Source organism: Hyperoodon ampullatus (genome assembly GCF_949752795.1).
Source record: "Hyperoodon ampullatus genome assembly, chromosome: 1".
In the NCBI taxonomy this organism is placed as follows: Eukaryota; Metazoa; Chordata; class Mammalia; order Artiodactyla; family Ziphiidae; genus Hyperoodon; species Hyperoodon ampullatus.
The window spans coordinates 88455806-88599984 of record NC_136914.1 but is presented as its reverse complement, the minus strand read 5'-3'; the positions used below and the strand labels follow the sequence as shown (position 1 = coordinate 88599984).

Genomic DNA, 144179 nt, shown 5'->3' with positions numbered 1-144179 from the left:
TACCCATATTCTTCTGTTTTTTCCTGGAGCATTCCAGGTAAATCTATTTTTCTTAAAGAGTTAAATTTAAGATTTAGTACTTGTTAAAGGAAACATTTTAAATGCCTAACATAGGAGGAGACAGTATAATATATTATTTTTAAATATTATATTTATTGTACAAATATGGGGTTCTTTTTTTAAATTAATTTCATTTTTATTTTATATTGGAGTATAGTTGATCATGGGATTCTTAGAAAAATAATAAAATTTCTTCTTTTAGACTCAAAATAAGCCATTAACCTACAAAATTAGTTTAAGAGGGATCATTAGCTACTTATTTATTGAATTTTAAAATAATACATTTTGCTTAGAATAAAGTGTAAGCAGTGCAAAATATCTGACATCTTTAAACTAGTTATAGCAGCAGTTAAAAAGCAAAGTCTGAGATTCAAACAAATGCATGTGGTTGCACTTGATTTGAGTCCTGTCCCTACAGCACAGCTGATCAGAGCCAGTGTGGAATTCCCCAGCTGCTAGTTACCACCACTGACAGGCAAACTCTTCCCAAAGCTGCTCAGAAACAAAGGAAAATGTACCTGTAGGCCTGACCAATTCTATAAGGCTGTGCAGAATCTGGGCATTGTTTACTGCTACAATCTCACTGTATACCATTCTCAGTCTCATTCACTACACTGCTTATGGTATTTCCTTCTGCTTGCAAGGTTCTTTGTCCCTGATCTGTTCATGCATTTTTCCTTTCTGTCATACAGATATCATCTCCAATGTCATTGCATTAGAGAGGTCTTTCCTGACCATCCTATGTAATATTTTGCTTTTCATCCCTGCCCGAGTCACTCTCTATCAAATTATGGTTTATTAATTTATCTGTTTGGTTTTTTTCCCTTCATGGTACTTAAACGATCTGAAATGATCTTATTTACATATTTGTTTTTTCTCCTCTCTGTATTCTACGCTTGACAAGGAAAGTGAGCTTGTCTGTCTTGCTCATTTATTTATGTGTTTCCAGACACAACAACGATTGGAATATGGTAAGTATACAGTCAATATATGTTGAATGAAAAAGACAGTGGGTAATGATATGTGGGTGAGAGAAGTTGATATTTGTCCTTCTTAGTATGTAGGCTAGTTCTGAAATTGATCAATGAACTCAACATTTCCCCTGAAATACCCTTTGGATGGCAGACTGTGGATCTTCTCATCAAAGCTAAAAACATATGTAAGGCATCTACATGGCTCACCAAGGAAACTGCTCTCTCTCTAATGTCTAATTGATCCTGGTAGAATTATGTTTATATTCCTGGTATCTCTAACGATTTTGATTATGCTGTTTCAGAGAATCACCTAGTCAGCATAATGTGCAAAATTATTCTATATAAATATCATTATGTTACATAAAATAATTAGGCTTTGCACTTATTAAAGATAGCAATAATAATAATTTATAGTTATTGACAATCTAATTAATAATGAATAGCAATCATTATTGGTTCAATGAACTTTGTAAACAAAGTGCTATATTTCCTCTTCTACACATAATTAACACTGAGCTTCAGTACTCTGTAGAAGGTAATAAATTCAAGAACGATGAGGCCAGTTTTTCACTACAAATTTTACTAATGCTAAAGTTTGTGCACCTTAACCATTTTACCTAATTGTCATCAGCAGCAAATGTTTACTGAGTTTTGTTACGTTACACAGAGCTTGAATAGGAGCTCAAAGAGTCTGGTTTCAGAGACCGTGCTTATAACCCATACTCTAAGCCATACTCTCTGGTTTTAAATGTTTACTCTAGTCCTCAATAGAAATATATCACTCTTTTAAAAAGTTATTTCATGTTGCATTATATATTTTTAAGGATAAATTAAACATGGTTGTCTAGTCAGGGTCTCTTAAATGCATTAAAATAAATTTTGTAAGTGTATAACAATTATAATTTAGGGATTATAAATCTCATACATGCTTATTGTAGTAAAATGAAGATGAGAAAAATAAAAAATCATTTATAATCCCTTCTTTTCTGAGATAACTACTGTCAAGAAATCTTTGGATCACAAAACAAAATTGCACTTAATCGTAAGAGAGAAGAAAGTTTAGAGAGTATAAAACGCTTTAAGCTCTCAAAAACAATCAAAAGGTGTTTTGATCATCAGAAAAACCGTTGAAGCTCCTTCGTTTTCACGTGGTGTTATACATAGAAATCATCAAAATATGTGCAGAGAACGACATATAGCAAGGTCACTTAACCTTTTGGCACCTCAGATCCTCCTTTGTAATATAAAAATAATAAGCCCTAGCTTACTTGCCTCAGGAACGTTTAAGGATAAAATTAGATTATAAATGTGAAAGCTCTTTGAAATATCTTCTCTCTCGCTGAGCACTTCCCCATAACTATATTCTGTTACTCTGCCCTCTGACATTTCTTCTCACTTGAGAATCACTGTGTCTCTTTGTCTCCTTCTTCAACACAGCATGTAAATCACAGGACTACATACTCTCTAGGCTACTTTCTGATTCAGTGCTATGATTTCTGGGAAGAAATTTATGACGTTGTTAGGGGGAAAAAGGCATACAGGAAAATGCTGGAAAATAGTTTAAAGATATTGTCTTCTGATGGTTTAGTGTGACATTGGTCTAATCTCTCCAAGTCTTGTGAATTTCCCCTGAGTAGTAAGATTGATTGCCAAATGATGAAGCACTGAATTACAGTTGACCTTTGAACAACACCAGTTTCAACAGCATGGGTCCACTTATATGTGGATTTTGTTTAATAAAAATATTGGAAAATTTTTTGGAGATTTGTAACAATTTGAAAAAACTTACAGATGAACCAAGTAGCCTAGAAATATAGAAAAATTAAGAAAAAGTTGGTTATGCCATGAATGCATAAAACATATGTAGATACTAATCTATCTTATCATTGACTACTATAAAATACACACAAATCTATTATAAAAAAGTTAAATTTATCAAAACTTACACACACAAACACAGACCATACATGTCACAGTTGAGAGAAAGGTAAACAAACATAAAGATGCAGTATTAGATCATAATTGCATAAAATTAACTGTAGTACATACTGTATTACTGTAATAGTTTTGTAGCCACCTCCTGTTGCTATTGTGGTGAACACAAGTGCTGTGTGTATCTGCTTAAAACGTCATGTAATCATCTCTGCCTGAGCAGTTTCTCTCTAGTAAATAGCATATCAAGGTAAAAAGTCATCTCTCCAGGTTTTCCCATGTTTTTCACCATGTTCAGTGCAACTCTGTGAATCCTGAATGGCACCAGGGGACCCCAAAAAAGTGCCACTAGTGATGCTGGAAGTGCTCCCCAGAAGCAGAGAAAAGTCACAACATTACAAGAAGAAGTCAAGTTGCTTGATATGTACTGTAAATTCAGGACTGTAGCTGTGGTTATCCGCTGTTTCAAGATCAATGAATCCAGTGTAAGGACCATTGTAAAAAAAAGAAAAGGAAATTCAAGAAGCCAGAACTGCAGCTATGCCAGCAGGTGCAATAGCCTTGCACATTTTTTTCAAATACATTTTTATCTCACAATGAAAATGAAGCTTTTATATGGGTGCACGATTGCTATAACAAAGGCATACCTATAGACTCTATATTATTTGAAAAAAAGCAAAGTTATTATAAGACAACTTAAAGCAAAAGGAAGGTTAAGGATCTAAAGCTGGAGAATTTAATGTCAGCAAAGGATGGTTTGATAATTTCAGAAAGAAATTTGGCTTAAAAAAATGTCAGCGTTAACAGGAAAAGCAGCTTCTCCAGACCAAGAGACAGCAGGCAAGTTCCCAGATGCCATTAAGAAAATCATTGAAGAGAAAGGATATCTGTCTGAACAGGTTTTTTAATGCAGACAAAAGTTCTCTACTCTAGAAAAAAAATGCCACAAAGGACACTTATTAGAAAGGAAGAGAAGCAACCATCAGGATTTGAGGCAGGAAGGGATAGGCTAACTCTACTGTATTGTGCAAGTGCAGTCAGGTTTATGATCAGGACTGCCCTTATCTATAAAGCTGCTAAGCCCCGAGCTTTGAAGCGAAAAGATAAACACCAGTTGCTAGATTTTGGTTGTACAACGAGAAGCCTTGGACAACCAGAACCCTTTTTCTGCATTGGTTCCACTGATGCTTTGCCCCTGAAGTCAGGAAGCACTTTGTAAGGGACTGCCTTTTGAAGTTCTTTTGGTATTGGACAACACCCCTGGCCACCCACAACCCCATGCGTTCAACCCTGTAGACACTGAACTGATCTACTTGCCCCCAATCACAATGTCTCTAATTCTGCTTCTAGATGAGGGGCTGATAACATATAGGAACATTTTTAGAGAAATAAAAAAGTGAAAAAATCCAGACAGAAATTATGATGTATTTCAGTAACGTTACACTGAGTGTGCCTGCCTCTCTTGCCTCCCCTTCAATCTCTTCCGCTCCCTCCACCTCTTGCACCCCTGACACAGCAAGACCAACCCCTCCTCTTTCCCCTCCTCCTTAGCCTACTCAATGTGAAGATGACGACGAGGATGAAGACTTTTATGATGATCCACTTTCAGTTAATGAAGAGTAAATTGTCATCATGCTCTACAGTTAATAAACTTATCTGTTGTGTCATGTGTGTTTTTGTGTGAAAATCTAATAACTGTACAGCAAGAACTGTATGAGACGTTTTGGTGTCATCATCATCGCATTTACCATGTAGACCATCATGTGCAAGACTTGTGTTGAAGTGGACAGCCTATCCTTGCATAGGCATAAGGTGAGTGGTATTTAATATAAAATTAATAAAGTGTAAGTTTTCTTACTGTTTTATAACTCTGCTTTCAAAGAATTACATTACTGTACAGTATGTGTCTCTGTCTTGTAATTAGAGAAAATGCATATCAGTCTATCATCAAAATAAGTATTTTTTTAAAAATGTAATGTTTCTAATACTCTATTATGAATATGACTGTGATACTGTATGCCATAAAAATTTTATAATGACCTATTTATTAGTGTATAGGCTAGGCTACAGTGAAGCAATCACATCAATTATACTAGGCAGCCATGAAGTAATCATATTGCTGCCTCATTATATTGTAAATGCATGAATTGTTATACTTGTAAATAAATATTAATTTATTTTTCACACTGTCTTTTAATTTTTAATGTCTAGTGTTAGTAATATGCATAACATCTACAGTGTTTTGTATCATATAAGACAATATTGATGTAGGTATTGACAGGTGATTCATCTTGTAAACAGATGACATAAACTTACTGTATTGATAAAGGCAGTACAGTACTGTAAATGTATTTTCTCTTATTATTTTCTTAATATTTTTTCTCTAGCTTATTTTACTGTAAGAATAGTTAATTATATGTAAATATAACATACAAAATATGGGTTAATCACTGTTTATGTTATTGGTAAGGCTTCTGGTCAATGGTAGGCTATTAGTAGTTAAGTTTTAGGGGAATCAAAAGTTACAAGTGGATTTTTTTTTTAAACCAGATGAGGTTTTTAAAAATTTTTTATTTATTTACTTGGCTGTGTCGTATCTTAGTCGCAGCATGTGGGATCTTTCATTGTGGCACGTGAGCTCTTCGTCACGGTGCAAGGGCTTCCTCTAGCTGTGGCACGCGGGCTCTAGAAGGCACAGGCTTTGTTGCCCCACGGCATGTGTGATCTTAGTTCCCCAACAAGGGACCGAACCAATATCCCCTGCATTAGAAGGTGGCTTCTTAACCACTGGACCACCAGGGAAGTCCCACAAGGGGATTTTTGACTGTGCAAAGGGTTAATATCCTTAAACCCCAAATGTTCAAGGGTCAACTGTATTTTCATACCCACTACCTTCTTCATTCTTGGAGTTCTCATTATATCATTTCCTACTTTCTTTTATGTTCAAACTCTTCTTTTTAAATTTCTGTATCTTTTCTAACAGCATTAAATATCTCATAAAGAAAACCCTCAATTTCTCATTTCTATCTTATTATTGCCTTATTGCCCTAACTAATATCTTCTTTCCACAGTCTCCTCACACTGTTGTCCATAGGCACTGACTCTAATTACTTTCCTCTTCAAGTATGTTTTCTTAAAATCCATTATGAAAGTAATATATGCAATGATAAACATTTCAAACAGGTTAAAATAATTTTTAAGTATAGCTCAGAGTCTCAGTCCCATTTCCCAAAGTAAAATTTTCAGTCTCAGGTCCTGGAGGTTGCCCATTGTCCCTGCCACATGGCTCTCTCCCAGGTCCTCTCAAAACCTGAGAGCTTAATTCTTCAAGATGAGAAGGAGAATTTTTGCTGCTTTGTGTCTCTTTTTTTCAGGGAAAGTGTGTGTCTTTTTTAAAAGAGTTCACCTTTAAAATCAGGACAGGCTCATTTCCCTTTTGATTAATGAAAGTCAGTCATCTAAGACCTTAATTACACCTGTAACATTAATTCACCTTGGCTACATTCTACTGGTTAAAAGCAAGTCACAAATTCCACTCACACTTAAGGGGTGGGAATTATACAACTGGGTGGTTATCAGGAGCAAGGAATCATGGGAGCCATCTTAGAATTCTGTTTACCCAGGATTCCTCAGTGTAATGTTTGCATTTGAGGCTGTTCACAAAGGTTTTTCTAAAAATATACTAATATTTTAGGTAAACTCAATTTTATCAATCTTTTGGATGTGTGCCTTTTTTAATAAAGCTTTCCCAATTCTAATAATATGAGAACAATATATATGGTTAGTGTATTTTTTTTCAAGTGCTTTTACAGCTTTATTTCCTATATTTTTTTTTCTTTTTGCCTTTTGTGCATTAATTCTTTGACACATCTAAATATTTGTTTGTTTGTTTGTTTTGCAGTACGCGGGCCTCTCACTGTTGCAGCCTCTCCCGTTGCAGAGCACAGGCTCCAGACACGCAGGCTCAGCGGCCATGGCTCACGTGCTCAGCCTCTCCACGGCATGTGGGATCTTCCCGGACCGGGGCACGAACCCGTGTCCCTTGCATCGGTAGGCGGACTCTCAACCATTGTGCCGCCAGGGAAGCCCAATTTGTTGGGTTTTTTTTATGTTTTGTTCTGTTAGAGATTTTGCTAGTTCTCCTAGTGCTATTTATGGAGTAATCCATTTTTGACCCACTGATTGTAAATGCGACCTCTATCACATAACAAAAGCTATGAACAGTTCATTCTCTTGCTAAAATCTTAATTCTATTTAATTGGGTCAATTTTCTTTTTCTGCACCAAAACAAAATACTTTTTAATTCTGCATTCTTATCTACTCCGTGGAGGAATACTGTCCATTTGTTTCTTTTACATTATTCAGAATTTTCTTGGATATTTCCAACTGTTTATTTTTCATATATATTTCAGAAACAGTTTTCCTAAATCAAAATAATATTGGTAATTTTAATAGGATTATGACATATTAATTTAGGAATAATTAACACCATAACAGCATTTCATATACTGATGAATAATGGATTTCCTTTAGTTAACTCTTTTTTTAATGTCCTTTAGTAGTTTTGATTTTAGAGATCTTTATATATTTGGTTCAGCAGGTGTCTGAAACTTTACTTTCATCTTTGATTTTATAAATTAAATATTTTCTTTTCTAATACTTATTAGCTATTTATTTCCAGTGACTTCTGCAAAATGACTTTGTGTCAAGAATCATTATTTAAGGGACTTCCCTGGTGGCACAGCAGTTAAGAATCCGCCTGCCAGTGAAGCGGACACAGGTTCGAGCCCTGTGCCAGAAGATCCCACATGCTGTGGAGCAACTAAGCCCGTGCACCACAGCTGAGCCTGAGCTCTAGAGATGGCAAGCCACAACTACTGAGCCCACATGCCACAACTTCTGAAGACTGAGTGCCCTAGAGCCTGTGCTCTGCAACAAGAGACCACAATGAGAAGCCTGTGTATCTCAACAAAGAGTAGCCCCCACTTGCCACAACTAGAGAAACCCCGCACACAGCAACGAAGACCCAATGCAGCCAAAAATAAATAAATCAATATTAAAAGTCTAAGAGAAAGAATCATTATTTAAATATCTTATTTTATTTTTAATAGTTTTGATTAACTATTTTGATTTTTCCAAGTATATAATCAAACCAATTGAGATATTGATATTTTTGCCTCCTTCTTCAGTTTTATTCCTTCTTTATTTGTTCTTGACTAATGACATTGAAAAGTGCCCCCAGAAACAGTAAATAATGATAATAATAGTCAGTATTCTTGACGTATTATTTTACCAGGGGTGCTATTTGTCAAAAATAAAGCACTGGGGGCTTCCCTGGTGGTGCAGTGGTTGAGAGACTGCCTGCCGATGCAGGGGACGGGGGTTCGAGCCCTGGTCAGGGAAGATCCTACATGCCGTGGAGCAACTAAGGCCGTGCACAACAACTACTGAGCCTGCACTCTAGAGTCTGCCAGCCACAACTACTGAGCCCACGTGCCACAACTACTGAAGCCTGCGTGCCTAGAGCCCATGCTCCACAAGAAAAGCCACCGTAATGAGAAACACGCACACCACAACAAAGAGTAGCCTTCGCTCACCACAGCTCGAGAAAGCCTGAGTGCAGCAATGAAGACCCAACACAGCCAAAAATAAATAAATAAATAAATAAAATTTAAAAAATAAAGCATTGAGTTAGAAAGTAGATAGAATTTATATATTATGAAACTAAATAAATACCATCTGACCTATTTTAACAAGCACTTTCTTAAAGCAGAATTTGATATTGTGCTTTACCGGTTATATTTTAAAATTCTATAGAGTTGATTTTATGTTTATTTTAGCATATTATTATAGCAAATATTTTCTAATATTATTAAACTTCCTTTGTTCATAGTGTATTATTTTTAAAGTGCTGCTGTGGCCTAATAATTACATATTGAATTTTTGTATCAGTATATAAAGGCAAGATTAGGATATTTTTTGCCACATTTTTTCCATATTTTCATCTAAAAGTTATGCTGCTTTTTAAAATAACTTTCCATAGAATTCCATAGTCTGGAAGCCTTTCTCATCTCCTTATACTTTAAAACACTTTAATGACACTAGAATGATCTGTTCCTGGAACATTTAATAAAATTCACTTCTGAATTTTTCTCAACTCTACAACAATGTGTATTGAACCTCATAGTGAATATGAATCACTGATTTTTTTTTTTTTTGACTGCACTGCATTTGGAATCTTAGTTCCTGGACCAGGGATTGAACCCCTGACCCTGCAAGTGGAAGCATGGAGTTCTAACCACTGGACCACCAGAGAATTCCCCCAGAATCACTGACGATTTTGTTAGAATGCAGACAGATTTCATAAGTGTAGGATTGGGCCTATGATTCTACATCTCTAACAAGCTCCCACATAATGCTGATGCAGCTGGTCCTGGAAACACAAGTTGGCAAGTTCTAGAGATTTTTCAAGGTTAAATTTTCTCTGTTACTTTGATGACAATTGGTCTGTGAAAATTTTTTGCTTTTCTTTTTTAGAGTTAAATTTAGAAATTGTATTTTTCTAATTTTTTTCTTTCATACCAGGTTTTAAAATCTATGAGGAAGGGCTTCCCTGGTGGCGCAGTGGTTGAGAGTCCGCCTGCCGATGCAGGGGACACGGGTTCATGCCCCAGTCCGGGAAGATCCCACATACCATGGAGCAGCTGGGCCCGTGAGTCATGGCCGCTGAGCCTGCGCATCCGGAGCCTGTGCTACGCAACGGGAGAGGACACAACAGTGAGAGGCCCACATACCGCAAAAAAAAAAAAAAAAAAAATCTATAAGGAAAAAGTTGAGCAGACTCATTATTCTAATAAAGTATGTTCCATCTCTAGGGATTTGTTTACTTTTCTTCTTTAATATTATGAATTAAAGCTCAGTTTTATGTTCATCTGTTTTAGTTTTTTAAAAGAAATATCCCTTGAGATTAACTTCTGCCTACTGATTTTATATATCTAATTGTTTAATTTATGCTCATATTTAATATTTTTCTGCTTTTGTGGGTTTTTTATTTTCCAATTTATTGAGTTAGATGTTTAGCTCATATAATATTAATTCATAATAATTACATTATTACTTCATCATAGTATTACTGTTTTATAATTTTATTAAGATATACTTTACATATAAAATTCACAATTTCAAGTGTAAAAATTCAACAATTATTGATTTTACCACATTGTGCATTCATCATCATAAATCAGTTTTAGAATATTTCAAAATTCCAATATAATATTACTTTTTGATAAAAAATAGGTTTTGTTTTTTTTTTACAGATTTTCCACTGTACTCTTTAGCCTTATCATACAATTTTGCTTCTTAATGTTTTAATTGTTAGTAGTTTCTAGTTATTCTGCAGTTTTAGGGACTTTATTTTGACCATAGTTTTTCTTTTTTTAAATTCAGAAAGAAGATATATCTAACATCTTCATATTATGTACTTTTGTTTTAGATTTTATTTAATATTTACTAAATTAACTCCTATTTTTACTGTATTGTTTTGTATTTGTATTGTACTGTATTGTTTTGTATTTCTTAGGCTTCCAGAACATCACAGTCTTCTAGTTTATCATTTTCCTTTCTCTGCATTATTCTTAGGCTCCTCTGATCTTCTTTTACATAATTGTTTCCTGATGAATTTATTATTTTTCTTATTTTCATTCTTTTTCGCTCTCTCTGCCTCTCTCTTAGTATATTTTTCCTAGGTATTACTCAACCACATGGCTTAATTTCTATCCTTTTGTTAATAGCCGCATATCTACAAATCCACCATACAACCCCTTGCCAAGCTACACACTTATCCAACTGTGTAGGAACACATCCCTTGGAATAATGCACAATGTTCAGAATAGAGTTAATTCTTCCACACTCTATCTCCTAACACTCCTTTGCCCTTTTGCCTATTGATTGTCAAATTATTACATTGCCAAATAAATTACAAGATACTAGCTCTGTTACCTGCCTTATAAAGAAAACCTTTTGTGCCGTACCTGGGGCATATTGATATGGACAGTGCTCTGCCTTACTTTCTCTCCTCATTCATTTTCCTGTTCCTGCTTCTCCATTGTCAACTCCTTTCATTTACATAACTTACAGAAAACATTTCAGTGTATGGTTAAAGGCATGGAGGACTCTGGCAAAAGACTGCCTTCTTTCAAATCTGATTCAGTCATTTGGCAATGTGACCTTGAGTCTCTCTGTGAACTTAACCTCTCTGCCTCATAAAGTAGTACAGGTACATCCATTATAAGACTGCAACAATGATTCAATCATAAACATATAAAGCAATGGTGCCTGGCAAAAAGTAAGAACCTGGTAAATGTTTGCTCTTATTTTTGGTCCAAAATTATCTATTTCCTATTACAAAATACAAAAAGCTCTGGAAACAAAGAGTTTTGGAATTTATTTGGTAAGAAAGTCAACCCTAACCCTGTGCTTATCTGGATTCAAGATATGACTTGAACTAAAGTGATACTATTATGTTATTTACAAAATTAAAGTGTATATTTTCATTTCTTTGCTGAAATATAAATGTTTTGAATACTGGTGTGCTACCCCAAATCTCACTAGAGATGTTACATAATATATTAAGTATGCACCATCTTATCTTTCTAAAATGTGAAAAATTCTGAAGTCAGAAATGCATCTGGCTACAGGATTTCAGAAAAGGGATCATGAACTGTACTACAGTTTAGACCTTAGCTTCAATATTTCCCTCTTGTCAAAGCCTTTCCTGTATTCCAAAACTGATTAGAAATATCTTTTGTGTGCTGCAGTTGTGCCTTACATTTACCCCATCATAATACTTTTGAACTATTTTATTTGTCTATAAAACGTGTGTTCTTTTATTCAACATAGTACCTGGCACCTGGTAGGTATTCAGCAGGTATTTATTACAGATTCTCTGAATCTGGATATTGGATAGAACATCCCTACACCAAAATAAACAGCCACATTAACATTTATTTAATGCCTTGCTGAGCATTAAATTTGTTGCATAAATTCATTGATGCAACAATGAATGAGACACAGAATCTGACTTTGAATCAGTTGTAACATAGTGGTTAAAACAAGAATATTGACATGGATTCACTTTAAAGAGATTTATGCTCTGATAGTGCATAAACACAGGGTGTTAATACTACTTTGAGGAACCTTTGGGATTCTGGCAACACTTCCTAGAAAAAAAAAGACGTTTGAGCTGAGGGTTGAAGGAGGAGAAGCTGTTAGCTCTACAAAGAGAGAGCACTGAGAAGACAGAGCTAATGAGCAAAGGCATGAAAGCCGGAAACTGCTAGATGAGTGTGAGGAATCAGAAGCGGTATGATCACCTGGTGACAATCATGGGTAGGAGAGGAGATTAATAAGAGTCAGAGTCAATTGATGTACCTCCTGGAGATTAATTAATAATCATTGTTTTTCATTTGTAAATGAGAACTCCAAAGAGCAAGGGAAACTGTGCTTGAGAGGAATAAACTCTCCATTCATATTAATTGACTGACTCTTCCAACGGATTGCCCCATAACCTGAGATTTTCTTTAAATTTAACATTTAACTAACCATAGTTATTTGATGATTGGGTTCTATAAACTCTGGTTTCCTCATCTGAAAATTCTACTGCTCAATTTCTGCCTCTTACAAGGATAAGGGAGGAAGTACAAAATTATTTTTGTCTCAATAGGCGACTATAAAAATTCCAGGGTACAATAAATGTCTAAGTCATTATCAAGATGACTGAAGATCAGAACATCATGCTTTGCAATAATTTCGTTAGCAATATTTTGAAAGAGTATTAAAAGAATTCAAAATACTGCCCTGAGAAAGGTTAAGATTAGGATTTACTAGACAATCTTCAGTATGAACAGCTGGATTAGTAACCTTTATTGCAATATGAAAGAGGAAAGCATGATCACATCTAGATCTCTGGAGAAATTCTCTATGTTCTTGGCTTTTACAAACTCTGTATATACTGTTTAACCTTATTCTATTTAAAATATAGCTATGTTATGCACCAGTAATTAGCATAATATTATAGGAAAATTATATTTCAAAAACGAACTCATAGAAAGAGATTTGTAGTTGTCATGGGCAGGGAGTAGTGGGAGGGGGTATTGGATAAAGGTAGTCAAAATGTAAAAATTTCCAGTTATAAGATAAATCAGTACTAAATCGTGATAAATATAATATAAATATAATGATCATGATAAATATAATGAACACTGCTGGATGTTATATTTGAAAGTTGTTAAAAGAGTAAATCCTGATAGTTATCACAAGTATTTTGTGATAGTATTTTTCTTTATATATATATATATATATATATATATATATATATATATATATATGTATATATATATGGTGATGAATGTTCACTAAACTTACTCTGGTAATCATTTCTTGATGTATGTAAGTCAAATCATTATCCTACAGACCGTAAACTTTTACAGTGTCAACTATTTCTCCATAAAACAGGAAAAAAGAAACCAAAAATTAAAAATTATATATAGCTATTTTCACAATATTGATAACATGAGCTATTGAGTTAAAGTAGAGGAAAGAAGTGACAAATACAGGGTCTGCAAATTGGACTCTACTGTATCTTCTGGCCTCAGACTTCTATTCTAAAATTATAGACCTGTGGTTCATTACTTCAAATTGTGCACTGAAAATATGAATTATTGGGTTGGCCAAAAAGTTCGTTCGGGTTCACCACACCATCATACAGAAAAACCAATATTTTTTTTCTTGAATATGAAAGCATGAATTATTTTTTCTTGAATGTTTGGAAACTTATTCTTCTTGTAAAGGCCACAGTGAATTGTGTTTTGCTATTTGACTTCTAGGCACAATGCTGGCTTTTAGGATTTAAAGAATCACAGCAAGTCAGAGGCCATGTCCCAGTGATAGCAATAATAACCAACAGAAAACTGGTTGTGTTGAGCCATAAGAAGAAAAAACTATAGACAAAAACAGAAACTTTTCTTGTCTGTATTTTTTTAACCATAACTCCATTGGATGCTTGATTATTCAAGATTAAAATGAAGTTATATCTATAAAATTCTGAAAGGCTGAAGACAATGTGGTACTTATTTCATTGAACAACAGAGGAAGGGTTATTTATTTGGACATTACCTTCAAAAATTAGTATCAAAAGCGTGGGGTGAAAACCATAAAATCAAAAGTTTCCCAAGCAAGTTTTCTTTCTTTTTAAGTGTTATGGAGTCAGTTGAATACAAGTTCCACAAGAGCAGTTATCTTGTATGTGTGTTATTGCACAAGCAAATCCCAGGGCCTGCACAGTACCTGCAAACTGGCATTTGCTTAAAAAAAATGCAATGTTGAATGAATGAATTAATAATGGCCATAAAATGGGACCTTTATTGAAGGAAGAGAGTACTTATATGCTTTTGGTAATTACCTTATTTAATCCTCTCAATAAGTCAAGAAGGTATTAATATCTTCATTTTATAAATGAGAAAATGAAAGTGTAGCTAGAAAATATCTCACCCAAAGTATGTATGTATTTATATACATATATTATATTAAAATTATATATGTGTATATAATATATATATATATATACATGAAATGTGTGTGCATACACATATATCTATCACCTATCTTATTTCTTACCTACTTGGCCACATGCCTATCATCATGTCTAGAAGAGAGTGGAAGCTCATTAGATGTTAATCTCCTTTTCCTCCTATTAAGGGTCTTATATTTAACAAGCAGATTAAATAAAATCTTGAAATGAACTAATTTTTAGCTTTGTACAATATTATAAATTCATAAGGTGAGTTAAAAAGCAAAACTTTCTCTGTTTTCTCTCTCTCTCTCTCCCTCTCCTTTTCTCTCATTTATATAATTGATTTGTCTAGCATTCTTCCCAATGACTTAGAAAAAGACATTTATGTCTCAAAAATTATAACCATCTCACTTGTTCAGAACTTTATTCATTTCCATGAAAAACCTGACATTGCTCTGTATTTAACACAAATTACAATGTAATATATTTTCCACATTATTTGAATTTGTGTCTAAGGATGTCAAAAGGCCAAGAGCTTAAAAGACAGATACAGTGAATCAGAGAGCTAAGGAGATACAAAATTTAAAGTAATATATTCATTTTGATTGTGCTAACCTTTCCCCACAGACTTTGAATAAAATTACTTTTGGAAAGGAATGGGTATTCAGAGATTTTAGGTTGTTAAGAAAATGAGGTCAGTATGTAAATGGTAGCTAAACAAATCCATAAAAGTGATAACTTGAAATTCAGGGGTACTTGGAGGAAGTATTTATGAAGTCATATAGAAGATGTTCTTCTAAAATTTATGCATCTTAACATTGTCCATTACTTAGTAAGGCATATGGAAATATCTCAATATATCATTTTCAGAACTCATTCTTTATAAATAATTCAAATACTTCATTGTGATTCATGTTTATCTGAAAGAGATTGTAGGTCTTTTTTTTTTTTTTTCTTTTGGCTAAATACTGGGCCAAAAGTGAAAACTAATTCATATTTAGTTTTTCAATAGTGAAAATATTACAGATCTTTCAGAAGAGAGACGAATCCATTAGATAAGAGTGCTTCTCAGCCTGATTACAAACAATTTACTATTACATTGGTAGCTAGAAAACATAGAAATTTAAGTTTTTATGTAAATAAATGTGAATAAATAAATGTAAATCTCCTTCCAGGTTTGCGGTGGCTGTGTGCATTGATTTGGCTAACAGGATGTATTTTTTCGGACAGGAAACTTTAAAATCCATTGTGTTGTTCCACATATTTTATTCCTCCGGTTACAGTAACCTTGAGAATGAGTCTAGGTGGAGACTTTGTCAGCCCAGGTCTCTGACTAAAATGAGCAGAGCTCCTCTGCTGATCTTTATTGCACTTAGAACACACCTGATAAATGTACCTGTTATCCAATTCTGTTTTTGTTTGTTTCTGCAATATAATTTAGCCTCTTATGCCTGATACATTATTATTTGGAATAATATTGTTTATGTATACAAATGGTATGCATGCATATTTGAAACCATAGATAAAGTCATACATTAAAATAATAAAATAGTTTTATCTAAAAAAAGCTAGACACATATGTTGCATTGTGCTATAGTACTTAGGAATAAATAATTACTCGTTGTGAATTATGGCTATGTTACTTAAAATCTAGTTCACAGTCACTGAGAGAATTCAACCTGACAATAATTATACATCTAGTACAGTATAGGGGCATAGTAGGCACTCCATAGATAGTTTTCTTTTTTCTTTGGCTTTTAACTGGTAAGGCTATTAACTAGTTTATTTTAAGCAAGAATTTAGAATTTGACTAAAATCAGTATTAATCATGCAAACTTGAAATTTTGAATTCCCAGATTATTGCATTAATAAAAATTCAGCCCTTGCTCTCAAAGGGTTATAGGTTTTAACCAAAGCATAAAGCCCCAAATAATCAGTGATCTACTTTCTCTACCATAAAATAATCATACTAAAAAGGTTTGTATGTATTGGTCAGTCACAACTTAATATAAATCCTGAAACATATGTGTATATGTGCCATAAAATGTTGGTATGACAGTGTTGACATGTGATATAGGCCATGTTTCCCAATATTTACATGCTTATACATATGATGTTTAACATGTATTAACTGAGTGCCTTATAAAGTACCACATATTGTGATAATATAGAGTTGTTACTCTTCTGGAAATGCCCATTTTTTCCCTCTACATTCTGATTTTCTGAATTTGTAAAAGAGGTTTCATTAAAAATTTTGGGGCTTCCCTGGTGGAGCAGTGGTTGAGAGTCCGCCTGCCGATGCAGGGGACATGGGTTCGTGCCCCAGTCCGGGAGGATCCCACGTGCCACGGAGTGGCTGGGCCCGTGAGCCATGGCCGCTGAGCCTGCGCGTCCAGAGCCTGTGCTCCGCAATGGGAGAGGCCACAACAGTGAGAGGCCCGCATACCGCAAAAAAAAAAAAAAAAAAAATTGTATATTTTAATGTTCAAAATAGGGTCTGACACATAGAAATGGCAGAAAGAAGCAAGTGAACCTGATTGGGTTTAACATTTGCATAGTATAAATTTTCCTGTGGTGAAAGTGGCCATTTATATCCAGCAAATACCTAAAGTCTGACAAATTGTTACCACATTTCCTCCAGCCACCATTTTAATTTTGCCCTTTATCATTTCACAGAAATGATCACAACAACTTTTGACTGGCTTATTGCATCTAGTCCTCCTTCCTTCTATTAATTCTGCATTAAATCACTAGAGTAAGCCTCCTGTCTCTACTCTGTACAAATAAAACAAAACAATCATAATAATACCAGGAGTCAGCACTCTTAAGAGTACCTTCAAATCTCTTTCATATTTCTATATCCAAGTATTATGAGCCAAACATCCCTATTTCACTAGAGCAGTCAGTTGCTGACCGGTATTTCAGCAAGTGCTTGTCTCTCCAAATGCAGATTCAGTTCCATTTTAAGCAATTTTTTCCCACACTAAACCCTTGAATAACTTTTATCCCATAAACCACATTTGGTATTTATTATTCATTTCATAGTATAAATTCCTTTGTATTATGTCCACATGTTATTTCTGTAATTAAATTTTAAATTTGTGGAGAATACTCATGTTTTGTTTTCTCCCAAAATATCTATGACATTTAATGGATATTTATCAGTTTGATTCTAAAAATTTTTCACTTAATTTACTTTTTTTAAAAAGAGCATTGAAAATTGTCACCTTAGTAAGAATTTATATGAGAATTAACCTCAAAAATGAGAAACAAGATTACTAAAAAAAAAAATTCTGAGATTTAAAAAAAAATCCAAAGATTTCATATTTCCTAATATGCAGAAACTTTTAGTAGTCTTCAAGATCTCCTTTTGGAAAAGCTAGTTAAATAAGAGAATTAACTGGTCTTTCCTCTCCAATGCCCAGCCTTCAGTTTTTGACATTTATAAATCATCAGTGGAGCAAGGTGACTTCCATTTTAGTATGACAATATCATCCCAAGATGGAAAAAAAAATTAAAAAGATATCAAAAATATCTTTTAGAAGAGAAATGTGGTAAAAAAAAAAAGAATGTTTGCTTTTCTCAGAGCAAACAGAAGATAAAGTGGTGAAAGATTGCATTTGTCAGTGAGCAAAAGGAACTTTCATGTTAATGAAACATTGAGAGATGTAGTTGTAAACTTAGACAAAAAAATAAATATTGAAAAAGATAAGGGGAATTCATAAAATTCAAGGAACATAAACAGAATTTCAAGCCAAAGTTTTACCAGTGTGTGGGGAGTTAAAAATCACACAATGGGTTATAGAGAGCTGGGAACAGAAAACAGCAGAGTTAAGAATTATAAAGTCCAAAATGTTTTATGAGCAGAAAGTCAGTTTCTTCACTTCTCTAAGAATCTGGGAGACCAGTGGAAAGAAGAAAGATAATTATCTTGCTTCAGTACTAGAGATTAAATGGTGACTCCTACAAATGGCCTCATAGCTCCTTTCTTTCTTCCAGATCACCTTTAAGAAATAATCATTTCAGACTTTTTGATGACTTTTTGTGGAGAAAATGGAACCCTCCTACACTGTTGGTGGGAATGTAAATTGGTACAACCACTGTGGAGAACAGTATGGAAGTTCCTTAAAAAGCTGAACATAGAACTACCATATGATCCAGAAATCCCACTCCTGGACATGTATTTGGAGAAAACTATAATCCAAAAAGATACATGCACTCCAATGTTCATTGCAGCACTATTTATAATAGCCAAGACATGGAAGCAACCTAAATGTCCATCGACAGAGGAATGCATAAAGAAGATGTGGTACATATATATAATGGAATATTAGCCATAAAAAAGAATAAAATAATGCCATTTGCAGCAACTTGGATGGACCTAGAGATTATCATACTAAGTGAAGTAAGTCAGACAGAGAAAGACAAATATCATATGATATCACTCATACATGGAATCTAATTTAAAAAATGATACAAATGAACTTATTTACAAAACAGAAACAGACTTACGGATATGGAAAACAAACTTATGGTTACCAGAGGGGAAATGTTGTGGGGAGAGATAAATCAGGAGCTTGGAATGAACATACACACACTACTACATATAAGGTAGATAACCAGCAATGACCTACTGTATCGCACCGGAAACTCTACTCAATATTCTGTGATAACCTATATGAGAAAAGAATCTGAAAAAGAATGAATGTAAGTATATGTATAACTGAATCACTTTGTTGCACACATGAAACTAATACAACGTTGTAAATCAACTGTACTCCAAAAAAATTTTAAAAAGAAAGGAAGAAAGAATCATTTCAGATTAATATTTGTGAATGTTTGGTACCAGGAAGATAGACCTGATTTTGAGACTTTTGGAGAGACAACACAAACAAATTTAGTTTCTGAAAAAACAAAACAAAACAAAAACAACTTAGAATTAAATCTAACACATAATAAATGCATTCCTAGGGGATTATAAGGCAATTCTATCATCTCCCTTTCTGCTGGCTTTAACCAAGGAGAGGATTCACCTCTGGTGAATCTTTGTGATGATCAGGTAAAGGCCCAACTTAGTTTCAGGTGGACGACATAATGTTTTGACATTTGTATACATTGCAAAGTTATCCCCACAACAAGTCTAGTTACCATCTGTCACCATACAAAATTACAACTTGTTCTTGTGATGAGAACTTTGAAGATCTACCTTCTTAGCAACTTTCATATTTGCAATGACTTATTTTAAAAAACTTCTTTAACTCTTTATACATTCTGCTACTAATGCATTCCATATATTCAATTATTTTCTTATAGTCTGTAATTATTTTGAAGTTTTAACATTAAGTTTACAAGTATTCACAACTTTATATTACAAAGATTTTCCATTCCACAATATGAAATATTCTAAATGTATTCTAGTCGTCTTTTATATCCTTAATTAAAGTGTCAGCATAACTTTATATGGATTCGACACATTTATAAGTTTTATTCCTATACTTTCTATAAGTTTGTTGCCTTTTTTTTTGGTTTAATTTTCTCTATGTTGTATAAGAAGGTTATCTACATTTATACATCATTATTTTGTCTGGCTACTTTAATACTTATGTATTAAGTACCCACTATATGCAACGCAATTTCTAGCCTCTGAGGACAAAATAATCCTTGCTTTTATGAAGTTTACATATCCAGCTTATATGATGCATTTAATGACAGTTATAACTCTTCCTTTTTAAAAGATACAATGTGTGAATGTTTATCAAAATACTTCCAGTTTCCCCTCAATTTAGTGTGAAACTTAAATTACTCTAAAAAAATAAAGTCAATAAAAAAATGACTAGTACAGTACTGGACATCATTCTTGTCCAGTCCTTGACCATAATAGAAAATGTATCTAATCTTTCACCATTAACTTTGAAGTTTTTGATAGATTTCTGATAGATATATATTAACTAAACACTTGTTGTAAAATATAAATTTGTTATTCTTTCTTTGTAATCACAAATGCATGTTAAACTTTCTTGAATGCTTTTTCATTATCAATCAAGATTATGGTGGGATTTTTCACCTTATTCAATAAGGGTAATTGATCCTACAATTCGTTCATGTAATTAATCATATTGTCATAGTATACTATCACTTTAATCAGTTCTAGGCTTTATAATTATCAACTTTTTTTAAAGATTTAGATGAGATAATACATGTGAGGCTTTTATTTATTTTTTGTAATTTTTTTTATTTTTTAACATCTTTATTAGAGTATAATTGCTTTACAATGGTGTGCTAGTCTCTGCTTTATAACAAAGTGAATCAGTTATACACATACATATGTTCTCATATCTCTTCTCTCTTGCATCTCCCTCCCTCCCACCCTCTCTATCCCACCACTCTAGGTGGTCACAAAGCACCAAGCTGATCTCCCTGTGCTATGCGGCTGCTTCCTACTAGCTATCTATTTTACGTTTGGTAGTGTATATATGTCCATGCCACTCTCTCACTTTTTCCCAGCTTACCCTTTCCCCTCCTCGTATCTTCAAGTCCATTCTCTAGTAGGTCTGCATCTTTATTCCCGTCTTGCCCCTAGGTTCTTCTAAACATTTTTTCTTTCTTTTTTTTTTTTTAGATTCCATATATATGTTTTAGAATACGGCATTTGTTTTTTTCTTTATGACTTACTTCACTCTGTATGAAAGTGTCTAGGTCTATCTACCTCATTACAAATAAGTCAGTTTCATTCCTTTTTATGGCTGAGTAATATTCCATTGTATATATGTGCCACATCTTCTTTACCCATTCATTTGTTGATGGACACTTAGGCTGCTTCCATGTCCTGGCTATTGTAAATAGAGCTGCAATGAACATTTTGGTACATGACTCTTTCTGAATTATGGTTTTCTCAGGGCATATGCCCAATGGTGGGATTGCTGGGTCATATGGTAGTTCTATTTTTAGTTTTTAAAGGAACCTCCATACTGTTCTCCATAGTGGCTGTATCAGTTTACATTCCCACCAACAGTGCAAGAGTGTTCCCTTTTCTCCACACCCTCTCCAGCCTTTATTGTTTGTAGTTTTTGGTTTTTTTTTTTTTTTTTTTTTTTTTTGCGATACGTGGCCTCTCACTGTTGTGGCATCTCCCGTTGCGGAGCACAGGCTCAGGACGCGCAGCCTCAGCGGCCATGGTTCACGGGCCTAGCCGCTCTGCTCCACTCTGCTCTGTTCTGCGAAAGGGCTTCCTAGTTTGTGGAAACCTGTCCTCCTTCACAGCTCCCTCCCACTGATGCAGGTCCCGTCCCTATTATTTTGTCTCTCTTTTTTCTTTTTTTTTTTTGCCCTACCCAGGTACGTGGGGAGTTTCTTGCCTTTTAGGAGGTCTGAGGTCTTCTGCCAGCATTCAGTAGGTGTTCTGTAGGTGTTGTTCCACATGTAGATGTATTTCTGATGTATTTGTGGGTAGGAAGGTGATCTCCTTGTCTTACTCTTCCACCATCTTGAAGCTCCTCTCAGCTTTTGAAAAATACAAACTGTGATCCATAGCTTAATGTCTTTCAGTATGTGTAAAAAATAATTTAGATTTTAAATATCACTTTAACCATTGTATTTTGTAGCTAATGTTTATTGTATTCTATATCTATCTCTTTATTTAAACACATTTGTAAAAAAAATTATGCCTTACATTCTTATAAAATTCTTTCAAAACTCTCCAAATGACGAATGACCAAGTACCAATTATTATTTGGTGAGAAATTTTTGACTAAAAATATATCTGTTTCATTTTCCAGATTTTAATCATTATTGGGAATATAACTCTGAGTTGAAAATAAATTTCATTCAGAAATTTAAAGACATTATTGTGTTTCTAGTATCCAATATTGAAAAGGAGAAATTTAATGCAAATTTTATTATTCCTTTAAAGTTACTATTTTCTTTCCCTCTTGAAGCTTTTAAATTTTATTTTATCTTAAGATTTCTATAATTTTACTAGTTTATTAATAGGTCAAAGTTAAGGAAAGAATGAACTGTTTCTCAGCATTTGATAGATGCAATCTAAGGACTAGTTTTAGACAAATTATCCTCTTAAAAATCCTAACAAGGACAACAAGCAAAAGCAACAACAAAAGCAACAAACATTTCTCCTATTCCATTTTCTTTGTTCTCATCTTAAGGAAAACACATTAGACAGAGTTCTAAAAATCTCCTTTAGACTAATCCTCTAGGTACTGGAAAATTTCTCTGATTTTCCCTTTCAGACAATGAATTTTACTTTTAGCCAATTTCAAACTTACTTAGCTTATATTTAAAACTTACAAGTGTGTTTTGCTGTTTAATATTTTCTCCTCTTTCACAACAGGCTTTTTTTCCAGGATTAATTTTTCCCAAAAGCTGCTCTTAGCATTTCTAATACTCAGAATTTTCTTTTTCTTTTTAAAATTAATTTTTATTGGAGTATAGTTGCTTTACAATGTTGTGTTAATTTCTGCTGTACAGCAAAGTGAATCAGTTATACGTATACATATATCCCCTCTTTTTTAGATTTCCTTCCGATTTAGGTCACCACAGAGCACTGAATAGAGTTCCCTGTGCTATACAGTAGGTTCTCATTAGTTATCTGTTTATACATAGTAGTGTATATATGTCAATCCTAATCTCCCAGTTCATCCCATTCTCCCTTCCCCCCTTGGTATCCGTAAATTTGTTCTCTACATCTGTGTCTCTATTTCTGCTTTGCAAATAAGTTCATCTGTACCAATCTTCTAGGTTCCACAAATATTTGTTTTTCTCTTCCTGACTTACTTCACTCTGTATGACAGTCTTGGAATTTTTTTGACTCATTTTGTTTCTTTTGGGTTCAGTTATTTTGGTCACTCACTTTGGTCCTTTTCCTTAGGTCTATTACTTATCCCCCCCAATTATAGAAAATTCATTGTATTACTGAATGAAAATGCAGATTTATTTATATAGGTACCTAGTTTAGCATTCCCCCACACATACTATTATAAACCTATTTAGACAGTTGTGCTATTGTAATAAATTTAACTTCAGGGGAAGGTGCATTATTAATTAAATATTAACTCTTAGAATTGACTAAGGAGTCCCTCTTGATTACTTATTTCTTGATGCTTATTTTGGAATATGATGGAATTACAATAACCTTTCAGTGACTTGCTCTTATATACATTTTACATTGTGATGGGCTTTCTTCAATCTCCTTTCTTCATCATTGCAATTCTAGTCGATGTCCTAGAAGTTTTTCAAAATACATGGCCTATTTATGGTGCAGTTTTGGTTTCCAGGGCTATTGGCTTTCCTTTAACAAAAATAGCATTTATGCCAAATCATGATGGATAGGTTTGGAAGAGAGAAATATGTTTTCTTGATCCTCTGTCATGATCCAATTTTAAAAATAACCAATCTCAATCTGTAAAATAATTCACAATCTTAACACACAAAAGTAGTATTTGTGATTGTTGGATTTAGTAGATTGGCCCACTTGAACCCCTATTCCAATCTCCTTCTAGCATGCTGAAACTGTTTCTCAGATTTCTTAGGAGCTAGGTTCTTGGAGTTAATGAATTAGTATAAGATTTGAATTTGGAAATGAGTTAAGTGGAGTGAGAAGTGTTCAAATTATTATTATTTTCTTCTGCTGAGGGATTAGTGATATGACTCTGAATCCAGAGTCATATAACTGATTATAACTGCAAGCCAATATGCTCTTGTAGCTAAAAATTGCAGAGGCAGCTTTCTGATCCTTCAATTTCCCGATGTGACACGTTCAAGGAGTCATTTCCAAGGGGCTTAGCCATGAGTCTGTTCCTAAATTCTTTTCTGTTTAACTTCTTTAATATTAGAACAGAGACTGGCATAAGTTAAACACTCGAGAATCTTAGGGTATTATTATTAATAGAATGTTTGCTTTTTGCTTACTATATACATAGCCTGCATAAAAGCCAGGGCTTGATCTTCTACACAAACGTTCTCTTGCAGAATACATAAGCACAAAAGGAATATATGAATCCTAGTCAAAATAATTGTTTTTATCTACAAGTGTAAATTATAAAACCTATTTTGGGTTTAAATTGTAGGTCTGAAGCATACAACAGAGATTTTATTCTATTTCCTTGGCAGTGAATAACTTTGGAAGAATTTTTATCTTGCATTTTCATAAAAGTTAGACAATTATTTTAAAATATATTAATCAGGACATACTATTAGTATAAAGGGCACTGATGGAGACAAGCGAAATATGTATGATCACATCAAGGCAAGATTACAAAGTAATTATCAAATTACTTTGATATTAACAAAGTAAAACACAACCTACATACCATTTTAAATTATGATAAACCTGTTATAACAATTTTAAAATAAGTTTTCATTTCTATTTCAAACATGTAATTAATAGAAAATATTTACTATATAATTTTGTACTCATTAAATTCATGAGTATGGCAATAATTTAGATTAAGCAAATTATTTTCACAAGGCAGCTGAGGAGTAAAATATGGAATTCAAAATGAATCACACTTGAGGAAGAATCCTTAATACTGAATCACCTTTCTTGTTTTATATACTTCTTTAGCAATTACAGCTAGATTAGATATTAAAAAGAAGATATATTAAAAGGAGTCATACAGAATTGTAAGAACAAGCACAAATGATCATTTTAATTGTTTATATAGGAAAGCCTTGACTCAATCATAGCAAGGCAGGCATGGCAAGAGCAGGGTATGGTGATAGCATGTTATCTTAACTATACAACACTATTTTATTATTTTTATATATTATATTTTATTTTTATATTTTTATTTTATTTATTTATATTTATATATTTCTATTTTATTTATTTATACTTCTATTTTATTATGTTATATATTTTATTTATATATTATGTATACTTATATATTTTATTACTTACACATTACACACATTATATATATATATAGTGCTTTTTATACCTACTCATTGCTTGAAGATCACATAGTAGAATGCTGGTTTTCAAACTCTACTCTTTCCAACTCTTACTGAGGAGACTAATTAAGGATTGCTGTTGTTGGATGGTATGAGATAAGAGCAAACAGCTGTGGAAGGAGCAAGCAGGGCTCTATAACCTGTGCCCCTGATTTATCCAGTTCAGGTCTTTTTTTAGTTTTTTATATATTGGGATTTATGGTAAGTTGTTAATCTGAGAACAGGACTATAAATAAAATCAAAACCAAACCAAACCAAAACCAAATGTTTAAACACAGGTGATCTAGTTCAAGGTTTGCATTGTTAGATGAAGGAATTCAATCCTTTAAACATCCTTTGATTAATGCCAAAGTCACCATTTAAGACCACTTCCTAATCCACTTGCCAGTCCTCTTTAGGCATTGACACATTGCTTCTCTTATCCTACTCTTCATTCATTCTACTTAATTCAGTTTATTTCAATAAACATATTATGTCCCTCCTGTATTCCATGCATATACTAGGCACTGGAGATGTGTAGATGGATAATTCATGATTTTCTTCCCTCCAAAATCTCAGTTTACTTAGGAGACAAACAGTACATACAGATTTCAGAATACAGGAGTAAATGCTACTATGAGGTGTATCATACCCAAATAAAATTAAGGCTCGTTAATGCAGGATTGTTTGAGAAAGGGCTTTTATTCCTGATTTTGTTAATTCTGGGTACCAAAATCTTAATTCTAATATTCAGAAAATATTCACATGTTTCATATAACAGTAAGAAACAATATTAAAGTGTTTTCATTTAACTCAGAAATTTTTGAAGTTGACAAAAGGATTTATTGAGCATATGTAAATCTACACTCATTTATGAAAACTATGTAGAATTTCCTAAACTATACTTATACACAATGAATTCCAAAGGAGAGTGGCTTTTATTATTAATTTCTAGTTTCTCTTCATTAAGTAACAGGTAATAATATTTAACCATTTTATAAAAGAGAAGCTGTGATCCAGTTTGTGTTTTTTCCTGGCATTCACCATGTTGTTCTTTTCCAAATCTTCTGGTCAATTCTGGGATGTTTATATTTCACTTCAGTGAAATATAAACTGAAGTTTTTTTTCTCCACGTTACTAAAGTTTTTTCTCCACCTCCCCTCCCCACCCCAACTGCAACGACCCACCTCCATCTCCAGCCTGAATAATGGTGTCTCTGGAGTCTCCATTGAATCCATGTGTTCCCAAAGTATCAATGGTCTTCTGCCTGGTAACTAGAGACACGTTGTATTTTAAATTTCTTTGGCTACAAGACTTCCTCTGTTCAACTTAAAACAAAGCCTCCATTTGCACTGATGACACATACAGTGAATCATCATCAACAGTAGCTCAGGACCTAACTCTTTACTTATTTACTTGTCAATATCACATGGTCATGCATGAGATGAAGCTTAATTGTGAAGCTTAAATTATCAGACTTTGCTGCAGACTTCACTGTAAACAATGTCTTAACAGGAAATGATATCATAAGTTGACAGAACTCTTCTCTGCTTTGTGTTATACATAATGCTAACTTTAAATATATTTGGGATACTAACAAACATCTATTTTATTACCAGAAAGTAACTTTAAACTTCAGAGATCATGGGTCCTATTGCTTATATGAATGATTTTTACTTTCTAGTATTTCTCTGTAGTCACCTTTACTGCTTGTACTTCTATATCTGATAAATTATGTTCACTTCTATAATATCATGATTATTTAATCTTGTCTTTGAGTAAGCTTATGATCTCTTTAATGAGAGGCTATAACAAAGACACTTAAGCTGAGGCTTCTGAGACTGATTTCTTCATTAATAGATTCTGATACCCTGAGTTTAATTTATAATCATAAATTACTGTCAATAAACCCATGCATCTACTAAATTAAGATGAAAAGAAAAACTTTGAGAAGATATCTTTAAATTTAGGTGGAAAAAGTCACTTTAGTTATTTTGGATATTCAAGTCCCAAGTTTCTTTTATGATTAAAGAAATCAATGCTTTATTACCATTGGTATCCAATTTGCAATTCCTTTCTTTGATGTTTTGCTAGCATCATGTTAGCTAAATGAAGCAATTATGCTTTTAGCTTTAAGTAGCTACTTAAATTCTTTTGAAGTATAGTGGAAAGCAGCAGGGTTTTGGAGTCAGGAAGATCTGGGATTTAAATACCAGCTCTGCCATTTAGTAGCTGTGTAATCCTGGGCAAGTTATTTAACTTCTCTGAGTTTTCATTACTCTATCTATAAAATAAGTATAATAATATAAAGTGGAAGATTTCTTCCAGGGATTAAATGAAATACTAAATATATGCAAAAACACAACACAGATACTACTAAAAAGTAATTATTCATTTAATGGAAGCTATTAGCAATTTTATATGCTGACGTATTTCTCAATTTTAACAGCTTACTTTGCATATGCAAATATTTTAGAATAATATACTTAATTTGAACTGATTTTTATTTAGAATATTGTAGAAGCTTTCACCCAAGACCAACTGAAGTCATAAAGAAGAGCTTGGCTGCTGTGAGGAGGAAGAGAATAAATGCATAGAAAGTCCTATTCCCAAGTCTGATAACACCAGGTTAGTCTCTGACTGAGGCTGGACCAGGGCACTAGTGAACCACTATCTCCACATCCCACTTAGTTCAAGCAACAAGTGACAAGCAGCAATAGCCTGGCGTTAGGAAGGGTGAGGTCATGTAGAAAGAGCCTATCTGTGGTTGCAGGTGTGCAGAAATGATTAAAGTTGAAAGAGGAGGAGGGCCACTAAAAAATGTCTGTTTCTCTATTCCCTACTTTCTACACAAGGAAACAACAGCCCATTAATAGAAGAATTTGAAGAATATGTATCAGTATGAGTCAGGTTCTTTAGAGAAATAAAGCCAATAGGATATATACATACAGACGTGTAGAAAAAGATTTATTATAAGGGATTGTCTCATGTTATCAGGGAGGCTGAGAAGTCCCATGATCAGCTATCTCTAACTGGAGGTCCAGGAAAGCTGGTGTAGTTCCTGTCGAAACCCAGATGACTGAGAACCAGGAGGCCAGAGATATGAATTCCAGTCTGAGTCCAAAAACCCAGGAACCAGAAGCTCTGATGTCCTAGGGCAGGAGAAGATGGATATCACCATTCAAGAAGAGCAAGTAGATTTGCCTTCCTATGCCTCTTTCTTCTAATCAGGCCCTCAACAGATTGAATGATGCATTGGTGAGGGCAATCCTCATTACTACATCTACCAATTCAAATGCTAATCTCTTCTGGAAATACCCTCACAGACAAACAAGCTATTTTTTACCAGCTATCTTGGTATCCCTTAGTCTAGTCAAGATGACACAGAAAATTAACCATCATAGTATCCTGAAGATAATAATAGCAATAACAAAACCCAAATAGAGTTCAACTACAAACTAAATTAGCTCATCCCCCTACACTAACAGCATAACAAAAGAGGCATGACCATTTACGAGCATAAACACTATTTACTTCAGTCTTTATTATTTTACATACAATTCCTGATACTCAAGAAAATTATGAGACATTGAAAAACGTAAGACAAAAAATTAAAATTATTGTCAAGAGATAAAGCAATCAACAAAATCAGACTCAGAGATGGCTCTAGTCTTGGATTATGAGACAGGGACATTTACATAACTAAAATTAATATGTTAGAGGATCTAGTGGCAAAAGTGGACAACATACAGTTGTGAGGAAAATTTAGTAAAAAGATAGATAACATAAGGAGGTAAAATAAGAATACTAGAATTCTAAAAATGTTACCAGATATAAAGAATTCCTTTAATGTATTTATTAGTAGAGGGACATAAAAGAGAGAAAGAAGAAAAAAGAGAGAATCCAAGAGCAGAGAAAAAACATGGAACAGTCAAGTATATGTATAATTGGGGTCCCAGAAGGAGAAGAGAAAATTTGGGTGCAGAAGAAATATTTGAAGAGATAATGATCAAAATGCCCATAGAATCTTAATCAGTATATATACAAAGAGAAACAAACAGATAAAAAAACCTACCCACTTAGATACATCATAGTTAAAATGTGTGTGTGTGGGGGAAAGATTTTCAAAATTTTGAATGCAATCAGGAAAGAAAAGAAAACATTACACATCAAGAAAAAATAAAAATAATCTTATTGATCAGAAATTATGCAAGCCAGAATACAAGAGTTTTACATCTTCAAAGGACTGGGAAAAAAATAAAAACACTCAAAGTGGAATTGTACATCCAAAGAATATAGCTTACAGAAAACTAAGATGAAATTAAGAACATTTTTCACTGACAGCATGCCATGTTAAGAAATTTTTCAGACCATGTTAAGTAATATGATACCAGATAGAAACTTCAATCTAGGCAAAGAAAAAAGAATGTGGAAAATAATACACACAAAACAGATGCAAATAGAAATTACATACTTTCATATTTTTAATACTTTAAAACATATTTGATTCTCTAAAGCAAAAATGTGAAAATATAATGTGGACCTTACAGAATATATAAAAGTAAAATTATGAGAAAAATAGTAGAATGGATTGGAGTGCATAATTGGAACTATACTGTTATAATTTTCTTAAACTCTTTGTGAATTGGTATAATGTTATTTGAATGTAAAATGTGATAAGTTAAAGAAGAATATTGTAAGTGCTATGGCTATTACTAAGAAAAAGAAATATGAGTAACATACACGCGAATTGGATTAAAGCCTTGAACATAAGACCTAAAATTATAAAACTCCTACAATAAAATATAAGCAGTAAGCATCTTGACATAGGTCTTGGCAATGATTTTTATAATCTGACGCCAAAAGCAAGAGCAACAAAAGCAAAAATAAACAAGTAGAACTACATCAAACTAAAAACTTCTGTATAGCAAAGGGAACCATCAACAAAATGAAAAGGCAACCCAATGAATGGGAGAAAATATTGGCAAATCATATATGTGATAAGAAGCTAATATCCCAAATATATAAAGAACACATACAACTCAATAACAAAGCAAACAATCAAATTAAAAAATGGGCAGAAGATCTGAATAGACATTTTTCCAAAGAAGACATACAGATGTCCAACAGATGTCCAACAGTTACATGAAAAGATGTCCTACATCATTAATCTTCAAGTAAATACAAATCAAAACCTCAATGAGATGCCACCCCACACTTGTTAGAATGGCTGTTACAAAAAAACAACAACAAATAACAAGTGCTGGTAAGGATGTGAGAAAAGGGAACTTAAGTACATTGTTGATGGAAATGTGAATTGGTACAATCACTCTGGAAAACAGTATGGAAGTTCCTAAAAATGTTAAAAATGTAACTAGCATATGCTCCAGCAAATCCACTTATACAAAGAAATGAAAATACTAACTCAAAAAGACATATACAATTACATGTTCATTGCAGCATTGTTTACAATAGCCAAGATATGAAAGCGATTTGAGTGTTCATCAATGGATGAATGGATAAAGAAATTGTGATACGAATTGTAAGTATATTACTCAGGCACAAAAAAGAATAAAATCCTACATGTCATGTTTGTGACAACGTGGCTGGACCTAGACAGTATTATGCTAAGTGAAATAAGCCAGAGAAAGACAAATACTGTATGGTCTCTCTTTTACGTGGAATCTAAAAAAAAAAAGAAAACAAAAAGCAAAACCAAGCTCATAGATACAGTGAACATACTGGTGGTTGCCAGAGGTGAGGAATGGCGTTGTGGGAGAAATGGGTGAAAAAAAAATGACCTGTGCCTCCTGGTATAATGTTTGGAGAAGGACACAAAATTTTTTCATTAGTGTTCTTGCCAAAATCATGTAACATAAACCTAGTCAGAAGGAAATGTTGGAAAACTCCAGACAGAGGAACATTCTACAAAATAACTTGTCTACTCTCTTAAAAAATATCAAGGGTAAAATAGACAAAGATAGATTCACTATAAACAACATTATTGGAACAAATGTCAAAGTATGAATAATGTCTATAATTATATAGTAGTATTGTAAAAATCTTAAATTCCTAATTTGGATCATTGCTCCTAGGAAATACACACAAAAGTATTTAGAGTTGAGAGATAACATGTCTACAACTTACCCTCAAATGGTTCAATAATAATGATAATGATTAGTAACAATATTATGAAGAAGAATATGTATATACAGAAAAAGTAATCAAAGGTGTGGGGAGAATTTTACAGTTGGGACTATCACAGAAGGGTGTCCCTATATTTCTTTTTATTATTATTTTCTGTAAGTCTGAAATTATTTCAAACTAAATATTTACTAAATAAACTTCAAAAAGAGATATAAGTAGTAGTGAAAATGAATGAAATCATGAAAATAATTAATACAAAAAGACATGAAAAAGGATAAAAAAAGAACAAAGAATAGATGGAACAAACAGAAAATAAGGATTAATATAATAGATTAAGACTAATCATATCCCAGATCAAGTTAAACTGAAATGGTCTAAACACCCCAGATAAAATGAAGGGCTTATCAGATTGGATAAAAAACAAGACTGAGCTACATATGACCTATAAAGAAACTACTTTATTTATAAAGGTATATATAGATTAAAACTAAAAAAAGAAGGATAGAAGAAATAAAAAAATAAAGATAAGAACAGAAATCATTTAAATTAAAAACAGAAAGACACTAAAGAACACCAATGAAGCAAAAAAGGTGGTTCTTTGAGCAGATCAATACAATTAATAATTCTCAGCCTGATTGATCACAAAATCGATTAAAAAAAACAACAACACAAATTACCAAAATCAGGAATGAAAGAAGTGACATCTCTAGATCCTACAGACATCATAGCAAGTATTGGTAATTTTTTTTCTTTATATGGACCAATAATAAATACTTCAGAATTTCCATGCCACAATACAGCCTATGTAGCATATTCTTGTTTGTTTGACTCTTTTTGTGACAATTTAAAAATGTAAAAAACATTTTCACTTCGTGGGGTGTATAAAAACAGGGCCAGATTTGACTCTCAAGCTATAGTTTGCCAAACCCCAGTTAAAAGGACATTAAGGCAAAATTATGAACAATTTTAAGTCACTAAGTTAGTAATTTACATAAAATGTACAATTTCCTCAAAATATAGAAACTTCCAATGTTCACTCAGGAAGAAATAGATAACAGGGCTGATTACATGTCTGTTAAAGGAATTGAGTTTCTAGTTAAAAACCTCCCAACAAAGAGAACTCCATGCCCAGATAACTTCACTGGCAAATACTAACAAACATTAAAGGAAGAATGTACCAGTTATACACAAATTCTTCCAAGAAATAGAAGAAAGTTGAGAATTTCCAACTCATTTTATGAGGGGGAAGAAAAATCCTACTAAATATCCCTCAAGAATATTGTATTAGTTTCTTCTAGTTGCCATAACAAATTACTACAAATCTGGTGGATTAAAACAAAAGAAATTTATTCTCTCACATTTCTGGAGGCCAAAAGCCTGAAATCAGTATAAGTGGGTGTAAATCACAAGTTGGCAAAGATGCACTCTCTCCAGAGGCTTTTAGGAACACTTCATTCCTTGCCTTTTCCAAAAAGAATTTGACATTTATGATAAAAACTGTCAGCAAAGGAGGAATAAAAGGGAACATTCTCAACCTGGTTAAAGGCATTTACCAAAAAAAAAAAAAAAGCAGCTAATATCATATATATATATATATATTCATATGTGTACAGTAATATTGACAAATGCATTCCTGCTAAGATGGAGAGTAAGGCAGTGATGTCCTCTCTAACCATTATTACTCATATCATAATAAAAGTCTTAACCAGTAAAATAAGGCCCCAAAAAACCACTAAAAGTATAGAGATGAGAAAGAAATAACTGAAATTTATTTTATTCATACTTTGATATAATTGTCTACATAGAAAAATCCCAAAGAATTTACAAATTTTCTCTAGTACCAATGAATGTATTTAGTAGGGTTGTAAGATACAAGGCCTACTAAAATCATTTTTTATATATACCAGTGATAAAAAATCTTTTAATTTAAATTTCATGAGACTATTTAAAACAGTATGAAAAATGACATCTATAGGAATAATTTTAACAAAATATAGTCGACTTAAAAAATAAAAATTAATAAATGGGAAATAAAAATTATACTTGCAGTAAACAACTGAAAATCAAAATTTTAAAAATTGTATTTATAATAGGATCAAAAAATGTGAAGCACTTAGGGAAAAATCTAACAAAGTCTGTATAAGATGAATATGATGAAAACTAACACATCAATGAGAGAAATCAAAGAAAATTTAACTAAATGAAAAGTTTATTTGGAAAATTCAATATTATTAAAATATCAATTATTCCCAAATTTATTTGTGCATCCAAAGCAATTTCAGACACAATCCCAGCAGGTTTTTTTGCTTTTTGTTTTGTTATAGATTAATAAGTTTATTTGAAAATATTTATGGATATGTAAAGAAACTAAAGTAGTCAAAACAATTTTGAAAACAAAGAATAAAGTATGAGAACTCCCAATTTCTGATTTCAAGACTTACAACAAATCTATACTAATCCATATAGTGTGATATTGGCCTAAGGGTCATTGGACCAGAATAGAGTCCAAAAATAGGCTTACATATATAACAGTAATTAATTTTCAACAAAAGTTGACAAGGTAATACATGGAGAAAGAATAGTCTTCTCAACAAATGGTGATGCACCATTTGGATATCTACATGAACAAAAGGAGACTTTGATGCATACTTTGCACAATACATAAAAATCAACACTAATTGGATCATAGAATTAAACACAAAACATACAACTACAAAACTTTAGAAGAAGTCATAAGAGAAAATCTTTCCAAGCTTGGATTAGGAAAAATGCTTTTAGATCATCCCAAGCACAAACCATGAAAGAAACCAAATTGATACCTGTATTTCATCAAAATTAAAAACCTTTGGTCTTTAAAAGACACTGAAGAAAATAAAAAGAAAAACTACAGACTTGGAGAAAGTATTTGCAACTCATATACCCATTAAAAACAATTCAATAATAATAATAGTAACAAAAATAAACCATTAAAAATGGGAAAAAAAGGTTTTGAACAAATTCTTCACCATGAAAGAGATATGGATGGCAAACAAGCACATCCAAGGGGTTCAACATACTTATTTATTTGGGAAATGCAAATAAAGGCCAAAATGAGATTTCATTACACACATATTAGCATGGCTAAAAATAGGCAATGCCTAGTTTGACATGAATGCAGAGCAACTGTCATACACTGCCTCCAGGAAAGCAAGTGGTGCAGCCTCTTTGGAGAACAGTTTAGCAGTTCATATATAATATATAAGATGTATCTATGAATACAATATAATATATAATATAGTATATTTTAATATAATATGCAACCCAGTAATCCCCACCCCAGGCATCTAACCAAGAGAATGAAGACATATGTCCACAAAAGACTGTATACAAACGTTTATAGCAGCAACTGGAAGCAAGAAAAAGATACGTCAACTGGTGAATGGATAAATAAATCTTGGTACATCCATACAACTAAATATTGTTCACAATAAAAGGAACATAATATTGATAACATCTAATAGAGCAGAATCTTAAATTTATTATGCTAAATGAAAGACACAAGAACACAAAATTGCATACTTTATAATTCTGTTTATATCACGTTCTAGAAAAGGCAAAGAACAGAGATAGATATCAAGACAGTGATTGCCAGGACTGAGTATGAGATGGATTGACTACAAAGAAGTATGTTGAAAATTTTTGGATAGTAGAAATATTCTATATCTTCATAGTGACAAGTGTCAATACCTATGGAATAGTATTCCTAAACAGGGTAAATTTTACCAATTGTAAATTATATCTCACTAATCATGAGATATAAGCAATGTTCTTTACACTCATTTCTGTTAGGTTTTATCTGCATCAAGATTTCCCAAAGCTAAATTCTGTCATCCAGCATATAAGTAAGCTTTCTCTTCTAGCTTCCTATTTTTCAGTCTTGCAAAAAATGCCTTTTAATTTTCTTTCAAGGTGACATTGATCAACTAAATCTATTCTGTCCTTGTTTGGTTGACTAACCAACTTTAAATCCACACAGACTACAGCTACTAAACAGTCTGAAACAACATGGACCCAAAGGACTTCAAAGCTATGACCCTCCACCTTGTCTGTTGGCAGCAAGTTCCTGCAATGTAGTCAACTGAGAGGGTTGATGAAGTTATCTCAAAGCAACAGTATCTGTCTTGAATTCCAAGATGAAAAAATTAAACCTCTGAGGCTATTCCACATGTATATTAATGTGGAAAAATTATATTATTTGGCTTTTTTTTTCTGATCACACGTCTTCCTTTTTATTCTAAGGGTATATAGATTCTTGATAATTACACTTTGCTTAAAGTTTAAATGATGTTAGTTGTGAGCCTGGAGGAAAGAGGGTGAATGAAAATCAACAGCAATATGAGTAATTTAGGGCAATAGTTCTTAACCTTTGGGGGAGAGAAGAAAGAATCCCTTATAGATAGTCAAATATTTGCTGAATCAATGAGAATGAGATGAAGCTTTTTCTCAGAAAAAAACATATATATTATTCATGTAAAATGGAGTTCAAAGACTATGAATCCCATTGATCTTTTCATTAAGAGGTCATCAAACCCTAAGAGAAGGATCACCATTATGTTGTCTTATAAATACTTGTTAAGTTCTTGGAAGTATTTTAACATTCCTTGGAATGTGATACATTTAGCAAAGCTGCAAAGCTGGTCACATATATTCAGTGAGCAAATATGTATTGAATGCATTTTGCCATTGTATATGGTATCAGTGGTTTCAATGGAAGTCTATATATCATTTGTTTAAGCATCTCCTGAGAAGCTTGTTAAAAATACCAATTTCAGGATTTTACCTACTGAAACTCTGAATCAGGTTGTACAGGGTGGTAGAATTTCTATTTTTAAAGGCTCCACTAGGCCTTTCTGTTCAATAGCCTGGTTTGGAAATATGGTTCCAAAATTACTAAGTCCTGGACTACTTTTCAATGTTTACAGAGACATGAAATTATCTAACATGTTCTTTAAGTTATACTTCTTCTCAATGAAAACAAATTACTGATGATAAATTTATTCCTAAAGACCATAACAGTTAATTCCACGCCTTCATAGCCATTTCAAACATTTGTTCTGGGCAGAATAATTTATGGATGTTTTTAGGAATAATGAAGGAACGATTACAAAGTGAACTACTGACTTTGAAGAAATAATACTGTAATTATAAAATAAAATCCAGTTTTCAGAGAATAGCACACTGATGTTCATAATTCTTCTGATGGAAAAGTATGACAGAAATTAATATTTTAAAGACTTTTAAGAATCAGCTCTACTAATCAAATACTTAGTATTGGGGAAATACAATATTACGCATATGTGTTGTGTAAATTTGTAGATGCTTTCTCCTCTCCATCGATTCCACTTGTAAAATAGTTTAATATGAATTTGACATTGTTTTACATTCCTCACTTCTATGCCTCATAATTTGTTTCAGAGATTAATTGTCCATACTCCTGTTCTACCCTGGATATCCGGACAAATATATTCCTCTCTTTTACCCATGAGATATGACATAATTTACCTGATTAACTTTTTAAGTCTTGTTTTGACCAGCAAAAATTAACTTGCACCAGATCCTTGCACCATCCCAATTTCTGCTGAGAAACCTCTCCCCATATTAACCCTGACATCCCATCCTGTGTACCCAAGTTTGTGACAAGTCTTCAATTCTTGATTATGTTTTCATGACTTAAATGCTGGTCTTATTTCTATAGCTAGTTATCTAAATAGATAAACAGATAGACTGACTGACAGATAGTTCACAAATTCACTCTTTTTCATCCAACAATTACAGTGTACCTACTATAGCTAGGTATTATTGGGGACACAAAGACAAAAGAGAGAGTCCCAGCTACAGAGAGTGTGCCATATGGTGTTATGAAAAACACCATAATATAAAATACTTACTGCTATAAATAGAACACATACACAGTGTAGAAATACAGAAAAATAGATGTCAATATCTGATGATAATTGTGTATATGTAGAATCTGTCCATAAAGATTTAATGTAAAAATACATTTTACATTGTGAATCAACACATTAGGCAATATTTATTCCCCCAAACTTAGACACTAATATTCTTGGAGACTTTGTAATTTGGACTTCTCTCAGACCACCCTTTTGTTCAAAGTGAGTCAGACTTCTATAGAATTTCATGGGTGGTGGTTGGTGATAAATGGCTATAGGTCAGCAGGGGTAGCAGTTGTGGAAGAAAGCTGGCTGTGAAGGGATAGAGAGCAAGGAAAAACTAGAAACTGGGGTGTTTCTCACAACCTCCAATCTTGACAACTCAGGTAATTTGCAGAAGAAAATGGCATCCATGGAAGGGTCCAATTCAATCCACCTGCTACCAGGTGGCTAATTAATGGCCTTGTGCAATGGTATCATATTTGGAGCTAAGTGTTAGTATCTGTTATTGACTGGTTGGAAATTTGCCAAGTCAGACCATACTTGGTGAATCTATATTACTGACTCTATATATAACATTCCTCACTTCGTGTAAAAGGACAGTCTATAAGGACATGGGCGGCTGGAGAAAGAGGGTAACTGATAGTCACACAGAACATCATCTTGTTCACTTGAATACAAAGTTCTTGTTCTGGTGAGGCTATCTTTGGTGAGAATCATAGATGGAATGAAAAATATGTCAACATTCTGTGTTTCTTCAGAGAGGTCTATTCAAATATCTCTTCCCCATTCTCTTGCCACCAATTTTCCAAGTGTGTCTCTTCCAAGTCTCTGACCTTTAGACACATACTATAAATCAATGAAGATTCTACTTCTGACAATCTCTCATTTAAAAAAAAAAGAATTCAACAAAACAGTTATACTACTCAAAGTTCTGCTTACTGGGAGTTTTCTTCGCTTTATTCTGGAGGTCCTGGAGCAAGCTGAAGTTGTCTACTTTTGTCTACAGAATCATTTGTAAATAAGGCCTGATGTTTTTTTTTTTCATCTTGTTAACTACTTATAGGAAATTCCTAATGAGACGCTAGGTGAAGATTGAGAGAGATGGGCAAAGGAGCTAGAGTAAAGGCCATAGACATTTTAGCTATTTGCTTGTGTGTCTCAGCCTATGCCTCACTCAAGCCTGATCGCTTATGTGTTGCTATCGTTTGACTATGGACTTCTGCTTATGCCAACAGTACCAGTTCATGAAGGGTAACTCAGGTTGTATGGAAACTTGGTGGCTCACGTGAAGTGTTTAGTCTCTACTAGAGACCTGTAGCAAGCCAGAATCTATTTCTTAAAAGGAAAATAATAATCTGAAGAGGATGGCACAGCTTTGCTCTAAAATTTTAAAAGTTTTCTTTGTGATTCATTAACAGAAGTCCGTTCATAAGTGCCATACAGCATCCTTATATGCTACAATCATTTCAAACATAATTGGATTAGTATTCTCTTTTGGCCCAAGTGGTAGAGGCTCTTATGCAGTAGTCTAAACCTATTGCAGAGTTTTTTTTCTTTTTCTGAGTCCTAATAAAAATAATAAAAGCCCTAATAAAAAACAGACTTTAAGGTTACTCAGTAAATGGGTTGGAGTAATAAACCTAAATAAAGGATATGTTGTTTCTACAATCCAAAGAGACATTATGCTCCTTCTTTAATGATAGGAAGGACCCGATGCATCAAATTTTCCTTCACCTTCACAGGAATATCTCCACACCCAGCTCACTGAACCCCTAGTAATTTCATCAATGTGTAAACAAGACCCTGAATTTTTGTGGAATTCTTTTCCCACATTTTGGTATGCGTGTGTCTTACCAAGGTGTCTAGAGTAGTTTCTTCTTCCTGTCCACCAGATCCAATCAGAATGGTGTCATCAACTTAATGGAAAATCATGATGTCTTATAAAATAAAAAGACAGTCAAGGTCCATTTAGACTAGACTATGTTACTGGCTGGATGTTTGATTTAGCCCTGAGGTAAGTCAGCAACAGTGTATTCTGACCCTCTCTTCTGAAAGTAAACTTCTAATGAGTTTCACCACTGAAATGTTTGCTACACATCAGGTATCAAGAGACTCTGGAAATTCTAGTAATAAAAACAAATCTGGGATAACAGCTGCAATTGGAATCATTACCTAATTAAATTTTTGATAATCTGCTCTTATGCTCTTATACCCATCTGCATTGTGTATAAGCCAAATAGACAAACTAAATGTATCTTTAGTAAGAAGTACCACTCCTTCATCTTTTACGTCCTTGATGTGGCAGAGATGTAACATTACATTTTGTTTATTATATTGGTAGGTAAAGGGAGTCCTGGGGCTTTTCTTGGTTTTTTTTTCCCACAGGTCAAAGAATTAATTTGGTATTCTACAAGTTGCTGAGTATGTCCCTCACAACTATGCATTGTATACCTGGGATAAAATCACATGATGGGTTCAGGTGCATGTAGGCCTACCTTGGAATTACCCCAAACCATAAATCATCTCATCTCTATAGATGTCTACTATGGCTACACTGGACCACAGTGGCATTTTGGATCTCCAGGAATTGCTGTAAGTTAAAACCAGGGCCTTATAATCTCAAAGAATCTGGTTATTCAGCTTCTACAGTCACTCTGATAAATGGTAGCAGGACTTCTGGGAGGAAGAATAGGACATAAATTTACAGAATAAATTTTTGTCTGTGTATCTACAATCTTCCTTAAGCAAAACCCAACTCTCCTTCATTAAGAGGCTCTAGACTCAAGACCAGAAACTGGTTTGAGGGGCTTGAACTCTTTTGTGATAATTCAAATCACATCTTTCTTCACAAAACCTAATGCTTTTCTGACTATACACATCAATAAGGTTCTATAGGCCGATCATCTACTTCAGTTCCAAGGACGCCATTATCATTTAACAAACACCAAAGATCTCTGCAGCTCAGACTATGCTGATTACTGTGTTGCCTCTGGTGTACATTTCTGTACCTATGTCCATCTTTACTCTGGTGATTAAGTGCTGCCACTTGACTCCTGATATTCTAGGATTTTATCATGCCCATTGAATACAGAAAATCCCTGAGATCCCATTATCTCCATTGCATTTGGGAATCCAGTTTGATGGCAGGAGTTCCCACTATCATCTCTGGCCTACAGACAATAGCCACCCAAGAGCTCTTCAAGGCTTCTGGAGCTTCCCTGATGAATACATTAAGGGAGTGTGCTTGGACAAATTTAGGGGCATAGATTGGAGTTGGTTAACAGGACAAATCCATGCTAACATCTATTTATTCTTAAAACTTCAGATACCTACTTTTCAGTATCATGGATGTTTTAACTTCATAACTTACTACTTTTGGGTAAAGGATCAGTCAGCCATTAAAGCAAACTGCTAGAAATACTCTTGATTAAACATATTGAATCCAGAATCTTCACTTAGTGGAATATACCCATTTCAACGCATTTTGACCCATCCAGCATTATAATCCTTCTACCCTGATCCAATATACTTAAAATTTATTTTCATAAAGGCTCCCAAGATTTCTGTCAATAAGAACAATTCTTTTGGTGTTCATGGCACCCCCTTGTGGTCTAAAAGGAGACTTGAGGACTATAAATGCTTTTCTGATACATCCATGTTGTCACTGCATACTTTGTTGGCCCAAGAGCTACTGTAAGACAAATTAGGGAGGAAATATGCAAGTAGAAGGACGTTCTCTCTCTGTGGAGCTTAAATGGCCATGGGAAACTACATTATTCTTTAGCTGCTAGTCAAAACCATAAAAAAAGACATATTGCAGACTATTAACTAGATAAGTAGGGAGTTAGTTACGACATAGGACCCATTCAAAGATGCCCTTGGAGCTGGGGCATTTCAATGCCAGTCCTGCTAGTGAGACTTTTTAAAAATAAAATATATTAGGCCATATACAAGGTGAATGAGTAATTGATATAAAGCTCCATCAAGATCTTTAAGGTTTTCATTAAATGTCAGGCTTTGATATATCTCCAAGTGCTGTACCTTTTCCTGTAAGTGTCTCATATTCTGAACAGGACTGTATTCCTTTGAATCATGGCTGCTAAAGGGTCATTCTTCAAAAACTCTTTCCCACCTTTGACATTTTTATGGGATGGCCCTTTAAAGTAAAATATGGAAGGTTTTCATGACAGTGATGTCCTGGTATGTAGTCACTAAAATAACAGTGTTGGTTAACCTGAGGTTGGAAAAGGTGTCCTGGGCAGAAATATAAATTATCTTCTTTAAAGCAGAGATCATGACTCATCTGTCATCGTAAAGACAATATCACGTAGCAGGTCAAACATGGGCTCTGAACACTGACTCCCTAGATTCAAATCCCAGCTCTGCCACTTACTTGCTGTGTGACCTGGGAAAGTTACTAATTCTACTAGATCAATTTCCTCATCCATAAAATAGATGTGTTGGAAAAGAAATGCTAGAAAAGAAAGCATGAAAGATACAAAAAAGAACAGCGATAACCAGTGGCAAAAGGTCAGATTCAGAAAGTACTATACAGAAACCAAAAAATGGGCTGTACTTAGATGCTTTAAATCCATGGCTGCCTGACACCAATGATCAGTGCTCCCTCTCTTTGCTGTACTCTAGAGGCCAGGTACAGGATTAAGGAGATTGAACAAAGAAAGGGTGTGTGTCTCCAGTTTTGTGAAATCTCTTTGAGCTGGCCCTCTCTTCTGTTTGATTTAAATAATAATCTTATTGCATAAATTAAAATGCTTGGGTTTGTTAATTTTTATCATGGTAAATAGGAAAAATAGTTAATTCCCATGGTGTGATAAGAAGAAATAAGTCAAGGAACAAGGTCTGGATTTTGTCTAATTAGAGATGGGCACTTGGAATCTATGCTGTTGAAAGAGATCTCTTAATGGCTCCAGAAGTATATAAAATGAATAAAGCTATGCTTGTTTTTGTTTATTTATTTAATTATACACTGAATACTTATTCATTCTACAGATATTTATCAAGTATTTAGCTAGTACTAGCTAGACATTGCTTTGGACAAAAGGGGTGAGTGGATGAAAACAAATGAAATCCTTGACTTCACAGAGCTAAATTATAGGGAGAGAAAGGTACTGACCAAATGTACACATAATGTTAAATACAGATAAGCTATAATAACATTAAATATACAGATAACAATACCAGGTTTGATAAGTACTATAAATTTTTAATATATAAAATTTTAAAACACAGAACTGATAATTTGGGTAGAAATACAGATACTTTTAAAAAATGTGTTATATTCTATGATACAAATATGAAATGGTTGCTTTAAGTGGAGAGAGTATTACATGCCCCTATAATGTAGAACCATTAAGAATAATGCCTGGTGACACATAGTCAGAACTCAATAAATATTAACTATTATTATAGGACAAACTGTATCACAGACTAGCATGCAGTGAACAAGCAATAAAGGCTCCTTGGGGGAAAAAAAATGACAACTAAACTTAATCAGAAAGAACGAAGAAAGACGAGGCAGATGAAGAAGAGGGAAGGGCCTTCTAAACTGAAGGAATAGCATATGACAGGACAAAACAAACAAACACACAAAAGTATGATATTGAGTGATAAGTTTAGGAACCTACAATTGTGATTTTGACTGAAGTATAGAGTTTGTGGCCATCAGAAGAAAAGTGTACCAGGAGAACTAGAAAATGACTCCAAATGTCCTCTTGCTCTGGAGAAGCCAGGTTTCAGGACAGTCTTGAGGGTGGGGTGAGAACATCAGTGTCTCCTAATCTTCTTCATTCTCCCTGTTAGACTGTACATTCTAGAAATTACTACTCTGTGCCAGATTCTGTAACCAAGTGCTGGAGTGAATGAATTAGATTTGGAACCTACTCTCAACAAGTAAATAACAATGACAAATAACATTTTTTGAGTAATCTCTATTATCCATGTACTATTTAAAGCAATCCCCATGTCTTCATCCATTTGATCCTTAAAACAACTCAGTAAACTAAAAATTCTTATAACCTTTCTATAGATGAAGAAAGCAAGGCAAAAAGTTGTAAGTCTTGTTCACCACTGCATTCTTAGTGCCTGGTACAGTGTCTGACATCATAATTTATTCATAAATATTTGAATGAATACATTAATAATGGACAAGTGAATCATATGGAAAGCTAGCTTTGCTAGGCCAGGGTTGCACATACATAATCAGGTCACTGTCTCACTGGTCATTTTGTGGGACAATTATAGGACAATGGTTTTCAAATGTTTTGATGCATGAGAACCTCCAGAGGTTCTTGCTAAAGATTCTAATTCATTTGGTCTGGGGAGAAGCCCATATCTTTGCATTTTTAATAGATACTCCAAGCATTTTATTCTAAGGTGATACTTGGATACATTTTGAAAAAAATGCTGTGAAATATGAGTTGATAATCATTACAACTAGGTATGAAATTAATAATGGTTATGGCTCAGACTGTCAAAGGAAGGAGAAGGGGTATGGTGACTTCAATGACAATATGAAGAAATCATCAGCTGCAATGGAATCATTCTACTGATCCTTTTCATCCATATTGCAGGGCTTCTCATTTTGGGCACCATTGAGAGTTCGGACTCGATAATTCTTTGTTGTGGGATGGCTTTCTTTTGCATTTTAGAATGTGTAGCAGCAACTCTGGACTCTACTTACTAGATGCCAGTAGCTCATCCATCCTCCAAGTTGTGACAACTGAAAATATCTCCAGACATTGAAAAATGTCTCATGAGGTCAAATTGCCTAGAATTGGAAACCACTGCCATAGTGGAAGACAGAGAGCTGTCTCCAGACACTTTCCTACAGCAACTTCTGGCCTTCTAATCTAGATTTGTATACAGTATAAGACACCTGATCTGTTTCTCCATAAGTGTTCCTCTGTGAGACACTATGGTTTGTTTGATGAGCACAGTGTACCTTCTTGGCTTTTTTTCAGAGCTCACACTATGTGTCATTCCCCCTCCCACCATACACAAACACATACATACACACACACAACTGATTTAGTAAATCAAATGAGACAGACTGTCAGCGTCAAGACATGGCTGATATACAAAATCATCATTCCTTCTTCAGGTTCCAGAGGGCTCAGATCCCTTTAACATAGTTTACAGGGAATTATAGTTAACTATGACAGCAGAATAGGATCAGTTTCCCAGAGACAAATATTATAAGAAGGGAAAATAAATCAAAGGAAGAGACATAGGAATAAAAATTCAGATAAAATTTCTTGAAAGAAAGAATTTAAATAAGTTTGAAAAATTTCAGCCCCAAATTGGCAAAAACATATATTTCAGAAAATACAGAAACTTTCCCAGTTTGGAAATTATATACACTACCAAACGTAAGGTAGATAGATAGTGGGAAGCAGCCGCAGAGCACAGGGAGATCAGCTCGGTGCTTTGTGACCGCCTGGAGGGGTGGGAAGGGGAGGGTGGGAGGGAGGGAGATGCATGAGGGAAGGGATGTGGGAACAGATGTATATGTATGACTGATTCACTTTGTTATAAAGCAGAAACTAATTTAAAAAAAAAGAATAAACAGACAATGTGTAACTGCCTAAGGATATATCTTTCACCTATTCTCTTCATTAATTTCTCTTAACAGTTCTCAGCATCTTTCAGTTATGTATGAGAACAATAAGAATAAAACCTTGTTAAGAATTTTTGATGGGAAAACTATAAACTACTGTTGTATAAAAATATGCAATATCATATTACCACTGATTATATGCAGAAAACTTACCTAATCTTGGCAAAATGCAAAGAGTACCTAGACGAGTATTTGTTATTCACTACATACGTCTAGTGAATTCATTCCTAGTTCACTGGCTAATCAGAATGGTGATTTAGTGTGTGCACCCAATGAAACAGTTAAATAGCTATGCAAAGCATATTCATAATTGGCCAGAAAAAAAAAACTACCCAGATTCATATTGAAATCAACTTTAAATTTATTCACTTCAAAATCTATTATAATGAAACTTTATTGTTATACAAATTATTTGGTATGAGCTACCTTGACTAACATACTTCGTGGAAGAGAATAATGCTTCCTAATTAACGAGTAGTAGAAGAAAAACAAGGAAGTCAATACCTATTTTCAGAGAAGACTAGAAAGATGGCATGTCAAAGAGAGGGGAGAAAAGCCCAGCACTGCACCATCTGTTATTCTGGGCAAGAGAATACCTGTAACCTTGTTACCTCCATCCAGTTCCTTTAAGTGATTTCAGACGGCAGGGTAGCAACACTACTCATGCACAAACACTGTTACTTCTACCTTGAACTATTTGCTGGGAGACAAATACTCTAAGGTAACTCGGTGGTAAATTGCAGTTCACCCCTGAATCTGGTCAATTCCAGGTGATTGTGAGGTGATTAATGACAGCCAAAGACTCCAACCCCAGGGCTTCGGTGGGAAGCAGCGATTTAGGGGGCATAGAGGAGGAAGATGGCTGGGCAGAGCAAGCCTGTTTCCACCACCACCACTGTCTTAGCCTGTACAGTTTGTTCGAGCTGCCAGAGGCTTTCTAGTTGCCATGGCAACTGTTGGGCTCTGCTGCAAACTCAAAGCAGAGCCTCTGAAGTTAGGTACCAAACACTGGAACTCAACAAACGCAAAGGGGAGAACAAGGATTACACATGTAATCGATCTCCAGCTCCTATGACTAAAATAACCTTTTTTAAAATCGGATTTTTGATTATGTTTTTGTAAACATAATTCTTGTCTGGTATTGTTCATTAGTATCATCTTCTGGTGCCCGGAGAGAGGAGAATGCAAATCCTCTCTTATAAGGCAGCGGAAGGGGGGTGGGTAGGAAACGTGATTATCAGGAATGCACCCAGCCCGCTCATTCATTCATTCAGTTATATATTTCAGCATCTCCCGAGAACATATTTGTACTGGGCATCGTGCCAGATGCTGGGTCTGCAAAGAGAAATGAGACGCTCCCTCGCCCCCCAACAAAATTAACAACAATAATTAACAAAAATTAGCAGAACCTTCGCGAGCCTGGGGAAAACCAATTAGGCACGGCAAACTCCCCACGGATCCCTCTTGGAAGACAGATTCAGAATCCAAACACGGGAGAGGAAACAGATCCCCGAAATAGAGTCAGGCAGGAGGGAAGGCTACAGGGAAGAGGGAAGCCGTCTTTCCCTAGGGAGGGAAATCTGTCAGGGCCACTCAAATGTTTCTCTGAGGCTGCCAAGGAGAAGAGGTTTGTTTGTCTTTCAGAAAGACGGAGCCCTTTTCCCTACTGGGCTCGATTTCTAGTAGGGGAAGCCCCGCCTTTTGGGGCCGTTGATTGGCCCAACTTCTTTTCAGATAATTTATGCCAGCATCCTCTAGGTCTGATTGGCTCCCTTGTTCAATTCTGCTGGGAGACGCATCCTACCTGGTTTGGGAGGTGTACTGCCTTCCCACACTCTCCCTTCTGTACTCACCAGGCTGCAGCTAAGGTGGGAGAAAAAGTCCTGGCTTGGAGAACTGAGCGGAAAAAGCGATCCCAATGGGTTCTTGGAAAACTCTTCTCTTCTCCCCTTTTCTTCTGTGGAGTCAAAGGAAAGGGTTGAGGTTGATGTTCCTGTTACTGACCCTGCATCTGGGAAACTGGTGAGTAAATTCAAGGACTCAAAACTATTCTTTGGTATCTACCCACTCCCCCCTCATTTCTGTTTTTTTAAAAAAATCATTCTAGGTTAAATAATTTGCATTTCCCTGGGCACATGTGCAACATTTTACCATCAGTTTATTTTTTGATTAGATCTACTCTTTTTCTGATAGAAAGAAATTAGCCTATGTGCGAAGCATGGAGATTAGCTCAGTTGTTTTTGACTTGAAGCACAGTAGAAACTAGTAAAGATTCAGAAGTGGGGAGGGGAGTAGAAATGTTTTCGCTACTACATTCAGTCAATGAATGCCACTGATGAACTTTCTGGATGATTCTGCATTTTAAAGACAAAGTTATTTTAGAAACTTGTTACAGAGCATGGCATGTATGATGTTTTTTTATACACGAATATTGCCTTTTCCCTTACCTTTTTGCTATTCTAAAAAAAAAATCAAAGTTTTACATCAAGAAAGATCATAAATATGGCTAAAGATCCATCAGGGTTGAAACTATGTTACATTTAAGTTAGAAATAACCATGTATATTTTACTGAGCCAGCTTTGAATCATTTTCTTTAAACTTGGCTGTGTACAAGTAAATAAATATTGTAAGGTGATGTGAATGTCCTGTGTGTGTGTGTGTGTGTGTGTGTGTGTGTGTGACAGAGAGGGAGAGAGAGAGGGAGTGCTTAGAACTCAAGAGTAAAATGCAATCACTATAGAGATGGAAAAATGCCTTTTTAAGTACTTGCATCACTGCTAAAATTTATTATTATGATGATTATTTTTAGCATATAGCTAGAGTGGATTTTTGCCATTACTAACAGATAGAACAACTGTATTTTCTCTCCAAAAATAGAGAATAAAGTATGCTAAGTAATATTAGACTTGCCAGAATATGTTTGACACTCAATGTTTTTTAAATATTAAAGTTTTAGTTTATTTACCCTTTTCCCTTAGAAAATGTTCTGCATGAGCACAAACATACTACTTGATTAATTATTTCTTATATTTAAGTGCATCGCAATGGTTTATTTCTTTTAATATATTATAAAATTATGGAAGATATTTTGGTAGGCCATGTATTAGTGCTCTCATGCATCTTCATAATATCGCAAATGAATCTGTGTTCTCATAAGTAAAAACAGACTAACCCACTGAGTTTCTGAAATAACAACCTGTAAGCTGATTTATCACTGTAAGTGCAAGTTTCTCTTGCAACCTAATAGACAAGCTGCTTACTAAAAGGCATACTGTCTACTTAAAGAGATGTTTGGTTTTAAATAATACATTTTCTTCTTGAGGATATTTACATTATGAGAATCATGATGGGTTTCAGACTCTCTTCAAACTGCTCAGAATTAACAAGTTGTGTGGTATAGTGGACAGAGATGGGCTCTGGAAGTCTGGAGACATTATTCTATGTGTCAAGGGTCCTTAACTGCTCTGAACACAGTTTCTTCATCTAGGAAATGAAGGGCAGTAGTAGATCATTTATGATTTCTTCAAGTTTTCATATTCAATATTTCTAAGATTTGAACGGAAACATAAAATAACTCAATAGCTGCGGCACTGGCTTTTCATAGCAGTTTTCAAGAGGGAAATTCTCATTGGGAATGCTGTGGACTTTTTTTTTTTTTGGTCATATGTATGAGTGAGAGAGAGAGAGAGACATGCGTTATGCAGCTAAAATAAATAAATCATTTTATCATAGTACTATAGAGAATATGGATTATTCTGGCCAGTGAAAAAATACATCTTAAAAAATAAAGCTGTATGTTGCTGTTGTAATTAACTCTTAGGGCCTCAGTTATGGGAGTGTATGTCTTCACTTTTCAAAGTAGTTACAGTTGTGATGAACTTTTTATCCTTTTAATATTTAGTTGAAGATAATTGATGTCAACATGTATAAACCATTTACATTCATAATTTCTTCTTCCTTTCTTCTTCTTTTGAGGGACCTTTCTAAAACTAATCACAGATGGTTCTATTTGTAAGAATTTTGATGTCTGATGCCAGTTTCTAAATTAAATTTTCAAAGTCACCTATTTTGGGATTTACAGAATTGGAAGCTATTATTTTTTGTATCTAATCAAAGACAGTAGCTTGTTTACTCATTAGTTTTCATCAAAAGCATAAAGGAGAGGCATTTTATTGATTTTTACATTGCTGAACTATGAAAACCAATCCTGTTGTTGTAACTATAAGCTGTAGTCATGGTTCCTATGTTTCATTCTCTGTGAGGCTCTATGGCATCTTGGCAAGTTGGTTAAAATCCCTCAAGCTTGATTTGACTTATTTGTAATGTTGAAAAAAAATATAATTATAATCAGACTTTTGAAAAGAATTGAAAAAGTGCTTTGAGATTTTACATAGTCGAAAATGTAATTTACGGTAAGCTTTGACTAAGAAGTTATATTTTGAGAGAGCTAAAGGAAGATAACTCATTTATATTTATAAAAAGAATGTCATGAGTCAATAATCATACAATTTAGCAGTCAGTTGCCAAATGACAATATTCAAGTATAATTACATTATAAAATATATTATTTTAAAACAATTTCAGTAATATATTTTGTGGAGATGGTAATGCATGATTTTTCTTTAGGCATTCAGAGCTTTGGCTTCACTTTCTAATAAAATATAGATGCAAATCAGTACAAAATGACTAATGATGCTCCATGATAATTAAATATTCAAAGAAGAACTGAGAGACAAAATGATTTTGAAGTTAAAATGCAAATGCTATAATTGATAAATCCCCTGTGTATAGAGTCTTTTTGGTATACTCGTCTTCCTTCTTATCTCATTATATACTATGAGTCATATTTTTGGCTTATCAACAAAGGAAATGTTTGATTTTTTCATCTTAAAAATGAAAGAGACAAATCTAGTATTTTATATTTATATATTTATATAAAGGTGATTAAAATTTGTCTAAGAAAATAATAATGAAGGTGGGGTCCCAAAGAAGAGGAGACAGGCAGGGTGAAAAACTGAAAAAAAAGGGCTCTTGAGATATTGTCAAAATATGATGAAATTACTGCCACAGGCCTCAGGAGAATAATTCACATATATGCATGCTACCAACTGAGAATCCTGGACTCGACCATTAGATGTAATTTCTAGTTTCAGCTCCAGCACTTCCCACTAGGCTGATTTCAGGCAAATCTTTGAGGCAGAGAGTCCTTTTTTGTGAAAAGTAGAACTGACATCTACCTTTCCAGCTTGTTTCAAGACCAAGAGAGAAAATTTTTGCAAAGTACATGGCAGTTAAAGTTTTAACTGAAAAGTCATAACAACAAATATTCTTGGAATCACAGTAATTCTAGAATTTTTTATTCTAGTTAAACTTAAGTGCAGTAAACTCCTTGAATCGTTTGTGCATTATTAATTGTGCATTATTTGGATTATGGGAGAGATCATTCAACGAATATTTATTGAATGCCTTCTATGTGCTCTACACAGTGCAACTTGCTGTGTTTACAGTGGTGAATAAACTAGACATGAGAAATAACCATATGGATAGTACTTGTGTCTAGTGTTCTACATGAGTACTACCATTATACACACTGCTAAAGCTGAGGTTTATGGTATTAAGCAAAGGAAAACATCTTGTAGTCAAAATAAGGAAATATACCTTCACAACTCCAAAGATAAACAGGAGTCTAAATCTTTAAGGTTAGAGGGTACTGATAGAAAAGATCACAATCAGGGAAAGAGAATTAGAACGTCACGAGATTACTCATCTACACTACCAGAAAACCATGGAGGAAATGTCTCCAAAATTCTAAAGATAAATATTCAACCTGGGAGGTTATACTTAGCCGAACTACCAATCAAAAATGAAGGGAAAATAAAGCCCAGATACTGTTATTCTCCCCATTTCACAGATGGAAAAACCAGGGCACAGTAATTTTTACGAACTCACTAAAGTTCATCTTGCTGATAATGCTGAATCCAAGACTCAGATCCCATGTGCTCTATGCCCAGAGCCTGCATTTTTAATCACCTTTCCTCTAAGATTACAAATGCCATATAAATCAAAGCAATTAACATAACTGTGGATGAGGGGGTTGGAAAGTAAGGGAGGGAGGGATATAAGGAAGAAAGGAAAGGAAAGGAAAAAAAGGAAAGGAAAGGAAAGAAAGGTGAAAGGAAGAGAGGAGAGGAGAGAAGAGGAGAGACTGTAAAATTGGCACAAGCTCAGTAAGTTACAGTCCACTGTGTATTTATCACATAATCTAGAATAGTATGTGTAGTGCTGGATTAATTATTTTAGGAAAAACTTAAATGAACTGGAATTCTTGATCTAGGAAAAAAACACCACTGGATAGAGAGTTAGAAGCAAGAATTTTGAATTCAGGTAAATTTTGTTGAGGATTCATATATTCTTAAGGATGCTAGAGAAAATCATTGTTGAATTTATTATGTATAGATATTACAGACAAACCTTAAACAAGTAATGAAAGCTATGTGAAGCCAGATTTTCATCAGTACAAAAGCACTCTAACAAAATAATGGAAGTCTTTTCACTAAACTTCAAGCAGAAGCTTGTTAGAGTTCTTATACTCTATGAGAGCCAGATGAAATTTATGTTTTTTTCTACTTTTAACTATCTCAGAATCTAATTCTATCTGTACTAAAATGGTTTAACCAACTGAAGCCCCATGTTTCAGGAAATAGTCTTAGCTATTAATTCATTCAATAAACAGTTATTAAGCTTTAACATTCATTCAACAAATATTTACTCAGTGCCTACCATGTATTAAGCAGAGGTCTGGGAACTGGAGACACAGTGGAAAGCAAGCCATAATCTTTGCCCTACTAGTGTTTGTATAGTGTATACAAGACATATATGTGATAGTATACGTGCTGAACAAAGAAGGCAGAGCCCCTGACCCCAGTGAACTTACACTCTAGTAGTTAATGTTGAGACGGTCTATCAATATAAACAAGTAAAGACAATAAAATGCTATAACAGCTACTTGCAATTCTAGATGAGCTATAGTGGGGACACTAAGGAGACTGGCATCAATTGTAACTCTGGGAAAAGGCTGAATGTTCTTACCTGTCACAGGCATAAGTTCAGGTCAGTGTTAATGAAAAATATACATAGGAAGATAACACTACTATTCTGTGGCCAGAGGTATGGTCTCACGGCTTGGTGGGCTTTTGGAAAACTATATTCCTAAGATATCCTTTACTTTGGTCATCTAACATATGACATTAAGATAGCAAAGTCCTATTAAAACCTATATAACTTAGTTTAGTAGTAAATTTTTGAACTGTAGGCATTCTTTCCTTATAAATACAATTCATTTAGAGATTTAACATTTCTCCCTATTTTTAGACAAATATATTGAGTGACAAATATTTTGAGTAACACAGTGGTAGAGACTGTGCTAAATATTAGGGATATAGAAAGGAAGTTAACATAGACCCTGCACTCCAACCTGTAGGTAGATGAGCATATCAGAAGATCTATGATTAGAACATAGTAGGTTAAATATGAAAATTTTAATATTGTTTTGATCAGGGGGTGATTTGGTTCTCCACATAGATGTAGGGCTGCTAGAATCAAGGGTTCTGGAAAACAAGTTAATCTTTGGGTAGATTGCTAGGACCATGACTTGTGGTTGCAGAATTTGTGATCCGTTTCAATATAGGCAGGTCATTTACCTCTCAGTCGGCCTAGATGTGTACCACTATTAGAATAATTTTCCAACACATGTAGTAGAGTGTTTTGCGCAGGGATTACTTTTCTACTAAATAGCCACATTGACTAGAACAACGTAGCCCTATTGGTTGGATTAAATTTAAGTTTTAATCAGACATCTGTGTTCTATAATTTGTTACTCTGTGCAGGTGTCTTATGAGTGTATATTTGTTTCTGTCATTTCCTTAGTGACAATTCTTTCTGAAAAACCTGCAAATTATCATAACTGGAGTTGACTAGAAAAGTGTTTTGTTGTTTCTGTTCTACTCATTTGTATTCTCTCCCTTTTGAAGTGAAAGTTCTGAGAGGATACTTATGTCAATGAAACTATTTTACCTCTCATTTTATGGTCCCAAGACTTAGGGAGAAGGTATATCTTTTTGCATTCAAAAGAACAGACTCCCATTTCTTTCCTCCATTTAATTTTAAGATCTTTTCATATCATTTATAATTTAATAAGCCTCAATATTATGCCTTAATTTTGCAAAAATTTTAGCAGCCTGATAGAATTTGTCTGATGCATAAGTGCATCAAAGGCTTAGAGAATGTGAATGTCATGAAGTGTTATATGTTTCTAAGTCTAATTTATGTTCCATTATGTTCTATGAATATAAAGTGGAACAATGGAAAATTTGGTGTTCAGTTTAATATACTTTCAATCCAGCGGTAATTTTTTAATGGACTGTGAAGAAAATTATGTTTTCTTTCCCTTCAAAAAATTTTCACATGGAACCAGTCTCAAAAGAACATTTATAATCTTTGTATTCATCATCCCCCTAAAGACTATTCTTTGGAAGCATGGTTCCCAATTTTCTAAACTCTGTTTTAACAAAATAACGTTGACCTGCCAAACAAAGCAAATTAAAAAAATCCAAAAACTGGCAAAATATATTGTTTTATTATTAGTACTAGTTGTTGTCTTAAGGATCAATCACTAAACTATGAGCAAAGATGTTACAAAAAATAATCTGCTATATTTTATATTTTTCTGTTTTTGTTTTCTTTCTAAAAACATGTCACTATACTAATTTTTAAAAATCGATTCTGATATCAATCTGTCCCTTTTCTCATTAACTAATATAACCCTACACTCCTATATCTTACCTAACTAGATCGAACTATGTTCTACTAGATTTAGGAATTGGCCATACCCCTTTTGAAACTAACAGTGAAGCTCTCTGTCCCCAAAGTAATCTCTATTGCCATTAATTTCCGAACATTAGTGTAATTTTAAAGATGCTATGTATTCTACCTTACCAAGGAAACTACATAAAAATCACAGTGGATGAAGATGTCACATTTTATTTTTTCTCTGAGACTAATATTCCACATCTCAAATTGTAGAATCGTTAATATATAATCCAATTTCTGTTCTATTCTGTGAACATAAAATATTGTAAATTTTAAGTTTTTTACCACAAATAGTTTAGACCTTATTTTTCTTTACTTGTTTTCTTAAACAATTTAAGTAATCTCTAAGTGATATACATATATGTTGTTGAAATATATGGGAAAAACAAAACTTTTTTCCCTAATGTCATAATTGTTTTGATCATATAATGTAAATAATAATGGAATAATACTTAGTCCATTCTACTCCTCAAAATCACTTAACAATTTGGAGCCTATACTTCCAGATTTTTCCATAAGTTTACACAAATATGTGTATACACATTTGTGTGTACGTTTTTTATACAAATGAGATCTAACACTTGTTTTTGTCACACAGCTAATATCAAAGATATTTTTCTAGATTTGTACACATACTTAGTTGTACCTCCTTTTTAATGATGATATGGTATTCTATATTAAGGAACTATCATAATTTATTAAATTATTCCATTACAGATTCTCTGTGGGGTTTTTTTGTTTATTATGAATATTGTTACTGTGTATATATATACATATGTACATGCTTTTAGTTTCAATATTTCATCAATGTTGCCAAATTACTCAATTTATTCTATTAGAGCAATTTATTCTATTAATGGTTATAAAAATGCCATTTATCTATATTATCAATAGTACTGAATGTAATGAATCTTTTAATATTTTGCCAATGTGATGGCTAAAATTTGTCACAATTTAAAGTTATTCTCCCTTGCTACCAGTAAATGTTAGCACAGTTTGTTATCTTTATTAGTCTTTTTATCCCTCTGAAATTTCTGTATACCAGTTATGTTGTTAATATCTTTGTCTCAATCTATCCTTTGTCTCCAGTCTTTGTCTAAACTGTCTTATGTCCTCCATGAGTTATTTTTCCTTTTTTTTTTTTTTTTTTGTCCTTTTTTTTCCTTTCCTGGTTTGGTTACGTGTTGCATAGAAAGACCTCCTCATCTCAAAAGTTAAAAAACGTTTTCAATATTTTCTTTAATAGTTTTATACTTTATTATATTTTGATCTTTAATATATCTGCAATTTATTGTCTAAGTAGTAATCTAATTTATTTTTTCTAAATGGCTTGATAAACCTTTCAATCCAATTTACTGAATAATTCATCCTTTCATTTCTAAACTGACTAGTCACGTTTATTGAATACTGAATTTCTAGACACTTGGGATCTGAATTTGAAGGTTTGATTTTGTTTTCACTGATTTCTTTATGTGTTATCACAATATGGTTTTGATTACAGTAACTTTATTTTGTTTTTGTTTTTATTCTGGCAGGGCAAATTTCATCTAACAATCTATTTTTCAATAAGTTCTTGTAATTCTTATATTGATTCTTCTACTTAATTACAGTATAATGATTTTAATCTGTTACATAGGAACTGTGGATTTTAATTAAAACTTTATTAAATTTATAAACTAATTTGAGAATTATGTATTAATAATATTGTTTATAGCCAAAATATTTATTTGCCTTTATTTTGTTCTATTCTTATATTCTTCAATTGGTGTTTTAGTTTCTTCACATAAGACAGATCTTTCCTGCTATATTTTTTGTAATTGTTTTATAGATTGCATTGTCATTGTGAAAGAAATCAGCTTTTTTTTTTTAAGTTTATGATGGATGAGTACTAGGATCAGAAAGCAACTGCTACTATGTTTTAAAATTTATATTAGGTTAACTACAATCAATTCTCTGATTAAGGCCAATAATTACAGTTTTTAGTTGTTTATTTTCTTTATTCACTGTAATTTTACCTGTAAACAGCAAGATGATTTCTAATATCGGTCCATTTATTCATTTACATAGTGAATTTTTTTTAATTTTATTTTATACCTACTATATGTCAGGCTAAGTGCCAATGGTATCACATTGAAAACCTTAACCCTGGCTTTCAAGGAGCTTACAGAGGGTCATAAATAAATAAAGTAAATAGCTAATTAAGATGCAGTGTGATCAATTTTATGGTAAAGTTAAACACTGGACAAACTGGAACACATTTATTTAATATTCTAGGCATGCTTTCCTTCCCACTCCTCAAATTTTCAAAGCATTCCTCTCTGTGCCTCAAGTGATGGGTCCCAAATTCTTTTGTGTTAAGAGGATAATCACAGAATTGAGTGGACTATCACTTCACCTCTCTAAAACTCTGAAAGTTCAAATCTGTAACTCTATTATCTATCATCTTTTACTTATTTCGCTTCCTTACCAACTTTTATGAACAATAAAAATGATTCAGCATTACTACCCTAAAAAGAGCTTTGTACAAAAGCATTAAGCAGGTAGAATATAAAGGCAAAAAGAAAATAAGAATTAAAGTTTTTTAATTTTAACTTTTATTTTCTTTGACTTTCAGATCTAAATTCAGTTCCTATACATACTCTTTAAAAGTTAGCTCCTGTAGGCTTTGACATTAAAGTATAGTCTACTCAGAACTATTAGAAGAGGTATGTTTCTTCCCTGGAACTTGTCACTTGACTTATAGAAATGTATCTGATGTTCATAAACAAACACTAATTTGTCATGAGCAACAGATCACAGATGAGGCCTTGTTTGGAATTTCATCTGCACTTTTTTTTTTTAATAACCCATTTTATTTATCCATTCCACTACTGATGCATATTTGGATTTTTTTTCTGAATTGATGGTACATCCACTAATGCCTCTCTGAATATTGTGGAACAAGCGTTTTGGTGAACATACTATGCATCTGTGTTGAGTACGTACCTGGGAGTGTAATTATTGGGTCATAGAGTGTGTGCACGTCCATCTTTAGGAGATAACACCAAGGAGTTTTCTAAGTGGTTTTAACAGTTTGCCTTCACAGCCCTGTACAAGAGTTCCAGTGGTTCCACAACCTCATCAACACTTGGTGTTGTCAAGGTTTTTTATTTTAACCACTGTGGTTTATATATAGTGGTATCTCATGTTTTTAATTTACATTTTCCTCATGAGTAATGATGTGGAGTGTCTGTTCATGTACTCATTCCCATCTGGTTATCTTTGTTTGTGAAATGCCTAATCAAATCTCTGTCCATTTTTTTTTCCTGATGGATCATCCATCTTTTTATAAATAATTTATGGGAGTTAGTTACAATTTTAGAGATGAGTCTTTTTTCTTAAAGTTTTGCTATATGATTTAATATTATTTATTGCCTTGTCCTAAACAGCTTGAAATTCAATTTTGTAATCATAGCATCAGCAATATGTATCATATATTTTTAACATCTTTATTGGAGTATAATTGCTTTACAATGTTGTGTTAGTTTCTGCTGTATAACAAAGTGAATCAGCTATACATACACATATATCCCCATATCCCCTCCCTCTTGAGTCTCCCTTCCATGGTCCCTATCCCAACCCTCTATGTGGTCACAAAACACCGAACTGATCTCCCTGTGCTATATAGCTGCTTCCCACTAGCTATCTATTTTACATTTGGTAGTGTATATATGTCCATGCCACTCTCTCATTTTGTCCCAGCTTACCCTTCCCCCTCCCAGTGTTCTCAAGTCATTCTCTACATTTGCATCTTTATTCCCGTCTTGCCCCTAGGTTCTTCAGAACCATTTTTGTTTTTTTTTTTTTATATTCCATATACATGTGTTAGCATACGGTATTTGTTTTTCTCTTTCTGCCTTACTTCACTTTGTATGACAAACTCTCGGTCCATCCACCTCACTACAAATAACTCAATTTCGTTTCTTTTATGGCTAATATTCCATTATATATATATATATATATATATATATATATATATATATATATATATCACATCTTCTTTATCCATTCATCTGTCGATGGACACCTAGGTTGCTTCCATGTCCTGGCTATTGTAAATAGTGCTGTAATGAACACTGTGGTACATGACTCTTTGAATTATGGTTTTCTCAGGGTATATGCCCAGTAGTGGGATTGCTGGGTCATATGGTAGTTCTATTTTTAGTTTTTTAAGGAATCTCCATACTTTTTTCCATAGTAGCTGTATCAATTTACATTCCCACCAACAGTGCAAGAGGGTTCCGTTTTCTCCACACCCTCTCCAGCATTTATTGTTTATAGATTTTTTGATGATGGCCATTCTTATTGATCAGTGTGAGGTGATAACTCATTGTAGTTTTGATTTGCATTTCTCTAATGATTAGGGATGTTGAGCATCCTTTCATGTGTTTGTTGGCAATCTGTATATCTTCTTTGGAGAAATGTCTATTTAGGTCTTCTGCCCATTTTTGGATTGGGTTTTTTGTTTTCTTGATATTGAGCTGCATGGCTGCTTGTATATTTTGGAGATTAGTCCTTTGTCAGTTGCTTCATTTGAAAATATTTTCTCCCATTCTGAGGGTTGTCTTTTCGTCTTGTTTATGGTTTCTTTTGCTGTCATCTGCACTGTCTTAATAGATAATGGAAGAGTCTTCCATAGGTGTCAGACAAGGGCATTTGCATTGCAGTAAACTTTATATGAACTATATCCAGGGTGACTTTACAATTTATCATCCAAATTAGGCTATTTTGTGAGTGAAAGAGGTTACTATTAATATTGTAATTATTCTAGGACAACAGGTGTAAATCATGATTGTCCTGGGAAAATCTTGATGAATATTTACCCTATGTATGAAAAATAGTTTATATTGATTGATTGACTTGTTATATACATATATATATATATTTTCTAGCTGTAAAGATGAATCCTTCTCACGATTATATGGCTTAGCATGCCTTGTCTTCACTTAACCTATCTCTCAGTTATCATTAGGTTAAAACTTTTGCTTGTTATATTCAGAAGAGTGATACAATCAGTAAAGTAGTCTTTTACATACAATAATTTCTATGTAATCAGATAGATTTGTCCAGGTATTAAAATAAGTTAGTAAGACCAAAAAAAAAAAAAAAAACAACACTGATACAGGTGACTAAGAAATTTTCTTTAGTAACAAGTTACTAGTGTCAATTAAAGAATATGAAAAGTGAAAGCCTCAGAGAAACAGATGCCAAGTTGGGACTGGACATGTAAGAGACTTTTGAGAGAAACGCCTGTGCAGGTTAAACGAGAGGAAGTGGAAGTAAGCAGAGAGAGCCTTCAGATAATGGAGGTGCAAGTATAAGGCAAAGAGAAATGTTTGGGTTAAAAGAGTCTCAGACTAGAGAGCCCTACTAAAAAGGCTTTGGCCAGGCCAGAGGGATTCATCCAACACAAGTTGCCCTTTAGAGGAGGCCCTAGTCTTGCAGGAATGGGTCTGTACTACCATTGCCACAATGTGCATTTATTGCCTGAAAACAGCCCGGGGAAGCTTGGATCTGGTACAGATGCAGTGCTGGTCCAGAGGGCTGGCGCCTGGGCTATCAGTCAACCATGTTCCTACCCCAGGAGAATCGAGTGGCAACTTTTTAAGGCTGTCAATTTTATTTTCTTGGCAGAGTGTAAAGCTCTACTTGTCTCTATAGAAACTTCTACTTAATTACTTATTTTTTATGATTAGAAATTTATTTCAGGGCACTATCTGGTGTATAGGAAGAAGCAGTTCATTCTTAGGTAGGCATTAATGTCAAATTAACTCCTTTTCATGTAGTTATATTACAAAATTATGCAGAAAAATTGTAGTATACTATTAATATACAGAAAAAAATTAAATTTTCTATAGTTCTACTAGCATAGAATACTTAGTGTATTCATTATACTGCTTTCCGGTTAAATCTTTAGCCATTTTATACCTAGGTTTTCATCAAGGCAAATTATTATATGTTACTTTGCATATAACATTAAATTATGAAAATAATTTAATATTTTTACAGACTTTTCATAATCACCAATTGAATGGATGCATCAATCACACCATATGGACATATAATACTTTACCTAAACCTGCTTTTTTGTTTAAAATTTGCGCTACTATAGATAACACTGCAATAAGCATCATTGTATATGATGTTTTTTTGTATCATTTGCATAGTTTTCTCCTTCATTAGAAAATAAGATCATATAGATCAGGAATACAATTTTACTTATCTTTTTGTTTTCAGCAATTAGCATATATGTAATACATGATATTTCCTCTATAAATGAATTAAAGCATTGGACTGAAGACTGAGCACACACTTTAGAAAGTGTTTTTCATCAGAGAGAGTGTGTGTGTGATTCCTTGAAATTATTATTCTAACTTCTCAGAACTCAAAGGCAGAGACTAAGCATTCTACCCGTGCACAACCCAAATGCACTTGCTAACTACTTACCATAAATGTTGTTGTGTTCTTATAAATTAGAAAACTCAAAATCTAACTACCCTGGATTGTTTAACAAAGCTAAAGTAAGATACCATGGAAACTTCAAAGTGAAAAGAAGTCTTCAAGCTAAATCAATCTTGTTTCAAATCATGGCTCTATTATTTAATAGTGTGGGTCCTGTGAATTCTATAAATCTATTTTTTTCTAATTTGTAAAACAGGAATAGTAATGTTTATTTCATGGGATTACTCTGGATTAAATGACATACCTTAATATGGAAGAAACCTAGCACTCAGTTCATGAAACATGGTAGGAACTTACCCAACAGCTGGTAAGAACAATAAACACATCAATCATCAACATAAACATTAAGTAAAATTATATACTAAGGAGTATATTTATTTCCAATAATGATAAAAGTATATTCATTCAAGTTATTTAAGAGAAGTGCTTGCAAATGTCTACAAATTCCCATAATATTATCTAAGAAAATAATACTTGTTTCCTCCAAATGAATGTTCACTCAACATAGGTAAATGTTACAAAACTTCCAGTTTATGAATGATAATGAAACATCAGATATGCTATATGAACTATCTTTAAAATTATAAGTGTTTTTTAGTCACCAAAATAATACCAATATGAAATTAAGGTAGTTAATGAATATTCTGAAGGTAATTCAGAAAGTGTGGAGGAAAACTGAAGAAAATTAACTATAATGAAATTTCCTTTCTGTTATTGCCAAAAATGAGGAAAGTTAGTTTGTGATGTCATTGAGGTCAATTTTTATATTACCTCTTAGATAGCTGGGAAAAGGGGGATATAAGTCAGTATAAGCATGTGCTTCCTGGATTACCAAGATGTTACTACCCTAAAACATAGGAAAATCATATTTTTTCTGGGAACTTCCATTTGACTACAGTTATATTTCAAAGAAAAATCAAGTTCTTATATGTGCAGTGGTCTGCATCTATCCATCAGTTGTTTTATTTTATAAAACTGGGATTTAAAGCTAGATGGATGCCCTAAATTTTGGTTGTTGACAATATCTCAGCAGTTCTAATTAGACAAAATTTTCCTGGAAGACACATGAGCAGGATTCTTAATATTTCAGTACTTTTAATGCTTTAGTTTATAAATGAATGTATGTATGTACATATGTATATATTTTATTTAGAGAAAATAAGAAATTATTTAAAGGAAATCATACAACTGTATTTCAGTAGTATATATTTTTGAAGTTAAATACAGCAAAACAATTAATATAAATGAGCACTTCATTAAAAATCTGTTAAATAAATGTACTCCAGGAGTTCACATAGGGATAAAATTTGTATACTGTGGTAATAAACTACCCACAAATCTCAGTGGCTTACAATACTAAATGTTTATTTCTTTCTCAGGCTACATGTCCATTGTAGGTCAACTGTGGCTATGTTCATGCTGCCTTCACCCTGAAAGTGAAGTCATGGAGTAGTAGCCTCTGCCTTAGCATGGCTGGTCTTCTGGCAGAAGGACAGAAAGATATGGTGAACCATGCACTGACAATAAATCTTCTGCTTGGTAGTGATGTATGTTACATGTATTCTATTAACCAAAGCAAATTGCAGGGCCAAACCTGAGTTTAATGGGACAGGGATGCATTGCAGAAAGGAGTATTTCAGGTCACATGACCAAGTTAGAAGTCAGTGGAGTGAAAAGAATAATTCTCTGGCAGGAAGAGGAGGAAAAATATTGAGAAGAATAATGTACTCCCTTATCCATTAACTCTCCACTAATAACTATCAATACAATTATTGTAAAGATAAAATGAGGTACAAATAATTAAAGGTTAAGTTTTAATTTACAATGTTAATTTATACTCTTTAAAAGGATAAAGAGAGTGGATGTTAACTAAACTTATTGTGGCAATCATTTTACTATATATACATAGATCAAATCATTATGTTGTACACCTTAAACATATAAAATGTTATATGTCAATTATATCTCAATAAAACTGAAAAATAATTTAAAAGGATAAAGAGGGTAAAGTCTGCATTAGCTAAGATGTTTAGGTTCACAGCAAAAGAGATTTGAATGAATAGTGTAGAAATATCAACTAAGGCTGTTAAGGTAAACTTGAATATCTACTGTGGGAGGGAAGCTCATCTCTCAAATATATGTAAATAAATAATATATTATAGATTTACCTGATTTTACCAGTATAAAAGTTTATATATACTTTTTCAGTGGAGGACTAATATTTACTAAAGTTGGGTGTAAGTCTAGGTTGATCTCACTCAAATGAAGGTGGGGTTACTTATGGGTAATAAACAAAGTAGTTTGTTACTTTTGGTGAATTATAGATGAATATCTATATTACTATATGTTTCTACCACAATTCATAAGTAAGCTGAAACTTTATGCTTGTTAAACACACAGGCATAGCAGGAAGCATTAGATATGGGACCAGGGTTTGAGTCTCAGTTTTGAAAATAAATGAGTTTGTGCTTTGGTTGATTCCCTACTGACTTGTTTCCTCATTTACAAAATAAAGGCAGTGGGTTATTTGATCCCTAAAGTCTAACTTCTAGTCCTAAAATGTGATAATTATGCTTTCCAAATATATACACATATATATATGGAAAGCATGATTATATATATATGTGTATATATATATAGACATGTGTGTATATATATATAATATGTATATATATGTATATGTGATTACATATATATGTATATATATATGGGGAGTGAGTCAACCACCCATGATTTGGTAAGACAATCTTTGACAGAGTTCTTGGAGTAGATGTCTGGGGTCTCGGTTCTTCTGATTTAAAAGGAAGAAGCACAGGTGTGTTCAATACTTTTTCCTTTTCTCTTTGAACACTTCTTCACTCATCTTTCCTTAAGTCTTCTTTTCTACACGTGCATTTTAAAATACATTTTACCAGACTAATGATTACAACTTTTCCTGCACTTATTTACCTTTTAATTTTTATTTTAGGGTGTGGTGGTATAGAGTCACTTACGTATGGTTGTGCAGATTGTGTACCGCACAAATCTAGGGCCACTCCTCACATTATCAGTGCATAATCTCTATGGCCTTAAATGATAGTTGTGGGAGTGGCAAAACTTTATTACATTAATATTATACGATATTTTCTTGCACTGGGTTCTTCATTTTGGAGTATTATTAAAGCAGGACAGTTCATATGATGTAGGCATTAGTCTTACTGAATGTAAAATATTTCTAATGCTTTTTTTCCCCTCTTATTATTCTCTTACACAATTAGAATAATCTTAAACTGTTTTTAAAAATACACTACTTGGTTGAACTTTCTATTATACAATTTTTGCTTTTGAATTCTTTAGTGTTGATAAAGCAGATGATGAAGATGATGAGGATTTAACAGTGAACAAAACTTGGGTCTTGGCACCAAAGATTCATGAAGGAGATATAACACAAATTCTCAATTCCTTGCTTCAAGGCTATGACAATAAACTTCGCCCAGATATAGGAGGTAAGTCCGAGTAATCATTCTTGGATTTTGGTGACTGTGAAAGCCACATTTGCTAATGTTATTTTATCATATTCCTTGAGTGTCCGATGCGTGTTAGAGACTGTGGGTTTGGCAATTATTATTTGGAATGGTACTGCTTTGGAAGCTTCACAGTTTGACGTGGGAAGAAAGACATCTAAACATTTTCGATGTAATTATTTTACAATTGCTACAACAGAGCAATTTTTGATAAAACTGCCTGAAAAACTAAGATATTTCATAAAAGGGAATATTTGAAAGGTATGTAGGAGTTCCAATTTTTTGCAGTGCTGCACTGTTTTAGTTAATGTAGAATTATAAGCCTTGAGAGTATATTTAGTGTAGACAATCCAACATTGTTCTTCTTTGTCAAAATTGTTATTCTCAGTTCTGAGCATTTATGTATACATTTTATAAAATAAATAACCTCTAAGTTTCCCACTGCAACACTTTAAAACAAACAAACAAACTATGTCAGCCAGATTTTTATTGGGATTACATTAAATCTATAATCAATATAGAGAAATTGAAATGTTTACCATACTGAATTTTTACTGTACCAAATTCATGATCATCATATATTCTTCCACATATGTTCAATTTTTTATTAATGTCTTCTGTAAAGAAGTGCTGAATATATTTTACTAGATTTAATTTTCTATATTTGAAGTTTTAATGTAAGTATAAATAGATTTTTTTAAATTTTACTTTCTAAGTTTTTATTAGCAGTGTATAGAAGTACAATAGATATTTTGCTAATCTACTCTGTCCTCAGCAGCCTTGCTAAATTTATCAACTTTATTTATTGTTATATTAATGTAGATTTTCTATAAACACAGAGAGTAATGACTATTACCAATAATGACTACTTTGCCAATAGTGTTTATTTTGCAAATAATGAACATTCTAATTAATTTTCAAAATTATACTTTTTTCATGACATATTGCACTAAGACTAGAGATCAGTGTTGAATAGTCCTGATTTGTTCCTGATATCAGGGAAAACAGTCTATATTTACTATTAATTATGATGTTTGATGTAAGCTTCTTTTTTTAAAGATGCTCTTTGTAGTTCCTTTATCTTCTTATTTTGCTAGGGTTCTTTTTACCTCCCTACTGGTTCAAATGATTTCTGTGCACCTATTGAAAAAATCATATTGATCATATTTTGCCCTTTATTCTCTTTTTTTTCTGTAACTAACTTTGGCTGATTTTTAAAACTTAAACAAAATTTGCATGTCTGTAATAAATGTAACTTAGTTGTGACATGGTAATATTTTTTAAATATCACTAGATTCAGTTTGATAATATTTAGTTTTGGAATTTTATATCTATGTTCATAAAGGGCATTAGCCAGTTATTTTACTTTCTGTAATGTCTTTTTCAGTTTTGGAGTCAATATTATGCTAACATCTACAAATGAGCTATATTTCCCTCTCTTTTCATCTCTGAGTTATCTAAAATGGATACTATTTCTCCCTTCAATATTTGGAAGAATTACTTGGTGAAGTCATGTTGGCCTAGAGTTTGTATTTTGGGAAAAAAATTTAGCAGTTCAATTACTTTATTAGTTTTGGTTAGTTTTCAAGGAATTTAAATTTTAAAATTTACTTGAGTTAGATTGTTTCATAACATCTTTTACGATATTTTTAATGTTTTTAGGATCTGAGGGTTTTTCTCCTTCACCATTCCTGATATTAGTAATCTATTCTTTCATTTATGAATAAATCTTGAGGGGCTTTAAAATTTTTTTAGCTTGACATAAAAATGAATTTTAGCTTTTTCAAATTTCTTTGTTGAAAATTTCCTTAAATTATATTATTTTACACTATTTTGTTTATTGTTAATCTATTTTCCATGATTTAGTTTTCTGTTTTCCTAGATTATTTTAATTATTTTTTCAAAATAAAATTTAGACTTAATAAAATATTATCTATCCATGAAACTCCCAGAAACCTGTCAGCCATAATGTTAATATTTACGTAATCATAGAAACATTACCTAAATCATTAAATTAATATCGATACAATACTATTAACTAATCGACAGACCTTATTCAAATTATGGCAGATACCTCACTGATGTCGTTTTTTTCTGTTCAGAATCCCAACCAAGATCACACATTGCATTTTCTTCTCATGCCTCCATACTCTCCTCCAACCTCATAGTTTCTCAGTTTTTCTGTTTGTTTCATGAACATGATAATTTTAAAGTATACTGGTCAGTGGAACGCCCCTCAATTTGTCTGATATTTTCATTATTGGGCTGTGTTTATGCATTTTTGCCAAGAACACCACAAAAGTGATGTTTTGTGCTTTCAGTGTATTGTGTTAGGAGGTATGTGATGTTTATATATCTTATTACTGGTGATGTAAACCATACTTTCGTTAAGTGTGGTTTCTTCCACGTTTCTTCACTGTGAAGTTATTATCTTTCTTTTTGACTAATAAATATGTTGTAAGGAGGTACTGCACTGGGGAGAAATATGCAGATATTTCTCAGCACACTTTTGTCCATTCCTCTGGTCTCTATCAATGATTCTTACCTGCAGGAGTATTACTGTGATGTTTGTCAAGTGGTAAGTCAATATTATTATCATTCCTTCTACACAAATTAATTGTAATTCTGCAGGAAGTAGGATCTGTGACTTGTCAAATTGGTTATCTATTCACTTATTTATTTACTCAGTGTAGACCTCTAGATATATATCTTATCTTAGAGTTTATTATCCTTTACCATCGTTGTTTATTTTATTGCTCAAAATGATAATATGACAACTGGTACGCCCTATAATTTTATTTCTCTGTTCTTTTATGTTTCTATCATTTTCTGAGCATATCCTTACTTTCTAGCACATAAAATTTTCCAGGCTCCTCTTGATCCAGCAATGGAATTCATTATTTCTCCAAGAACCCTAGTTCCTCTTTTTGTAGAATGGTATTTGGAAACCAAGATGTGAGCACCAGGTGTATTTCTTAATATTGGGTGTCATTGTTTCTTGACCTTCTCATTGGGCAGAAGGAGAAAATATATGTTCTACACATACATTCACAGGCATCTATATTTCTATGTCTATCCCTGTGTTTATGTATTATAAACCAGAAGTCAATACTGACAGCCCTGTTTCCAATCCAAAGACAATAGGGTTCATTCTAACCTTTCCCTTTTCCTTATCTGTAATTTCTTTTTCCATCAAGGAGACACCTGGCTCTCATTTACCCATAGTATGCTTTATTACTTGTTCAATTCCAGTAAATACATAAAGTAATTCTATAATTTTAACGTCTATAAAAAATTAACTAGAATAAAATATTTATATACATTTTTTTTGCCTTTATCTTTGCAGTATGTAATCAAAATACTGTTCCCAAAAGTAACTTAGGTTAGTTCTTTTCTTCCCTATCCCCATTCAATGTGGTTATGTTAACCATTTTTTAATAGTTTCGTTTCCAAGTTACTGGTTATATCCCACTTTGAATGGAATTCATCTATGTTTATTTTAGCATTTGTATGATTTTATTTCTTTTATTTAATTCCCTGATGCTTTGAATTTTATTCCTGTGTATGGTGTAAAGTATGAATCTAACTTTTATCTTTTTCAAATGGCTTTTCTGTTGACTCAGCATGATTTATTAAAAAGTCAATCTTTGCTTCCATTGTTTGAGATGTTAACTATATCATATATTACACTTTCTTATTCACTTTTGTGATTTCTGTCCTTTCTATTCCATTCTTTCATTTGTTTTTCTATTTATTTGCCACCACACTATATTAACAGTAGAGATTCAATAGTATTTTTTTTTTAATTTTTATTAATTAATTTATTTATTTTTGCTGTGTTGGGTCTTCGTTTCTGTGCGAGGGCTTTCTCTAGCTGTGGCAAGCGGGGGCCACTCTTCATCGCCGTGCGCGGGCCTCTCACTATAGTTGCCTCTCCGCTGCGGAGCACAGGCTCCGGATGCACAGGCTTAGCGGCCATGGCTCACGGGCCTAATTGCTCCGCGGCATATGGGATCCTCCCAGACCAGGGCTCGAACCCGTGTCCCCTGCATTAGCAGGCAGATTCTCAACCACTGCGCCACCAGGGAAGCCCTCAACAGTATTTTGAGACTAAAACATTTAGTATTAATATCTTATAAAGCTGGCCCCACCTCATATTTTCATTTTGTTTTGTTTTTCCTTTTCAGTTTTCCTGGCTATTGCGTGTCATTTAAAAAAAAAAAAGGAGCTTTATTATCAACAAGTTTAGATACACTTAAAAAAGAGATGTTGATATTTTTATTGGGATTGCATTAAATTTGTAAATTAACTTTGGGAAAACTAACATCTTTATAATATTGAATCATCTAATATGGGAATATGGGCTGTCTTTCTAAATCTTCATGTTAATTTTGTATCTCTCTGGAATGTTTTAAGATTTACTCATAGATTTTTCATATTTCTTAAATTGAATCATAAGTAATTAATTTTTTTCTCCTGTAAATATTTCCTCGACTCTAATGTCCTCTACCTGATTTCTGGTTTTGTATATCAATGTCATTGATTTATGAATGTTCATTTTATATCTTACTACCTTCCAGCTGCCTTACTTATTTTTTTTGTTAGTTTAAGCATCATTTGTTTTCAAAATATGCTATCATACCATATACAAAAATGTATTTTATTTACCAACTCATATGCAACTAATCGAATTATCTTGTCTAAAAGCATTATGTTGTTTCATTGTCTAACATGTCTAATATAATAATGAATAGTAGTGGAGATAATGGGTAATTTTGCCTCGTTTTAGTTCTTATGGAAATGACTCTAGTGTTTCTTCATATGAATATTCACATTAAGAACTTATCCTTTGGTGAGCCGGAGGAAGATGGCGGAAGAGTAAGATGTGGAGATCACCTTCCTCCCCACAGATACACCAGAAATTCATCTACACGTGGAACAACTCCAACAGAACACCTACTGAACGCTGACAGAAGACCTCAGACCCCCCAAAAGGCAAGAAACTCCCCACATACCTGGGTAGGTCAAAAGAAAAAAAAAGAATAAACAGAGACAACAGGATATGGACGGGACCTGCACCAGTGGGAGGGAGCTGTGAAGGAGGGAAGGTTTCTACACACTACAAGCCCCTTCGCGGGCGGAGACTGCAGGTGGCGGAGGGGGAAAGCTTCGGAGTAGCGGAGGAGAGCACAGCAACAGGGGTGCGGAGGGCAAAGCGGAGAGATTTTGGCACAGAGGCTCGGTGCACTCAGGCACAAACCAGCCCGAGAGGCTTGTCTGCTCGGCCCACGGGGCGGGCGGGGCTGGGAGCTGAGGCTCGGGTATCGGCTTTCAGTCGGAGCGCAGGGAGAGGACTGGGGCTGGCGGCAGGAAGAGACCCTGAAGGGGTTAGTGCTGGCCCGGAGGGAGTCCGGGGAAAGGGTCTGGAGCTACCGGAGAGGCAAGAGACTTTTTTCCCTTTTGTTGCCTGGTGCGCGAGGAGAGGGCATTCCCCTCCCTCCCCTCTGCCTGAGTGAGCCAGAGCCCCCGAATCAGCAGCTCCTTTAAACCCGTCCTGTCTGAGCGAAGAACGGACACCCTCCGGCGACCTACGTGCAGAGGCGGGGCCAGGTCCAAGGCTGAGACCCGGGAGTTGTGAAAGCAGAGACAGGGAAATCTCTCTGTGCAGCCTCGGAGGCAGCGGATTAAAGCTCCACGGTCCATTTGATGTGCCCTGCGTCTGTGGAGTGCATGAATGGACAGCGAATCATCCCAAATTGAGGAAGTGGACTTTGAGGACAAGATTTAATACTTTCCCCCCTTTTTCCTCTTTTTACAACGAATTATCCCAAATTAAGGAGGTGGACTTAGCAAGATTTCAGACTTCTCGCCCTTTTCCTCTTTTACAATGAATTATCCCAAATCGAGGAGGTGGACTTGGAGAGCAAGATTTTTGATTTTTCCCCCTGCTCTCTTTTTGTGAATGTGTATGTGTAATCTTCTGTGTAAGATTCTGTCTGTATAGCTTTGCTTCCACCATATGTCCCAGGGTTCTATCAGTCTGTGTTTTTTTTCAATAATTACTTTTTAATTTTAATAACGCTACTATATTTCATACTTTATTCTATTTTACTTTACCTGCTCTTTCTTTTTTTCCTACCTTCCCTTCCTCCCTCCCTCCCTCTGCTCCTCCTTTCCTTCTTTCTTTTTCTTTCCTCCCTCCCTCCCACCCTTCTTCTTTCCACTTTCTTTTTCTTTCCTCCCTCCCTCCCTCCCTCCTGTCTCTCTTTCTTTCTTTCCTTCCTCCCTCCCTCCCTCCCTTCTTCCATTCACTCTTCCTTTTGCTTTCATTCCTCCCTCCCTCCCTCCTTTCTTTCCTTCTTTCTTTCCATCCTTCCTCCCTCCCTCCTTTCCTTCTTCCTTCATTCCTTCCTTTCTTCCCTTCTTCCTTTCTTTCCCTCTCTCTTTCTTTCTTCTACTAATTCTTTCTTTCTACTTTTTCTCCCTGTTATTCTGAGCCGGGTGGATGAAAGGCTCTTGGTGCTGCAGCCAGGAGTCAGTGCTGTGCCTCTGAAGTGGGAGAGCCAACTTCAGGACACGGGTCCACAGGAGACTTCCCAGCTCCGCATAATATCGAGCAGTGAAAATCTCCCAGGGATCTCCATCTCAACACCAGCACCCAGCTTCAGTCAACGACCAGCAAGCTACAGTGCTGGTCACCCTATGCCAAGCAACTAGCAAGGCAGGAACACAACCCCACCCATTAACAGAGAGGCTACCTAAAAACATAATAAGGCCACAGGCACCGCAAAACACACCACCAGACGTGGACCTGAACACCAGAAAGACAAGATCGAGCCTCAACCACCAGAACACAGGCATTAGTCCCCCCCACCAGGAAGCCTACACAACCTACTGAAACAAACTTAGTCACGGGGGACAGATACCAAAAACAACGGGAACTACGAATCTGCAACCTGCAAAAAGGAGACCCCAAACACAGTAACATAAGCAAAATGAGAAGACAGAAGAACACACACCAGGAGAAGGAGCAAGATAAAAACCTACCAGACCTAACAAATGAAGAGGTAATAGGCAGTCTACCTGAAAAAGAATTCAGAATAATGATAGTAAAGCTGGTCCAAGATTCTATTTCCAAGATCCAAAATCTTGGAAATAGAATAGACAATATGCAAGAAACAGTTAACAAGGACCTAGAAGAACTAAAGATGAATCAAGCATCGATTAAAAACACAATAAATGAAATGAAAAATACTCTAGATGGGATCAATAGCAGAATAACTGAGGCAGAAGAACGGATAAGTCAGGTGGAAGATAAAATAGTGGAAATAACTGATGCAGAGCAAAATAAAGAAAAAAGAATGAAAAGAATAGAGGACAGCCTCAGAGACCTCTGGGACAACATTAAACACACCAACATTCGAATTATAGGGGTTCCAGAAGAAGAAGAGAAAAAGAAAGGGACTGAGAAAATATTTGAAGAGATTATAGTTGAAAACTTCCCTAATATGGGAAAGGAAATAGTTAATCAAGTCCAGGAGGCACAGAGAGTCCCATACAGAATAAATCCAAGGAGAAATACGCCAAGACACCTATTAATCAAACTGTCAAAAATTAAACACAAAGAAATCATATTAAAAGCAGCAAGGGAAAAACAACAAATAACACACAAGGGAATCCCCATCAGGTTAACAGCTGATCTCTCAGCAGAAACTCTACAAGCCAGAAGGGAGTGGCAGGACATAATTAAAGTGATGAAGGAGAGAAACCTGCAACCAAGATTACTCTACCCAGCAAAGATCTCATTCAGATTTGATGGAGAAATTAAAACGTTTACAGACAAGCAAAAGCTGAGAGAGTTCAGCACCACCAAACCAGCTTTACAACAAATGCTAAAGGAACTTCTCTAGGCAAGGAACACAACAGAAGGAATATACCTACAATAATGAACCCAAAGCAATTAAGGAAATGGGAATAGAAACATACATATCAATAATTACCTTAAATGTACATGGACTAAATGCTCCCACCAAAAGACACAGAGTGGTTGAATGGATACAAAAACAAGACCCATATATATGCTGTCTACAAGAGACCCACTTCAGACCTAGAGACACATACAGATTGAAAGTAAGGGGATGGAAAAAGATATTCCATGCAAATGGAAATCAAAAGAAAGCTGGAGTAGCAATTCTTATATCAGACAAAATAGACTTTAAAATAAAGACTATTAGAAGAGACAAAGAAGGACACTACATAACGATAAAGGGATCGATCTAAGAAGAAGATATAACAATTGTAAATATTTATGCACCCAACATAGGAGCACCTCAATACATAAGGCAAATACTAACAGCCATAAAAGGGGAAATCGACAGTAACACAATCATAGTAGGGGACTTTAACACCCCACTTTCACCAATGGACAGATCATCCAAAATGAAAATAAATAAGGAAACACAAGCTTTAAATGATACATTAAACAAGATGGACTTAGTTGATATTTATAGGACATTCCATCCAAAAACAACAGAATACACATTTTTCTCAAGTGCTCATGGAACATTCTCCAGGATAGATCATATCTTGGGTCACAAATGAAGACTTGGTAAATTTAAGAAAATTGAAATTGTATCAAGTATCTTTTCCGACCACAATGCTGTGAGACTAGACATCAATTACAGGAAAAGATCTGTAAAAAATACAAACACATGGAGGCTAAACAATACACTACTCAATAATGAAGTGATCACTGAAGAAATCAAAGAGGAAATTAAAAAATACCTAGAAACAAATGACAATGGAGACACGACGACCCAAAACCTATGGGACACAGCAAAAGCAGTTCTAAGGGGGAAGTTTATAGCAATACAATCCCACCTTAAGAAAAAGGAAACATTTCGAGTAAACAACCTGACCCTGCACCTAAAGCAATTAGAGAAAGAAGAACAAAAAACCCCCAAAGTTAGCAGAAGGAAAGAAATCATAAAGATCAGATCAGAAATAAATGAAAAAGAAATGAAGGAAACAATAGCAAAGATCAACCAAACTAAAAGCTGGTTCTTTGAGAAGATAAACATAATTGACAAACCATTAGCCAGACTCATCAAGAAAAGAAGGGAGAAGACTCAAATCAATAGAATTAGAAATGAAAAAGGAGAAGTAACAACTGACACTGCAGAAATACAAAAGATCATGAGAGATTAGTGTAAGCAACTCTATGCCAATAAAATGGACAACCTGGAAGAAATGGACAAATTCTTAGAAATGCACAACCTACCAAGACTGACTCAGGAAGAAATCGAAAATATGAATAGACCAATCACAAGCACTGAAATTGAAACTGTGATTAAAAATCTTCCAACAAACAAAAGCCCAGGACCAGATGGCTTCACAGGCGAATTCTATCAAACATTTAGAGAAGAGCTAACACCCATCCTTCTCAAACTCTTCCAAACAATATCAGTGGAAGGAACACTCCCAAACTCATTCTACGAGGCGACCATCACCTTGATACCAAAACCAGGCAAGGATGTCACAAAGAAAGAAAACTACAGGCCAATATCACTGATGAACATAGATGCAAAAATCCTCAACAAAATACTAGCAAACAGAATCCAACAGCACATTAAAAGGATCATACACCATGATCAAGTGGGGTTTATTCCAGGAATGCAAGGATTCTTCAATATACGCAAATCAATCAATGTGATACACCATATTAACAAGTTGAAGGAGAAAAACCATATGATCATCTCAATAGATGCAGAGAAAGCTTTCGACAAAATTCAACACCCATTTATGATAAAAACCCTGCAGAAAGTAGGCATAGAGGGAACTTTCCTCAACATAATAAAGGCCATATATGACAAACCCATAGCCAGCATCGTCCTTAATGGTGAAAAACTGAAACCATTTCCACTAAGATCAGGAACAAGACAAGGCTGCCCACTCTCACCACTCTTATTCAACATAGTTTTGGAAGTTTTAGCCACAGCAATCAGAGAAAAAAAGGAAATAAAAGGAATCCAAATTGGAAAAGAAGAAGTAAAGCTGTCACTGTTTGCAGATGACATGATTCTATACATAGAGAATCCTAAAGATGCTACCAGAAAACTACTAGAGCTAATCAATGAGTTTGGTAAAGTAGCAGGATACAAAATTAATGCACAGAAATCTCTGGCATTCCTGTACACTAATGATGAAAAATCTGAAAATGAAATCAAGAAAACACTCCCATTTACCATTGCAACAAAAAGAATAAAATATCTAGGAATAAACCTACCTAAGGAGACAAAAGACCTGTATGCAGAAAATTATAAGACACTGATGAAAGAAATTAAAGATGATACAAGTAGATGGAAAGATATACCATGCTCCTGGATTGGAAGAATCAATATTGTGAAAATGACTCTACTACCCAAAGCAATCTACAGATTCAATGCAATCCCTATCAAACTACCACTGGCATTTTTCACAGAACTAGAACAAAAAATTTCAAAATTTGTTTGGAAAAACAAAAGACCCCGAATAGCCAAAGCAATCTTCAGAACGAAAAACGGAGCTGGAGGAATCAGGCTCCTTGACTTCAGACTATACAACAAAGTTACAGTAATTAAGACTGTGTGGTACTGGCATAAAAACAGAAAGATAGATCAGTGGATCAGGAAAGAAAGCCCAGAGATAAACCCACGCATATATGGCCAACTTGTCTTTGATAAAGGAGGCAGGAATGTACAGTGGAGAAAGGACAGCCTCTTCAATAAGTGGTGCTGGGAAAACTGGACAGGGACATGTAAAAGTATGAGATTAGATCATTCCCTAACACCACACACAAAAATAAGCTCAAAATGGATTAAAGACCTAAATGTAAGGCCAGAAACTATCAAACTCTTAGAGGAAAACATAGGCAGAACACTCTATGACATAAATCACAGCAAGATCCTTTTGGACCCACCTCCTAGAGAAATGGAAATAAAAACAAAGATAAACAAATGGGACCTAATGAAACTTCAAAGCTTTTGCACAGCAAAGGAAACCATAAACAAGACCAAAAGACAACCCTCAGAATGGGAGAAAATATTTGCAAATGAAGCAACTGACAAAGGATTAATCTCCAAAATTTATAAACAGCTCATGCAGCTCAATAGCAAAAAAACAAACAACCCAATCCAAAAATGGGCAGAAGACTTAAATAGGCATTTCTCCAAAGAAGATATACAGACTGCCAACAAACACATGAAAGAATGCTCAACATCATTAATCATTAGAGAAATGCAAATCAAAAGTACAATGAGATATCATCTCACACCAGTCAGAATGGCCATCATCAAGAAATCTAGAAACAATAAATGCTGGAGAGGGTGTGGAGAAAAGGTAACACTCTTGCACTGCTGGTGGGAATGTGAATTGGTACAGCCACTATGGAGAACAGTATGGAGGTTCCTTAAAAAACTAAAAATAGAACTACCATATGACCCAGCAATCCCACTACTAGGCATATACCCTGAGAAAACCATAATTCAAAAAGAGACATGTAACAAAATGTTCATTGCAGCTCTATTCACAATAGCCCGGAGCTGGAAACAACCTAAGTGTCCATCATCAGATGAATGGATAAAGAAGATGTGGCACATATATACAATGGAATATTACTCAGCTATAAAAAGAAACGAAACTGAGCTATTTGTAATGAGGTGGATAGACCTAGAGTCTGTCATACAGAGTGAAGTAAGTCAGAAAGAGAAAGACAAATACCGTATGCTAACACATATATATGGAATTAAAAAAAAAAATGTCATGAAGAACCTAGGGGTAAAACGGGAATAAAGACACAGACCTACTTGAGAATGGACTTGAGGATATGGGGAGGGGGAAGGGTAAGCTGTGACAAAGCGAAAGAGAGGCATGGACATATATACACTACCAAACGTAAGGTAGATAGATAGTGGGAAGCAGCCACCGAGCACAGGGAGATCAGCTCGGTGCTTTGTGACCGCCTGGAGGGGTGGAATGGGGAGGGTGGGAGGGAGGGAGATGCATGAGGGAAGGGATGTGGGAACAGATGTATATGTATGACTGATTCACTTTGTTATAAAGCAGAAACTAATAAATAAATAAATAAATAAATAAAGAACTTATCGTTTGATTTGCTTGATTTAGTTTTAAAATCAGGAATTGGTACTGAAATTTTTCAAAGCCTTTTTCAACATTTCTGGAAATAATTTTGAGTTTTATCCTCTTTAAATCTATTAGTACAGTGTATAGTGTTAATTGAAACAATTTGCATTGTGGACTAAAGCTCTCTTGGTCATGATATATTATAAACTTAATGAGGTATTGGATTCTGCTTGCTAATATATTATTTAGTGTTTTGTATTGGTATTTATAAGTGATATTCATCTTCTATTTTATTTTTGAGTACTGTCTTCATTTGTTTTAGCCATCCTTTTACATATGTTTCATGAAAAGTTATTTTCCTTCATTCTCAAAGGTCTAGCACTTTATCCGGGTGTTAGCATCATCTGACTTTGGGAAGTTTGATAGAATTCCATTATAAATTCATCCAGGTCTTGTGCTTTTTGAAAATAGTTAATCACTTTGATCCCTTTGTTTTCCTAAGAAAATTGGTCTGTTTGTGCTTCCTACTCATTTTTGGTAATCTATATTTGCGTAGGAAAACTATCTCTTTTATTTAGGTTTTCAAGTTTATTTACAAAGAAGTCTTCAAAGTAATTTCTTAGGATTAAAGAAACTTTTTCTGTTTCAATGTTTAGTTCCCATTTGTTATTTCCTATTTTATATTTTGTATTATTACCCCCTATTTTCTGATCAAGAAATTAAGAGAAGTGGATTTTTTCAGAATTTCCATTATTAACAAATGAGCTCTACTGTTTTTCTATTAACTACCTTGTAATTTCTACTTTGTCTTTATTATAACCTTCACTATATTTTATTTTGTTTTGCTTTTTTTTTTTTTGAGTTGGAAATTTAATGATTTATTTTCCCTCTTCAATTTTTCGTGTGTTACTATCTGTATTTCCCTTTTTCTCCTGTAGATTTTGCTTCATAAAGGTAAATGCATTGTTATTTGGTGTATAAATATTTTGTGTTATATCTTCATAAGGACTCTCATGGCTTTAAACATTAAAAAGTTGTTGTTTTTATTGAGATGGTTAAATTGATGCCAATTACTTATCATAAGAAACAGAAATCTGTACTTCCATTTTGCTTGTCATATTTCACTATTATTATTTGACACTCTCTTTTATTTCAATTAATGTCAGCTCCCTGAAGGTAGAAAGCACCCTATCCCTCATTGCTAAAATAATGTCTGAAACATAAATTATGTTCACTTCATATTTACTGAGTGAACTTCTCTGAGTAGAACCTAGCGTGTATAATCTTTTAATTTCATGTGTAAGTATTTTTTTTGTGTGTGTGTGGTTCACGGGCCTCTCATTGTTGTGGCCTCTCCCATTGCGGAGCCCAGGCTCTGGACGCACAGTCTCAGCAGCCATGGCTCACGGGCCCAGCCACTCCACGGCATGTGGGATCTTCCTGGACCGGGGCACGAACCTGAGTCCCCTGTTTTGGCAGGCAGACTCTCAACCACTGCGCCACCAGGGAAGACCCATGTGTAAGTATTTTGACAGTTGTTCTACTTCATGAATTTAGCATTTTACCTAAATTATTTCAGATCGAGATTTGGACTTTCAAATGCTATATACATCTGTGACATCACATCGTTTAATAGATTAAATGAAACATGTCCTAAGTACCTTGATAATTATACCATGCACAGCAGCATTTGTATCTGTGCATCTCAGATTATACACAATGAATTAGTTAATTGTTCACATGATTTGTAGGCATTCCTTTCTGTCCAAAATTTGTGTTAACATCTTTCTTCTTCATAAATTATGAAAACAAATTTAATCAATTTACTGAGGGCTTCTGAAATTAATAACAAATTAACATTAAAAGGCTTTGTAATTCTAGTAAAGCTGAAATTACTTTATGTTGAATTTTCTTTTTTATTTCTTAACAACTTTTCAGGTAGAGTCTACAGCTTTTCAAACAATTTCAGTGATTTAAATAGTTTGATCTAATCTAAAAAATTACTATCCCAATAGATTTAAAGCTATCCCTCTACCAGGATAGATGATAGACATGTGCCACTAGATAGGGACTTGGGGTGAGAAGGGGAGGATCTGCTTTTTTTAATTCCATCTGTCTAATTGTTCTAAGTTTCTAGTGATGGGAACATGCAGGAGATATGAGGAGTTAACTGGGTGCAGTTTGAAACTTTTGTCTTCTTAGTTTTTATTTCTTTTTGGGTTAACACCAAATGGCCCTTGGTACACTTGGAGAGGCAAACATATAAATAGTGAGGGTAGGAGTGTAGGAATAGAGTAGAAATGCTTTATGTTATTGTTCATAGGCATTTTATAGTGTTCAATTCCTTGACCTGGGGAATCTAGAGGCTTCTCTATACCTTCCACCTGCCTTAGCTACTTTCATCAACAATCTAGTATGGAGATACGTACTGCTGGTGGCCAAAAAACTGGTAAGATGCCTCTGGTCCAGTTATCTTCCTTTGATGTGAATTGTACCCACAAGAAAATAAAATATCCTAGACATTCTAAAGAGTGGGTGTGCAGATACTCCATTGTTTCTCTTTCTTTAAATCTCCTCTCCAACTTTCTTTTCCCTTGATCAGGTGTAGGAGTGGGAGCACATTGCTAAGTCTGCTGTCTAAAGAGACATTAAACTACAGAATAAGAGATCAGTCTTTCATTCTCCTAAGAAGAAATTCCAAATAATTAAATTTACATATATTTAATATATATTATATATATTAATAACAGTCATACATTTGTGAGTATTGAATACTTGAAATTGGTTATTGACTATTGAGTACTAGAAATGTGGCTAGTATAGCTAAATTTCAATTAAATTTAATTAATTTCTATTTAGATATAAGTAGTAATATGTACTGTGCAGAGTAGCATTTTATCTGTTCATCTCAGAGTATACATAATAAATGACTTAAGTCTCTTCAAAAAGTGATGTTGGGAAAGCTGGACAGCTACATGTAAATCAATGAAATTTGAACACTCCCTCATACCATATACAAAAATAAACTCAAAATGGCTTAAAGACCTAAATATAAGACATGACAACATAAAACTCTTAGAAAAGAACATAGGCAAAACATTCTCTGACATAAATTGTAGTAATATTTTCTTAGATCAGTGTCCTGAGGAAAAATAAATAAAATCAAAAATAAACAAATGGAACCTAATTAAACTCAAAAGCTTTTGCACAGTAAAGGAAATCACCAACAAAACAAAAAGACAGCTTATGGGATGGGAGAAAATATTTGCAAACGATGCTACCAACAAGGAGTTAATATCTAAAATATACAAACAGCACATACAACTCAATATTGAAAAAACAAACAACCCAATCAAAAAATGGGCAGAATATCTATATAGACATTTCTCCAAAGAAGACATACAGATGGCCAAGAGGCAGATGAAAAGATGCTCATATCACTAATTATTAGAGAAATGCAAATCAAAACCACAATGAGGTATCACGTCACACTTGTCAGAATGGTTATCATCAAAAAGTCTACAAATAATAAATGCTGGAGAAGGTGTGGAGAAAAGGGATCTCTTGTATACTGTTGTTGGGAATGCAAATTGGTGCCTCCACTATGGAAAACAGTATGGAAGTTCCTTAAAAAAATAAAAATAGAGCTACCATATGATCCAGCAATCCCACTCCCTGGCAAATACTCAGAAAAAACAAAAACCTAATTCAAAAAGATACATGTGCCCCAGTGTTCACAGCAGCACTATTTATAATAGCCAAGACATAGATACAACCCAAGTGCCCATCAACAGATCAGTTAAAGAAGATAAGTTATATATATATATATATCTATATCTATCTATCTATATATATGATATATATACATATATGTAATATATATAAATATATATATATAAAGGAATATTACTCAGCCATAAAAAGGAACAAAATATTGCCATTTGCAGCAACATGGATGGACCTAGAGAATATTATACTTAGTGAAGTATGTAAGACAGAGAAAGACAAATACTATGTGATATCACTTATATGTGGAATCTAAAAAATAATACAAAGACTCTATATACAAAACAGAAAAAGACTCACAGGCATAGAAAACAAACTTATGGTTACCAAAGGGGAGAGAGAGGGGAGGAGGGACAAATTAGGAGTATGGGATTAACAGATACAAAATACTATACATAAAATGCATAAAATAGATAAGCAACAAGGTCTTACTATATAGCACAGGGAATTGTAATCAATATCTTGTAATAATCTGTAATGGAATATAATCAGAAAAAAATAACTGAATCACTATGCTGAACACCTGAAACTAACACAATAGTATAAATAAAATATACTTCAATAAAAAAATTGAAAACAAACAAATATGAATAATTATTAAAGTGATCTTTGAAGGTATTCCTTTCTGTCCAAATTTATGTTAGTATCTTTTCTAGATGTCTGTGTTAGTATCTACTAGCTAAGGTATTAGCACAGTCTCAAGTATCTATTTATCCATATCTACCTTTTCTTCCATGTGTATCCAAGTGTCTGTTTGTCCATATGTAACCTGGGGAAGGAGATGGAAAATGTTAGTTGACATTCCTTGCTAGTAAGGCCTGGGAAGAAGTATCTGGACCCAAATATGACATCTTTGTGTTGAGACCCCTGCTGTCTGTTCTAGGGCAATAAGACATATTAGTCATAGTTCTTTCAAAATCTGTATAACTGCAATATCCAGATCAGTGGGACTATTTCGTTTTTAATACCATTTAGGGGCAGTAAGAAAAGACCATTAATCTTATTTTCCAGGATTAGAGTTTTTGACTGACTTAAATTAATTTTAATATCCAAAGTGACCAAAAAGCTACATATTATGCTAAAGATATCTTAGACTATTGGAATACAGCATGGTTAAAAATAAGTATGAAGAAAATATTTTTAAAATTCATTTTAGTTTATGTCTTCTGACTGATAACCAATTCCCCACCCAGAGTGAGCTCTCTTCAATTTTGCCTTAACTACCTGGAAACTCGATGTTGAGCTCACTGTTTTTTTCTTTCCTTCTCTTTTCTTTCCTCTTTGTATTTTCTAGATTACTAAGTTGCCTGGAATGTCTATTTCTATATACTCATTTCCACTAGGTGTTTATTTATATTCTGGTGAGATACTTAAAGCAAAGTACTTAGAAGTCACAGCACAGAAAGGGGCCTTGCAAAAATAATTCAGTGTCATCTTTACCTGTCTTCCCTCTATCAAAAATGTAATTTGCTGTGGCAGTACATGCTTTTCTCAGTCATTGTTGTACTATCACAAAAAACAGATCTTTGATCTCTGTGTGTATTGATGAATTAAACATAGTGTGTCCACTTTCTAAACATCATTTAATAAGCTTGGAGTAGCAATTTTCTTTTAGTTTCATTTTTCTACTTTTGAATTGTAGTATGGTGTTTTCCTTTTTAAATATCACTAAAATCCTGCAATTGGACAAACCTTCTACTGAGAAAATCATAAAGCCAAGAAAGTACTTACTCAATTACTAAAAATCCTGTATTTTAAGTGATTTCACCCAAAAGTATTGTTCATAGCATGAATCAATGAAAGCAGTAATAAGTCATTATTAAGGAACAATTACAGATTTCTGTTGTTTTCCTTTTTATATTTTGAAGCATATAAGCACTAGCTGTAGTTTCAAAATTAATCTGAAATATTTTAATTCACTTTCAGGTTTATTCTACTTCGTGTTTTGGGGATGAAGTTTAAAGGATTGGATCAAATGATAGCACATCAAAGTTATAAAATGATATACATAATAACTCAAAAAATGCTCATAGTTTGCAAATATATGTTCATTGTGTAATTTATTGAATATGTTCTATGAATAGCAACGTTCTACGCTGGAATTACTGATGTAATATATCTTTTGTCCCATCTCAGAAGAACTTGATGTATGTGCATCATGAAATATCTCAGTGTGGCTCAAGCCCTAATGCCAGAGTTAATATTTTTGTAACATACATATATTTGCCTTATAGTTAGCTAAGGAAACGTTGATATCAAGGAACCAGGACAGATCACTCATATCTACATCTTTCTCTACTGTAAAATGTGAAAAGTATGTCCTGTAAATAAAAATGTCCTCAAGAATATTACTCAGCCATAAAAAGAAACAAAAATGAGTTATTTGTAGTGAGGTGGATGAAACTAGAGTCTGTCATACAGAGTGAAGTAAGTCAGAAAAACAAATACCGTATGCTAACACATATATATGGAATCTAAAAAAACAAACAAACAAAAACAAATGGCTCTGGAGAACCTAGGGGCAGAACAGGAATAAAGACGCAGACGTAGAGAATGGAGTTGAGGACATGGGGAGGGGGAAAGGTGAGCTGGGATGAAGTGAGAGAGTGGCATGGACTTATATATACTACCAAATGTAAAATAGATAGCTAGTGGGAAGCAGCCACATAACACAGGGAGATTAGCTCAGTGCTTTGTGGATAGGGAGGGTGGGAGGGAGATGCAAGATGGAGGAGATATGGGGATATATATATATGTATAGCTGATTCACTTTGTTATAAAGCAGAAACTAACACATCACTGTGAAGCAATTATACTCCAATAAAGATGTTAAAAAAATCATTTAGTTCTTATCATAAGCAGTGTTCAGACCCAAGTATCATGCAATAGAGAGCAGGCACTCAGTTTTTGTTGATTTATCAGATGAACTGAAAAAATCTAATCAGACAAGACTGATACATTGCACTTAATTGCTTATAACTGTTAATACATATACTAAATGAAACTAATAAACCTATTGTTATTAATTGACTTTCATAAAAACCACTCTGTAATTCTAGTTATAATTAGCTTAATTATATGATATTTATTGGTTACAATTCATAGCTAGTCAAACATAAATGGCAAATGATTAAAGCAACTCATCTCAGAAGTCATCAGCTTAGGTTAAGCTATATAACCTTCTATAAGTCATAGAACCTACTTTTAGTTAAGAAATCTAATTGTTGGCTACTAGATCGAATTACATTGTCATGTATCATGTAAATCTAGAAACCTATAGTTTTTCATACTAAAACTGTTTCTAACAAATCCCATTTATTTTTCTAGCTAAGAAAATATGTATGGGCTTCCCTGGTGGCGCAGTGGTTGAGAGTCCGCCTGCTGATGCAGGGGACACGGGTTCGTACCCCGATCCAGGAAGATCCTACATGCCGCGGAGCGGCTGGGCCTGTGAGCCATGGCCGCTGAGCCTGCGCGTCTGGAGCCTGTGCTCCGCAGCGGAAGAGGCCACAACAGTGAGAGGCCCGCATACCGCAAAAAAAAAAAAAAAAGAAAAAAAGGAAAATATGTATGTCATGTAATAAAATATTTGCTTGAGGTAAAACAAACTAAATAAATACTGTATGTTTTTCTAAGTGTAGGTCTTTTTATAATTTCAAAGATTAAAAATAAATATGGTTTTAAAATAATACAGGCACTGTTTTCCAAAATGCCTCAAGTTTTCCATGGAAGCTTACCAGCCTGGAAGCTCTGACAGACTAAAAGTTACTAAGATAGGGAGACTTGAGACAGGATAGGGACTCAGACAGGCAGATTCAGCTATGTACTAGAGGAGGGGGTTCATCCTGCGAGGTCTAATATAGTGCCTGCATTGTAAGAGTGGTAAGTACTGGGCCAGAAAGGGAAATCACATAAACTTATCCAGAAAGGAAAACTGAGTATACAGTACTGGAAACATGCTTACTTTAGCATAGAAACTTTCAGGGTACAAGGTGGTTTTTCTGCTTTATTTTATTTGCATTATCTCTATGTAAATCTCCATGAGATCTATGACAGATTTTCTTCTCACAATGTCTTTTTCCCTTCTAGTCTTCTTTATGAAACCTTTATATGCATTCCTCAACAAGTATTTGCTGAATCAGTAAATGAGCCCTTTATGCCTTATATGGCAGGGGGGTAGGGAGTAAAAAGAAACTATGTGAAAATGTTTTTCATAGTGAACAAAAAAATCTCATGAGTGTAAATTATCATCACTATGGTAAATCTCATTATAGCAAGCCAAAAATACCTGACAAAGGTTCAAAGCCCAAATCACAATCAAATATGCACTATTGCACATATTAGTTAATCATATCATTAGATTAACATTTAAAAGGCTGACCTGTGCTGCACATTTTCATAGAATATAAGAATACAGCATATACCATTTAAACACTAACTTGGAAAACAAAAATGGTTATGTACAAAACACAACAGATGAAGTCCACAGGGATGGCTGTACAATATACTCTGAGAATTAGATGAAAATACACCTTTCACTGGAACCAGCTATAAACAACCCAAAGGAATTTTGTTAACAAGAGAGGAATGAGGTGTGAACAAATTTAATGAAGCTCCTCACAAGAATCAGACCTGGATATAGACTCTTCAGATCTATCACCTCCTTTAATCATCATAACTATGCTTCAAGCTCCAGTGTATGCCAGAACTAGCTTATACTGGCTCACAATAACCACTCATTATATATTTACCCGATTCTGTATTCAGTGACTTCACACTGGTGTCTTTAAATCATTCACTGTGGGAGTATTTACAACATTGAAATCAGCAAAAGGTACAAATCTGGGCTTTTTTTCTCCCAGTCCAAGAGCAAGTTTTTTAACATTTGGTAGCACATCATGATATGCACGAAGTAGGATAATATAACAATGTTTAGGCTCTAAAATCCATCTAATCCTAAAATTCTATGACTATTGCAGAGCAAATTACCTAGCATTTTTAACTGAATAAACTTCCTTAGTTTTAATGGATGATTTAGACAGTTTTAGGCTGTAAACTGGGAGGCTTTTAGTCAAAAATGGTAATTTTTAGTTACATAATTTATTTGTAAAATGAAAAGGTTGTTGTGTTTATATAATGGGCCATGCTTCCTCATTTAATAATGAGAATGTTTTATTACTGAAAGTGTAAAATAGTAATAGTTGTTAAGATTTATTTAAATAAGATTTATTTAAGACAACCTATGATTATATCTTTGACCATTCTTTTTCTTTTTTTAACATCTTTATTGGAGTATAATTGCTTTACAATGGAGTGTTAGTTTCTGCTTTATAACAAAGTGAATCAGCTATACATATACATATATCCTCATATTTCCTCCCTCTCCCACCCCTCTAGGTGGTCAATAAAGCACAGAACTGATCTCCCTGTGCTATGCAACTGCTTCCCACTAGCTATCTATTTTACATTTGGTAGTATATATAAGTCCATGCCACTCTCTCACTTCGTCCCAGCTTACCCTTCCCCCTCCCCATGTCCTCAACTCTATTCTCTATGTCTACATCTTTATTCCTGCCCTGCCCCTAGGTTCTCCAGAACCATTTGTTTTTGTTTTTGTTTTTTTAGATTCCACATATATGTGTTAGCATATGGTATTTGTTTTTCTCTTTCTGACTTACTTCACTCTGTATGACAGACTCTAAGTCCATCCACCTCACTATGAGTACCTCAATTTCATTTCTTTTTATGGCTGAGTAATATTCCATTGTATATATGTGCCACATCTTCTTTATCCATTCATCTGTTGATGGACACTTAGGCTGCTTCCATGTCCTGGCTACTGTAAATAGAGATGCAGTGAACACTGTGGTACCTGACTCTTTCTGAATTATGGTTTTCTCAGGGTATATGCCCAGTAGTGGGATTGCTGGGTCATATGGTAGTTCTGTTTTCAGTTGACCATTCTTTATATTGGTATTTTGCAGTGAGGCCCACAGTAATTGAAACTGATGTTTACGTAAACAGCATTGGACCAGTTGATCCCATAAATATGGTGAGTAATGAATATTAAAAATAGTTACCTGGCATAGAGTTCTGGAGTATATATATATACCACAATAATAGAAAGAATACGTGAATAATTTCTGATAACTAATTCTGAATGAGTTCAGGGCAACAGGTGCAATTAGTGATTTGTTGGTTGTGCATAGGCTGACTCCAAGGTATAGAGATGATTTTGCAGGTGGTAGAGTCATTTTTTGAGATAGAGAATATAGCCATATGTGCCCTCAGATGCTGAAGGCACATTCAGGAGGAACTGTCCAGTAATGATTTGGATTTTAATTTCCAGGAAGAAGTTAGGACTGGAAATAGATGTAAATTGGGGAAGGAAGAGGGACTAGCAGCATAAAATATAGCTTAAAGCCTCAAGAAATGATCCAAGGAAGATGCAGATTAAGAGGAACACAGATCTGAGAATCAGATAGTACTTATAATGAGGTCAATTCATGTAAAATACAGGTGGAAGAAAGAGAAATGCAGAAAAGGGACATACTCAGAAAAGTCAAAGGGTAGGAGAAGAACCAGGGAGAAGATGATATTGTATAATCTCAGGAAGAAAAGAGAATGGAAAAGAAGGAACTAATAATCCGTTGTCAACATACATGAGAATCCAGTGATAAATGCAATAAATCGGGCCCACTGGTGTTGGTTATATGGTACTGGTTATCTCTGTTAGGTGAAATTCAGTGGAAAAGTGAAAGAAAGAAAAGAATAACAGCTGAATCGTACGTCTCTCCTCCATCCTCAAAATTGGTCTCCTATCCAACTTCTTGTCACAGAGCTAGAAATATGGGTTCTGCAGTGATAGACATGCAATCATGTGTGGATTTCAAGGTGATGGTGAGTAAGTGGGAATGCAGGTTAATTTTATTAACTACTATTTTGAGAAACTTGACTTAGAAGAGAATGAGATAAGTGTTTGGCAGCAGAGAAGGAAGAAAGAGTAAAAGAGAAATATGAGCAAGAGAGAATATGACAAAATGTCAAGGAAAGGTCATTTAGGATGGAAAATGGAAAAGTTTGTAACTATGCTTTATCTCTTATACACTGAATAAATAGTTTTCATTACCAATTGAAAGACATAATTAATAATTCCAATATAACCCACAGACATTATTTAAAACAGGTTGAAAATGTGCTGCTCCAAACCCTAATGATCCCATTTCTGTGAGTCAAACTACTTGGTCCCATTCAATGAGCTCAATCATGTGTTATGTTCATCTCCTCTGATTTGGTCACCTGTGTTACTCTCTCAGGCTGCTGTAACAAAGTGCCAGAGACTGCTGGCTCAAACAACAGACATTTCAGATGTTTATGTCTCCAGTTCTTAAGGACAGAAGTCCAAATCAAGGCGTCAGCAACTTTGCTTTCTTCTCAGGCCTTTCTCCTTGGTTTGCAGATGGCCACCTTCTCACTGTGTCATCACATGGGCTTTCTTCAGTGCATGTGTTTCCCTGGTGCTCTTTGTGTTTCCCTGGTGCTCTTTGTGTATCCAAATTTTCCCTTCTATAAAGACAGCAGTCAGATTGGATTTGGGTCCACCCTAAAGACCTCATTTTAACTTAATCATCTATTTAAAGGCCCTATCTTCAAGTACAGTCACATTCTGAGGTACTGGGGGTTAGGGCTTCAACATATGAATTTTGGGAGGACACCATTTAGCCCATAACACCATGCAAAGATAATTCTCTAACACTTTGATGATTTTTCTCCCTAACTTCATTTATTCATTATTACAACAAATTGTCTCTTTATTACTGATTTTAACCACTTTATGCCTGAATAACCATTATTATATACTTGTCTGTGTCTGCTTATTCTTATAGTATTACAGTCATGCTCAGTTTTTCTCTTACTCAATATGATGTTCACATGATTGTAATTAAGTTTCACAGTTGCCTATGTTGATTACTGTACTGACAGCATTTTGGCCACACCATAATGGACATCTTTGTTGCCTTAGTGCAAATGAATATGAACTGGCTTGGGATAAGTTGAATTTGAGAGTCTGAAAATAGGAGCCAACTGTCAGGAGAAAGGGCTGGAGCAAATATTTATCAGGGATTAGCTAAACCTCTGAGGAATTGGAAAAACAGTGTTAAAGTAAAGAGAGAAGGAAAAAGAAGCAAATATCAGACCTTGAGGAACATATATTGGGTTGGCCAAAATGTTCATTTGTTTTTTCCTGTAAGATGGCTCTGGTAGCTCTTAGTTGTCTTTAATTTAATTTGAAACAATTTTGTTAGATTGTATTGCGACAGCTGTCATATCATCATGCATTAAAAAAAAAACTTACCAAATTGATGAATTTTTGTGTAGCCATTTTAATACTGAAGGTGGAAGAAAAAAGCAACATTTTTGGCATATTATGCTTTATTACTTCAAGAAAGGTAAAAATGCAACTGAAATGCAAAAAAAGATTTGTGCAGTGTATGGAGAAGGTGCTGTGACTGATCAAACCTGTCAAAAGTGGTTTGTGAAGTTTCGTGCTGGAGATTTCTCTCTGGACAATGCCCCACGGTAGGGTAGACCAGTTGAAGTTGATAGGGATCAAATCAAGACAGTCATTGAGAACAATCAACATTATAACACATGAGAGATAGCCGACATACTCAAAATATCCAAATTAAGCATTGAAAATCATTTGCATCAGCTTGGTTATGTTAATCACTTTGATGTTTGGGTTCCACATAAGTTAAGTGAAAAAAACCTTCTTGACCATATTTCTGCGTGTGATTCTCTACAGAAACGTAATGAAAACATTCCGTTTTTAAAACAAATTGTTGCAGGTGATGAAAAGTGGATACTGTACAATAATGTGGAATGGAAGAAATGGTGGGGCAAGTGAAATGAACCACCACCAACCACACCAAAGACTGGTCTTCATCCAAAGAAGGTGATGTTGTGTATATGGTGGGATTGGAAGGGAGTCCTCTGTTATGAGCTCCTTCTGGAAAACCAGACAATTAATTCCAACAAGTACTGCTCCCAATTAGATCAACTGAAAGCAGCAGTTGACGAAAAGCATCAGAATTAGTCAACAGAAAATGCATAATCTTCCATCAGGATGACACAAGACCACATGTTTCTTTGATGACCAGGCAAAAACTGTTACAGCTGGGCTGGGAAGTTCTGATTCTTCTTCCGTATTTACCAGAGACTGAACCTTCAGATTTCCATTTATTTCGGTCTTTACAAAATTCTAGAAAAAATTTCAATTCCCTGGAAGACTGTAAAAGGTACCTGGAACAGTTCTTTGCTCAAAAAGATTAAAAGTTTTGGGAAGATGGAATTATGAAGTTGCCTGAAAAATGGCAGAATGTAGTGGAACAAAAGGGTGAATACGTTGTTCAATAAAGTTCTTGGTGAAAATGAAAAATGTGCCTTTTATTTTTATTTAAAAAACCAAAGGCACTTTTCGGCCAACCCAATATATTTAAGGACCTGAAAGATGAAATTGAGGTAGTAAATTAAACAGCATAGCTGGCAAGAAAATGAAGATAAAGCAAGGGAAGAGAAAGTTTCAAAGAGTGTTTTAGCATTACTTCTACCCCAAACAAATTTGTATACAACCTCTTGGTTTTTGTAAAGATAAAACATTCTATATACCTGTGTGTATTGATTTAACATTATGCAAATATAAGATTTCATAAAGTAATGCCTTACTAAAATGTTAATTTTCTCTTTAAAAAAATCATAAAATATTCAGTCTCTAATTAATCAATACTTAGATAAGCCCATTTGGGCATGTGGAAGTCTAAATTTTCCTGCATTGTATATGTTTTATTTGGGGCTTTTGTTTTCAATTTGAATGAATTCATTAAAGAAAAATGAGGTCATTAAAGAAGAAATAGAATTCAAGACTGAATTAGTATTCCAGAAATATTTTGACAAGAATGGCTAACAAGAGACTTCTATGATGACCTTCCTATATAAAAGTTTCATGGTATTAAATATTTAGTTTTCCCAGTAGGGCAAATTGCACACTTGTAACCTCGGACAGTGATAGTTTTTTAAACAAGCTAATTAAATGAAATTACTCTTAAAATTAGTGATACTAAAGCACATATAAGAAAAATAACTGTGGAATATTTGATAGTGTTTATTAAAAGAGAAGCATTGTCATACTAGGGATTAAGGAACAGTTTACATAGAAGACTATTTTAACTAAACCATGCAGGAAAATTAGAATTCAGTTATTATAAAATGAACAAAATTGCTTTGGCTGTGAGTGTAATAAAGCAAGCAGACTTGAGTGTAATTAAGCAAGCAAGTGTTTTTTCCCTCTTTACACATACAACTTAAGTTACTGATAAGGAACAAAATTAATACATAGGTTTAATGTTTTTATTTTTTCAAATGAGGCAAAATTTTGTTTGATGCAAAATGGTTGTTTCATTTTAAGCTTGCTACATAGAATAGTATCTGTAGATTACTGATAAGACCTAAAGCAATATCATTCTACAATAGGATATGTCTTTCTTTTCTTTTCTTTTTAAATCCAGGGTTAATGGCTTCAATCCTGGTGTCACTGTCAAAAAATAGATATTTAATAATTGCATGTTGAAAGAATGAATAAATCAGTCAATAAATAGATCGTTCTTATAATTTCTATTTTGAGAATTTAAGTGCAAAGTGAAAAACAGATGCACTAATGAAGATTGAAAAGTTAACTTGGAAAGAGGCTGTTCAACTATGCATCTCTAATTAAAACTATAATTGTAAACAGAACAGAAATATACAATCAAAACTGAAGGCAAAAAATGTTAATAGAGGTTATTAGACTGGAATTAAAGTATTTTAACCTTTTAATTTTTCAGGTTTTGAGGAGATTATGTATTTTCACTCTTTCAAGTAAATGTCTCAGGATAATTAAACAATTGCACTTATCCTTTGGTAGCAAATACAACGTTCAAGGGTTATAGTGATTCTCTAAATCAAGTCAAAATCAATGAAAGCTCCAGAGAATCCAAGGTGATATTATAGGTATACAACACAAGGGGAGTAAGTAGAAAACAGTTATAATTGAAAATTCCAGGTATAATTTGGACATGGGTTTACTCATAGGAACTGGTACACCATTATATAGTCCAATATTTAAGAGATTATCAATATACGCATTTTGAAAGTGTCAGACCAGAGAGAAAAAAACAGCTATAAAAAACTGTTCAAGAACAAGATCCCATTTCATGTCTGTAGAACTTAAGTTTATATCTTCCTAACTGTCAGGGTCAGAGGTCACATGGTCTTAAAATATGCTTCCAAAGCTGACTAGATTCTTCCAGCATGAAATTGCGATTGGTTTTGGTAATGGAGACAGGGCTGACGAATGAAAACACAAGTTATGAGGAAGGCAACTTAGAAAGGAGCCAGGTCACAAGCTGGGCTAGACTCTAAAGTAACTACCTGCTGGAGATGACAATGCTGGGGAGAGCAGTACACAGATAGGATTAAATTAATTTAGCAAAAGACAAGTTGTTTTCTTTCTGTCCAGTATAGAAATATTTAACAATAAGGCCCCTTTTCAGACTCTTTTTACCAGAAAAGGAAAATTCAACTGCTCCCTATAAAAGAAAAAATATTCTTTAAAAGCGTAGATGGAACTACGAAAGTTATAAACACTAATCATTATTGTATGGAAATACAGTATGGGATATAAGAGATTTTCCCAGAAACCAAATTTTATTCCATCATTCAAATGGAATGGCCAACCATTGAATGTGTGTATAGGGGGTGAGGTATAGTTAAATAATCTATTGGAGAATGGTGAGAAATGAAGTTTAATATTTTTTTATTTTCCCTTATTTTATCAGACTTGTTTTTGACAATAAACTCCCTAGACATATAACTTGGGTTTAAACATTTAGATATATTGAGAAAGATGGTGCTCAGAGAGAATTTTTTTCTCCATGAACTTCTTGCAAGGAGCACATTTCTTCAGCATGGTTCATACAATAGGTGCTAATGTTCATAGGTTCATCTTTCCATCTCTCTTTGTCTCTGTCTCTGCCTTTCTCTCTCTCTCTCTCTTCCCTCTCATTCCTCTTCTTCCTTTTCTCTCTTTTTTGTTCCTGCTGCTTCCAGATTTAAGGAAATAAAGCCTCAAGCATACCTTCTACATATCAAATTAACTGTGTTTTTTCCTCTTACTATATTAACAGGAAACTGTCACTCCTTGCCAGCTATATTATTTTTAGGAATTATGAAACAGCAAACACATTAAGTTTATTTGTTTGGTTTGTACAATATTTTAAGGTTTGTTGCCATAGTTTTAATTTCTTTTCTTTTGCATATTATGCTAAGATTTATTGTTTTCATTAAATACTCTAAAATCTATCTCTTTTCACAGGCTTTATTTTAAAATAATATAGAATTTAGGTAAGTTTTGATTTAACACTAGCAGAGATAAAATTAAAAATTATAAATAAATATTATTTTCAACTCTGTACTTCTTTGATCCAGAATGCTCACTTGCCCCATGAATAGGAAGTTAAAACTCTTAGAATAAAGAAATTAAAATAACCTCTGAACCTCCAAAAATTAGTAAAATAATTTTACTATTTCTTAAGTTGAAAAAAACACATTTAAATTTTTATTTTATGGTGTTATTTGTCTTTTATTTATGTAAGACTTGTATTGTGAAAGTTAGTACATTGGCTACTAAGTTAGAATATATATGGCCTCTTTCCTTTGGAGAAGTATAAAACCTAGTGGGGAAGATGTATAAAAACTAACATATTAGATCGATACAGAAGAGGAAGGGCCAGGAAAGTTCTGTGTATGAACCCATACATATTTTAAGTTGCAAATGGTGACCCTATGCTATTTTATTTCTAAAAATCTTTCATTAATATAGGATTTTTTCCTTATTATAAAAGAAATACATGGAACTTCCCTGGTGGCACAGTGATTAAGAATCTGCCTGCCAATGCTGGGGACACGGGTTCGAGCCCTGGTCCGGGAAGATCCCACATGCCGCAGAGCAACTAAGCCCGTGTGCCACAACTACTGAGCCTGCGCTCTAGAGCCTGCGAGCCACAACTACTGAAGCCCGTGCGCCTAGAGCCCGCGTTCCACAACAAGAGAAGCCACTGCAATGAGAAGCCCGCCCACCACAACAAAGAGTAGCCCCCGCTCACTGAAACTAGAGAAAGCCCGCGCACAGCAACGGAGACCCAATGCAGCCAATAGATAAATTAATTAATTTTAAAAAAAGGAAGTACACGACCAATATTGGAAAATTATAAATTCCATTTAGGCAAAAGAAAAAATTAATATTTTAGATTATGATTATCCAGTGGTCACTACTGTTAACTACCATTTTAATAACTTCATGTAGATAGTTTTCCCAAATGTTATACTATTAATATTATACATATTTTTATAACATTGTGTCTTTTGACTTATTATATCATGACTGATATTCCACTTAACTACTTTTTAAAAATATCATTAAATGTTGCATGATATTAGGGGATGTATTTGTACCATAATCTATCTAGTAATCCATTATCTAACATCTTGGTCAGATTTTGGAGGTGTCTATATTGAATTGTTTTTTAATGATCTGCCTCCCAGGTTAGTTACAATTTTGAGTCCTTCATGAATTAGTAGATAGAGAATGTTGTAGAATGGGCCTGTACTGCTTGGTAGTTCTGGCTTCAGGCTAGGATTAGGGGGAAAGTTCTGCCAGAATAAGGACCTAATCATACATGTGATTAAAAGGTAGGTAGCCTTGCTTCCTGCCTAGCTGATTCAAGGCACTATTTCATTTGTCAAACGTTATAGATGATATAACCATATCTTATGAGTATACATTTTTCACCTCTTTGTTTAAAATCAAATTATATGAGTTATATGGTACCTACCAAGGGCTTTCAATGATAAACTCAAAGTTATTAGGCAACCACTTTGATTGCTTCACTTCTTACTAGAAAATTTATTTACACTAGGAGAATGACAAACATAAATACATTGCTAATAATACTCTTTTAAAAAAAAGAAAAACAATGAACATCTAAGAAAAAGCAGTTTAGCACATATGGTGATAATTAACTTGGCCTAAAATAACTTCAGAGGGATAATATTTCACCATTTTTGAAGATTACATTTAAAATTCTGTTGAGGTACATTTATTAGTTGAATGTTAAAGTTTTCTTAAATACACACACACATAAGCACATGTTGTCATACAGTGTTTATATATAGAAATTTTATTTAAAGAGATGACAGGTTATACTGTACAGTTTGAGGAATTCTGTACAAATCTCATCTATGGATTTCTCTCTCTCTCTCTCTCTAACTCTCTTTATTTCTTTTACTTTTACCTTTTTTTTGGTCAGAAACCTAGTTATTGGATAGAAATGCCTTGCGGAAGTGATAGAATTTTAAGTTGAAATTTTCCAAACTTTTAGAAATCCAAACTGCATTTAAGAAAAAGGCAGTTTTTCAGTATTGCTTTGTGAGGTTCTGATTCAGTAATCTGGGATGGGGACCTAGAATCAGAATTTTGAAAATGCTCTTTGGGGACTTCTGGTCAACCAGTTTTGGCAGCCACTGGCTTGAGCCATTTTCAACTATAAATTGAGCAGGAATTAGGTGGGATTAAATTAAAATAACAAAGATGCCTATAGAGCAGAAGTATTTTTATGAGAATAGGTCACTGGACAACACCATGTCCATTGTAGCCTTTATTTTTGTTTATGTTTAGAACAAGATCACCAAACCTTAGAGATGGGAAAGATCAGAACGATAATTTCACATAGTGCCCTGATTTTTCCAGGGAGAGAGAGTAAAGGACATAGTCAGCACCCTACTCTAAGAAGTCACATAACTGGGACTCTGACGTGATTTCCTGGCTCCACCCAACCAGTAATTCTTCAGATTACATCATAACGCCTCACTACACACACTAACTACAACACAGTTTTGATGTATTAGTATTAATCATTATTTATCTGAAAAGTATTTACAATTATGTATACAATTAAAGACAATGCCCTACCTCCTACTCAGTTGTGTTATTTTTATATATGTTTCAGCCCAAAGGCTTTAAATAATGCACTAAAGTTTTAGGTTTTAGCTTGGCAATGAATTTGAACTCACATCAGTTACCCTGCAGTTTAATTAAAATCTGAAATAGAGAAAGCTTGTTAAATGTCTCCACTTTTAACATCTTGCTATAGTGGAAATCATGACAAATCTCCATAATGGAAATTGTGCAAATCCTGCCACAGGCTTTGGCTTATCTGGGTAAAGCACTCAGCTTTGTGATATGCACAACTTGATCTAAACTACCGAAGTAAACATCAGAAGCCAGCACTTCCAATAATACTATGAAAAATGTCATCCTAGTAGCATACTGATATGTCAGAAAATCCTCTGATTCTATTTTTGTGTTAGGATTTGAACTTTTAACAAAGAGTGGACCACAAAATTAACTTACATTTTAGAGATAAAGATCTCTCTTTAATGTTAGTAGTCAGCTGTGTGTGAAAGTCAGTTCAGGTAAATACAACTTCTGTCATGAAGTCTTTCTTAATTTCCCATAGCTGAAAATGATCTCTATTGTTTCTATTTCTGTTTAACTCTATCCCCCCTAAGCATTATTAATTTCCAATTTTATTATTTATATATTCATAACAGGAAGTCTTCATGTTCATCTTTGTAAACCAAGAACAATACAGAGGTAACTTGGACACTGAAAAATATTTGTTAAAAAGTTAAGTGATGAATGAACATGGTGTTATGTACCTTTGGAAATCTAAATTTAGAGACATAAAAATAGAACCCAAAGGGTTGATAACTGACCTCAGGATTTATGTCTGCTTTTGTAATATCTCTCAATGTACTGCTGACTGATTTCAATGATTTAAGTACATGACATAACCTCCTTCCTTATTTCTTTTTCATTTGAAAAAAATAGAATAACACCAAGTTATTTTACTTATTTTGTGATAGTTCCAAGACGTTGGTGCTTTTACAATAATTGAGCAAAGTGGGGCAGAATTCTGTGAACTTTTATCACTAAAGCTATTTGTGCTGGGGATTAACTACACTTGTACCTTTTCTCTACATGTTTATAGCCTTAGTATCTGGTTTACTGCTAACCATTGGCCCATCATATTTTGGCCATGTGAATAGATACTTTAGGGAGAGATTAATGCCAAGGTGCTAAGATCAGATCAGGGTCAACCCAACTTCATGATGTAATTATGCACCTAAATTAATTATTTAGGTCTGTACTTTGAGTGATGCTAATTCCATTAAAAAAAAAGGTATTGAATTAACCAGTGCATTTAAATGTTAGACACAGCACATAACTGCAAATCTGACAGTGAAGTAGAAGAATGCACTACATGAACTTTCATCAGTTATGATTTGACTGATTGAGTTAGAAATCAAGATGGCTCACTTCTTCACCTTTATTCACTAATGCTATTTTCTGGGCTAACTTGCAAGGGGGCAAAGTTTCATAATGTACGTTGGATCTCAAATGTTAAATGCACTGTTCCTCATCTCAAAATGTTTATCCTAGAAGCTATTCTTCAACAAGCTACTTGTTCTCAGTGAATGGAAGTTCCTTTTCATGTTTGTTTTGCTTATTTATTATGCAGGTAATTATAACCTCTAAATAGAAACATGAAGTACAAGAACACAGTTTGATTATTTTCTTGAAATTACACTAATACAAATGAGCAAACAAAATTGGATTTTTCACTTATGTATAAAATGGCACAGACTTTAATAACTTTTCATCTCAATGAGGCATTTATTAAGGGTTAGTAATTTAAAAGAGCTTGGAAGTATTAGCCTTTGCAAAAAGTTTAGGAAGGGTGGATAATCAAGACATGCTCTGTATCTTTCTTTTCTTGAACATAGATTGAGGGACTTGTGAGCAGAAAAAAACTTCACACTTTCCCAAAAATCTCTGCTTGGAAGAATTTGGCCCTTTGGAAGTTATAACTCTTCCAGCAGTGATTAGCACATTTATAAACAGGTGTGCTAAAGAAGATCCTGCCAGCTGCTAAGCAGGATTCACAGATGCTTGCTATATCCCAGCCCTATATAAGTTACTTCTCAAGTGCAATCTTTAATGCCCTGTTAGTCAGGAACACTGAAGTCAAGTATACCTACTAAGTAGCTTGAGGTTTCCTCTACCAACCAATGTTGGATCTTTGCCAAGCCATAAACCTGGTTGGTATGTTAGCTTCTTCCTTTATCTTAAGCAGTTTCTGCTGTTCAATCCCATACAAAAGCACCGTGTAATTCTGGTATAGAATGTTGTTTAAATGGCAACCAAGACTATGTGAAGAGGGGGTCATGATGCAATGTTTTTGTGTACAGGGACCTCATTTCTTCACATGTATGCAAAACAGTGAATGACACACTGTAGATGTTAAATATATGAATGATCACTAACTACATTATTATATGGGACAAATTATCCATAATAATTTATCTATGCATATTAGTCACTTTATAAAATGTACATTTCATACTCAATTACATAATGTCTATGCCTGTGTTGGATTTTAAATAACTATTAATATGTATGTGGCTTTCCCAAATTGCAATAGTGTTCATACGAAATAGATAAAATAAGGGTATTTAAAGGTATAAATTTATAAGGAGTATTAACTAATCCATAGAAATCTAATGTACAGTATAATGAATATAGACAATAATATCGTACTATAATTAGATACTGTGATAAATATCACTATAATGGTAATCATATAACAATATATAAATGTACTAAAGTAACCTTAAACTTACACAAAGTTACATGTCAAATTTATTCAATTAAAAAAACCCATCAAAATAGATAAAAGGAGGTTTTCCACTCACATTACTCTTTGTATTCTAGTCAAGTAAATTGTAATTATAAATATCCTGCCAGGAAATTAGGATTTGATCCAACTTCTCTATTGACAAGTTGGTTCCTAATCTGTTTACTTATTATTCTCTCTACCATTGAAAATTTTTTTTCATTCATTAGTCAAGCTCCCAATTATAATTCCATTTATTATAAATATTTCTCTCCAGGTAAATTGGACAAGAGCTAGTATTACACCAAGAGTGAGTAACCAATCTCTCCTAACTCAAGTGACTCATCTAAAACTTCATATCTTTCAATTTACTCTCTTCCTCCTCTTTTAATATCAAAGTTACACACACATACATATAATCACTTTCTTTTCTTAGTAGCATCGAATATGCATTCTTATTCATTAATTTTATCAAATAGATTTTAATGCTTATAATATGGTAGATATTCTGTCAGGATATAAAGGTAGATTATACCTAATCACCTACTCCTAAGAATTCTCTCATAACCATGCAATTTCCTACTTACAGTCACTTGCTGATTATGGGCAGAGCCTTTTCTCTAATTATGGCACTCATCAGGCCTCACTGTGACCACCATTATATGTGCTTGTTAAGTATGTGGATTTGGGATTCAACCTACAGTGTCTCAGTTTTCATATCATCTGCTCTTTGATGTGGGGAGAATTATTTTACGTCTGTATTAATAAATGTTCCTTAAAAATAAAGATTATAGTAGTAATTATTCACAGGGCTGTAGTAAGGATTTAATGACATGATACTTGCAAAACTCAACAGAATACTTGGCTTATTATAAGTGCTTAATAAGGTGTGTGTGTGTGTGTGTGTGTGTGTGTCTGAGTGTGTCTGTGTATGTGTGTGTGTGAGTATGATTGCTTTAAAATATTTGAAAACAGTGGATCTAAATAATTAAAATTAATTTTTTGAACAAAGGACAAGAAAAGGGCTTTTAGGTAATTTGGCGAGTGTTTGCATTTTGATTTTGTAGCTTGTGACTTTTTGTGTGACTTAAGCATTCGTAAATATCACAAAATTTAATATAATTGTTAACATGAAAATGATTGGCCTTTATGTTTAGTAACTATATCCTACCTATTATAAAATCTTGAATACAATTTACAAAAAAATATGTAAAGCCACACTGGACAGCAGTAATTATGAGAAATCTTGGATGTTAGTTCACATGACTCATGTAAACAATGAAAAAAAAAAGGTTAAGATAATGGCATACTTTTTTTCTACAAAAAAAGACTGAGTTTAAGTGCTATTTACTTACAGAAACTATAAAAATTCAACCTGAAGAAAATGTCTAAAATAGTGGCTTTACTATTATAAGTCATTACTCTTCTTTTTATCATTTAGGAATACACAATAGATATAATTTTTGCCCAAACCTGGTTTGATAGTCGTCTAAAATTCAATAGCACCATGAAAGTGCTTATGCTTAACAGTAATATGGTTGGAAAAATTTGGATTCCTGACACTTTCTTCAGAAACTCAAGAAAATCTGATGCTCATTGGATAACAACTCCTAATCGTCTTCTTCGAATTTGGAATGATGGACGAGTTCTATATACTCTAAGGTATTACTGTTTAAGAAAACTTGTAGTTGCTCTAATTTATTTTCCATACTAATATTTGATCAACTCATAAATTTCCATTTTTCAAACTTGGCAAAGTGAGAAATATGAAGCTTCTTTTATACACTAAACTCTAAAATGTTGAACTATTGTGGAAACACTTGTTTAAGCTCAGAGTTACTAGTATGTGAAAAGGACTGAAAGCAAAGAGGAAAAACTTGATTTCTACTCTTTGAAGCAGAAGAGATTGTGGTACAAACATTATGTTTTTTTTAATCTATAAGGCAAGTGATTGACAGAGGTTTTTCTCTAGGAGTTCATCCTGCTATAACATTTTAAAATACTCTGATTTTCAGTGGTGTAGTAAAACATCCCTAACATAGGATTAAATGAGGGTCGATGTGTAAGATTCAAGTTTATTTAATTCATTGTCTTGAACATATCGACTCATTAAGAATCATCCCATTAATGGAAAGATGTTTATGGTCAAAAGAAAAGAATTCACCATACTTAACCAGGTACACTCTGTTAATCTGCATGTGTGTGCACGTATATGTGTTTGTTGAGATCCTGAAGTATGAATTTTTAACTTTAAACACAGAGATCATACTTGGGCTAATTATGAGGTATCTTAGTTGCCTGGAAAGAAAAATGTCAGAATTTTCTTATTCATTTATGAATGTTATTATATTACTACTTAAGACTTTGAGACTTCAGAATTATTATTATTTTCTAGTGTATCACAGTCCATTATTGTAGGCCAAAATCACGTTTAAAAATTAGACAAAAGATTTTTAATGCCTGAAATTATTTTTCATTATTTAATATTTATTTTTCCATCTAAATAGATTGACAATTAATGCAGAATGTTACCTTCAGCTTCATAACTTTCCTATGGATGAACATTCATGTCCATTGGAATTTTCAAGTTGTAAGTGATAAAATACTTGATTTTTCATAGAATTTTATAGCCTCTGATCCTGTTTATTTAAAAATGTAAAATAAAATGAGATAAACTACAACTTATACAATTTTCAGAAGTGTGGACTATGTTTAACGGTCTTAGATAAAATTACAAATGACATATTTGTTCCTGGCTTTAAGTTAAAAAGTGGCAATAAATCCATAGTAAATATATATATTTTACCATTCTTTACAAATCTTAGTTATATCCATGTCCTCTTCTTATTTTGATTAAATAAGGGACTACTGAAGATAGTTTTGTATTCAGATGTTTTTACACTGCCATGAATAAAAAGTTGATTCAAATTTTATTCATCTTCCTAGAGGCCAGATTTAACTTTATTACATTGTACTTTAAAATATATTTAATTGATCTGGTGAAAAACATTTATTATATGAATAGCAAATATTTGAGAAAACTTTAATGAGTTGGAAAAACCAAGGTATAAATAAATTTATTTTATTCAAAAGAATGAATGAAACACAGAGAAATGATTAGAGAGAAATAATTTAGATACAAACACTTAGTATCTTGTTGCAAAGAACTAGTTATAATCTTTCTATACCAATATCAGTTTTATTTTATATTTACTAACATATTTATCCTCACATTTATCTTTATAAAAATGTTTTTCTACATAATATATAATTGAGCAAGTCTTGAAAACCCATAAAATGACTTTAAAAATATTGCTTATGTCTATGAATTGTATAATGCTTTTTCCCTTTTTAAAATTCAATTTTTTTCAGATATCACATTCTAGAATTTATTCACAGTAGATTACAAGTATTTATAAGTATTATCCTGCTTCTTCACTTAAAAAATTCCCATATATCTCTTGCTGTCATTTATTAAGGATTCTGTTGACTTTCTTAATAATTTTAATCTCACTGAAATATCCTTCTTACTTCATAGTCTCATCTCTCACTTCTCTGATTTTCTAACATTGACTTCTCAATGAATAAAACAGCCAAATAACAGCAAAGACTTGATTAAAAGGAACATTCAAGGACTAGTTGATACACAAATATTTAAAGATGTAGCAATTACTGTATTCTCCTCTAGATATCACGCCTGAATTCTTGGTGTGATGTCTCTTTAGCTTTGATTGTCATTACTGGGAATAACCTATCCCTGTTAGTGCAATTGGGTGTTACTGACATAAATATAATAATCATAGCTATCTTTTTTCAGGCACTATATAGGGGTCCAGTAGAGGATAGAGCCTTCTCCATCTAATATTTCACAACAAATGTATTTGGAAGATTTCATTATGGCTCCCATTTTACAAGTCAACATCATGAGATTTAGAGTGGTTAAGTAGCTCCCTGTTTCTATTTGTGTCCACATTCCTATATATTATGATTATACTCTATTACTTCTACAATTCCAATGAAAAAGAATGGGAAATATGGAAAAACAAGATGCTAGACCTTTAGAACAAGAGAGAGAAGATGGAGAAAAGAAAGGAAACACATCCTTATACAGGCCAACAAAGATGAGAGCAATTTCATTGCATGGCTGATTAAGGGATCCTGGTGGGAAATGATACTCTGTTTTGGAACTTTTTAAAGTTGATAGTGAATTTCATTCCAGTAATACAGTAGATTAACCTTTGTGTCTAAAACAATTTAAAATATTTTATTATTAAAATCGTCTCAAAAACCTTTAAGTGATCACTAGGAAAGAATTTTCAGCCACAAAAATTCACATTAAAAGTTGAAATCAGAAAGGTAAGAAGGTTTGTAGCCTGAGGCCATTTGCCAAAAAAAGATAAAATTGAGCTTCGATTTTGACGGCCTTGTGGATTGGAAACGTAGTAAAACACGATCGCTACATACATCTGGGTTACAAAAGGCTGGACACTTAAGAGTAACAAGAAGGAGCGCCCCCTCCCCGTACACACACACATGCACATACAAACACTAAGGTCTAAAAGGAAAGTTGTCTCTTCAATCAGCATACCAGGGTGAATTAACTCCTTGAGAGGATTTAACCACAAGCCCAGCCCCACATGGATTTTCCCAAATTTCCTTTGCTTGATCCAAAAAACCCTTGTGGATTTCCAGGAAGTGTAGCAGAAACAAAATCATATCCTTTTTAAAAGAATTCACTTCCATTCTAGACAGCTGCAGAGAAGGCAAAGGCATTTTTAACATAAATAACAAAAGTCTAGTATCCAGAATATACATAAGAATTCAGATAAAAGAAAGATAAAAAGGAAAACCCAATAAAATAATGGGCAATTGACAAGCAGTTATCCAAAGAAGAAACCGAAGAATCTAATAAACACATGAAAATGTTTCTAGGTTTTATTCATAATCAGGAAAAAAGTGAAATAAAGTACACTCTACAGTGAAAATAAAGAAGACTGTCCACATAAACTTTAATGAGAATATGGATCCACATGTATTTTCATACTCTGGTTGGTGAGAGATGAGTATAGTATACTCTCTATGGAAAAAAGATTGACGCTGTTTCATAAAGTGGGAAGTATATGTAATCCACGACCCAGCTACTCCATACCTAGGTATATATACCAGAGAAACTTTTGCATATGCATGTTTTGTGACACATGTACAATAGAATAACTAACAGCAGTGTTAGTAATAGCCAACAGAAAAGATTACAAGTGTGGACACAGTAAAATGGATAAATAAATTTTAGCACATCCTTACAATAGAACAAATTTACTACTACTACATAAAACAGCATGGATGACTATTACAAATATGATATTAAAAGAAGTAAGATATAAAGTAATGCATCCAGTATGTTAACAATCAAGCAGAGTTCAAAAAGAAACTAGACTAAGCTATATATTTCAGAATCGCCTATCAAAAAATCTATAACCAAAAAAACAAGGGGACGATTATCACAGAAATCAGGTTAGTGATTACCTGTGGTCGGGAGGGGAAATACTATATTGGAGTGGACACATGGTTTTTCCCAAGGCTAGCAAGATTTTATTTCTTGATTTAAATGGAGTCAACATGGATTATCACTATTTAATCGTTATGATTATTCCTTAAACTATACTCATAAATTTTAAACAGTATTTTTTCTATATTTAACATATAATAAAAATGAGAAAGAATTTCAAAAGAATTTGTCTTTGGATGTTGGTATTGCAACAGTAAGAGATTTGGATCTGCTAATGTATATATTTTTAATTTTAATTTTTACCTAGATGGATACTCTAAAAATGAAATTGAGTATAAGTGGAAAAAGCCTTCTGTAGAAGTGGCTGATCCTAAATACTGGAGATTATATCAATTTGCATTTGTAGGGTTACGGAACACAACTGAAATCTCTCACACAATCTCTGGTAAGAAGGAAATACAAATCAGTGATTAATGCTAGTATCAGTGGCATTTGTATTTAAATCTATGGTTTGGAATCCTATACTTATATGTATTTTATAGCCAAAATAAAACATAATTTTTTCTTCCAGGGGACTATATTATCATGACAATTTTTTTTGACCTGAGCAGACGAATGGGATATTTTACTATTCAGACCTACATTCCATGTATTCTGACAGTTGTACTTTCTTGGGTGTCTTTTTGGATCAATAAAGATGCAGTACCTGCAAGAACATCACTGGGTATGACATGTAATATATGCTATAGTGGCATATGACTTTTAGCAATATTTTAATGTGATAAAAGTTTACAGTTTAATATGTTAGAAATATTCCTCTAACTGCAGTCTGACAAAAATGGACAAATACTCTAGTGCAATATGATGTTGAAATGAATATATGAAACAAGTAGAAAATAGAATTGTAAAGAGCTTGAAATCTCAGAAAATTTTTAATATAGGTCAAGGGAAGAATAAAAACTAAGTAAGAATTAATGCATGAAAATCATACATAATCCCTGAATCTTAAATGTGATCAATATTTTCAATCACTTTTTATCAAGATTTTATTTTTTAGCCAAATCACTAATAGCCAGTATTTATTGACTGGTGTGTGTTTAGAAAGCTTTGAAATCCCCTTCTCTTACAATGGTGCTAATAAACAGTCAATGATTACAAAGGGCAGGTGCTGAAAGGAATAAGAAGTTTCCAGGCTTCTGTGATCTATAAAATGTGTAATTAGTCTGTGAATATTTTTGAGAGTTGCCTGTACAATAACACTGATTAAAAGGGTAATTTGTAATTCATACTTGATAAAATAGACTTTTCATTTTTTCTTTAACAATGTGTTACAATAAAGTCATAAGAAAATGTGTCTAATTATTATACATTTGTTTAAAAGAAAATGATAACATAAATTTATGTATTGATATACAAAGATGAATTATTGATTAATTAATTCTCAACATCAGTATAAGATATGAATCTCACTACTGATAATTGTATCCTAAAAACATAAAGTTGGGACAGTTTCTAGTTTCAACAATAAAGAGGTTTTCATGTGGTTTCTATGGTAGCTGGTGGCTAACTCCACTTAGTAAATATAGTAAAATGCAAATTACATAAAAGCAGCAACATAAAACCTTAAGTACCTAGTTCTATACTTGGAAATTCAACTCCTTGGGAATCTAAATAGAGGTGTAGATATAACTAGGGGATAAAGTGCACTCATATCTGAGTTTTGTTTCCTACAATTATTTCAAATTATTTTATGTTCCAAGGTAATCAAATTACTTCAGTTTTTTTGTATATTTCTCTGAGTATAACAAATATTATATTTTGTTCTTAAATATTATTCTTATATTTTTTCCCAAAGAAAATTTGGATGGATTATTTCTACCATTAGGGTTATATGAAGCCAAAAGCCTATGCCATAGTGTCATAAAAGAGAATAGCCAATAGTGGAATTGTGTTTTTACATGAATTCATATTTTTAATATTACCATATCAACTATAAAGATAAGCCATAGCCAGATCTAACTTAAAGAATATCTCTTACAACTGTGGACCCTATGTAGTTGGAGGATCAAGGATTTTTTTTTAAGTGTACATACATACATCCATACATACATCATTGAAGGACAATTTCCTGAGCTCCTTTATTCAAGATTGTATTTTAACAAACATTTATCAAATGCTTTATGTGAAATAGGCAGCATTCTAGGTGCTGCAGTGTTAACAGTGAAAAAATTGTGATGTGCTCATGTTCATGTTAAAACATATTTATGTTTCAGTGGGGTGTTTATGTTTTCAAAGGAAATCCACCATATTATTTTTAAGCTAAACTCTGTGATAATAATTACTAAATTAAAGAAATAAATGTGTAGAAGCTAAGTTGTGCTATAGTTTTCCTTAATTTATGCAATAGAAATGTAATAGTATTTTAGTAAAGTGAAATTTAATTCTGTCATTGATAATGAAATCAAAGAACACATTGGCCTTAAGATTTTTTTTCTACTTGGGATGGGACATTTTTATGGAAGCCAGGAGTACCTTGGGAAAGCTACCTTCGCCTAACTATGGGAATGTTATGATTTAATAAGTTATAAAAAAAATATTGCACAAATCAAGGAAGAGAGAAGACTGGTAGTCACTGAAATTATTTCGTACTTACCATATGAAAAGCCTTTAAATATAATTTTGGCTTTAAAAAAATTGAAGCAAAAACTGTCAGGAATAATGGGAGAAATACACAAATCTGCAATAATAATTGAACATATTAATACTCTTTCTCTTTCACTGATAGAATAACTACATGGAAAAATCAATTAAGATGTAGAAAATTTGAATGAAATTATCAAACTTAACCTGATTGATATTTATAAAACACTGCACCTAACTACAGTATACACAATATGTGCAAATGCATACAGAACATTAACCAAGATCTCAATAACATTCAAAAGACTAAAACTTTCCAGAGTATATTTTCTAACCAAAATGAAAGTAAATTAAAAATGAATAAAAATAACACAGCTTAATAATGGACTCATTTATTTGGAAAAATTTTAAATGACCTTTAGATAACTCTTGGGTTAAAGAAAAATCAAAAAGGAAATTAGAAAATATTTCAAACTTAATTTTAATAAGAATTTAACATATAAATATTTGTAAGATGCAGCTAAAGCATGCTTAGAGGGGAAATTTTAAATTCTAGTATTAGAAAGGAAGAAGGATTTTACATCTACTTTAAAAAATAAGTAAATACCTTTTATATAAATATATTACACAAAATTTATTACATTACTGTGCCCGTTTTTTGGATGAGAGGCACAGAGGAGTTAAGAAACTTCCCTGAGGTCACAGAGTTAAGAGTGGGAACATTAGAATTTGAACCTAATTTGCCTCCATGACTTCCAATTCATTATACGTGTATTATGTTTATTTTTTTCAATCCTAAGCGATAAAAATAAAAAGATGGGCATGTGAAAGGAATTATTATTAAGGCATGTTTCAGTGTAGACATGAGGGAAAGAGGTGGATGTTGCCTTTACCATACCAAAGAGGACTTTCTATTTTTTCAAACCAGATGTTGCCACTTTATAAATAATTGACCAAATTAAGATTCATTTGGCATTATATTTAGTACTTTTTGGAGAGAAAACAATCCCACTAATGGTGCCTTCTTTCATGAGGCAAAGAATGAGAATTAAGGCAGTTTAGATCAGAAGAGACATAACATGTGCAGCTGTGAGTTAGGGGGCCTAAAATTAGCAGTGGTAAGAACCACAAGAAGGCCATGGATAAAGAGAAACAGATACCCCCAAAGATCCATACACAGGGCTGGGGCCCAGGTGCGTATTCTAATTTTATATGTTGACTTCTTCAAAACATGAAGATTTACTCTGTCTTTTTAAAGTATTCCCTTGATATCATTTTGCCTGTATTCTTTACTGAGATGAAAAAAATAGGTCTAATTCAAGTAATAAAAAAAAAATTCTATAGTAGTTTGGATTACTTTTAACTGTGTGTGGCATGAAACTTCAAATCACTGTAGATTAAATTGGGTAGAGCTCTAAAATGGCTTCTGGTGCTCTGGCTATTGTATTCCAGCAAAATGCAATTAGGTAGAGGGAAAGAAGGGCATTTCCTATCTTTCTAATGACATCTTTTGGTAGTTGTTTACACCCTTGACTTAATTCTTCTTGGCTAGATTTCAGCCTGTGGCCACACATAGCTAAAAGAAGCTGGCAAATAAATTGTACTTTCAGGCAGGTGCAGACTAGCTAAAAATTGGATAGTCTATTATTATGGAGAAAGGGAATAATAGGTATGGGGAGTAAACTACCTGCAGTCTGGAGAATTTAGATGATTAGAACTCACAGGGACACAAAGCACACATTGAACACAATGTAGCTGTGGTTACCAGAATTTTTCTTTTTCTGTAAATCACAAGTAATTATATGCTTTTGTTTCCATTGTTTATTTCTGCTCACAATATTGCCAAATCAGTTGGAAGAATAAAAATGGTCTAAGTTATTTTTCATCATTTATTTTTCTTCCCTCTCTCCACAGGTATCACTACAGTTCTGACTATGACAACTCTGAGTACAATTGCCAGGAAGTCCTTACCTAAGGTTTCTTATGTGACTGCGATGGATCTCTTTGTTTCTGTTTGTTTCATTTTTGTTTTTGCAGCTTTGATGGAGTATGGTACCTTGCATTATTTTACCAGCAACAAAAAAGTTAAGCCTACTAGAAAAAGAAAGCTAAAAAATAAGGCTCCGGTATGTTAAAAAAAAAAAGTCTCTATTTTATAAACAACAATTTACTGTTAGAGATACTCTTTTGAGTACTCATGTTATACTTTCTTAGACTGATATGGTTGCTAGTGGTACCTTGACAAAAGATAAGATGAAACTGGAGTACCTAACATTGCCCACCAGCAAAAGTATTCTTATATTTTTCCCTAGAAAAGACTTTTGGATCACCTTTGTAAAGAGTGGTTACTATGCTGTGAAATTTTCTACAAGTAGTAAATTCTTTGTACCTAAAAATTATTTAAACTCTCTCTTTGAATCTATTTTTGTGATAGGATTTGGACTTCTTACACTGGTACCCCACTAAATTAACTTAATTTTTAGAGATAAAGATCTCTCTTTAATGTTAGTATTCAGCTGTGTTTGAAAGACATAGCTTTCTATGTCATAGAAAAGATATCTGTTTGGCTTTTGTATATTTGTACTCATTTGCTCCCCCTTCCTAAGCATATATCCACCTTAACTTACATCACATCAAGCTGATAAATTAGAATTAACTCTACTGATTCTAAAATACTTAAGTATTGGATGAGTAACTATAATTTCTTTTTATAATGGCAATTATAACAACCTTAAAGTAATATCTAACACTGAGTATTCCAGGAACTCCTTTATATGCATAATTTCATTTATGCTCATAGGCACCTTATAGATACAAGTTCAGTAATTTGCACAAGGACAAACTTAGGAAGTGAAGGATCCAAGACTCAAACCCAGGTCTTTTATGGTGACAGAGGTCAAGCTTGTAATCCTTCCTTTATGTTGCCTGTTTTCATAGGACTCAGAAAAGTAAACATCTTTTTCTCCAATATTAACAAAAAAGACTCTTCATTGCTAATTCCAATACATGTTTTTAAAGCAGATTTTTTTCCAAAATACCAACATACTTGAGAACTATATAAAACAGTTATGCATGAGTGGCAAGCTTGTAAACCTACCATAGCATGTACATAATGAGGCATGGGATTTTTCATGTTATGTCCTAAATTTCTAAGTTCTAGGATTCAATGCTTTTTCTCCCTTCCCCCATTTTTCATTAGTTTCCTTATAAAACTTTACCATACTTTTAAATTATATTTTACTTTTTATGTTATATTCCAAGGACCAAAGCCTTGTGTATTTGGTTCCAGGTTCCCACAATATCCCAAGGAAGGAGAGCACATTGTTGGTGGTACACATTTCAGAACTTGCATGGTAGAATTAACATGTGACTCTCTCAACTTGACATGATTTTAGCTTATCCATAGGATTTATTATGGCCTCTGAGTGGACAAAGCATCAGGGGGCAATTACTTCAGCTTTAAAATCCATTTGCTATTTTTTTAGGTAAAGAAAAACACAGGTTTTCTACTATCTTCCTTTAATCCAAACCAAACATCCTCTCTGGATTTTCCATTTCATCATTTACTCATCCACAGCTATGCTTGATTACTACCTTGACAATTTTATTTTTGGAAATTGTGAATGAAAATGTTTAGAATAGAAATAATTAACATTATAAGCCAGACAATGTACAATCTCACATGGATTCTAGAATTTCATTCTAAGAATATGTAATATAGGCACTAATATTATCTAAGGCTACTCAACCAATAAGTGGCTAATGTAGGACTACAGATAATCAGTTTGACTCCAGATCATGTGCTCTCAACCACATTACCAGATGTCTAATTTACTCAGGAAGCTGAAACATTGGAGTACGGGCTTTAAAGTTATGATGTTCATTTAATCATTCATTCATCAAATATTAAATAAGGACACCCATGTTCTAGACACTGTTCTAGAAGAGTTATTTAGGAAAAAAATGTCTGTATGTTGAGTATTTAAAACTTAGCACCAAACCCAAGAAGCAAAATATTAAAGATGAAAAATTAAGGAATAAAAAATAAATGAGAGCTTTGAAGCACTAAATTGCAAATATCAAAAGTTAAATTGATAGGTAATTGACTACCTATGTAAGAAAAATATTTTTAGAGCCGTCCAAAATAAAATTCTATAGTAGTTTCTTTCTGTTCAGTTATGTGCTTCGTGAGCTTTTACAATATAAAATGACACTTTAAGTGAAAAATTGGATCAGTAATCAAATCTGACTCCCTGCCTAGTTCAGTGTTTAGCCATATGGTCTTGCCAATCAGGTAAATCAGAGCACACTTTTATGAAGAATAGGTAGCTCTGCTTGCTGTTGCCTCAAAATATTCTATTTAAGAGCTTTGTGGAATCTGTGTTTTTCTTCTGTTCCAGCCAGGAGGATCAAATGCAAGCCTAGACCCAGAAATCTTGCAGCATCTTGCCTTTACACCTGTTTTAATTGTTTGTGAGTTTATCTTCATTCTCTCTCTCTCTCTCTCTCTCTCTCTCTATGTATCTATCTCTGTCCTTCCATCTGCCCACTTTATTTTATATGCTCAAAATTCTGAGTTGTTTAAAATCCAGTATTTCCCTTTTCTTCACCAAATTATTTATGGCAATAGACCAGGACCGAAGATCTTGCCTAGAGTCACTGAAAAGTCAACATGTCTGTTATTAAAAGATACCAAAATCCCCTTCTTGACATCCCTTTGACTGCTTAGCTGAGAATCCCAGAAAACTCCGATTTATTTTACTTAGGAAGAGTTGATATTTGAACACAATAGATTTTTAGCTTCAATGACCCCTCTAAGAAAAATATAAATTAAAAAAGATGCTTTCTACCTTACTCTCCACGTGATATATTGGACCTTTTCTCTCTTTCTCTTTCTTGCTCTCTCTCTCCACCTCCCTTCTTCCCTCCCTTCTTCTCCCCCTCCCTCCTTCCTTCCTTCCTTCTTTCCATTATCACTTTCTTCCTTCTGTCCTTTACTTATGTCCATATTTCTTTATTTCTTTCTCCTTTATTTTTTATTGTGAATGTCAGTGACATTTTTACTTGGTCCATATTACCATCCAATATATTTTATTGGGTTTTTAGTTCCACTCATTAAGAATATGATTCAGGTGTGTTTGTATCAATATCTATTTTCAAGAGAATCTAGTAAGTTACCTATGTTGAAGTATAGAATCAAGATCCTTATGAAACATGTAAAGATCTCAGAAAAGCAATAGTAGTAAACCAGCTAACTAAAGAGTAGTTCTTGTTGAAACTCAAATAACCCATTGATGATAAAAAGAAATCTCAGAAAACCATGTTATACCTACATCAGGAGCCTGATCTACCCATTTGAGGTAGAACTTATTTGTAATCTCTCAATTGGTTAAAATGTTAAATGAAGAAAGTTTATTTCACCAGCTATGAACAAGGCACTATGAAGAAAATAATGACAGAATGTGTTCTCTGCTTTCACGGATCTTTGAATCTAGTTGTGCAAAAATACATTAGAAGTGTAAATTTAAGATAATAAAGTACAGTACAAATAACAGTCCAATATAAAAATCAAAAGTAGACAAAGACACTATAAGGAAGTAGCAGTTAGGTGACTGGTTTCAAGTACCTTTTGGGCAGCAAAACATTTTCTATAATAGATATAAGTTAAGAATATTTAAAGACGTTCTTATTGAAATAGAGATAGGTACCACAAAGTCTGAACTAAGTGGCCTGTCCTATGCACAGAGGAAATCTTGAGACATCATGTAATATGGTCTGTGAAGCACTAACAAGCACACAGTGTTGAGAAGAAGCTATGTCATTGTGAGCCAACAGGGCAGTGGGTGGCCTTTTTCATTTCATTGTAAATAATTTATTCAAAATGTATGTAAACTAACTCTTCCAAAGGGAATTTGATAGAGAAAATTACAAAGAAAGCATGGCATCATTGAAGTAGTTCTTTAAAGAATAAGTTGAAGTTTTCAGGAAAACAAATTATCAAGAATATTTAAGAGAGAAGGAACCATGTAAGCCAAGTTGAGGCATACATATAAGAATAAAAAGTAGATTTGTATATTTCTCAGGCTTTTCATCTAATTCAATAGCCATTAGCCATATGGCTAGGTTGATTTAAATTAATTAAAATCAACCAAAATTTAAAATTTAGTATCTTAGTAGCATTAGTCACATTTCAAATGCTTAATAGCTAAATGTAACTAGTGGCTACCATATTGAACAATACTGATACAGAACACTTCAAGCATTGCAAAAACTTCTCTTGGACAGTGCTATAGAAAAGAGGAATCTTAGGAAAGAAAATACCCAAGTTGAGGATAGAAAAGTGGTTTATTGCCGAGACGTGGAAAGTCTCCAGTACCATGTTAAGAAATTTCAATTTTGCCCTGTCAGCACTGATAAGCCATGCATGTTTTTAAGCAAGATGGCATATTTGCTTCTATGTTTTTGAAAGATAATTATAAGTAGCATGGAGTATATACTTGAATGGCAAAAGAAGCAAGGAGATAAAGACTATTGCAGTAGTTCAATAAGTCATATATTACTGAGAGTGGAACTAGGGTATTGGAGTGGAAGGTTTTGTTTTTTGTTTCTTGTTTGTTTGTTTGGTTTTGTCCACAATACCCAACCATAACATTTTCTTCACACACAGAAAATATCGTATTTTCAGCCAGTGCATATCTATATGAATAAACATTCTTTTACCCTTCAGAGCAAAAAAATAATGAAAAGATGAATCAATACATAGTTTCACAAACTATAAACCTTCTTTCCTGTAATGGTAATTGGCAAAGCTCCTAGGAAGGATTATTTGATATTGGTGAAATGTGAAATACAGTAAGAAATTTACTTGTGCATGGTTGAAACAAATGAACAAATCAAACAGTATATAAATGTACAAGTGACAATACAATTCTCTGCTTCACAGCCTTGGTCCCAACCCTCAGAATTTTTTTTTAACTTTCTATTTTTTACTTTCCTCTGATAATTATTTCCATTAACTTCTAATTCTTGAAGTACCAAAATTGACAACTCAGTATCACCAAAATCCACCTCATGTCTATTTTTAAACATTGATGTTGATTTTGTAATTTTTGAAATTCTGACTGATAAATAACTGGGATTTTGTGAAAGTTGATTGGAGAAAATCTGTGCTTAGTTTGGCATTCTCATGTGCCACTTTTTGAATGAGAAATTAATAGTGATATTAGTCAATATTTCATAGTATCAATAACATGACCTAATAATGTTTGCTAATCATATTGCTAATACTTAATATTATTAATTGTATTAGTATATGATCTAAATAGTTATTATATTATTGGTCTTGGTGCTTAAAATATATTTTGTATATTTAACTATATGATTAATCTATAAGTAAGAGTATTTAATATATAAACAGACACATATGTATCTTTAATAGTGAGAATGGGATGGATTTCTCAAAATGTTAAGTTCAGCTATTCTTAATGACTTTTTTAAATAACAAAAAAAGGCATATTCTCAAAACTACATCATTTGAAGTAAAAGGAAATTCTATTCAATTGTGTTGTTTCTTTTTATGTCATTTAAATGGATCTATTTTATTTTTTCACTGTTTGCTATTTGCGGGGCAGCAGGATTTTTACTTGAGAAATTGTAAGGTGGATTTTGCTGTTGTACTTCAGATAAATAAGGCATATAATGTTTATATTGTTCCAATTAATTCTTCAGTGGTTTCCAAGGTCACAAATGTGTCAAAAGTATTTTATTTTACTGATACTGTGTCAGCTCTTTGGCTGTTTTTCTCAATACATATAAAATTCATTCCTAGTCACATTCATCATTCAATAAAGCCTAGTTTCTTTCAATATATGAATTAGTGGCATTTTGGGGGAGGCAGCAGGAAACTAGAAAATTGTCAGTCTAAATTGTCACTGCAATAAGAAGCTCTCCATTATTTTGATCACCAGGGATTGGTCCATGTTTTAAATGAACCATTTGCAGTTTTTCTCTATTTTTGTGTACTTTAATGTTTAATCATACCTCTCATGCACAATTGATATCTTCTAACAAACACACCATCTTCCCATTTATGGCAGTTCTGAATGATATATGGAATGTGTTTTATGCCATATAACCTTGAAATTGCGGACTAACAAACTTACATTTTAACCACTTTTCACTCTGGTTAACATTGGAACATATGTTATTTAAGTATTAAGTAACAAGAAAATGAATACCAATTTGCCTCATTTTTATACATAAGTTTAGTGCTCCACTAAAATTTAGGAGTCTAGTCGGGTATCTCCAAGTGTCAATCTCAAAAGATCTGTCATTAACATTTAATAATATACTGCCTCTGTTTTTCATGATATATCTAGGCAAGTGAAGTCATGCATTTGTGTTTAGGGCATTGCTTCTTATGTTCAGGCTGCACATTTTGTTCCTAATATGGATGCTATGACTTTTGTGATGGTTTTATCATTTAAAAATATCACTAAATGTGATTATTTGTTTCTCTTTGCATCTACTGAATGTTTAATATGTAGTGGGTCAGATTCTATGTTTCTTTTTAGAAATGAAATGGGTTTGAATATAGGTCCAAATTTTTAAAAATTATCATTTTTTGTGTTTAGTTTTTTAAATCTTTCTCATACAATGTTTAATTTTCATGGCTTTGAGATTTATTTATTTCAAAATTTAGGATGAAAAAATTTTATAAACATTTTCATTAGAATTTAAAATCAGGATAAAACAATTTTTATAATCTCAGCCTTGTACTCAGTGTTTACATAATGACACCACTGATTATAGTAAATTGTGAGATTCACATTTTAAAATAATCCCTGAAATATGTGGAAGTCCTGAGAGATGAAGAGTTACTAAAATGGCAATCTTCACTCATATTTTACTTGCCATTTTATTCAAATGTTCATTAATGTATTTCTTTCCAGGAACATTTTTGATGAGGTCCAAGCTTTTGTTGTTGCTATTATTGTTATTATTGTTTGTTTTAGCACATATTTTATAGTGAATTATGATATATCGTCTCCAGGAATCCACAGTAGCAATGACAATTACAACACTATTATCAATTGGCAAGGGAATAGTTGATATGTTTCAAATATTTCGTTTGGTGTTTTTTGTATATCATCCCATTTACTCATCAAACAGATCTATGTAGTTATTGTGGCTTTGGTATGGCAAAAGACACAGACACAAGAAAGCAGTGACATTTCCTGTTCAAAGTTATAGGACTCTACTGGGCAGGGCTGGAATTTCAGCTTAAGTGATTGCTTTAATATTGCACAATATCCCGACTCCAAAGTGATTGCTCCAAAGTGATTGTTCCAAAGTGTTGGGTTTAATATTCCACAGTGCCCTGGCCATACTCAATTTTTTATATTTTTAAAAATTCTTGTTCTTATTTAAGTATTATTCAGAACATGGTATCATCAAGAGTTAGTTTGATATGTGTCCCAAAAAATCTTGGTAAAAATAGTAACTATTACTACTGGGCAAGATGAAGCACGGATCATTTTACATGTTATGAAGTTTATTCATTGCAACCATCACAAAAATTAGGTGGTAATATAATTCCAGGTGGATAGCTGGAATGAGCAGCATTTTGGTAGAATTAACAGAATTTTGAATACCAGTTGTTCCCCAACCTGCATTTTAACCTCCTGCACATTCTGTCTCCCAAATATGATGTTTTGTGCCTATCCACAACTCCAGACCTAATATCTTTTTTATTCATTCATAGCTCCTTAAAGTTTTCTGCTTTATCAGAATGTCATCTTTACTATTTGTTCTCATTATTACTAAGATAAAGTACAGAATATAACCATAGCAAACCAACACGTGTTTATAGCATTGTAAATGTTTTACTGTAAAATATCATAGAAAAATATAGTTTATTCTCATTTTAGAATTAGATTCATGGTTAACAATAATTCAGTAGAACAACTTTCTAAAGGTATAAAATATATTTAATTTTGAGTGTTTTTTTCCCTGCAAAATCTTGGGAATGTAAAATAATATTTTTATGTGCTACAAGGTAAATTATAATCTAAAAACATGTTAGAATTGGGTATTCATTTGATTTTTGGAAAATAAGATTATTTTTACTGCGTGTCAGTCTCTCAGAGTTTGCCTTGAGGGGACAAATTGATCGTTTTTATGATTTTTTTTCTCAAAACTCATTTATTATTTTACTCAGATGTCCTCTGGACTCCATCCAGGATCTACTCTCATTCCAATGAATAGCCTTTCTCTGCCACAAGGAGAAGATGATTATGGGTACCAGTGTTTGGAGGGCAAAGATTGTACCAGCTTCTTCTGTTGCTTTGAAGACTGCAGAACAGGATCATGGAGGGAAGGGAGGATACATATACGCATTGCCAAAATTGATTCCTATTCTCGAATATTTTTCCCAACAGCTTTTGCCCTGTTCAATCTGGTTTACTGGGTTAGCTATCTTTATTTATAAATTCTACTTACTAGGCAAAACTCATAAGAAGTCTGACTAAATCCAATATAATCGACTGTCCTTCAATAACATGAAGTTTAAATTTAAAATGCAGAGAAACCAATGGTTAAAATGTGAATAGTTATTTTAACTATTTTACAGCTTTCTTAGGTAAATAAAGTAGCAGCTTTCAGATTAATATACATAAATTTATGTAAAACAGATTAGTTGCAAAATTCAGTATATTAAAATAGTATTATATATTTGTACTTTAATTTTCTTTATTTTTACATATATCCTATTATGATTTTGAATTTATACGTTCTGTGATTCATATTTCAAAGATGGAATAATTTTAATATATATTTTATTTAAGCATAACCTATCATTTGTAATGGTAGCTTAATCTAATGCCTAATATTTATGTAATATGTTTTTGCCTAGAAAATATTGTTAATTTGATTTTTTTTTGCTTTTTATTTTTATGCTCTGTTTGAAATAGAGCTAGTTGAAAAGATATGAAACGTATGAAACACATGAAAACAATGATTTCATTGGATTGACTTCCAAGAAACTTTACTACCAAAAACAAATTAATTTATTTTTAATTTTTTTTATTATTTAAAAAGAAAAGGCCATTTTACTTTATCTTTGATCCAGTTCATTTCCTGATGAAATATTAAATAAAACTCCAGTTATATTTAGGTTTGGTGATTTACAAACTAAGATGGAAACCATCAAAGTAATTTAAATACAAAGTGAAAAAAAATGAAGAATATTACATTTAACCATTTTATTCTCTGCCGCATAGCATTTATGAAGAATGAAGAGATTAACACTGAAGTGTTTAGATCTACCGACCCTGGAATTAAATACAGAAAGAACTGACTTTTTCTTAACCCTTAAGAACCCTTTTGTTCTTAATGTAACAAAAATGTTACATTCCTTAAATTAACCAAAAACATTGAGGAACAGGGCTTCTATTTGCTCATTGTGGCTAAAGAATTATTATCTAGCAAATTGATTTGAAATGCATATTGAGGATATGGTCTTAATTATGGGCTATTAACGTTTTTCAGACCAGAAATGTTCTGGGAACACAGTCTTAGGCTTGTGTTCTATATCGCCTTTCCCAGTTCCTAAATTTGGACTTGGTCAACTTTACGACTTTGTTATCAATTTTAATGATATTCTCTTTTTCTAGATGTGAGCAGGCACAGAAATCATGTTAAAGGTGGAGTTCTGTTAGAGGCACCTCTAATGAACATGAGTGTGTGGAGCTCTCTCAATTCTGAGGGGAACAAAAATAGTCTTACTATAGTTTAAAGCCTGTTGCTTAATAGTTTCCAAAATGTCTGTTTTGTTAAGAGGCGAGATAAATTTAGGTTTTAATTAATCTATTCCTGTAACTAGTTGGGCATATCAACTATTTATAAGAATTCCCTATTCATTCACCTTTACCTAATTATCTGTAAAATCACCAGAGTGATCTTGAAGATAGCCTTTAAAAATTGTTTCCATTGTCAAGAGCAACTATCAGGATGAATAATTTTGTGATCAAGGCCTATCTTATGGTATGTGGAGGAAGCTATCACCTGTGCGCCTGACACCACGTGGATAGTGAATACATGTGTATGCTCTGGCATGGTTATACTTATGTTTTTAGAATATATAGTGTTTTGTTTTTTTTAATCTAAATATGTTTCATTGTGTATCCACCACCTACATCTGAACTTTTTCACTTTGCTTATAAATCTTGGAAAAACGTAAGCATGAATTAAATGATATTGACCAAATATCCACCGACACTGTTTTTTTCTGAATGGAGAGCCAAATTAAACTTTGGCCATGTATATATTCACTTACAAAGTGCTCATGCATTCATTGTTATAACATTGAGTATTGATGGATATTCTTAACGTAAGCATTCATTTAAAGATAAATGAAAAATGAAGAAAAAATCATTTCACTAAAATGTATCATGGTTATTTCCATGTTTTAAGCTATAGCCTGCTCATTATCATGGGGGAAATTTTAATTCTGGGATTCTTTCAAGTCTATCAGCATGACCCTATTTTAAAGTTCTTAAAAATGGTTAATATTAATAGCTTTGATTTTCTCACTGGTGTTCCATTAACTTGGCTTTAAATGTTGACAGTATTTACAAGTGGAAATAAAATATGATATGATGATAAATATATGACAGATGCTTTTCTGTATACATTCATTGTATATATCATCAAAACTAGTGCTTTGTTTTCAAAGCCAGTGGCATTTTGAGCAGTTCTGTTTAAACAAGCAGATCAGAAAGGGAAGTGTGTAAAAATCTTATTATTTCTAAAAATGAGAATGAAAAGGTGAAAATTCAGTTAGATTATTTTTACAAGAAATCAAGTAGAGCTTACTTTCAAAAGGTATGCCGTCTAATCCCTGTTTCTCTCTTCTTTCAAGTATTAGTTTTATCATCTTGAGAAATAATTTTTTAAAAATCCTCCTCTTTCTCCAGGTGAGTTATATCTTAATTTTATTGGATTCACTGGCACTTGTGTTTCCTGACTGATTTAAATGTTTTTAACACTAATATAGACCAAAAAAGTGGATATAGATGTGAGGAGAGATAATTAGAGCAGAGGGACTTAGAATAATTTGGAAAAGTGTTAATTCACATTGAGCCATCCTCTAAATATGTGACCAGGATCTAGAAGTATCAAGAAGGTAAATTGTGACTAGCTTGATTTTATTCTCTTGGGTTTACAATTGCATGATATATTTTATCTATTCTTGAATTGCATAGATAGACTCAATTGAAATCAATTCCTAAAAGGCCAAGTTTATCAAGAAAAAAAAAAAAACTTAGATTTCCTGAGAATTCAGTAGGGAAAAGGCAAAATTAAAGAATAAATCTAACTAAATATAAAGTGTTAATGTAAGCAGAAATTAGATAATTCATTGGCTACATTTTATTTTAAAGATATAGATTTCATTAAGGAGTTTTAAAAACATTAACTTTAGGTTAAAGTACAATAGGTGTGGGTAAATATACAAATAATCACCAGGTTTTTTTTTTCCCCTTTAGTGTGTTCCCATATTCTGACATCAAATTTAATCATATAATATCTTATATTTCAGTTTAAGAACAAGATCAATATTGAGAGCTGCATTCTTTCCAATGACTCAGCATCAAAAAGAATGATTGACAGTACTCTCACATCAAGGGCCCATAATTGTAAGATGTATTCCAAGTCAAGGTGTTGTGAAGAAACGCATCTCATACTTTGATTACACAAGAGATTTAGATAGGATGATTTGTTTGAGTTTAAAATTTAAATTAATAACCAAAAATTGATTAAATATACAATAAATGAATAAATACATATACAAAATTATCAGTTTTATACCAGTGTCTATTTTCACTCTTGCAAAATTCAGCAAGATACCATTCACAATTATTTCATTGAACTTAGTGCTGGAGTTTAAGTGATCGTTTAGACATTCAATAATTTAGCATATGTCCCACCAAAAACATTTTGAAAATAATTTCTGACCAAGCTGTTTTTCTTTATATCATCAAATTTATTTAACTCTTCAATGTCACACCAAATGAAGTCTAGACATACTTGGTATTATGTTTCTGTTGGTCATTGTTTTTTACTGCTAGCGAGCCCTTGACAGAGCACTGTAAAGTCACAGAAATCATTACCAACCCTCTATCAAAACATTCCAAATGGAGTTTCCAGACACTGTTGACCACATTGCTGTAGTCAATGTAAGGTCAGTTCTGTCTTTTTCTGCTTGTGCATTTTGGAAATGACATAACCTAGTTCAAATATTTATGCAGCACTTCTTATATATAAAGTGCTGACTTAGATACAACAGGGAATATAACAATGAACTCTGGAGGAGATTATAATATAATCAGATGACTAGTTATACAATTTAAGGGATGGAGGATAACTCTGGGAAAGTTTCTTGGAGAATATAGGCTTAGAGATGGGAGCTTGAGAATTCAATATGTCAGTAGGTGAGGTTAACAGAGAATACATTTTCAAGTTGAGTAAACAGCTTAATAAAAAACAGAAGCGTGGGCACAAATAAAAGTTCCATTTCAATTTAAGGTTAAGATTCATATAGAGAAGCAAAGATGAGGCTAGAAAGATAAGTCTAGCCCTATGGTAGAGAGGCAAGAATATGAACTTCAGAGGGCTGAGTGATATCAATTCTTGAAGAGTTCACAAAGATACATGAGTACAGAAGCACCATTATTAATATCGCAAGAGTTTCATTTATTGGTGTGCGATGTTTGGAGTAAGGAAAGCCAGTTAGGAAGCTACTGTAATACATGAGGTGAGAAAGAATGAAGGTCAGTACGCTGGTGATTGAAGTTCAATGGAGAAGGGGGAAAGACAGATCCTGAATAAAAAAGGAAAAATGTCAAACATGAAGCTGTGATTAACAGGCAACTGAGTGACATGTTGTGTGTAAGAAGAGAGGGAATCCTGTATTGCATAGTAGATATTTGGGTGTAAATGAACACTAAAACACTGCAAGAAAATTCTGGATGTATTACAATCTTGTTTGCTATTACTTTTAACATTTTAATCAAATGCTTATTTTTCTTACTGATCTATGTTTCCCACATTAGGGATAAAAAAAGAATAATCTCCTGAATTATAATCTATCCAGATTATTATTATTTTGTGAGAATCTGTTCCTCACGAAAAGGGCTTTCTCTTCAAATAACTTTCTCTTCTTTCTTTCTAACTACGAAAAAAAAATAATGTATTTGGACAAAGAGAGGAAGGAAGAACTGTGAATAGAAAGAGGCAGCTGTGTGACCAGACAAATCCAGGAAGTTGATTCTGATTCTCAAACAATTTCTGAAATATTTGTCTCAAAATAAATTAATTTATTGTTGGACAATGAAATATGTACCTGGAAGCTTTGAGTCTGGGAATAGTTAAGATGAGCCTGTAATGCAGTTAAGCTGGAAAGAGCTAATTAAAGGACTTTTAAGATATAGTTGACCTAAATAGAAATAGTTTGGATCTCAATAAACCACTGTAATAAGAGCTATTTGTGTCCATAAAGTGTATGTAGTCACATCGTATAATAAAGTTTTATGGCTTGTGATTGCAGTGGCTTCTGCTTCATCATTTTGGGGAGGATTTTGTGTGTGGCAAAGTTATCTGAATTTATCAAAGTATTATGTCCTTTAATGATTCTAAGTACAAAATAAATTCAGTAACGTTATGAAATAGTTACATTCTCTTAAAATGTGTCTTTTTATAGTTTTCATACAGATATGTCCCTTTTTAGTTTTAGAGTATGTAATCATGATTTCAGCATTGAAGTTAATTTATGATCAATGTTATTTCACATTTTTTCCAATTAAGAAAATAAATTAAAGAGTTCTCTTTGACACAGAGTTCTGAAAATAAATTAAACTGAATGAATTAGAAGGTTAAGCAAAGATAGTTAATATGTATGCATGATTTTCACTACCAAGACAATGACACTGGATTATTCCAACAACTTGTGATTTCATCCCAATCGGAACTTCCAGATAGTATTCCCCAGGTGAATCAATGAGAAAAATATATATTAGTAAGGATTAATACTCGGGCCATTCCAAATACCTTGTGTTATGAAAATGTATTATTTCATTTTCATTTCATATGTATTCATTCAACTGAGGAAACAGTTAGTGAAGGAAAATTCTCTGCCACTAAAATACAGTACTTAAAAAAAAAAGGAAAGTTTGTGATTCTTCCTTCAGGTCCAATGCTGTTTTTATTAAAAAAAAAAAAAAAAAAAAAAAAACCTGAATAAGATGAAGGAGGTTTTAGTGTTTCCTGAGCACTTGCCATGTGTCTGGAACTTTAAGTGCATTATATATTAATAACTTAGACATCAAATGAATGAGCTCTATGTAACAGATGGAAAAATTGAGGCTCAGTATATTAGATACATGCTCCAAGCTCATATACCTGTAACCTGAAATTAAATACAGTACCTCTAGTTATACATACACTTCTCTTTCAGTTACAAGTAACTATTCTGATGACAATGTGATTGTTCATATTCCAAAACTAGAACAAGTTTCCTTCACAGAAGAGGTGTTTAGACTTAAAAAGCAGCCTACTCAATTCTGTTTGAAGCACAGAAACCCTATATTATTCAGTAAGAGCATAATCTTTGTTATCTCCTTATTTGTTATTTCCAGTGTGGACTCAATGTCAGCTGATATATTTTAAACAAGTACTATAAGAGTTCTGAAAAATTACTCCTGATATCCAATCAAATATAATACAGACTACCAGGCATGCCTCAGAGATATTGCGGGTTTAGTTCTACACCACTGCAATAAAGTGAATATCACAATAAAGAGAGCTACACAAATTTTTTGGTTTCCCAATACTGAAGTTATTATAGTGTTTACACTATACTGTAATTTATTAAGTGTACAATAGTTTTATTTCTAAAAAACGTACATACCTTAATTTAAAAATATTGCTGAAAAATGCTAACCATCATCTGAGCCTTCAGCAAGTCATAATCTTTATACTGGTGGAGAGTCTTGCCTAGATATTGATGGCTGCTGACTGATCTGGAGGGTGTTTGCTAAAGGTTGGGTGTCTGTGTCAGTTTCTTAAGTAAGACTAAAATGGAGTTCTCCTCATTGATTGATATAATTCTTTTCAAGAATTATATCTCTGTAATAGGGAATTCTGTTTGATAGCATTTTACCCACCATAGACCTTCTTTCAAAACTGGAGTTAATCCTCTCAAACCCTGACTCTGCTCTGTCAATGAAGGTTATGTAATATCCTCAATTCTTTGTTGTCATTTCACCAGTCAAGTTTGCTGTCTTATATGGACATGGTTTGTGGTGCACCCAAAAAATTATAACAGTAACATCAAAGACCACTGATCACAGATCACCATAACAAATATAAAAATAATGAAAAGTTTCAAAATATTGAGAGAATTAACAAAATGTGACACAGAAACAGAAAATGAGCAAATGCTTTTGGAAAAAATGGCACCAACAGACTTGTTCAATCCAAGACTGCCACAAACTTTTAATTTGTAAAAAATGCAGTATCTGCAAAGCATAATAAAGCAAAGCACAGTACAATGAGCTATGCCTGTATTTTTTTTTTAGAAAAGGGAGTGGCACACTATGGCCACAGCAATAGTAACTGGCTCACAGCCATATCCCTTCATTTACGTATTGTCTGCGGCTGCTTCTGCACTGTACTGGCACAGTTGAGTAGGTACAAGAGAAATCAAGTGGTCCTTAAAGCCTAAATATTTATCCTCTGGCACTTTACAGAAAAAGTTTGCCAACCCCTGTTTTGGAATAACTTTATTGTGCTATTTAAAAAGGCACCACATTTTTTAAAATGCATTTTCTTAATTTTTAAAAAATAATACAGTTAATTGCTCTCCACTGTACTTTATAATCTCAACTCCTCTCAAAGAAACATTAATCAAAGCTATGTTCTCCTTTTTTAAATCTGCTAAAAAAAACTGTTGTGAATCTGTTTTATTAATGAAAATGCATGCTTCATAATTATTTCAATGTTTTTTGAAGTAGATAAAGTAGACTAATCTAGAGAGAAGATTGCTGTTACCACTAAAATTGACACAAGATGCTTTAAGTAAAAGAAAAGTGATAAATGCAACTGCTAAAGTAATTTTAGTATCTTCCCCCTTGACACAGCATAAAGTATGTTTTCTCATTAAAATTGTTTGTGTCAGTATACTATCTTGCTTTTAACATTTTTCACAGTATTAAAATCCAAACAGCTTTTTCTGAGTAATTTTATTGGAATAAATATTTAGTTCACTTTACACGGTACTCATGAGCTTTCTCTCTGCATTTCAGGGTGTGCACTTCAATAAATAAAAATTACAATCCAAATAGTCACAAAAAATTAGTTTGTTAACATTTTTATGCTCAACAAAATAGGAAAACATCTTTAAGATAATACTATATAATAGGTAACTTTAGTAATGATACATTCAACATTTACCATAAATGAAATTTCTGAATATTGATTCAAGTACACTACTAAAAATTGTTTATGTTCATAATAAGATTTAGATTTTTACTTTTTTCACTTTTTTAGCTTTAAACCCTTTATTGTGCTAAAATTTCAATTCTTCATTATGGCTTGTCTTTTTAAAAGATTACTCTTATAATTAAGTTTCAAAATTGTGAAAACCTCACTTTGCATTGATATTAATATTAGCATATCGTTTTACCACACATTTTAAAATTAATGATCTCAGCTGATGAGTAGAAAAGCCTGTGCCATATGAGGGACCAATAGTAAACATTCCATTTGGCAAACTAGAAACCGTGAGCTTGAGTAGCCCAGACAACATTACACACATCAAGTTCAGTCGTTTGCTTATAAATTCTGTGTTTATAAAGTAAACTCTGGATTTTAAGACATATTATAAAAGAACTAGAGCCATTTGTACTGCGTGCATAATCCCTCCCATCTTTCCTGATATTGTCTTCTCAAGGATGAGTAAGAAAGGTAAGAACATGTACTCTTAATTCAGAGTGTTTTTATGTGTTTTTCAGTCATGGTCCCAGAAGGAGAATGATTGGATAGTTGAATTATGTAACTTGAGGAGGGTTTAACAAAAGGACACTTTACAAAATTATGGGAATGAGTTAGGAAAACCTCCAAGCATCTTCCAGAATCCTGAAACTAATTCCAGAAGGAAGAGCTGGTGCCAAAGGATCAGAGGGGAGGGAGTAGTTGCAGGGAGCAAGAAAAAAATATCTGTGGGCAAAAGGACATTTGACAGATGCTGGCAACTTGTGGCAACCCTGGCAACTTGTGGCAACCTTGTTGGAGCATCCTGTGGGATAAATACCTCAGTGACATCATTTCCCTTCTTCCCTCCAATCTTTTGCTAGTGCTCCTCAGTGGCAAAATTTATCTGGGAGCCGAGAGCAAGGGGCATTTGATTTGATCCATACAGGTCAGTTTTCTGGGACACAGAGCAGAGGGCAGAAGACTGGAGACATTTGGAGGGGAAAATGGAAAACACCGAGAACAGTGTTTGAGGGCACTACTGAGAGATTTAGAACTGATTACAGTTAATGACCTTTATGGTCACATAATTACTTTCTCTCTGCCTGGAAAAACAGAGCTAGAGGCATCCCCTGGCAACTCGGAACTCTGTGCCTCTCACTGCACAGTCACCAGCCATGGCTGGATCCGTATGCCTTGGCAAAGTTGACCTATGCATCAGAAAAGCTTCTCTGTCTCTCCAGCTCTATTTTCTCTAATACAGGCAGGTTTTATTTGGTGCACATTAGTGCAGTAAATTTTTACGTATATATTCATTCTAAGAGCAAAGGGCTAATTTACAGATTTTTTTAAAATTTGACGTTTGTTACCAAAATTCCATTTAATGTGTTTTTCTTTTCCTTTGTCTCTATTATACACCTCTTTTTCTTGATAAGTTGAATGGAAGAAGAGAAGAAGGACCAGGAAAGACAAGATCCAGGTCTTTCTAGTTCTTTCTTTTTTGCTAGGATTACAACAATGAATATGACATAGTTTCTGACTTCAATAATTATTATAAACTAAAGTGTAATAGTACATGCTGAGCTTTCACTATGTACCTAGAACTATATACAAAAATTCAATTGCACATGAGGGTGAAACTTTAAAATGTATTGATGGTATTGACTGGTCTGCAGTTGAACATCTGTGATACACAAGCACACCATAGTTCAATTCTGATTTAACCACCTTTGACAAATAACTGTAATACAGGAAATTGCAGTTGACACACTAATCTAAGTATAGTGAGAATGAGCCATGTTTTCCTATGAGGAATTGTGAGAGGGAATTGCTTCTGATAATAATAAAAAAAAGAGTGGGAGGTAAAATATAATATAAAAATAATAAAAAGTAACTTTAGCCAGTACATAATATATACTAGGCATTATCCTAAGAACTTTATTCATAATAACTAGTTTAATTCTTACAACATCCCTAAGAAGTAGCTACTATTTTATTTGTAATTTACACAGCAAAGCTAAGGCACAGAGTGTCTGATATACTTGCTCAAGGACACAGAGAAAGTGAATAGCATACCTGGGATTAAACCCCAGCATGCCTCTCTATGCATACAGGATCCACATAATGATGAACTGGAGAAACAAGATTATTTATATTAATATATAACTGAGAAGTCAAAGGCCAAATATTAATTGTCCTAGCATGAGACTGCAGGGATAAAGGGTGAAGGAAAAAAAGGGCAATCTCCAAATGGAATATACAGATTTCATATTTTAAATCCTTTTATTAATTAAAATTACTTCTACAATGATTCAGCAATCCTATATATATCCCAAAGAATTGAAAGCAGGATCTTGAAGGGATAGTTGCACACGCATGTTCATTGCAGCATTATTGCAATAGCCAAAAGGTAGAAGCAACCCAATAGCTATCAACAAATGAATGGATAAAGAAAATGTGGTATATACATACGATGGAATATTATTCAGCTTTTAAAAAGAAGAATATTTTGCCACATGCTGCAACTTGGATAAAACTTGGGACAATACACTAAGTGAAATAAGTGCATTCCTATGAAACATTTTCTAAGCCTAAACCATGTAAAGCGAAGAAGCAATTACCTTAGGACACATCAATTACCTTAGGACACATCTTGCTAACAGATGCCCACAATAAATAGAAATAAAGTACATATGCTCACAAAGTTGAAAGCTATGGCAGATTGATGCTGAGATGTTGTGTAGTTCCTGGAGAAGGAGGTTGGTGGTGCCATTCTTGTTGCTCAGGCTGTGCACTGCCTCTATAAAAGCTTATTGCAAAACAAATGCTGAACACTATTTTCTCTTTTCACCTTTTTTTTTTTTTTTTTTTTGTAAAAGCAAAAATCCTCTTAGGATTTATTTCAGTTAGCAAAATCAGGTACCAACGTAGGTCTTTCCATAAAACTGAAGTGGTGTAAAGTTAACTTTTGAAAAGTGGGGTGTACCTGTACTGCAGATTCCCCTTTATGAGGTATCTAAAGCAGTGAAATTCATGGAAACAGAAAGTAGAATGGTACTTGCGAAGGGCTTGGGGAAGGGAGAAATTGGGAGCTGTTCAATGGATATAGAGTTTCAGTTTTGGGGGGTTTTTTTCAGATTTTTTTTTTTTGATATGGACCATTTTTTTAAAGTCTTTATTGAATTTGTTACAATATTGTTTCTGTGTTATGGTTTTTGGTTTTTTGGCCGCGAGGCATGTGGGATCTTAGCTCCCTGACAAGGGAGCGAACCTGCACCCCTGCATTGGAAGGCAAAGTCTTAACCGCTGGACCACCAGGGAAGTCCCGAGTTTCAGTTTTGCTAGATGAAAAACTTCTAGAGAGCTGCTGCAGAACAATGTATATATAGTTAACACAACTGAACTATACAGATTAAGATAATAAATTGTTTTTTTATCACAATTAAATATATGTCTATATATCTATCTATAGAAGATAGGTAGATAGACAGAAGTTAAATTACTTCCCCAATCTTCTTTGCAGACTACATATAGATGAGTAGTATCAGCAATAGTCATTTATATTTAGGAAAATTAAAACCTTACTGTGTAGTAAAATAAGAGAAAAAGCTTTGAAATTATGCAGAATTGGAATCAAATCCTAGCCCTCCCTTACTTCTGTGTGGCCATGGACAAATTACTTAAATTTATGAGCTTTGGTGTTTTTTTTAATCTAAGAATTGGAGGTAACATATAATTCAAAGGATTTCATAAAGATAACATTTATGGAAACACTTGGTGTCTGGCAGATGCTCCAAAATTGTTAATATCTGCCCTTGATGTTTACGTGAGGGGAAAGGCTTATGAAGGGAGATTTCTTGAAATAATGACTTTTTGATCCAGGACTGTAATAGGAAGCAACTTTATATAGCAGTTGAAAATGTGACTCTGAATTCAGATGCACAGTTTGTAGCCTAGATCCACTAGTCACTGACCACATGGCACTAGGAAAACTGCTTAACCCCTTCAAGGGCTGAGCCACACTCATCTCAACCCTAAAACATGGATGATAATAAATGTGCTGACTCTATAGAATGTGCAGCAGACACTATAAAGTGAGTGCCAAAAAATATATTCCAGAGAAAGACAAATATCATAGGACATTACTTATATGTGGAATATAAAAAGTGATACAAATGAACTCATTTACAAAACAGAAATAGACTCACAGATGTAGAAAACAAATTCATGGTTACCAAAGGGGAAGGAGGGAGGGATAAATAAATATACAGAAGTTATGATGCTGAGCATATCCTAGAAGAAGAATGCATTGGTATCAATCTGCATGTAAGTCATAGTTCGGGATTAATATATACACACTAGTATATATGAAATAGATAAACAACAAGGACCTACTGTATAGCCCAGGGAACTATATTCAATATCTTGCAATAATCTACATTGGAAAAGGATCTGAAAGAGAATATATATATGTATATATATAATTGAATCTCTTTCCTGTACACCTGTAACTGACACAGCACTGTAAATCAACTGTACTTCAATAAAAAAATATTCCAAAAGCCTATCTTTCCCTTAGGCTTTCTCTACTATAGAGGAAAATAAAGAAAATAAATATGTGTTTTCCCATACTTTCCTATAATTTAAGGGTGACCATGTGATCCAGTTCTCATTAATTATATGTAAGAAAGTGCCTGGGTGTTGCTTCTAGCAAGATTTTCTTTTTCTTCTTAAGAAATAGACTAGTGTCTGCAATCAGCCCTTACGCCTGTCAGCATTTGACCTTCCCCTTTTTCCTCTTGGAATTCAGACAGAAGACCTGGAAGTGCAAAAGTTGATGTATAGAAAAAAATAGAGATCGTTATACCACTGATGAGTTGCCACATAAGCCTCAGACTGCTTGTCCCAGAATTTCTTGTCATTATGGATTAAAAAAAAAAAAATCCTCTATTCTTTTAGACACCGTACAAGCTTATCATAAGCATTAAAGGAAGAAAAGGGAGGAAAACACTTAGCATGGTGACTTGCCTGCCACAAATTACTATTGACAGGCATGTATGCCTAGATGAATGTGAATCTCACAACCCCTCTATTTCATATTCTTTGATGCTGAGCATATGCTACAAGAAGAATGCATTGGTATCAATCTACATGTAAGTCATATTTGAATGTTTTTATCACTTTCCTAACCTCTGCCAATAAATACATAATTATGAAAAGCCAATTGTATTACAAGTTTCCTCAATTTTTACAGTTACTTTCCATTAGATTCTGATTGATTGGCTGAACAGTGAGGAAAATAGACATTCAAGAATGCATGAGAATATATTGTAAAATCTTCCAAAGAGTGTGTAAAAAAATCATTTCTGGGATAGATTTTACTGCTGCATTAAAGAAAAGAAATTGGATCTGCATCTGGTTTGGACTATTTTGATGAGCTTAAAATATCTTGAGGGGAGTAGAGTGTATATAACATATGCTCAAGCCTTACTTCATTGATTAGTTTATTGAGCTGAGCTGACTTCCTAGTGTAAAGCTGATTCCTTTTGTGATTCATCATAGAGAAAGCTAATAAACTGAACTGCTCTTTCTACTATTATGGAAAATGTATGTTTCTTAATGGGCTTTATAATGGTGTAGTTTTCAACCATGACTTGCTTTCCTTAAACTATCAAGATGAAAATTAAAGTAGCATTTACTCTAAAACGATACATTCAATGAAGTAAAGATGTGACTGGCTCTTTGAAAGCATATGAATCAAATCATATTTCCACAGTTGCATTATTTACTGAACCAATTCCACAGTAGATTGTGTTTTCAAGAAAAGGTTGCAACAACACTTCCCAGCATACATGATTTGTTTGTTTGTTTGTTTTGTGGTACGTGGGCCTCTCACTGTTGTGGCCTCTCCCGTTGCGGAGCACAGGCTCCGGACGCGCAGGTTCAGCGACCATGGCTCACGGGCCTAGCAGCTCTGCGGCATGCGGGATCTTCCCGTACCGGGGCACGAACCCGTGTCCCCTGCATCGGCAGGTGGACTCTCAACCACTGTGCCACAAGGGAAGCCCTGTTTGTTTGTTTTATGATGTGATTTTTGACTTTCCTCCAATTAAAAGGTAGGACTTAATTCAGTTACTTATTTTCTAGAAATTTCTATGGTATCTGGCCTTGTCAACATCTACAAGTTTATCTAGTGCCATTTCAAAGACCCTGGGTGTTTCACAACAAAGAATCTTGGCATAATTTTTTATTTTTGCTTAGATTATTCTTTTCCCTACAGTTTGCTTTCTTGGCCCATTCTTGTATTGTAGATCTAAGCTTAAGTGTAATCTAAAAGAGGAATCCTCTGACTACTCTGTAAATGTGAGACCCCCTTCGTTATTCTCTATTCTCTATATATGATTGATCTGAGGCCCATTATTCACTTTGTAACACTTATTATAAGCAGTAACTTTCCTAAGTATATACACACATATTTATTAATTGATTAATAGATCGTCCTCTAAGTTGTAGCTTCAGATAGTGAGGGGCCAAAATAGCTACCAGATAAGACAAAATTAATAACTATTATTTGAAAGAATCATTGAAATAATGATTCAAAAGAGTCATAATTATACCTTGATTACAATACAACAAATGTATAAAATTTTTCTTTTAAAAAAGTATGGAATGCAATATATATATATATAATCAGGTAAATGGACAGTATTTAATGTTACCATCAGTTAGAAAAAAAAGGAAATGGATTTAATAAAAATTCAATTAAACAATATAACAAATGCAGGAAAACCGGAAAATAAATAATAGTAAAGAAAAATTAAACATTTATAAACATGACATGAATTGATAAACACAGACAATCAATTAAAAAATAAAAGAGAAAAATCACTTATAAAACAAGAGATAATAAAAAAGATAACTAATGTAACCAAAGTTATAAATGTAAGGAAGATAAAACATCAACTAGAGAAATAATTGAGACATTTTAGAATACTTTCTGCAATTACACAATAGTAACAAGGCAACATGAAATAGGCACGATTGACATAAAAGTATTAGGTATACCAACAACAATGTGAATCAAGGGGAAAAGTCACTGGAGTCAGAGACATATAACAAGGGATTATTTTACATTTCAAGGAATAGACTAGAAATAAGTTTTAAAAACCTCCCAATTTGACTTTTCCAGAAAATATATTTTAAAATCTGAAAATAAAAATAAAAATAAAAATATAGGCCTATTGCATAAAATATGTTACATATATTTTATACAAAATTCTAGCAAATAAAATTCAGCATTAATTGTTCCATACCTGACAGAGAATATTACTTGCTACATGTGGCCAAGAACTTCTGAAATGATAACTAACTCAAGAAGGTTGTGAGATGTAGCTTCCCAGAGGGTTTTCCTGAAGCTAAATTTCCATTTCCACAGGCTATTTGATATATCTCATATATATGACAATTTAAAACAATATTTTTAGCTCAATAACTTATAGCAATAAATGTGTACATGCACAAATATACTTTTAATATTTCAAGGAAAATAACAGTTAGAAAAAATGATTTATACATTATTTATTTCAGGCAATTTTACCATTATTGAAGTTATTTCAAATCAAGTTAAGTAATGAAGGAACATACACATACTAAGGGGTTTTCAAAAATAGTATTTTTGAGTTCATAAAGATTAATTCCAAGTTGAATATTCTATGCTTAATCAATCTTCAATTTTTCTCTACCACAGGAAAATTTTATGGAGTACATTTTATTCATAGTCGTCTTGAAAAGCTTATTTCATGATTTTATGGATGCCTTAATTCTACTATCTGAAAAACTCCTGGCTATGAAGGTAGGAAATGGATCCATGTCAGGGAACGAAATTCACTGTCAACATGTGCTTAAATAGTGGCAATGCTTGATGCATTATTTCATTTAATTCCTGCAGTCTCCCTATGAGGTAGTTATTTTATTTTAAATTAGGTACTGAAGGTTTTGGTACTAGAGTTATCTGTGCAGGTCATGCTGTTGGTAAATAACAGAGTGAGACCTGGACTTAGATTAACCTGACTAAATACAGTGTGTGTGTGTGTGTGTGTGTGTGTGTGTGTGTGTGTATGTGGTGTGTTTCCATCTTTCATGGTTTGATATGGAGAAGGATAAAAGAAATGTGGTTAACTCTATGAAAAGCAAAATAAATTAACCACAAGTCACAGAAACAGTAAGCATGGTAGCTCTCCAACAAAGAAAACCATAAAAAAGACAAAAAGACAACCCTCAGAATGGGAGAAAATATTTTCAAATGAAGCAACTGACAAAGGATTAATCTCCAAAATTTACAAGCAGCTCATGCAGCTCAATATTAAAAAAAAAAAAAATCCAAAAATGGGCAGAAGACCTAAAAAGACATTTCTCCAAAGAAGACATACAGACTGCCAACAAACACATGAAAGAATGCTCAACATCACTAATCATTAGAGAAATGCAAATCAAAACTACAATGAGGTATCACGTCACACAGGTCAGAATGGCCATCCTCAAAAATCTACAAACAATAAATGCTGGAGAGGTTGTGGAAAAAAGGGAACTCTCTTGCACTGTTGGTGGGAATGTAAATCGATACAGCCACTATGGAGAACAGTATGGAGGTTCCTTAAAAAACTAAAAATAGAACCACCATATGACCCAGCAATCTCATTACTGGGCATATACCCTGAGAAAACCATAATTCAAAAAGAGTCATGTACCACAATATTCATTGCAACACTATTTACAATAGCCAGAACATGGAAGCAACCTAAGTGTCCAATGATAGATGAATGGATAAAGAAGATGTGGCACGTATATACAATGGAATATTACTCAGGCATAAAAAGAAACAAAACTGAGTTATTTGTAGAGATGTGGATGGACCTGGAGTCTGTCCTACAGAGTGAAGTAAGTCAGAAAGAGAAAAACAGATACCGTATGCTAACACATATATATGGAACCTAAAAAAAATAAAAATGGTTCTGATGAACTTAGGGGCAGGAGAGGAATAAAGACACAGACGTAGAGAATGTACTTGAGGACACGGGGAGGGGGAAGGGTAAACTGGGATGAAGTGAGAGAGTAGCATTGACATATATACACTACCAAATGTAAAATAGATAGCTAGTGGGAAGCAGCTGCATGGCACAGGGCGATCAGCTTGATGCTTTGTGACCACCTAGAGGGGTGGGATAAGGAGGGTGGGAGGGAGATACAAGGGGAGGGGTTATGGGTATACATTTAAACATATAGCTGATTCACTTTTTTTTACAGCAGAAACTAACACATCATAAAGCAATTACACTCCAATAAAGATATTAAAAATAAAAAGAATGGTGGCTCTCAATGTGAAATATTATTATAAACATCATAAACTATTTTTCTAAATGGTATTGTTTTAGAACAATATTTTATTTCCAAATTGCTGAAATACCACCATAAACATATTAGCATTTTGAAAATACATTAACAAAGTAATAAAGTAAAGCCAAATTGCCCTCAGGATAGATGAGAGCATCTATTAATGAAATAGGACTTTCAAAAATCATAAAAAAAAAAAATCATAAAAATAACAAGTAACAACAGACTTAAACATTTTCTAGTAAATTGTGAAAAATGGAAATAATCAACCTATTTGTGATAATCACAATCACAAAGAGCTTGAGGAATCTTATTACTGTTTTAATTCCTATTCAAATAGATTGTAGTATAAATATGATTTCTTTGGTAACAGCTTTTAATAGTCACAAGCCACCCAAGACAAACAAACAAAAACCTTGGACTCAGCTTTTCTCTTATTGCCATCATCACCTTTTCTACTGAATATTTCTGACTTTCTTCTAAATATAAAAAAATCTTCACTAAGTTTTCACCACCGAGTTCTGATGGATATTTACCCAAGGATGTATTAACAACTTTCAGGTTTTAAAATGTTTTCTGTTCTGTTTGCTTCATGAAACCCTGACTATACTAATGGTAATCATTTGACATATGTTACACTTGGTCCTTTCACAGAAACAAACAAAAGAAAAGTGGTTTAGAGTCAAACAGCCCACTATCCATCTACTATATCCAATTGCATTAAATAAATCACCTGAGTTTTCCATTTATCAGTTCCAGAACAACTGAATATGGTCCAAGTATTCTGAATCTCATCTTGAATTTCTAAGTCAAAAATCCTTCCAGTATATGAAAAAAACATCTGTTACTCATTTGTATTTCAAGGACTTCCTCTAGACACCACATAATATTATATATTAGTCTTAAGAATTACTGTAGAAACATTTGAAGTGATAAGACTCAATTTTTGGAATTAAGTATCATCAAGAAATTTCAAATATAGTTGATGTTACAGAGAGTAACAGATGACCTCATCTCACCAGAGTCAATATTTTTCATTTCTATTACTGGTTTCCAAACTATAGGAATATTTTATCCATTCTTTCAATGTGACCTTTTTGAAGTAAATACTAGAGCTCATTCTCTAAAGGAATTCCTTCCTTGGTGCATGTGCAGTGGTGGGTGACATATGTAAATGTGCAGTGGGATACCTGGGTTCTCCAAGAAGAAAGTCAACACAGGATTAGATATGCAAGAGCTTTACTGGGGGTAATTCCAGATGAATTACCATTACCAGCTTTACCTTGCATGATTTTCTGAAATAAAATTTGGAGATAATGTAGGTAAATCATATATTTCTACACTTAGATGATCAGTTTTTCAGGAAGTGATAATAATACCTCCTTGACTAAATACATCTTCCCCAGTCTGTCTTCTATACTGATGCTTCCAGTTAAGCAACAGAGGAGAGATACTGTCTCTGAAAGACCTTTGTTAAACACTCAAACACCTTTTCATAATGATGAGAGGTTCCAGGGAGTCTTCACTGCCTTCCTTCTGCTAGAATGGATGAGTTTTTCTGAACTGTAATATCTACTTATTTTTGTATGTTTTACCATTTATAAGGCATTAGGGGACCTTATTTCATTTGATCTTCACAATGTCAGGAATTAGCTAAAGAGTACCACTAGTCCCATTGCACAGTTAAGAAAACAAGAACTAGTTATTTTCTGAAAGTTAAAGAAGTACTCAATTAAGGCCAAAGATATGAGCCTTTTCAAGGCTAATTCCAGAGCTCTTTCTAACACAGGGCCATTCCTTTCTGACTGGTGTTCCTTCACTTTGACCAGCCCAGACAATCTAGCCCTGTGGTATGTGAGGAAGGAGAGAGAGTTCTTGCTGAGAGAAGGGATTGATCCTACAAGAACAAATGCCCTTTGAATAAAGGAATATCTGAGGTCATTTGGCCTGGTGGGCAGTAAGCAAACAAAGGGGCAGAGAACTAAAGGTATTGAGAGGTGGAAAGGGAAGGCTCCAGACTTCCTAGATGTGGTCTACCTGTTGCCACATGGAAGATCCAATATATTTCACCAAGACATTCAACAAACTTAACATCATAGTAAAGTACTGCAGGATTGAGTAGTATACAGCACAATATATGTCATTTTTAACTCTACCAAATAATTTGATTACTGTAATAATGTTCTGACTAAATTAACTTTAGAGATTGTGGAAATTGGGACTCAGTGAGGTCTAGTGATTTTGATAGAAGTCATCAGCTAGGAAGCCAGAGCTGAAAATAGAACCAGCTTTTGACACCTATTTCTATTTCATTTCCTCTACATAAATCTCAGTGAACTGTATTTGTTGTACCTAAGACATTCTGGTCCTTTGAATCCTATTGACAATATTAAAAATAAAAATAAGAATAATATTTGAATATCAAAATTCTTATGAAACATAAGATACTAGGTAAAAGCTAAGCAATCTTCTTAATAGATATATTTCACTTTTCATGATGGTTCATAGTTAACTTTTTTCCTGTAAATCTAGGCTCAAAATGGCATTGTCTTTGAATTTCAGTATTTTATCTTCTGAAGAAAAACTTAGAATGTCATATATTAAATAATAACAGATTTTAATGTAGGTTAAACTTTATCAACTTTTAGACCAAACAAGCAATAAAAATAAGGTTTTAAAAATTGACTAATTATAGTTATGCTAAAGTAATTTGTAGTTACAACACCAAGATTGCAGCTTACCATTAATTCATTGGTGGTATAATTATTTAACAATGTTGATAGAAGAATTAGTAGGAGAAAGAGCCTAGTGAATGAAATATGATTTGTTTATCCATTTTTCAAGACATTAGTGGGAATACAAAAGCATTAATATAAGGCCACAGCAGTAATTGTCTATCAAAAACAAAGTGCCTATAGAATTTTTGGAATAACTACCTGAATATCAGGAAATGTTAAAATCGTAATACATGTCAAGTATAGGACAATACCTCAATATAAATTTAAGCTACACAATGTAGGTAAAATATATTGAATTTGTTTTGATAAAAATATATACAAAGGGGCTTCCCTGGTGGCGCAGTGGTTGAGAGTCCGCCTGCCGATGCAGGGGACATGGGTTCGTGCCCCGGTCTGGGAAGATCCCACATGCCACGGAGCAGCTAGGCCCGTGAGCCATGGCCGCTGAGCCTGTGCATCCGGAGCCTGTGCTCCGCAACGGGAGAGACCACAACAGTGAGAGGCCCGTGTACTGAAAAAAAAAATATATATATATATATATATATATATATATATATATATATATATATATACACAAAGATAATTTACATTGTCAGGAGCTGAACTGAGAGAGAGCTGAGTCATCAAGTGTCCGAGTAGTGCATTAAACAACAAATCCAAAATAAAAGTGTTAAACCTTTAACTACTTACTGCTATGATATAAGCTAGAGTCTGAAATAGGATAGAGCTCCAACTCCCCCTTTCACTTCTCTAAAATGGCACATCAGTCTGGTGTCAGGTGGATTAACACAGAAGCGAGGGTTGGGTCACTCAGCGTTTGAGGAAGCCCTTAACAAAAGGCGCTGGCAGTTTCACGGACCTTGGGTTGGGAGGAGAGCAAAGGTAAAGGACTAGGAGTGAACAAGTACTGGGTCAGACTGGGTAAAATTGCCTTCAAGTTTTCTGCCTCCTACTTCCTAAGGAGGTCACAGCAGAGGTACCTCTACCCAAGGCCCCAGATGAAGACCTGGGAAAGAAGATGCCTGGGCTAGGAATGAAAATATGAGAAGACCACACCAGGTAAGAGGCTCTGAACCCTTGACTGCAACTCCCCTCAGAGGCTGCAGTGCACTGGCTGTGCCCCAATTCTGGTGTGGGGAAGGCAGCTTTCCCAGTGAGGACTGCCAGGTAAAGCCTTTGTAATTGCCTATGGTTGGGCCTGAAAAATCATACATAAGTTTGTAAACAGGAGCCAGACTCCTCATACATAGTACTCTCACTATGGAGCCAAAATATATTCCATTTCTTTTTATTCTAAAAAGTAAAGTGAGGGCTTCCCTGGTGGCGCAGTGGTTGGGGGTCCGCCTGCCGATGCAGGGGACGCGGGTTCGTGCCCCGGTCCAGGAGGATCCCACATGCCGCGGAGCAGCTAGGCCCGTGAACCATGGCTGCTGAGCCTGCGCGTCCGGAGCCTGTGCTCTGCAACGGGAGAGGCTACAATGGTGAGAGGCCCGCGTACCGCAAAAAAAAAAAAAAAAAAAGTAAAATGAAAGATACTTCATAATGAATACAAACAACCAACTATTCCTTTATTTTCAAGATACATCTTTATTTTCAGTAATTGCAAGTATGGGACTTGATAGGTCTGATAAGGGAACTTAAAAGTTTTCTATTATACTTTTAAGGCATAGGAATTTTTCTTTACTAATTCACTCACTTCCAAGGTGATTTCGTCTAGTAAACACTATCTAAATGCTAATGACTCCGCAGTCCCCATCTCTTCCATGAACTCTACCCCCAGCCTCCAACTTAAAACATCTTGACTTGGTTCTCCAGAGGACATCATAATCTTGCCCCAAGCTCTTGATTTCTATCTTCTCAAACATACTCCTCCTTTAGTCTTCTCCATTTTAATAAAATGTAACATCATCCTTCAGGTTTGCAGCTCAGGCTAAACATCTTGGGTGTATCCCTGACCAAACATTTAATTCAAGTGCAAATCTTGTTGGCTTTTCCTAAAATTCTACTAAGTTTATGGGTACTTCCTAGCACTTCCAAAGCTCTGTTCAGAGTAACAATTCACCATCATATCCTGCCTGTACTGAATAGACTCTTCATTTTCCTCTTCTCTTCTCTGAGCCAGAGTGATCCTTTTGAAATGTATGCAAATCAGATCATCCTAATCCTCTGCTCAAAATATTTTAATGACTTCCCATCTTTTTCAAGTAAAAATCCCAAATCCTTAAAATGGCCTACAAGGCTACATGAACTGACCTGGTACTACCCTCTAGACTTTATCTACTTCCACTCCATCCCCATTATTCCCACCTTGGCCATTCTCATTTCCTTGCAATTTGCTCAAGTACGCCACTCACACTCCAGGCCACACTTTGTACTTGCTCTTCCTTCTGCCTGAAAAAGCCTCCTTCTGATATCTTCATGATTAGCCTCTTCTCTTTCTTCAGGTCCCTGGTCTAATATCACTTTATCAAGGAGGCCTTCCCTTAACCTAATGAAATAACAACATCTTTTTTCCCTTTCACCGCAATTGATAACCCCTTACTCTACTTAAGTTTTCTCCATGGGTTTTGGTGACAATATTAATCAAATAATTAATCCCACATTCTTTTCTAAATTTTCTATTAAAATGTTACTATAGTTAAGTATTTTTTACATAGGATTTCTAATGAATAAAATGGCTGTGTTAAAAACCAGAACAAGTGTTCAACAAATTCCTTTGAGTTTACGTTCTTCCAGTATATATTTTAACTAAGATGAAGCCATTTCTAATTTTCTTAGTGGTCAATATATGGAACTAAAGTTTACCTTTAAGTAAAATATAATTATTATAGGGAAAAAACTAATTTATGAGATATTTTGTTCAGTTGAGACAAAGTCCTCAAACGTTTCACTCATTCAGCCATTCATTCAACCATTTATATGCAGAATATTTTCATTATGTTCATTTTATATATAAGGTTCTAAGTTAGCCATCCCATATGCAAAGTTAAATAAAGCATAGCCCTTGTCCTTACCTTTACCAGAACTTGATGTCTAAATCTAATCATAATTGTGATCTAATCAATAAAGCAGGCCCAGATAAACTATCCTTATTAGCAGCAGTATTTAAAATGACCTTATATGTTATGTTTTTTGCAGGAGATGATTGTCTTTAAGTGATTTTCTAATGATTCTGATTTTTCAGCAATTCAGATGATGTTTCCTAATTCCATATCAGTGAAGTTGGATATTATCCTTTATGTTTTTCCCTTGCAAGAAACTGCTTTGAGGCCATTTAGAAGAAGACTAATTTGTTCTTGCAATATCTTGCCAAGCTAACTGACATAATTTTCTTCTACTTATATCTTTTGCAAGATGGATACATTCATATATCAAGAACCTAAACTTACACAATATTTGCTGTAATTATTAAACCATAAAGAACAGAACTACTTGCACTATTTTTCTTAAGGAGGACTAAATTCATATCCAGTTGACTTTGCATATATATGGACTAATAACAGAAAACGTGTGCATTTTCTTCACTGATTAGATTTTCTATTCTTTTTCCATGGAGAATTTCTTTAAAGCAGCGATAAGTCCTAACAACTAGATCATTGTATTAGGTATTTTAATGTACAAGAACAAAAAGTTATGTTAGGTAGGTTAGATATTTTATATAACATATGTTCTAGTTATAGAGAATATATTTTCAAGTGCCTTGACAGCTGATTTCCCTGTTTTAGAGAAGACAGGAAATTTGGCAAATCAAGGAATGATCAAGCAATTTTAATAACGATCCATACTGAAATAAGTTTGTTTGATTTATGTTTTTAACATGTCAGTTTATATCTGTATCATTGAAAGATATCTCAAATTAGATTTTAAGTAGTGATGAAACAGATATTCATTATGACAAGATAACTTGACTACACTATGGTTTGAATCACATCAAAATTGAATATATTGGGCTTCCCTGGTGGCGCAGTGGTTGAGAGTCTGCCTGCCGATGCAGGGGACACGGGTTCGTGCCCCGGTCTGGGAAGGTCACATATGCCGCGGAGCGGCTAGGCCCGAGAGCCATGGCTGCTGAGCCCGCGCGTCCGGAGCCTGTGCTCCGCAACGGGAGAGGCCACAACAGTGAGAGACCTGCGTACCCACCCCCCCAAAAAAAATTGAATATATATATATATATATAAATTTCAAAAAATTGCCAAGTGACTTTCTATTTCTATAACTAACTTTCGGTTTTTAATCTCAAGTCAAAATTATCTCCTATACTCATAATGCCTACTTGTACTTTCCCAGAAACTAAGAAAGGAGAGATATAAAAAAGAATGAAACAAGTCCCGTTAATTGTAGAAACTTACAATTTTGTTAGTTATTTTGACAGAGTCACCTAAAATATCACTAATTACTTTAGAATGTGAAAGTTATATGATTTTTTTAGTCAGTATTATAAAAATGTGTTTAACTTAGAAAAAGTAATTGATAGATTTAGAAAGCTGCTAAGAATTTTTCTTATAAGATTATTATTATTTTTTATGTTTCCTTAATTTTCGCCAACATATCAAATATAACCAACTGTTTTTAAATTTTAAAGTAGATGTAAAGTACTGCACATTAGGTGGTTAGCAACGAAATATCTAATCAAAACAACTATATAAAAGACAAAAAAAGGAGTGTGTAGGTAAAATAGTCAATTTTATACTTTGATGTTAGCTTCGGTTAGACGAAATGATACAAAAAGGAAAATTGGAAAAGAACATATGGTACATCAGAACTCATCAAGAAAAAAGTTAATGACTCTGAAGATTAGAGACATAAGTCTAAGCTACCTAATTTAGATAACTGGTCAAATTGCTGCTAAGAATTCTAAATCACATTATTAAATTCGGGATAGTTTTGTGAAAAAAGAAAACCATCAGCACTGCATGCAGACTTTTAAAAGAGCTTTTCTATAAACCTTATTCTTTTATATTTATGTAGTCTACACATTATAATTATTGCTCATAATTTCACTTACAAAGAGTTAAGCCACAGGTAATGTAGAAAAGACACTATAAAAGATCATTCTTGCCTGAATTTATTCTTACTATATAAGTTGAAGAACGGTGATTTTTCTAACTCTATCATTCTTTGACAATGATCAGTTGGCATTCTACTGTAAGAGTCTTCCCTTCTCCCTGAATTTATTTGTTTGCTTGGGTTTTACTGTTACTATGTAAATCATGAATTCTTTTGTTTGTTGTGATTTTTTTTCATTGACAAGATCTCTTTTCACTTATTTTCACAACATCCTTGGGTAGCAACAAAATCATTTAGAAAACTGTAATGAAGTGAGTCACTTACTCTTTTTAAATATTTAGTGTACTGTATATAAGTAAAAAATATAATTCTTCCCAATTATTTTTAATTTTACAAGAAAATATTCCCAGTGTTAACTTGATAGTAAAAACTGCTATATATCTGTATTGCCCTGCTGCACACCTCTGGTCTCCACAATAATTTTTTTCTAAATACCCATTGTGTTTTAATCCATAACTGTCATTATTTATTTTGAAGATTTACTTTCCCAAATTTGGCCAACAGTGGGAAATTTTTCAAATCTGGTTCTTGTGTCATTTGTACAGGACCCCTCATTTTTGAGTGTTTGCATACTTTCTGACACAATAAGAAATTCCAGAATCATCTACTTTCCCTGGAATTGACCATTTCTCTAAGTACTCCTATTTTACTTTTAATAGGGAACCATATTTAGAAAACAAGATACAGTGGTAAGGTGTGCTCATTGTGGCTGTAGTTCCATTGCTTCTATCCTTTCAGAGTACAGAAGCAGGAATTATGTATTGTAGGGCTGAGGAAATTTGTAAACACAGTGATATTTCTGGGAGCCAGAGTTCTCATTATGGGAGAAAAGACAAATAAATATAGAATGGGGAAAGAAAAAATCTTATTGTATTTATTTGGCATTAGATATATCAGCATAAAATGATAAATTTTTGTCATTTGAATTTATTTTTATGTAAAGAAACTTTTAACTTTTGAACTCATCCCAGTTTTCTCAATTAATAGACTTTCCACTTCTGTTCCCATTAGCATGAATGAAAATTTTACAATTGTTTTTAACAGAACACTATTCTCACAAGATGCTTTAGGTTTGAATAAAGATTTTGTAGTCATTAAGTTTGGAAAATACTGTATTCTCTATTTCCTTTCTGGTGATAGATGATACACAGTAGCATTTTAAAGCTCCTAAGAAGTCTAGCATTAAAAGAGTCTGTCTAACCACTTTTCTTAAACTATTTAATCACAGAATCCTTTTCCCATTTAGAAAAAGGAAAATCTAATCAAACTGGTATTACACAGAATACATTTTAAGAAATGTTCTTCTATATTACTTCTACAGAAGTATGTTCTTGAGTTTGTCAAAGTGGACCCCTTAAAAGGGAGCAAAACTAGAGGGAACACATTATTTTCACATGTGCAAACTGTACACAAGGATAATTTGCTGCCTTAAAAAAGGAGAAATACAAGGATAAATTTTTCTGGCAAGATCCAAAGCAAATTTCAGCCAGAGTCTGCTGATGGGACTCTTCACTGCCTCCAGTTTACAGCTTTAGGTGATGATTCAATAAGGGATCCCTCCTGCACTGTTGGTGGGAATGTAAATTGATACAGGCACTATGGAGAACAGTATGAAGGTTCCTTAAAAAACTAAAAATAGAACTACCATACGACCCAGCAATACCACTACTGGGCATATACACTGAGAAAACCATAATTCAAAAAAACACACCCCAATGTTCATTGTAGCACTATTTACAATAGCCAGGACATGGAAGCAACCTAAGTGTCCATCAACATATGAATGGATAAAGAAGATGTGGCACATATATACCATGGAATATTACTCAGCCATAAAAAGGAATGAAATTGGGTCACTTGCAGAGACATGGATGGATCTAGAGTTTGTCATACAAAGTGAAGTAAGTCAGAAAGAGAAAAACAGATATTGTATATTAATGCATATATGTGGAATGTAGAAAAATGGTAGAGATGCACCTATTTGCAGGGCAGGAATAGAGACGCAGATGTAAAGAACACATATGTGGTTGTAGGGAGGGGGAGTAGGATGAATTGGGAGATTGGGACTGACATATACACACTACCATGTGTGAAAAAGATAGCTAGTTGGAACCTGCTGTATAGTGCAGGGACCTCAGCTCAGTGCTCTGTGGTGACCTAGATGGATGGGATGGGGGTAGGGGTGGGAGGGAGGCCCAAGAGGGAGGGTATACATATATACGTATAGCTGATACACTTCATTGTACAGCAGAAACTAATACAACATTGTAAAACAACTATACCCCAATTTCAAAAATAATATGTGTTTACAGTACTAGTCAGTAGTTTAATAATCCAAAAGCCTTATCCAAACCCTTGAACTGCAAGCACACAGAGCAAGGAGCTGAACAGTCAACTTGGAGGGAGCACCCTGTCTAGACCAGATTACAGGTTTCTCTTTTTGCTTTGATGAAATGTTCCTGGGCTCAGGGGAAAACATTCCACGAATCTGAATGAAATCTCTTTGGT

General features: G+C 33.6%; 1 protein-coding gene across 2 annotated transcripts; it reads left to right on the top strand.

The window, feature by feature from the left end:
* Positions 1-46936: 46936 nt before the first annotated feature.
* GABRG1 (gamma-aminobutyric acid type A receptor subunit gamma1) lies at positions 46937-116440 on the top strand (the record flags this gene model as incomplete). 2 transcript variants are annotated; one of them, XM_079713381.1, is made up of 9 exons in its annotated part: positions 46937-47217; positions 63902-64050; positions 85959-86026; positions 99247-99467; positions 100313-100395; positions 103619-103756; positions 103883-104035; positions 107866-108077; positions 116171-116440. In XM_079713381.1, the coding sequence occupies 9 exons, from the start codon at positions 47114-47116 to the stop codon at positions 116438-116440; spliced, it is 1398 nt and encodes a 465-aa protein (XP_079569507.1). The 2 variants fall into 2 exon arrangements, with proteins under 2 accessions (XP_079569507.1, XP_079569508.1); XM_079713382.1 differs by having other exon boundaries at positions 47114-47217; positions 107989-108077.
* Positions 116441-144179: the final 27739 nt, after the last annotated feature.